The following is a 144179-nucleotide window of genomic DNA, read 5'->3' on the forward strand; positions in this document are numbered from 1 at the left end:
GAACAGCAAGTTCCCTTGCCGGTCTAGGAATGGTAGAACGATGGGTTCGATGACGGTTTGGATGTACCGTGCACTATTCAGTGTCCCCTCGACGATCACCAGTGGTGTACGGCCAGTGTAGGAGATCGCTCCCCACACCATGATGCCGGGTGTTGGCCCTGTGTGCCTCGGTCGTATGCAGTCCTGATTGTGGCGCTCACCTGCACGGCGCCAAACACGCATACGACCATCATTGGCACCAAGGCAGAAGCGACTCTCATCGCTGAAGACGACACGTCTCCATTCGTCCCTCCATTCACGCCTGTCGCGACACCACTGGAAGCGGGCTGCACGATGTTGGGGCGTGAGCGGAAGACGGCCTAACGGTGTGCGGGACAGTAGCCCAGCTTCATGGATACGGTTGCGAATGGTCCTCGCCGATACCCCAGGAGCAACAGTGTCCCTAATTTGCTGGGAAGTGGCGGTGCGGTCCCCTACGGCACTGCGTAGGGTCCTACGGTCTTGGCGTGCATCCGTGCGTCGCTGCGGTCCGGTCCCAGGTCGACGGGCACGTGCACCTTCCGCCGACCACTGGCGACAACATCGATGTACTGTGGAGACCTCACGCCCCACGTGTTGAGCAATTCGGCGGTACGTCCACCCGGCCTCCCGCATGCCCACTATACGCCCTCGCTCAAAGTCCGTCAACTGCACATACGGTTCACGTCCACGCTGTCGCGGCATGCTACCAGTGTTAAAGACTGCGATGGAGCTCCGTATGCCACGGCAAACTGGCTGACACTGACGGCGGCGGTGCGCAAATGCTGCGCAGCTAGCGCCATTCGTCGGCCAACACCGCGGTTCCTGGTGTGTCCGCTGTGCCGTGCGTGTGATCATTGCTTGTACAGCCCTCTCGCAGTGTCCGGAGCAAGTATGGTGGGTTTGACACACCGGTGTCAATGTGTTCTTTTTACCATTTCCAGGAGTGTATTTGATATGTCGGTTCTCAAAGGAATTTTTTAAAACTGTGTAACATGTATTCATTGTGGTGAAGTTGGTGTGGAACTCTCCATAATAAAGCACGTAGGACTTGCTAGTGAAGTACAACTGAAACGTGATAAGTGTTCATACATGACCACCTTTTGGAACAGTGTTGCAGTAACTGCAACTGAAGAAATTGGTAGCAAAATCTACGAACACAACAACGAGCGATGCTTGCTTTAGACAAGGAACGCCTTCGGGCTGCAGACAGGGCTGTAAAGAGTCTAGAAATACAAGCAAGAGTAAACAGGAGGAGGAACAAGAGGAAGCAGGAGGAGGAGTTTGCAGAGGATGAAGATAATCCATCCTATGGACCTGGAATACACTAAAAAGTTAATCCAATCTTTGTCGCTCGATTCCCAAAACTTTTATTTTCTCATACTAATTACATGTTTTCTAAGGATCTTCCAAACATATTTGTTTCAAACTTTCAGTAAATGTTACACAGTACCTTCTGCATAATTTAACACAACCTTTTTCCAAAAAACTGTATATTTTTGAATATATAAATAAAAAATTGCAAAAGAATGTTGTGAATTTTCATTACAATTGAAAAAAAATCATCTTTAATAACTGAACTAAAATTTTGTAAAATACCTGTGTTAAGTTGTAGCCCATATTCCAATAAATAATCTGTAAAAAGTTCAATTTCCTGCCTCAAATACTTTGTGAGGAAAGATGTAATTTATAAGCGTTATTTTAACATTGCAAGTATAGGGCGTTCCGGAGCCCCTTAACATGATTTAGTCCTGTGAGCTAGGCAGGATCTTTTAAAACAGTTGGACACTGCATGATATTCCTCGATACGAAGTGCCCTGAAGTAAAAATAGATATGCTCCAGATCATGGGGGAAACCTCTAATAACTGATGTACCAAGTTCGTTCCTTTTTGACTCATTTTAGTGTAGCTTTTCGTCACTGCTCACCTCATTTTTGTGTGTTGCTTTTTGAGAATCAGTTCATAAATCTCATGTAAAAGACCTTCATTATCGATGTCTGTTGGAATTCTATACATGATGACTAGAGGCCGGTGCTTTTTCGGACACTTGTTTGGCGTTCTGTAACTTCTTCCACTCCTTTTCGTTTTCTGATTCAACAATTGCGCAACTGTTAGTTGTCTTGATCGGTTCACATTTGACTTTGTCCTTTCTGGTGTCTATAGCATCTTTTAATTTCTTTTTTACTCCTTTGGTGACTTTATTCTCCACAGATGTAATGACTGTATTGTTTGTTTGTTCTCTGAGCACCTGTTGGATCCTGACAGCAGTTGTTGACATCTGCTTATGCGGTGGGGCTATCGTCGTAAATGTGAGCACCACATTGCTCAACTCATTCTTTAAATCGTGATTTTCTTTTTGTAATTGCTCAAAAAGTTTTTTTAGCACCCGAGCATCAGTTTTGAAAAATACATCCCTCAGGCGAGCATTCTCTGTTTCCTTCTCCCCAAGCCACCTTATGGGGTCGGCTTGAAACAAAGACTACTTACATAGCTTGCGTTTCAGCTCACTGATTAATTTCTTGGGAAGTATATTCATTGGAATTATTTCTTGTAAGTAGTCTGTGATGTCATGTAGATATTATTCAGGGTTACTGTAGCCACCCTAGAACATGAGCTATCTTCGGCCCTTGCCTCACCCTTTGGCCCTTGCTGTGAAGCTCTTTGCTCTGTGTCACTTTCGCGCTGCACGTTATAGGGCATTTGGTAGGATGAGTCCTGTTTCTCACACTACCTCCAACTTCTGGCGAAAACGCGAATTATTTACACTGCCAGGAACAAAACAGAAGATAAAAATCAAGAAGTAATTCGGCACAACATATCAGTTATTAGATGCGAGAGAGTAGCTCCCAGGTCGACGATGGCTCACTTAACACTGCCTGCTTCCAAACAACGCATGAATGAAAGTGGCGGTAGCAATAAAGTCATTCACCAGGTAATATGCTACTTACAGGGTGTTTCAAAAATGACCGGTATATTTGAAACGGCAATAAAAACTAAACGAGCAGCGATAGAAATACGCCGTTTGTTGCAATATGCTTGGGACAACAGTACATTTTCAGGCGGACAAGCTTTCGATATTACAGTAGTTACAATTTTCAACAACAGATGGCGCTGCAAGTGATGTGAAAGATATAGAAGACAACGCATTCTGTGGGTGCGCCATTCTGTACGTCGTCTTTCTGCTGTAAGCGTGTGCTGTTCACAACGTGCAAGTGTGCTGTAGACAACATGGTTTATTCCTTAGAACAGAGGATTTTTCTGGTGTTGGAATTCCACCGCCTAGAACACAGTATTGTTGCAACAAGACGAAGTTTTCAACGGAGGTTTAATGTAACCAAAGGACCGAAAAGCGATACAAATAAAGGATCTGTTTGAAAAATTTCAACGGACTGGAAACATGACGGATGAACGTGCTGGAAAGGTAGGGCGACCGCGTACGGCAACCACAGAGGGCAACGCGCAGCTAGTGCAGCAGGTGATCCAACAGCGGCCTCGGGTTTCCATTCGCCATGTTGCAGCTGCGGTCCAAATGACGCCAACGTCCACGTATCGTCTCATGCGCCAGAGTTTACACCTCTATCCATACAAAATTCAAATGCGGCAACCCCTCAGCGCCGCTACCGTTGCTGCACGAGAGACATTCGCTAACGATATAGTGCACAGGATTGATGACGGCGATATGCATGTGGGCAGCATTTGGTTTACTAAATGGTTCAAATGGCTCTGAGCACTATGGGACTTAACATCTATGGTCATCAATCCCCTAGAACTTAGAACTACTTAAACCTAACTAACCTAAGGACAGCACACAACACCCAGCCATCACGAGGCAGAGAAAATCCCTGACCCCGCCGGGAATCGAACCTTGGAACCCGGGCATTTGGTTTACTGACGAAGCTTATTTTTACCTGGACGGCTTCGTCAATAAACAGAACCGGCGCATATGGGGAACCGAAAAGCCCCATGTTGCAGTCCCATCGTCCCTGCATCCTCAAAAAGTACTGGTCTGGGCCGCCATTTCTTCCAAAGGAATTATCGGCCCATTTTTCAGATCCGAAACGATTACTGCATCACGCTATCTGGACATTCTTCGTGAATTTGTGGCGGTACAAACTGCCTTAGACGACACTGCGAACACATCGTGGTTTATGCAAGATGGTGCCCGGCCACATCGCACGGCCGACGTCTTTAATTTCCTGAATGAATATTTCGATGATCGTGTGATTCCTTTGGGCTATCCGAAACATACAGGAGGCGGCGTGGATTGGCCTCCCTATTCGCCAGACATGAACCCCTGTGACTTCTTTCTGTGGGGACACTTGAAAGACCAGGTGTACCGCCAGAATCCAGAAACAATTGAACAGCTGAAGCAGTACATCTCATCTACATGTGAAGCCATTCCGCCAGACACGTTGTCAAAGGTTTCGCGTAATTTCATTCAGAGGCTACACCATATTATTGCTACGCATGGTGGATATGTGGAAAATATCGTACTATAGAGTTTCCCAGACCGCAGCGCCATCTGTTGTTGAAAATTGTAACTACTGTAATTTCGAAAGTTTGTCTGCCTGAAAATGTACTGTTGTACCAAGCATATTGCAACAAACAGTGTATTTCTATCGCTGCTCGTTTAGTTTTTATTGCCGTTTCAAATTAGCGGTCATTTTTGAAACACCCTGTACTTACTGCCTGAATTATTTGAGACTGGTTCATTTGCAGCTCAAAAAGTGGGAGCACGTGGAAGTATTAACTCACCACTACGTAAACCGGAATAATGATTCAATTTCCGAACACGAGTAGACGTCAGACATTCTATACAAAATGTATTACGGCTAATAAGTTTATAAACCGCACTCCCCCACCCCACCCCACGGACCATGGATCCTGCGTGGTGAGGGGGCCTGCAAGCTTCAACGACACAGATTGCAGTACCGGAGTTGCAAACCACATCGGAGATGTATCGTGGGACAGGCCAGAGTAACTTACGGTTCCTAAAGAGCGCTGCAGTTCAGTAGTCGCAGATTCAACGGTCAGAATGATTGACTAATCTGAAGTTGAAACATTGGTCACCGTGCCCTTGGAATTCTGGTACTGCTAACACATAAACGCAAGGGGAAGCCACAGCCGTTATTTTTCCCAGCAGAATACAGCTCCTATGTACTGTTAAATTATGATGGTGACCGTCTTAATATTCTGGTAGCAGAACAGCCCCGTTTTCTGATCTGTGGGTGGGAACTACTCAGGAGCATGTCGTCGTGAAGAAAACCCAAAACAGGCATTCTATCGACTGAAACGTGGGATGTTGGACCCATCGATCGAGTAGGTAGTTTGGAAAATTTTAAAAGTGAAATAGTATAGTTGAAACATAGCGCGGTGTCAGGAATGACTGTACTCTGGTCAGGTGAGAGCAGACTAAAGGAATCGTTGTGGTGGGGGGGGGGGGGGGGGGGGGAAGGGGAGGGAAGGAGGGACATTGTAATTGAAAGGTTCTGCCCGTTATTGGCAGATAAATACAATATTGCAGTGCTGAACCAACATTCCAGCGTTCTTTTTAACAAGACAGACATTACAATGTCGTAAATCAGGTGATGCTGAAGGAATTAGTTTAGGATATATGAGATACTAAATATAATAGATGAGATTTATTATTGATGCAGCAATATAACTGATGATGGACGAAGTGAACTGTGTATGAAATGCAGATTGGCTCTAGCTCGAAATCCATTTTTGGAAGCTAACAATTTGTTAGCATGTAGTATAAATAAATTGTTAAAATTCGTTTCCGAAGGAATTTTTCTGCAGTGTAGACTTCTACAGAACTTAAAAGGTAAACAATAATCTGTTCAGACGAGAAGAGAATAGAAGCTTTTGAAATGTGGTGCGAAGATTGCTGAAGGTTAAATGGGCAGATCGAAAAAGTTATGAGAAGGTACTGAATCGAAATGGGGAAAAAAGAATTTCAGTGAGCAACCGGACTAAAAGAAGCAACCGTTTGGTAAGACATATCACGAGTCGTCAAGGAATCGTCAGTTTGGTGATGGAGCTGCTGTATGTATGTGTGGGAGGACAAGGAGACAAATACAAATTTTAGAGAGATGTTGGTTGGTTGGTTGGTTTGGGGAAGGAGACCAGACAGCGTGGTCATCGGTCTCATCGGATTAGGGAAGCATGGGGAAGGAAGTCGGCCGTGCCCTTTCAGAGGAACCATCCCGGCATTTGCCTGGAGTGATTTAGGGAAATCACGGAAAACCTAAATCATGATGGCCGGACGCGGGATTGAACCGTCGTCCTCCCAAATGCGAGTCCAGTGTTTAGAGAGGTGTCAAGGGACGAAGGATGAATAAATTAGGCATCGTCAAATGGATGTAAGTTATATTGGTTATTCGGAGACGGAGAGAACTGCTCGGAATACGTGGCGTGAAGAACTGCTTCAAACCAGTCTTCCGACTGAAGACCACAACAGCATCAACTTAAATAAGAGCAGTGTCGTTACGCATTTATGTTGTACGTTCTTACGATATTTATTACAAATAATTTCTTACAAAACATCTTTTTTGACTGCATGTTTTTAATGTATTTGATATACAAGCGACACTACAACGGAATTCATTGAAATATTTGCAATGAAAAATTCATCTCTTACGCGATACATTCTTATCTTTGCTACTTCCATCTCTCAGTGCCCTCCACTAACTGGTTCTCGAGTATAATCTTGTGACCGGACCCTCACAATTGCACTTATTTCAATTTCTACGTTTATCAATTGACAAATTGCGTACATCCGCATCAAGCTTCAGACAAATCAATCACTAAAATATTGATACTTTGCGACCGACTAATAAATTGTATGTTTTGTTTGTTTCACTTGTTAATATTTTTTAAATATGCCAAATGCGGCCAAAACTTTTCAGCTGAGCTACGCGAGTGAAACGGACTGTAATTTTTTCCTCCGCAACACACTTCAGCAAATACACTGAAGCGCCAAGGAAACTGGTATAGGCATGCGTAATAAAATACAGAGATATGTAAACAGGCAGAATACAATGCTGCGGTCGGCAACGTTTATATATGACAAGTGTCTGGAACAGTTGTTAAATCGGTTACTGCTGCTACAATAGGAGGTTATGAAGATTAAAGTTAGTCTGAACCTGGCGTCATAGTCGGCGCACGAGCGATGGGACACAGCATCACCGAGGTAGCGATTCGGGATTTTCCCGTACGACCATTTCACGAGTGTACCGTGAAGATCAGGAATCCGCTAAAATATCAAATCTGCAACATCGCTGCCGCCCGAAAACGATCCTGCAAGGACGGGACCAACGAGAACTGAAGAAAATCGCTTAACGTGACAGAAGTACAACCCTTCGGTGAAGTGCTGCAGAATTCAACACTGGGCCATGAAAAAGTTTCAGCGTGCGAACCATTCAACGAAACATCATTGATATGGGATTTCGGAGCCGAAGACTCATTCGTGTACCCTTGATGACTGACGACACAAAACTTTACGCGTCGCCTGGGCCCGTCACGCCGACTGCTGATTACTGGATACATGTTGACTGGTCGGACGAGTCTCGTTTCAAATTGTGTCGAGCAGGTTGACGTATACGTTTATGGAGACAACCTCATGAATCCATGGACACTGCATGTCAGCAGGGAACTGTTCAAGCTAGTGGAGACACTGTAATGGTATGGGGCGCGTGCAGTTGGAGCGATATGGGACCCTTGATACGTCTACATACGACTCTGACAGATAACACGTTCGTAAGCATCCTGTCAGATCACCTGGATCCATTCATGTGCATTGTACATTCTAATGTACTTGGACAGTTCCAGCAGGACAGTGCGACACTCCACATGTCCAGAATTGCTACAGAGTGGCTTCAGCAACACTCTTCTGGGTTTAAACACTTCCGCTGACCACCAAACTTTCCAGACATCAACATTATTGAGCATATCTGGGATGCCTTGCAATCTGCTGTTCAGAAGATGTCTCCAGATCCTTGTACTTTTACGGATTTATGGACAGACCTGTAAGATTCAAATGGTTCAAATGGCTCTGAGCACTATGGGACTCAACTGCTAAGGTCATTAGTCCCCTAGAACTTAGAACTAGTTAAACCTAACTAACCTAAGGACATCACAAACATCCATGCCCGAGGCAGGATTCGAACCTGCGACCGTAGCGGTCTTGCGGTTCCAGACTGCAGCGCCTTTAACCGCACGGCCACTTCGGCCTGTAAGATTCATGGTAACATTTGCACCCAGGACTTCTTCAGACATTAGTCGAGTCCATGACACGTCGTGCTGCAACACTTCTGCGTGCTCGCAGGGGCCTACATGATATTAGGCAGGTGTACCATTTTCTTTAGCTCTTCAGTGTATAAAACTTTACCCTTTCATTCAGTGTAGTATTTGCACCGTCATTATTAACAAATAACGATACTAATGCAACTGTTTCTCTAATTTGAACTGTGTGTGCTCTAACTGGATAGTTGTTAGAAAAATGACTGCCGATTACTGATTCGGAAGTGACTGGCTGATGTAGGGACCCCAACGTATATTTCAAACACTATGACAAATGCACTGGTTCGAATTTTACACTGCCTACCTTCGATGTCTTTTGGACATCGTGATTATATGCGTCAGTACAACAGTCGCTCTTCGCAGCTACAGGAAGAGAGAGGGCTGTGAGTTGAAGGAGCTAATGTAGTTTATTGTGCAAGAAACTCATGTTTATTTTTATCTCTCAAAATTTTAAACATGGCTGCAACAGCAACTGTTGAAATTCTTCACGATAAAGGATGACAGCCGAAAACAGTTGCAGGATAAAAATTTATTAAAATTTCTTGACCAAGGTTTCGGTACATATAAATATACCTTCATCAGAAGTAAAAAATCTGCAATTACATCATGTAATGGAGATTAATAAAACAAGTGAGCCAAAGGCGTCGTCAATAATTTTACTTCTGATGAAGGTATATTTATATGTACCGAAACCTTGGTCAAGAAATTTTAATAAATTTTTATCCTGCAACTGTTTTTAGCTGTCATCCTTTATCGTGAATTTTTATCTCTGTAATTTGTGCTTATACTTTAACTCTGGACGGAAGTAGTACTGCTTCTGATGTCACAAGTAGACTTTAAATATTGACTTTAAATATTGCTGAAAGTTTAGTCTTCCGAAACTGAACTTTGAAAATGCAAAAACGAAAGTTACCAATGCACTTCTTTCAAACTTTCGTTCTGTTTAAAGCAACATACATTTAAAGGCGAAAATGTTTTAGGTTTCTTAAAATTACTTTCGAAACAAATTGTTAATCACAATGCTTGATAGGCAAATTAGGATCGAAATTTGTCTGTAGGTCAAGTGAAGTTGACGTGAAAAAGAATATTTAACTATCTTGTTCAAACTGTGTACTGTTTAATTCTCGTACTATTAGGACGGTAAGCCGTCCGGCTTGTCTCTTCTCATAAAATACTTATAAATATGCAGATTCGTTGCACAGTTGGTAAACAGGAAAATAGGTGAGTGCTGTAATGAGGAGTGTTGGTATCGGGATGTGTGCAGTGGCCAGGTAACGGGGGAGTGCGTCACTGAGTCACTGGGCTGGGATGAGAATAGGGCGACACCCCACCCCCACCCCTCCCCCACGCACACACACGCAAGACTGCGTCTAGAGAATTATATGGCCAGACTGAAGTGCAGTGTCCGCTGGCTTCTGCAAAAGCTGTAGGCTCCAGCACGACGCTCCGGCTTGGCGTTCAACATTGTCAAACGCCAGGACGCGCAATATTCTGCGATGGTCGAACGGAAACGGTGCTCGGTGAGTAGTAGACGGCAGAACTACCTCAAAGAGGACTCGTCCCTGTGATAACCATCCGCCGATATTCAGAAAACTTCTGGAAAACAGTCCACACAAGTTCCGACTTTGGAGTACTGCATCTTTCTCGTGGCCTGTTCCGAGGCTAAGAGCTGTCTTTAACAGAAGACCGCGATTGGTCAGTTGCTCTCTGACAGATAAATACAGACACGTCCGTGTGACGTCAGCAATGTAGTGTTCACTGTCGGTCGACACAAACACATGCTCTGTTTTAAGGTTTCGTGGAACTTCTTTGACCAAATTTGACTATTACACGATCGTAAAATTTTTTGTAGTAGATGTTCGTGAATAGATGCCGAACAGCTAACAACAGCATATGCTAATGGCGACTGCTCGTCATGAAAAGAAAGAGAAATGGAAACGATAAGTTGATGAAACCGTGGGTTGCGAGAGGAGAAGCTCGAAGTGTTCACCAAAGTTAGCTACGTGAACTACAGTGCGAGGACATAGAGCTACGAAAATTATTTGAGAATGGGTGAACAAACGTGTCAGTTTGCTCTCGTGAAAGTGGCCTCCCATATTTGCATACACAAAACCAATTCAAGAAATGCCATTTCTTAATTTCATTCACCATTATCGATGTTTTTGGAAAGTCTACAACTGTGTCATTCAAGATTTAAATAATGAAACACTGCACAAGTTATGTATTTTTTCATGCTTAATATGACAATTTCCAGAAATTAATTCTTATTATTAAAAGTAAGATTTCACATAGGTATTTTACTTGGTGTTAGTATGTGTGCTGTTCTGCGCCTCTTGCCCAGCAATTGTTTTTTGTGGTTGTCTCTAATGGGAGAGATTACTTTTGTCTAATTTTCCGAAGCATTGCATGCACTATGTGATCAAAAGTATCCGGACACCCCCAAAAACATGCGTTTTTCATATTAGGTGCACCGTGCTGCCACCTAGTGCCAGGTACTTCGTATCAGGGACCTCAGCAGTCATTAGACATCGTAACAGAGCAAAATGCGGAGCTCCGCGGAACTACATCTACATCTATACTCCGCGAGCCACCTTACGGTGTGTGGCGGAGGGTACTTATTGTACCACTATCTGATCCCCCCTTCCCTGTTCCATTCACGAATTGTGCGTGGGAAGAACGACTGCTTGTAAGTCTCCGTATTTGTCCTAATTTCTCGGATCTTTTCGTTGTGATCATTACGCGAGATATATGTGGGCGCTAGTAATATGTTGCCCATCTCTTCCCGGAATGTGCTCTCTCGTAATTTCGATAATAAACCTCTCCGTATTGCGTAACGCCTTTCTTGAAGTGTCCGCCACTGGAGCTTGTTCAGCATCTCCGTAACGCTCTCGCGCTGACTAAATGTCCCCATGACGAATCGCGCTGCTTTTCGCTGGATCATGTCTATCTCTTCTATTAATCCAACCTGGTAAGGGTCCCATACTGATGAGCAATACTCAAGAATCGGACGAACAAGCGTTTTGTAAGCTACTTCTTTCGTCGATGAGTCACATTTTCTTAGAATTCTTCCTATGAATCTCAACCTGGCGCCTGCTTTTCCCACTATTTGTTTTATGTGATCATTCCACTTCAGATCGCTCCGGATAGTAACTCCTAAGTATTTTACGGTCGTTACCGCTTCCAATGATTTACCAACTATGGCATAATTGTACTGGAATGGATTTCTGCCCCTATGTATGCGCATTATATTACATTTATCTACGTTTAGGGAAAGCTGCCAGCTGTCGCACCATGCATTAATCCTCTGCAGGTCCTCCTGGAGTACGTACGAGTCTTCTGATGTTGCTACTTTCTTGTAGACAACCGTGTCATCTGCAAATAGCCTCACGGAGCTACCGATGTTGTCAACTAAGTCATTTATGTATATTGTAAACAATAAAGGTCCTATCACGCTTCCCTGCGGTACTCCCGAAATTACCTCTACATCTGCAGATTTTGAACCGTTAAGAATGACATGTTGTGTTCTTTCTTCTAGGAAATCCTGAATCCAATCACAAACCTGGTCCGATATTCCGTAAGCTCGTATTTTTTTCACTAAACGTAAGTGCGGAACCGTATCAAATGCCTTCCTGAAGTCCAGGAATACGGCATCAATCTGCTCGCCAGTGTCTACGGCACTGTGAATTTCTTGGGCAAATAGGGCGAGCTGAGTTTCACATGATCTCTGTTTGCGGAATCCATGTTGGTTATGATGAAGGAGATTTGTATTATCTAAGAACGTCATAATACGAGAACACAAAACATGTTCCATTATTCTACAACAGATTGACGTAAGCGAAATAGGCCTATAATTATTCGCATCTGATTTATGACCCTTCTTGAAAATGGGAACGACCTGCGCTTTCTTCCAGTCGCTAGGTACTTTACGTTCTTCCAGCGATCTACGATAAATTGCTGATAGAAAGGGGGCAAGTTCTTTAGCGTAATCACTGTAGAATCTTAAGGGTATCTCGTCTGGTCCGGATGCTTTTCCGCTACTAAGTGATAGCAGTTGTTTTTCAATTCCGATATCGTTTATTTCAATATTTTCCATTTTGGCGTCCGTGCGACGGCTGAAGTCAGGGACCGTGTTACGATTTTCCGCAGTGAAACAGTTTCGGAACACTGAATTCAGTATTTCTGCCTTTCTTCGGTCGTCCTCTGTTTCGGTGCCATCGTGGTCAACGAGTGACTGAATAGGGGATTTAGATCCGCTTACCGATTTTACATATGACCAAAACTTTTTAGGCTTCTTGTTTAGATTGTTTGCCAATGTTTTATGTTCGAATTCGTTGAATGCTTCTCTCATTGCTCTCTTTACGCTCTTTTTCGCTTCGTTCAGCTTTTCCTTATCAGCTATGATTCGACTACTCTTAAACCTATGATGAAGCTTTCTTTGTTTGCGTAGTACCTTTCGTACATGATTGTTATACCACGGTGGATCTTTCCCCTCGCTTTGGACCTTAGTCGGTACGAACGTATCTAAGGCGTACTGGACGATGTTTCTGAATTTTTTCCATTTTTGTTCCACATCCTCTTCCTCAGAAATGAACGTTTGATGGTGGTCACTCAGATATTCTGCGATTTGTGCCCTATCACTCTTGTTAAGCAAATATATTTTCCTTCCTTTCTTGGCATTTCTTATTACACTTGTAGTCATTGATGCAACCACTGACTTATGATCACTGATACCCTCTTCTACATTCACGGAGTCGAAAAGTTCCGGTCTATTTGTTGCTATGAGGTCTAAAACGTTAGCTTCACGAGTTGGTTCTCTAACTATCTGCTCGAAGTAATTCTCGGACAAGGCAGTCAGGATAATGTCACAAGAGTCTCTGTCCCTGGCTCCAGTTCTGATTGTGTGACTATCCCATTCTATACCTGGTAGATTGAAGTCTCCCCCTATTACAATAGTATGATCACGAAACTTCTTCACGACGTTCTGCAGGTTCTCTCTGAGGCGCTCAACTACTACGGTTGCTGATGCAGGTGGTCTATAGAAGCATCCGACTATCATATCTGACCCACCTTTGATACTTAACTTAACCCAGATTATTTCACATTCGCATTCGCTAATAACTTCACTGGATATTATTGAATTCTTTACTGCTATAAATACTCCTCCACCATTGGCGTTTATCCTATCCTTGCGGTATATATTCCATTCTGTGTCTAGGATTTCGTTACTGTTCACTTCCGGTTTTAACCAACTTTCCGTTCCTAATACTATATGCGCACTATTTCCTTCAATAAGAGATACTAATTCAGGAACCTTGCCCTGGATACTCCTGCAGTTTACCAATATTACGTTAACTTTTCCTGTTTTTGGTCTCTGAGGACGGACGTTCTTTATCAACGATGATAATGTCCTCTCTGGTAAGCCGTCAGGTATTTTATCGTTTCGCCCAAGGGGGGGTCCCTCTAACCTAAAAAACCCCCGTGTGCACGCCACACGTACTCTGCTACCCTAGTAGCTGCTTCCGGTGTGTAGTGCACGCCTGACCTGTCTAGGGGGGCCCTACAGTTCTCCACCCAATAACGGAGGTCGATGAATTTGCAACCATTATAGTCGCAGAGTCGTCTGAGCCTCTGGTTTAGACCCTCCACACGGCTCCAAACCAGAGGACCGCGATCGACTCTGGGCACTATGCTGCAGATATTAAGCTCAGCTTGCACTCCGCGTGCGATGCTGGTTGTCTTCACCAAATCAGCCAGCCGCCGGAAGGAACCAAGGATGGCCTCAGAACCCAAGCGGCAGGCGTCATTCGTTCCGACATGTGCTACTATCTGCAGCCGGTCACACCCAGTGCGTTCAATAGCTGCCGGAAGGGCCTCCTCCACATTACGGACGAGACCCCCCGGCAAGCACACCGAGTGCACACTGGCATTCTTCCCCGACCTACCCGCTATTTTCCTGAGGGGCTCCATAACCCGCCTAACGTTGGAGCTCCCTATAACTAATAGGCCCGCCCTCTGTGACTGTCGGGACCTTGCCGGAGAATCGGCCACTGGCCCAACAGGCGAGGCATCCTGTGGTGGCTCGGAAACGATGTCATCACCACTAGGAAGTACCCCGTACCTGTTGGAAAGGGGTAAGGCAGCTGCCACGCGGCCAGATCCCACCTTCGCCTTTCGGCCAGGCACGCGCGAGCCCACCACTGTCCGCCATTCACCCTGGAGTGATGGCTGACCGGTAAGATGCTCACTGCCGGAAGACGCAGCGACATCAGGGGTTCCATGTGATTCCAAGGCCACCGAAGTAGGCATAGGTCTCACCACAGTTGCCCCAACGCCACTACGAGCCGACGCCTGCGCCTCGAGCTCGATGAGCCTAACAGACAAAGCCTCCACCTGCCCCCGAAGAGTGGCCAATTCTCCTTGCGTCCGCTCACAACAACCACAGTCCCTACACATGACTATGTTTACCCTACTCTATACGGTGACAAATTCCCAAGATAATCTTCTGATGAGCTACTCTGATAATCAAGAAACACTCACTGAAATACGAGACGCGAAAACTACGCTAGGTTTTCCCAGAAAAACTATTTAAAAGCTAAGCGCAGCAAATAAGTACAAAAACGCCTTATACAAACAGTACTCGCTGCTGCTGGTGCTCTCGCTCTGGCTGTCACAAGACAACTGCTGATTCAAGTGACTAGTGGCTAACGGCCGCGAAACAAACAAAAGACGGTTTTAGGGCGCTTTCTGTTCTAAACGATCAAGAAAACACTAAGAAATCTAACACGAAAACTACGTAAAGTTTTATCAAGAACTGTTAGTTACTATGCAGAGCAGATAAACACAAATAGAATCCCTTCCTTAGTGGAAGGTCGTAAACAAAATGCAAAATAAACGCTTTATACAAACAGTACTCGCTGCTGCTGGTGCTCTCGCTCTGGCTAACGGAATTCGAACGTGGTCAGGTGATTGGGTGTCACTTGTGTTATACGTCTGTACGCGAGATTTCCACCCTCCTAAACATCCCTAGTTCCACTGTTTCCGATGTGATAGTGAAGTGGAAACGTGAAGGGACACGTACGGCACAAAACCGAACAGGCCGATCTGGCCTGTTGAGTGACAGACACCGCCGATAGTTGAAGAGGACCATAATGTGTAATAGGCAGACATCTATTCATACCATCACACAGGAGTTCCAAACTGCATCAGGATCCACTGCAAGTACTATGATGGATTTCATGGTCGAGCGGCTGCTCATAAGCCACACATCACTCCGGTAAATGCCAAACGACGCAGGGTGTCGGTATGGCGAATGCCCGGTAAACGTCACCTGCCAGCATGTGTAGGGCCAACAGTAAAATTCGGAGGCGATGGTGTTATGGTGTCCTGTTTTTCATGGAGGGGCTTGCACCCCCTGTTGTTTTGCGTTGCACTGTCACAGCACAGTCCTACATTGGTGTTTAAAGCACCTTCTTGCTTCCCACTGTTGAAGAGCAATTCGAGGATGGCGATTGCATCTTTCATCACGATCGAGCACCTGTTCATAATGCATGGCCTGTGGCGGAGTGGTTACACGACAGTAACATCCCTGTAATGGACTGGCCTGCACAGAGTCCTGACCTGACTCCTGTAGAATACCTTCGGGGCCGGCCGCGGTGGTCTCGCGGTTCTAGGCGCTCAGTCCGGAGCCGCGTGACTGCTACGGTCGCAGGTTCGAATCCTGCCTCGGGCATGGATGTGTGTGATGTCCTTAGGTTAGTTAGGTTTAATTAGTTCTAAGTTCTGGGGGACTGATGACCTCAGATGTTAAGTGCCATAGTGCTCAGAGCCAATACCTTTGGGATGTTTTGAAGCGCTAACGTCGTGCCAGGCCTCACCGATCGACATCGATACCTCTCCTCAGCGCAACACTCCGTGGGCTGCCATTCCCCAAGAAACCTTCCAGCACCTGATTGAACGTATGTCTGCGAGAGTGGAAGCTGTCATCAAGGCTAAGGGTGGGAACACAGCGTATTGAATTCCAGCTTTACCGACGGAGGGCGACGCGAGCTCGTAAGCCATTTTCAGAAAGGTGTCAGGATACTTTTGATCACTCAGTGTATATGTACTACGCACATATTTATCCTTGATCATGAGAATAAATTCTGGCAAAGAATTGTGCAAAAATGTACAATTGGTACAGTGTTTCGTTGTTTGTATCATGAATGCTGTTTCAGTTACAGATCGTCTCTTGGCTAAATTAAGGTTCTTAACAAGAGGCTAAAGTTATTCCAGTTTGCAGTATAGTACTCGAATCCCTGTCTACCATTTCACTTATCATTCCAGAAACATGTGAAGCAATATATATATCACCAAACGAAGAATTTATGAAGGTTGAATTAGGTTATTTAGAGTACCAATATATTTATTTATTTCATCTATGTAGACTTTGGACACTCTTGCCTTTTCACCTCTCCATCTCTTTCCACATTCTCTCTCTTTATACGAAAGCTTCACATCATCCACAGTGCAGCAACTTCGAATGCAACTTAATGCTGCAGCTATCTCTTTGTGAGATTCCAATCGCATATTACGGTTTTAGCAGTCAGCGTGTACACGATCTATCAGTGACCAAGTTCTATCAACTGGAAGTTGATAGTTGATGGCAGGAGAGACAACATCGCTGTTACAGGTAGTGTGCAAAAACCAGTTGTAGATGTCTACTGATGAAACATGTAGACGGATGGTGTTAACCTCATCAGCGTGAGCCAAGGCTTGAAGGTGGCACAATGAAGCGCCGAAACTGGTAGCCATATAATAAATGACAACGTAATCACGGCTGTAAGTGTTCCATTTTATTACGTAAGTGAACGGCCGAATTCCCTCCGACCTTCAATAACATGGTTAGACATACGAAAACTTTATCAAAAATCCCTTCTGAAGGCTTTACTACTACACAGTCAATGACTTGACCAAAGTACTTTGATAAATATTGTTCAGTGGCCATAAATACTACACTGATGACGCCATAAATACATCAGATAAGACCTGTAATTATCATTGGCCACAGATATAAGGCGGTAAGCACAAAGAGGGTACAAGCGGACGTTGATTGCAGCTCAAGATCTTACATCTGAAGGTGATGACATTTTGTAATAAACCAACTACTTCATTTAACTTACTTTTTAGTTGACGCTGATGACCACTACCTCCCACTATTAATTCATGTCTTTGGTTAATCAAATTGATATTACCCACCTTGAGGTTCACTGCTAGCGCCGAGACTTTAATACGGTTTTAATTCCATTGCGCACATTTTGACCATCACTGAATCTTAAGGATGTGTCTGAGTTAAGGGGGGTGTTCAAGCTTTGGAAATTTTTCTAGTCCATGGCGGTGTGGTACAGAAACCCGTAGTAACAATGTGGAAGAACAAGCAGTCTTGGTTACAAAACTGGATGATATGACCCAGATATTGAAAATTTGAAATCGCAAAAAATAATAAAACAACTTACTGGAAAAACACGGTGCTGAGGACATAGGATGCCGCTCATACAAATGACCAAGGAGGAAATCGCCGTAGTTAGAATTTGAGAAAAAACAGTGTGCTGTGTCCTATAAGATAAGGGTAAAATACATCGAAATATGGCTGGTAAGATTTTCAGAAGCCAGTAAACAGTCTAATGCACTAAAATCCCAAAACACACTAAAAATGTTAGTAAAATATAGAAAAACAAATGATTGAATAGAAGGATTTAAATCCAGGTCTGAAACAACTTGAAAGCCTCAGCGGGTAGTTACCCTTGTCAAATCCTGTATTACCTTCTGAGCTTAGTGACTGTAATATGACACTCCTTAGCGCGTCTGAGGCCTAATTTTGACTGACGAGGATGAAAACTACGCAACGATTTTTAGCCATAATACTACCTGCCTCACAGAAAAATTATTTCTCTTGGTTATGTCGTGCAGGTTTTATTCGTTTGCGCCACTGTAACACGTGCTTCAATACTTCGTGATTTTCAAAAATTTTGTTTAACCTAGTTTGTCATAACTAATGTATATAAACATCTTATCTGCAATTTTTAAGCAGGACCTTTTATATGGTTGTGCTGTTTGTCATGTTCCTTTTCGTGATTAGGCCTATATCTGGAAATCTACTACCTATCGCAGCTCATCACTTACATGCGGCAGCTACTGTGAGCTGCGTACACTAGTCATATAGATCTTTCATGTTTCTGCGTATGGTATTGTGTGCACAATCGGTAGCTTGATTAGCTTGAGCAACAGGGCCTCCAATGTATTTATTGCGTGAGACTTTTATGTAGGCCTGATGGCTCTAAACACTATGGGACGTAACATTTGAGATCATCAGTCCCCTAGACTTAGAACTACTTAAACCTAACTAACCTAAGGACATCACACACATCCATGCCCGAGGAAGGATTCGAGCCTGCGAGCGTAGCAGCAGCGCGGTTCTGGACGGAAGCGCCTAGAACCGCTCGGCCAAAGCGGCCGGCTATTTAGGACTGATCCTGTTTTAGTGGATGTGGACGGCGCTGCATATCTGACAAGGTAATCTGCTGGCTATTTACACAGATATACATACTTCTTGCGTAACTATGCGGGTTATTTGATTTTGAATACTTCTTCACTGTTCTCGTGTTGGTGTGTTTCATAGCACGCTACACGAGGCACTTTTAAAATATTTGACAAACGCAACTACCTGCTGCGATTTTATGTTGTTTTAGGCGCCGCCTTCCATATATTTAACAACTTCTATATAAGTAGGTTGTTTTTTATATATTTATTCAATTTTGTTTAAGTTTGTTTTGGGATTTTAGAGCGTTAGACTGTTTACTGACTTCTGAACATTTTGTAGGCCGTATTCCGATGTATTTTACTCCTGTCTTACAGTACACAACACTAATTCCAGGCACAGCAATTTCCTGCTGGGACTTTTGTATGCGCTTCATCCTATGTGCTCAACATCGTATTTTGCCATTGTTTTATTTTAACTTGCTATTTGAGATTTGCTAAATCGGGGCCATGTGATTTATATAAAAGGTCGTATTTTTTCTCGTGGGCTAATCTGAGGATGCTTTGAATAAGAGAAACACTTAACTGGAAGATAAGTTAAATAAAATATCCAGTTATGCAACCAAGACTGTTCTTTCATAGGTTTAATTCAGTTAACTTTACTTCTCGCAAACACTCGGGGTTTTCCACACTGCATTGTTGCTTCTACTAAACAATATAAACGTGTAGCCTTATCACAGTTGGTTCCCTGAGAAAGGGAGACCAACAATCTTACGTGGCTTCTTCACGTCTCTGACGAAATTCTTAAACACCGACCAACAGGACACTTTGCAGACTCATTTTTACAATAGTAGCCATTAGTCATGAAACTTCACTGTGTCGTAAGTCCAGATCTACATCTACATGGTTACCCTGAAAATCACATTTAAGTACCTGGCGGAAAATTCATCGAACCATCTCCACAATTCTCTATTATTCAAATCTCGTATAGCGCTCGGAAAGAACTAACACCTATATCTTTCCGTACGACCTCTGTTTTTCCTTGTTTTATCATGGTGATTGTTTCTCCGTATGTAGGTCGGTGTCAACAAAATATTTTCGCATTTGGAGGAGAAAGATGGTGATTGGAATTTTGTGAGAAGATCCTGCGGCAACGAAAAACGCCTGTTTTAATGATGTCCAACGAAAATCCTGCACCATTTCAGTGACACTCTCTCCCCTATTACGCGATTATGCAAAACGTGCTGCCCTTCTTTGAACTTTTTCGATGTATTCCGTCAATCCTATCTAGTAAGGATCCCACACCGCGCAGCAGTATCGTAAAACAGAACGGACAAAGGTAGTGTAGGCAGTGTTCTTAGTAGATCCGTTACATTTTTTAAGTGTCTTGTCAATGAAGCACAGTCTTTGGTTATCCTTCCCCACAACATTTTCTATGTGGTCTTCCAATTTAAGTTGTTCGTTGCTGTAATTACTAGGTATTTAGTAAATTTACGGCCTTTAGATTTGACTGATTTATCGAGTAACCGAAGCTTCACTGATTCCTTTTAGCACTCATGCGGATGACCTCGCACTTTTCGTTATTTAGCGTCAATCACCAATTTTCACATCATATAGATTTCTTATCTAAATCTTTTTGCAATTTTTTTTATCTTCTCATGATTTTACTAGTCTATAAACGAGAGCGTCATCTGCAAACAACCGAAGACGGGTGCTCAGATTGTCTCCTAAATCGTTTATATAGATAAGAACAGCAAAGGGCCTACAAAGTTACCTTGGGGAACGCCAGAAATCACTTCTGTTTTACTCGTTGACTTTCCGTCAATTATTACGAACTGTGACCACTCTGACAGGAAATCACGAATCCAATCACATAACTGAGACGATATTCCATCAGCACGCAATTTTACTGCAAACCGCTTGTGTGGTTCCACTTCATGCCAGTAAAGAGCTAGTTGTGTTTCACAAGGACGATGTTTTCTAAATCTATGATGACTGTGTATCAATAGACCGTTTCCTTCAAGGTAATTCATAATGTTCGAACACAATGTATGATCCAAAATCCTGCTGCATATCGACGTTAATTATATGGGCCTATAATTTAGTGGATTACTGCTACTGCCTCTCTTGAATATTGGTGTGACCTGTGCAACTTCCCAGTCTTTGGGTATGGATCTCAAGTCGAGCGAACGTTGTATATGACTGTTAAGTATGGAGCTATTGCATCAGCATTCTCGGAAAGGAACCTAATTGGTAAACAGCCTAGACCACAATACTTGCTTTTATTAAGTGATTTAAGTTGCTTCACTACTCCGAGGATATTTACTTCTACGTTACTCATATTGGCAGCTTTTCTAGATTTGAACTCTGGAATATTTACTTCGTCCTCTTTTGTGAAGGCATTTCGGAAGACAGAGGTTAGTAACTCTGATTTGGCAGCACTGTCTTCGATAGTATCTCCATTGCTACACGCAGAGAAGGCATTGATTGTGTCTTGCCGCTAGCATACTTCACATACGACCAGAAACCCTTTGGATTTTCTGCCAGATTTCCAAACACCGTTTCGTTGTGGAAACTGTTATAAGCGTCTCGCATTTAAGCCCGCTCCAAAGTTCGAGTTTTTGTGAAAGATCGCCAATCGTGGGGATTTTACGTCTGTTTAAATTTGGCATGGTTGTTTCGTTGTTTCTGCAAGAGTGTTCTGACCCGTTATGTGTACCAAAGTGGATCAGCTCCGTCATCTATTAATGTATTTGGTATAAATCTCTCAATTGCTGCCGATACCATTGCTTTGAATTTAAGCCACATCTGGTCTACACTTATATTGTTAATTTGGAAGGAGTAGACATTGCCTCTCAGGAAGGCCTCAAGTGAATTTTTATCTGCCTATTTGAATAGGTATATTTTGGAGTATTTAGGAGTTACAATATTCATTCTCGCTACAACCCTGTATTCACTAGTACAAATATCCGTTTTGATGCTCGTTATTAACTGTGTGTTTTCACAACCGTTTTCTATTCGCTTGGGCTCATGAACTTACTGCTCGAAATAATTTTCAGAGAATTCGTGTACCACAATTTCGCATGATGTTGTATGCGTACCTCCGGAATTATACACGTATTTTCGCCAACATATCGAGGGTAAATTAAAGTCACCACCAATTGTTATCGTATGAGTCGGGTACGTGATTGAAATTAAACTCAAGCTTTCTTTGAACCGTTCAGCAATTGTTTAATCTGAATTGGGTGGTCGGTAAAAGGATCCAGTTATTATTTTATTCCGGTTGCCAACACTGACCTCTACCCGTACTAACTCACATGAACTATTTAATTCAATTTCGCGACAAGTTAAACTACTTGTGACAGCAACAAACTCGCCACCGCCAACCGTGTTTCGCCTATCCTTTCGGAACATCGTTCAGTTCTTCGCAAATGAGCATCAGTGCTTTCTATTAGCGCTTGGAGCTCTGATACTTTCCCAACACAGCTACGACAATTTACAACTGTTATACCGATGGTTCCTGTATCTACGTTAATCCTGTGTTTGGCCTGCACCCTTTGCTACAAAAGCCCTTTTTGTGTTTTCGCGAGACCATCTAACCTAAGAAACCGCCCAGTCCAAGTCACACAGCCCCTGCTACCCGTGTAGCGGCCTCCTGTGTGCAGTGGACACCTTACTATTCAGCGGAACCCGAAACCCAACCACCCTTTGGCGCAAGTCGGGGAATTTGCAGCCTACACGGTCGCAGAGCCGTCTGAGGCTGTGATTCAGACCCTCCACTCGGCTCTGTACCAGAGGTCCGCAATCAATTGTGTCGACTATGCTGCAAATGGTCAGCTCTGCTTTCATCTCGCAAGCAACACTGGCAGCCTTTACCGATTCTGTCAGCTGCTCGAAACCAGAGAGAATCTCTTCTGACCCAAAGTGACACACACCATCGGTACCGACGTGAGCCACCACCTGCAGTTGGATGCACCCTGTGCTCTTCATGGCATCCGGGAGAAAACGTTCCACGTCTGGAATGACTCCACCCGGTATCCACACGGAGTGCACATTGGGTTTCTTCCCTTTTTGGCAGCCATATCCATAAGGGAACCCGTAACGCGCCTAACGTTGGAGCTCCCAACTATCAATAATGCCATCTTCTGTGATTGTCCGTATCTTGCAGGCTGAGTGGTTTCCTCTGTAATAGTACAGCTGACGGCATCTGGCTGAGCGACATTGTCAGTCACAGACATCACCTGGAACCTGTTTATCACACCAACCTGGGAGACCTTGCGTGCGGCCGCCTGGGAAGTCTTTCGCCGCCTGCTACGCCCCAGGGCGACCTCCCACTCGACCACAGGTGAGGGGTCAGCCTCAGTGCGAGCAGTAACTGGGTTGGCCAAAGGTGAGGACCGATCGGAGGACTCGGACGTGCTGGACGTCCGTTGATTCCCCACGGCCGGCCCACAACAGTGGTGCCCATCCACTGCAACCTGATGCTGTGTAACCGGATCCATCGCAGCCTGGAGCTGAGAGCGAAGTGTCACCAACTCGGCTCGCATCCGCACACAACAATCACAATCCCTGTCCACACTAAAGACGGTGGGAAACTAAACTATTCAGATAAACGGACTATCGGCAGGTGCTGCAGAACTCTACTGCAGACACTGACGAAAACGCAGGAACTGTGTCTAATAAATTAGATTAACACGCAGAGATTCAAACATCTAATACTCTAGCACTCAGGTGAAACTAAATAATTCACTCCTGATTAGGAACTTGTAATATGTCATAAAACCGGTTTACTTTCCGACGCAAACGAATACGAGGGAACTGTGGCTATTAGGTATTAAATTAACATGCGGAAACTAAACTATGTAAGCACATAGATGATATTATAAGATTCTCTCCTGGTTAGGAACTCGTAAAAGTCTCAAAATCGGTTACTGTCGCATTGCTGCGTCTGTCTCGGCCTGGTGCTGCTGCCTGCTTCTTGCATCTACCATTTCAGAATTTCAGAGAGTGAAAATGACCACTTAAGAAATGTTACTACGCACAAATAACTGCAACATTCATTTTTACGTCTTGTGGACACTGATTACTCTTCTGCACAGCTACGAGCCTCGCTACCTTCTTCTTTCCTCAACTGTTGCGCATCGCCGAGCGTGCCAAGGCCAAACGTCTAATCAAAATCCTTGACTCTCGTGGAAACATATTTAAATCCGAATAGCTCATTATCCAAACGCCTGGAGTAGTGCAGTAATTTACAATTATAAAAAAATGTTTTCCATCTCATTCTCTTTTGAAAATACTGTCTGTTGTTGTTGTGGTCTTCAGTCCTGAGACTGGTTTGATGCAGCTCTCCATGCTACTCTATCCTGTGCAAGCTTCTTCATCTCCCAGTACCTACTGCAACTTGAATCTGCTTACACGCATAAATTTATTTATTTCAGACATACACATGTCGATATTAATCGATCTACAGTTGCATCGAGAAATCTTTTAAGTGGATTTGGATGTGACAAGGACTGAAAAATAGAAAAAAAAAAATCATCTCCATCTGAAAGACAAATTTCTCCCGTTTCCAAAAATTTGTGCATTATCAACTTTCAAATTATTTATTTGTTCTTATACGCTCTTTGAACAAGAGTCTGCACACCAGCTACGTCTCCTTTCAGTTCACTGTCGCACAGCCACAATCATACAAACAATAAAGTCAATATACAGGGACTTTGCAGATGCAAAATTATGTATCAGATGTCTACATGGCCACATACAGAACAATAACAAGAGTTTCAACAGTTGTGTGTGGCAACAAGTACCAAAAACAGTGTTTGTTGGAATGACGGTACTTAAAATTGGTGTGATGGATGCTGTTATCTATTTCAAAGATAGTGCAATAAGCAGGACAAAAATTACGGACAAATTGGTCATCTAACCAGGAAATGATATGATAGTTCCTGCGACTGCCACAGATCGTCAGCCAGTAGTTGAAGCTGAACGTTTGATTAGACGTTTGAGGCGCTCTGCATCGCGGCGTAGCTTGCTCGCCAGGTTTCGAGAGGGTGCGTTTCTGGATGAGGTATCGAGTATATTGCTTCCCCCTACTTATACCTCCCGAGGAGATCACGAATGTAAAATTAGAGAGATTAGAGCGCGCACGCAGGCTTTCAGACAGTCGTTCTTCCCGCGAACCATACGCGACTGGAACAGGAAAGGGAGGTAATGACAGTGGCACGTAAAGTGCCCTCCGCCACACACCGTTGGGTGGCTTGCGGAGTATCAATGTAGATGTAGATGTAGATGAAAGGCTGCGGAGGCCTCCACTGAAGGGTTCAGAGTAAGGAAAGGACTCCTGAAAAAGTTAGAGGAGAAAGAAACAGCCAGCCAGCAAGAATATGCTGTTGGAATGTTCTGAAAGAGGCATTTGGTGAGTCAAAAGCACTGTGAACAGTCTTTTCTCGAAACTACATTTTCCGATATTTAGGTACATTTATCTTCACTGTGGTTTGAGCTGCGTTCCCCAAATTTCTCCCAAGTGAAGAATGGTAGAGTCTCATTGTATTACGCCTAATACATTGCATAAAAGTTCCATTTTTGGCATTCTACATATAATTTTAGTGGTAAATTCTGAGGAAAATAATTATGTGGTACAATAAAGATTTTTCTGTTTCCTAACGTGCACTACAAACTACAAAACGAGAGCCATAATATGTTCTTATGAATGTTGACAACAGCCTGCCACAGTATGAATGCTCTTAGGCTGATGATGCACCAGAAAATAGTACCAGAAATTAAACGAGTGTTATGAAACCATCTATTAGACAAAATGTTGTAATTCTTAAACTATAAGTGACAATTTAATAAATTTCCTTGTACAGCTTCAGTTAATGTCTTTCAGTATTGGTACAAAACGGCAACTTCCTCCGCATCGCAGGTCACGGGTAACGCGCACCGAAGAAGAAGCATAAAAACACAGGCCGTTCACGTCCACGTCCCCTTAAAATGTTTATTGCTTAATAATTTACTCACACTTTCTTATAGTACCAGTTACTGATTTGTACAATAGGGTCAAAACTTGTATACTGTTCATTGCTGGAGTGTATGAGAGTAACCATCGTCTGTCAACTGTTGCTAATAATTCTCTCGTTATCAGAAACCTTAATTCTAGACCTAAATATCCGCCGACTTGCTAACTTCATTTCCTTGCTTCTGTTAGGTCATCGAACTTCCGAATCATTTTATACGGCCCGTCATGAGTTCATCTGCAGTGCTAGCCTCTTCATCTCAGAATAGCACTTGCACACATTCAGTATTGTTTGTTAGTTATCTATCAGTCTCTGTCTTTCCCTACAGTTTTTTTCTCTCTACGGCTCCCTGCAGTACCTTGGATGTTATTCTATGATGTTTTAACGGTTATCCAACAATTATGTGCGCCGGCCGGGGTGGCCAAGCGGTTAAAGGCGCTACAGTCTGGAACCGCGCGGCCGCTACGGTCGCAGGTTCGAATCCTGCCTCGGGCATGGATGTGTGTGATGTCCTTAGGTTAGTTAGGTTTAAGTAGTTCTAAGCTCTAGGGGACTTATGACCTTAGAAGTTAAGTCCCATAGTGCTCAGAGCCAACAATTATGTGCAGTCTTTTAGTCAGTTTTCTTGCTTTCCGGGCCGATTTTACAGAGTGCCTTCTCATTTTTAATCTTATTAGTCCACTAAATTTTCAGATTCCTTATGTTAAACTAAGTCTCAAACCTTTCACTTCATTTTTTCGTTTTCCTACAGATTACAATTCACTTCTGTACATTGCTGCGATCCATACGCACATTTTAAGAAATTCCATTTTTATATTGAGGCCTACGTCCTCCCAGTTTCGTCCATGGTGGGCTACTTTGCTTCCACAATAGCAGATTTCCTTCAACTTCTGTGCCACCTCACAAGCAGTTTTGGTGCTAAGTTTATCGTCAGCACCTCTTCTGCTGCTGTTAGTATATTTGTCTTTCTTTACTCCTAGAGAATTTTCTGTGCTCAATAGAATCCGTATGCTATTCAATAGCTCCTGCATTCTTCTTACTTTCATAGTGGTGAGCAATGTTTTCCTTGAATCATTAGTCGCCATTCTTCCTGAATTTTAATCCCACTCCTAAGTTATTTATTTCCTTCATTGCTTCCTCGGCCTACAGGATGAAATGTAGAGGAAAAACACTGCTTCCCTCATTATGCAATTTTTTAACTAACCGACTCCCATTTCTTCTTACATTTTTGTTCTGTCCCCTTGTTTCTGGTAGATGTAACACCTTACTCATCTTTCCATATAACATAAACCTAATTTTATGTGATTTTCAAACATCTGCACTATGCACTACTTTACATTATCTAATGTTGTTCCTAGATCACCAAAACCTATGAATATTTCTGATTTCTCTGTTTCTTTATTAATTATTGCTTCAGTTAGAAAGCATAAAGTCAGAAAAATGCCTTTACCTTTAATAAAGCTAAACGTATCGTAATTCCATAGAAATCTGTTTTACATCCTTCTGTCTATTATTTTTGTCAGTGATCTTTTTATAGATGGTATTACATATGACACCTCAAGACTCAAGGAGTAAAATTATACACACACCTATTCAGTTTAATGTTGCTTTGATAAAAGAAAAACCCATTGAGAAATATTGTACACGTAGTTAATATAGTCTGCAAAATTCATGATCAACAAAGAAGCTTTGTATCAAAAGTTTCAGTTATATTAAGTAAGCAATTCATAATATATAAACAAAATTACTACAGAAAAATGTTTCAAAGTTTTGTTGCCTTTTTTGATATCACCACATTTATGAGAATTATATTGAAATTACTTACCTTAATTTTATTTCATTTCATGCAAAATCTGTTAAAGCACTTCCTGTCAGTAGTAAATCAAAGGAAGACTTTGCACTGCTCACACTGTACAAAAGTGAGACCTCTGTAGCATTCCGCCTTGCATTTTGACCTGTTCTTCTGAACATAATTCACCATTTCAGGGAAACGAAGCATCCTTGCTTGCCTTATCTCCATTGGTGCTAGTGGAACGGGACGTTTTGATCTTTTTTTATCTTCTGAACAATCTTCATCTCGAGTCCAGTTCTTGCTCCACAGGTTCAATCAGTGAACTTGAGGTTTGGTGTAAACATATTAAATTTTTTACAATAGCAAGGTTGAATTCACAGTATGGCATTACATGTTATATTATGCAATATTATCCTGAATCTTCCTGGCAGATTAAAACTGTGTGCCGGACCGAGACTCGAACTGGGATTCTTTGTCATTCGCGGGCAAGTGCTCTACCAGCTTAGCTACCCAAGCACGACTCACGCCCAGTCATCACAACTTCAATCCTCCCAGTACCTCGTCTCCTACTTTCCAAACTTCACAAAAGCTCTTCTGGCGGGAGTGAAGCTGTGAGGGCGGGTTTGGAGTTGTGCTTGGGTAGCTCAGCTGGCAGAATACTTTCCCGCGAAAGGCAAAGGTCCCAAGTTCGAGTCTCGGTCCGGCACACAGTTTTAATCCGCCAGTAAGTTTCATATCAGCTCAGCTCACACTCCGCTGCAAAGTAAATTCCATTCTGGAAACATCCAATAGGCTGTGGCTTAGCCATGTCTCCGCAATATCCTTTCTTCGAGGAGTGCTAGTTCTCCAAGGTTCGCAGAAGAGCTTCTGTGAAGTTTTGAAGGTAGGAGACGAAGTACTGACGTGATTCAATCTGCGAGAACGGGTCGTGAGTCACGCTTGGATAGCTCAGCTGGTAGAGCACTTGCCCGAGTAAGGCAAAGGTCCCGAGTTCGAGCCTCGGCCGGCACACAGTTTTAATCTGACAGTATGTTTCTTATCAGTGCACACTCCGCTGCAGAGTGAAAATTTCACTCTGGAATATTAAGCGAAACCTCTGTGAACATAAATTGATGATTTGTCTTGGAATAAATCACAAGGTTTCAACACTGTTGTGGCTCAAACTTCTAACTTCTCAGGAGGGTGAACTTTTTCAGAGTGGATTTCTTTCCATTTCCCTTTATACACAAAGAACTCAAGAGATATTCCATTGTGTTTGTCCATTAAAAAGTTCTTCAACTGTCTGGTCTATATTTTCCCTTTACATACGTCTTCGTTTTGGCTTGTCCTTGAAATGGAATATCTTTCTGACAGCTTTCAATATTTGTTTTGCTGACAGAATTGTTGTCAACTAATTTTAGAGGGTTCTTCAATAGATAAAATTAGTTTCTTGAAACATTGTCCGCAATTAGTAGGTACTCAGTTTTCCTCTCCCAGTACATAAAAGTGCTGCAACAATACTCACTCTCCAAAACCTGTGCATTTCTTCTAAAAGAGAATTAAGCGGCTTTCCTATTTTACTGATGCGCCTAAATTTTGTGAACTGAAACATATGCTCAAAAAATGAGCCAAGAAAGTATTCTGAAAAATTTTCAAGTGTGTTCTTGAGCTTATCTGTGGTTGCTGGTGTTGGCTGCAATGTTGGATTGGATGTTACTGGAAGTGGAAACCACATGAAAACTAAAAGAAGCAAGTAAGATTTATAAGTAAACTGTCTAGTTGGGGGCCGTTATTACTTTCATAACACACTTATTCTTACTCATTTGTATCGCTCCGAAACTGGTATCTTTCTCCTCGTTACCGAATTTTAGAAAAGGTACGCTTCTTCTTCTGTTGCATTTTGTTCACTTTGATTTCTGTGGATCGAAGCGCCATCCTCATCCTCAGGCTCATCCTCAGACTCATCAAACTATACGTCAGACTCATCTGGATTAAATCTGTTGACGAACTCGGTGACCTCTTCATCAGTCAAGCCTGGGAATCAAGTGGGAAACATATGTAACCTCACTTCCACTGACCTGAACACAATCAGTATTGAGTCCCAAAGTATCGTATACGATACCCAAAAGTTTTATCTTATAAATACTATATAATTTTAATTTATAACTTGCTATTGACTGAAGAATGTCTGTGCATCTTCACCAAATTTTTAAAGCATGTGGAGGCACATGTAATTACAAAAATATGTGTCTTTACCCTGATTTCGTCGAGACGTGCTGTAGGTTACAGAATCCGAATTTTCAAATCAGTGCTACCAACTAGTGACGCTTGGCAGAATGAAAAACAAGTGAGCTGCAGAAAGCACGATGCCTACTGTATATGGCACCACAGGCTAGAAAACATTCAGCTGTGTACGCGCCCGAGAGAAAAATAAAATGTTGAGGAATCATATGATACCTGAGGCTGAAGAATATAGAGTGTGTCTGTATGACTTCAATGTGCAACATTGGAAATGTAAATTCCACTAAGGTAGCAAATTCGCAGCATTTCCATTGTGACGATAATAAACATATATAGGAAAATTTAAACTTAGACATGCTTTTGTTTTGCAAAGGTTTACATCCATAAAGGAAATTAGAAGATATTTATTGTCAACGTATGTACGATTGTTGCATGTAAAAGTAATGAAACAACATAATATACGTATTATTCGACGCTCAGGTCATACCAGTTCAATATCGTACTTCATTTAGTACTGTAAGTGTAGTGGTTGTAATTTGTACCTATCTTTTACTTTAAACTGAGTTAAATTAACTCATGAAAAATGTTGTAAGGAAAGCAAACCACGAATGCAAGACCTGTAAGCACATAAGGGAACCAAAAGCCAGAAAGAGGATACCTAAATTGGTCTACAGATTCGAGAGCTTTCAGAGAGACAAACAATTTGATGAAATGTTACGTGGCGACGAGAAAGGTTCCTGGGAAAGTTTTAAAAAGGTTTGTTTCAATTCGTTAGTCTACATGGAACATGTAACTGAACTATTGTTATGTTGTGATTTGACTTTGACATTCTCTGTAATACAGTACACTCATGCCTACCTCTACTTCTTGCTGGAAAATTGTGGAGCAATTCGTGGTGCATAGGGTGGGCAATTTCATTAGACTGCTGCAGTCACAGCAGGGAAAAGGTACACGTGGATGTTGCTTCCTGCTATCCTGTTAGATTACTACTGAACTCTCGCTAGGGACGCTCCAGACGTAATTTAAAAGCGATAAACCAAGCACGTTTATAGTTTGATCAAAAATTCTCCAAAATATCAGGTGAGAATATCGAAGATAGTAAAACCATTGATGGTACTGTATATTATGTACTATGTCATTACTTACTGTTATTTGCTTTATTCAGCGTAAGGAAACGAAATGTTTATGAATGTTCGACAATTTCTGTAAGGAACTATCAAAAAACAGCCGAAAATTCTTAATTACCTTGTAGTTTAATTCACAAATTATATCACTGCTGATGTTTCATGTTACTGGAGTGATTTTTGACCTCATAGATTCACAGTTATTGACAATATTTCCATATATTAAACACGTACAGCATATGCTGCTACTTAAATAAAAAATATGTGTATCGATGATATAAAACAGAACCTCCATTTCTGAAGCTGGAGCAAAGTAATTGTTTTATTGCCTGATTTTCATCATATTGTGTCTAGATACATGTACAAGTCCCCAATATCAGTAATTTACAAATTTTCACAGTGTTTACTGCTGAAAGTGATGCCCAAATAGTGCGCCAAAATGTTTGAATTCACGTTCCCTCATAATGTCTGTTGTTATGAGTAAATCCAAGCAACAATTTTTTCCTAATTTATTCATAATTTGTATTTACCAGGAACTATCAAACCAAAATATGTGTACAATTTGGATTACTTTGGTCTTCTTTTATTTATATTTTGCTAGCCATTAAAATATTAGTTGTGACAATCTGAATGTATTCCACTTGCCTGCTACATGTAGAGGGTGTACGTGAACATCGCCTTTTGGTTAGGGAGCAATCATATCATTATATCTAAACTTAGAGAATTACCGACACTGACGTTGTAATTCCCATTACTGTTGATCTCTAGAAGAGAATCTTTAAATAATGAATTGAAAAAGGGCAAGTTTGCTATACGGTACATTGAAAATGTTTTCAACGAAAATCAGGTCTAAGGTTCTAAAGTCCAAGTAACTAACCTGTCGAGAGAAGATATACTGGTGTGCAAGACTTGAGGTCGAAAGTAAGGATCACATGTTTTGTCACTGCCAAGTAACACAAAAAATGTTCAAATGTGTGTGAAATCTTATGGGACTTAACTGCTAAGGTCATCAGTCCCTAAGCTTATACCCTACTTAACCCAAATTATCCTAAGTACAAACACACACTCGCCCGAGGGAGGACTCGAACCTCCGCCGGGACCAGCAGCGCAGTCCTTGACTGCAGCGCCTTAGACCGCTCCGCTAATTCCGCGTGGCAGTAACACAGTTCGATGAAACTTAGACCATACCAAAAAGCAACTGTTACAGTATAGTACAGAAGGTAGTTGAAAGCAATACGCGACGATACGAACAGAAATGACACTTATTTGAAGATAAAACGTACTCTAAAGGCTACACGTTTCATGATGGTACCCTGGACATTACGAAAGACGGCCAATGTTTTTATTAGGATCCGTGATCACAACGGACGGCGTTACATCACCTCCGACAAGCTCCCATGAAGGCCACAAAATTAATGAGGAATTCTTGTGGTAGGACTTAACATTTCTCCAGCAGCGCGGTTGACAGTTGCTGGATGGTCTTTGCTACTTATGGACGCACTGCAATGCGTCTCCCAACGCACCCCCCGCTCCCCCCCCCCCCACCTACTGGATGGAATTTAAGTCAGGGAAACGGGCAAAACGGGCAGACCCCGTTCATTCGTTGAATATCCGCTCGCTCCAAGAGCTCCTTCATTTGCACAGTCCGTTGCTGTAGCGCATTGTTACCCATAAAAATCAGAATATTATATGTATTCGCAATTGCGAATATGGACAACTATCAGCTGTTAAATGAAACGAAGATAAAGAAAATTTTTACTCAGCGATGAGTCGAACACGAATTATCTGTTTATAGTGGGCGTTCGTCTTAGAATTTGACTACTTGAGCACAACTCACGGCCTGACCTAAACTTGCACATGTCGTCAGCCAGGCATGCATGTGCAAAGGGTCATTGCATCGTAATTCTGAATAACAAAGGCACTGTGAATCGCATAAAAATCAAGTCGGGACCGAATGCGCGCCTGAAAAGACACCTATGGGGAAGGAGTACAGTATCACAATAACCTTGACCGTTGATTGAGGTCAGTACGTCCGTGCAATATCGTACCTCCCCACACCATAACACCAGGACCACCAAAACGACAGTATTCGACATTGCTGAACGTACCCTCATATGGCGAAAGATGGGGACGCGAAATGCGGCCAGGAATATTGTCGGACATGATCGTTTTTACACATCATGCACTATGATGCAGCCGGCCGGTGTGGCCGAGCGGTTCTTGGCGCTTCAGTCTGGAACCGCGCGAGCGTTATGGTCGCAGGTTCGAATCCTGCCTCGGACATGGATGTGTGTGATGTCCTTAGGTCAGTTAGGTTTAAGTAGTTCTAAGTTCTAGGGGACTGATGACCTCAGATATTAAGTCCCATAGTGCTCAGAGCCATTTTCTTTTTGTTATGGTGTGGAGGAGCGTTGTGTACTGACCACCAAATCTTTCATCACAGTATCTTCATCGGTCAACGTGTCACTGTGTCACTGTCAAATAACGTAGTTCGAGGAAACTCAGACCATCCAGAAAAAGAACTGCTTCAGTATAGTACAGAAGGTAACTGAAGAAGTACGCGATGAGACGAACTGAAAAGGCATTTTTACTCGAAGACAAAAAAATGCTCTGAAGACACAGTGATTGTGCGCCATTTCAGGGGTGCATTCCTCCCTGGTGTCCTTTTTATGGATGACAACGTCCGTGTGAAGGAGCTGTTGGAAAGAGAGTACATTCGGCGAATGGACTAGTCCGTCCAGTCCCCCGATTTAAATCCAATCCAGTACGTATGGGGTGGGTTGGGGAGACGTATTGCCGCAATTCTACATGGAACGATCACCATCCAACAGTTATCAGCCGTGATGGTGGAGGAACTGAATGTCGTAACAGGTGGACTCCTTACCAACCTTGTGGTCAGCATGGGAGAACGTTGCAAAGCATACTTTGCAGTCCGTGTTGAATACTAACCATGTTAAGTGCCACGTCCCGCCTTTTTTAATGTCCAGAGCAACATATTAAATCGTGGTAACTTCAGCGCAATTACTCTCCTTGTATATGAATGTCATTTCTCTTCGCCTCGTTGAAAGTTTCTTTCAGTTACCTCCTGTACTACACTGTTGCAGTTCTTTCTATGTATGGCCAAAACGTCATCGAAAAGTTTTACTTGTCAGTGACACATCATGCGAAAGTTACTTTCGCCCTTAAGTTTCGCACACCAGTCTGTTATTATTTCCGAAGTCACTGTACTGGAAGACGATACTAGCGTTTTGGCTGTTCCAGGTTCTTAGCGTAAAAGAGTTTATTTGTATTATCTTTCTGGTTGGTAAAATTGTGTTTTTATGTAAATTTTCATAATACTGAAGCTCCAAAATTGATATTATATCACCAAAAAGAACACTGTCCGAACAGACCTTGAAGCCCAACGGTTTCGAACTGCCGCTGTTTGATCCTCAGCCATTCGCCACTGGATGTGGATACGGAGGGGCATGTGGTCAGCACACCGCTCTCCCGCCCATTGTCAGTTTCCGTTACCTGTGCCGCTACTTCTCAGCCAAGTATATCCCCAATTGACCACAAAAGGCCTGAGTACACTCCGCTTGGTAACAGCGCTCGGCAGATCGGATGGCCACCCATCCAGGTGCTAGCCCAGCCCGACAGCGCTTAACTTCGGTTGTATGACGGGAATCGTGTTATTACTGCTGCAGGGCCGTAGGCAATTCTCTAACCTCTGGCAATTGGAAATTGTTTCTCAAGTTAAGTAACGTCTCACACTTTTATTCCTCGAGTGAACAAAATTTATATGAAATATAAGAAGACCAGATCTTGTGTCATTTTGCTACTGAAATTTGTAGGTTGGTTGGTTGGTTGGTTTGGGGAAGGAGACCAGACAGCGTGGTCACCGGTCTCATCGGATTAGGGAAGGATGGGGAAGGAAGTCGGCCGTGCCCTTTCAGAGGAACCATCCCGGCATTTGCCTGGAGTGATTTAGGGAAATCACGGAAAACCCAAATCAGGATGGCCGGACGCGGGATTGAACCGTCGTCCTCCCGAATGCGAGTCCAGTGTCTAACCACTGCGCCACCTCGCTCGGTTGAAATTTGTATTACTGTACCTTAGTTACTGTGCGATTCTGCGTTTGAGAGGCACAGCTCAGACAAATGTATTTTTCTCTGCATCCTTAATACATGGACAAAAGCTAAGGCAGTTCACCCAGTGTTTTTTTTTAAAAAAAACCTGGGTGAATATATAAGAAAATACACTACCCGGTCCACTATTGCAGATTCTTTTTCTTTTTAATGTACTTAGTATTCTACGATTGTAACTGTGACATACGAGCGTCTGAGTTACAAACGCTAGAACGTTTGGAATTGTCCGAGAACAGTTTTATTTAGTTGTTTGTGTGATCGTTTATTTAACAAGATAGGGAGAATCTAATTTGGTATTTATGTAGTCGTTTATTTGAAATCGCAATTGCTAATTACTGTTTAAATTCCAATAGCATTTGAAAGTCAATCAGTGCAAAAATGATTACGTAATTTTCACTGCTCTAGGCAGCTATTTCAACGTTTAAATGTCCAACTTGAGAGCTGGACAAATCCGGTAAAATGTTATTGTTGTTACAATTTACGCTCACTAAGTCACATCCTAACCTTAATCGAAAACGTATCGTTCCCTAAAGGAAAAGCGCTTCTCAACGAAATTAGTTAAGAGTGATGGTTTTGAACAGAAATTATATGTAGCTCCTTGTTTAAATACATGTACTGAGATAAGTGACCGTTGCTTTCGCAAGCAGTACCTGTGTTTATCATTTAATGTTTGCGTAGCTAACGTAAACTGGCACTGTAAAATATTTTTATGAGAGACAAATACCTTGCAGTCGATCGTTTGTTATACATGTTAACAGGCTATCACATGACTCATCGTATTTCTAGTGCATGCTCTTCATGTAAATTAATGTTAATTGCGTATTACTATCATCTACAGTGTTTTATCATATCATTTTAACTAAATCTTTCTTAAGTGCTTAATTTGCTTGCGTTTAAGTCGACGCTGCTACACTGTCTGAAATCAGTAGTCATTGTCAGGCATTTATATGATCCGATTTCATTCGCTCTGTTATGCGTCATATTCCAACCAACTGTCCCTGATTCAGATATTGCTGTAATCGTGACGATATTCCGTTCGCTAACGTACTTCAGCTCCAACTTCAACAGATTATTGGCCAGTGTTAAATTTCAGAAGTGTTAGAACATAGATTGACGCCTTCTCCGTCGTTAGGTCTCCCCACTTCAACTATTTGGATTTTGATCATAATTCGTTTCCGTCGAAGAAATTCGTCAGGTGAGGTAGTTAGAACAGTAGTCTCACATTCGGGTCGACGTCAGTTCAGATCAACTTCTGGCCTCCCATACTCATGTTTTCCATGGTCTCTCTCAATTGCTTAATGCAAATACTGGGATGGGTCCTTTGTAAGGGACGCGGACGATTTCCTTCAAGCCCACTCCTCAGGCTGACTATATGTTCCATTCCTAATGAAATCAACTGCGACGATGAGATTCAGTGTACGACACAACTAAGTCCGCTAATTCAATAAATGGTGTCTTGTTGCTGTGTGTCAGCTTTTCGTGTTGTACGGATTTCAGTAGTAGCCTGTAGTTCCATTGTGGTGAAATGGCACCAAGTGTGGATACGCGTCGCGATATTTGTGCAGTAAACTGAGGGCCTCATAAATGTAAAGGAATCTTCCACCTTGGCTAGAGCTACCTTTATTCGCTTATCACATGTCAGAGTACTGGTCAAAGTAACAGACATATTCTAGTATTCTTGGTTGATAAATTTTGACGCTTTGGTCCTAAATATAAGCATTGTATTGTGTAAGTTCTTAAGGCGAAATGTTATTAGATAAGTTGGTTGGATGGTCGATTTGGGAGGGGACCAAACAGCGAGGACGTCCGTCCTGTCTGACGAGGGAAGGATGGGGAAGGAGGTCGGCCGTGCCCTTTTAAAGGGACCATCCCGACATTTGTTAGAAGCGATATAGGGATGCCCCGACGCTGGTTTGAACCAATTAGATGAGCATCAAAAGCATTCTAAAGTGGCCCAACAATCGTTTCTGAAACTATGCATTTGGATTTAGACAACAGCACACTATGTTGTTCTCACAAAAAGATTTTTTTGCTACGAAATGGTACAAAAGTGATTTGGTAGTACAGATGGGTGACTGCGTCTACATGTACATATTCTACTCCGTAAGCTACCGTCCGGTGCATTGCGGAGGTACCCTGACCCTACTCGTTATTTCCTTTCCTGCTCCATTCGCAAACAGAGTGAGGGGAAAACGACCGTCTGCGTGCCTCCGTATGCTCCGTACGAACCCTAATATCTCCTACCTTATCTTAGTGATCCTTATGCGAAATATACGTTGGCAGGGGTAGAATCGTTCTGCAGTCAGCTTAAAATGGCTGTTCTCCACACTTTCTCAGTAGAGATCCCCGAAAACAATGTTGCCTTTCGTCGAGGGTTTCGAATGTCTGTTCCTGAAGCAACTCCGTAATACTTGCGTGTGGTTCGAAAGTACTGGTAACAAATGTAGAAGCCCGCCTCTGGATTGCTTCGATCTCTTTCTTTAACTCGACCTGGCGCGGATCCCAAACACTCGAGCTGTACTGAAGAATAGGTCGCACTAGTTTTCTACACCTAGTAAATAGATAAATCACACTTTCATAGAATTCTTCCAGTACACTGAAGTCGACCACTGGCCTTCCCTAGTACAATCCTTACATGCTCGTTTTGCAACATTACCCCTAGATATTTAACCGACTTGACTGTCTCAAGGAACACAGTATGTTGTTGTTGTTGTGGTCTTCAGTCCAGAGACTGGTTTGATGCAGCTCTCCATACTGCTCTATCCTGTGCAAGCTTCTTCATCTCCCAGTTCCACTTGCAACCTACATCCTTCTGAATCTGTTTAGTGTATTCATCTCTTGGTCTCCCTCTACGATTTTTATCCTCCGCACTGCCCTCCAGTACTAAATTGGTGATCCCTTGATGCCTCAGAACATGTCCTACCAACCGATATCTTCTAGTCAAGTTGTGCCACAAACTCCTCCCCAGTTCTATTCAATACCTCCTCATTACTTATGTGATCTACCCATCTTCAGTATTCTTCTGTAGCGCCACATTTCGAAAGCTTCTAATCTCTTCTTGTCCAAATTATTTATCGTCCATGTTTCACTTAAATACATGGCTACATCCATACAAATACTTTCAGAAACGACTTCCTGACACTTAAATCTATACTTCATGTTAACAAATTTCTCTTCTTCAGAAACGTTTTCCTTGCCATTTCCAATTTTATATCCTCTCTACTTCGACCATCATCAGTTATTTTGATCCCCGAAGAGCAAAATTCATTTACTGCTTTGAGCGTCTCATTTCCTAATCTAATACCCTCAGCATCACCTGATTTCATTCGACTACATTCCATTATACTCGTTTTGCTTTTGTTGATGTTCCTTTTATATCCTCCTTTCAAGACACTGTCCATTCCGTTCAGCTGCTCTTCCAGGTCATTTGCTGTCTCTGTCAGAATTACAATGCCATCGGCGAGCCTCAAATTTTTAATTTCTTCCCCATGCATTTTAATTCCTAATCCGAATTTTCCTTTTGTTTTCTTTACTGCTTGCTCAATATACAGACTGAATAACATTGGGGATAGGTTACAACTCTGTCGCACTCCCTTCCCAACCACAGCTTCCTTTTCATGCCCCTCGGCTCTTATAACTGCTATTTGGTTTCGGTACAAATTGTAAATGGCCTTTCGCTCCCTTTATTTTACCCCTGCAACCTTCAGATTTTGAAAGAGAGTATTCCAGTCAACACTGTCAAAAGCTTTGTCTGTCTACAAATGCTAGAAACGTAGGTTTGCCTTTCCTTAATCTATTTTCTAAGATATGTTGTAGGGTCAGTATTATCTCACGTGTTCCAACATTTCTACAGAATCCAAATTGATCTTCCCCGAGGTCGGCTTCTACCAGTTTCCCCATTCGCTTGTAAAGAATTCGTGTTAGTATTTTGCAGCTGTGGCTTATTAAACTGATAGTTCGGTAATTTTCACATCTGTCAACACCTGCTTTCAAAAAATGGTTCAAATGGCTATGAGCACTATGGGACATAACATCTGAGGTCATCAGTCCCCTAGCACTTAGAACTATTTAAACCTAATTAACCTAAGGACATCACACACATCCATGCCCGAGGCAGGATTCGAACCTGCGACCGTAGCGGTCTCGCGGTTCCAGACTGAAGCGCCCAGAATCACGCGCCACACCGGCCGGCACCTGCTTTCTCTGGGATTGGAATTATTATATTGTTCTTGAATACAATGCCATATTCGAACAATACGTGTTTTCAATGATGGAATTGGGAGAATGACACGAGAAATATAGAACAGGTATTTCACTCTACTCCGGATTCCAATCGAAACGTTTGAGATTAGTTGAAGAAGTCTTTTTAGGGGCTTTCCTTCGGGTAACTTACAATACAAGCCGGGTGATACGTGACTCAATATCTAGAAAGAGCGTCAACGTGCAACAGTGTGGGTTTGGCACCTTGCTAACGTCAATACAGATGATGAGTAAAGACGCATGTTCATAGGAAGTACTTTGCAACAAGTCTGAGCATCTGCTAGTTATACCGTTCCTTTCGCCATAATTTTGTTTTCTAAAACTTTTATCCGTTCTGGAACATTGCGACTTTCCTGTTAAAGGTGTCATGAATTACTGCAACCAATCGCTGTTTTTTCTTAAATTTTCATTTATTCAAGACCGGTTTCCAATTGCCTGGCGATTCATCATCAGATGGTACAGTTTAGTGGGGAATATTGTGGGGATCGTACATCTGTGGCCAATGCAGAGACGAAAAAGTGAGCACTGTACGTGGAAATAATATTACGATTGTAAGTTTAATTTGATAGTATTACTCACTGTTTTTATTGTTGTGGCAGGCACTGCTCTGGGAAAGATAATGTGCGCTTATCAGCATCGTTAAATATCAAGTAAAACAGGCACTTTCCCATCGATGGCGACTCCCACATGCTTTACAAAATATAAACAAACCAAAGAGTGTGGCTGTTGTTGTCTCCAAAGCGTTTTGTGGAGGCAGAGATTTTCTTTGCTCATTTTTCGTTTTGTTCAAAAATGGTTCAAATGGCTCTGAGCACTGGGACTCAACTGCTGAGGTCATTAGCCCCCTAGAACTTAGAACTAGTTAAATCTAACTAACCTAAGGACATCACAAACATCCATGCCCGAGGCAGGATTCGAACCTGCGACCGTAGTGGTCTTGCGGTTCCAGACTGCAGCGCCTTTAACGGCACGGCCACTTCGGCCGGCTTTTTCGTTTTGTGTGGCATTCGTAAAACATATATATTTATTACATTATTTTCTTTATAAAAATTATTGTTATGTTTTTACATTGCAAAATTTTTCATGTTCTATTTAAAAAATCTACAACAAAGTGTTTAGGACAATATTTCTAGTAGTGAAGTTATATTTGTCATTTTCTCATTGCTCAGTAAACAGGATAGTATACATATGGGTTGGGGAGGGAGGGAAGGGGGGATGCAGGGAGGGAGGGATGGGAGGGGGGAAGGGAGAGAGAGGGAGAGAGAGAGGGAGAGAGAGAGAGGAAGAGAGAGAGAGAGAGAGAGAGAGAGAGAGGGAGGGAGATTGTGTGTGTGTGTGTGTGTGTGTGTGTGTGTGTGTGTGTGTGTGTGTAAAAAGATTTAGAGAGGATGGTGTTTAGGGGTGATATGAGTGAGTGGAGAATGGGTATGGGGGTGGATGAGTACAGTATTTATTAGTTTTTCAAATTTAAGGACTCTTTAAAATTTTGGAACAATGGGTTGTTTGCTAAATCAATTTGTTCATTTAAGATGGTGTGGGGTGTTTTCTTCTTATGTATTAAAATTTCTAATTGTTCCAAGAGGTCCATTTTTATTCCTTTGTCTACAGTGTGTAGAATGTGGAGGTTGGCTTTTATATCTGTGATTGAATGACTATTTTGGGCTAGATGGGCTGCCAAAGTGGATTTCTTTAAATTTTTTAAACGAAGTGCATCAGTCTGCTCTTTGTATTGGATTTCAAAATTTATTCCTGTCTGTCCTATGTAGTAGAAAGAACATCTGTCACAAGTTAACTTGTGTATATCTGATTTATGATATAGTGGACTGGTTGTTTTAATGTTGTGAATTATTTTGTTTTGCATCTTGTTGTTTGTGTGGAAACTGATTTTGACTTTGTGGTTTAAATAGTTTTGCAAGTTGATATGATACATTATCAAGGAAAGGCATACCGACATATTTATCTTCTTTGGTGCTCAGGAGAGGTTTGTTGATCGTTTTTGCTTAGTTTTCATTTTGCATCTAGTTTGTCAAGTATGATTTGATCATGAGCATTATTGTGGACTATTGTTTTTAAATGTTTAGTTACTTGGTTTTTACAGCAGGTTCAGCATGAATTTTGTTTTTACGGTTGAGTGCAGATCTGAAAAATGCTAGTTTATGCTGATTTGGATGGCATAATGTATTATTTATAACAACATCTGTTGTGGTGAGTTCCCTGTAATTTTTAAATTTGTGCTTGGTGTTGCGACATGTTATGTTTAAGTCAAGAAAATTAATTCCCTCTTGTGTTTGGTGTTCTATAGTAAACTGTGTTTAGGGATGTATGTTATTTAGTTTAGTGGCTAAGTTTTCTATTTCAGTTGTTGTTCCATTGTATAGTATCAATGCGTCATCAGCATACCCTTGTAATAAATGTCTTTTTTTCCATTGGATTATGTTTAAAGAATTTGTTTTCTAGGATTTACCCAGTGCACATTTGTGTCAAATGTAGCCGGTTTCTCAGACGATAAAGGGTTGTTCTCTTTGTGGACTTTGAATTTAGGTCGTAATAAATAATACTGTGTGGAGAAGGCCTCCTATGCATATGGGACTCAATGCTCATGGACAGAATGCCCCCATGACGAGTATTTTGGCGCCGTCCCACGTCATTGGCAAACAATCACCAGTTCACTATAAAATATACATTGCCTGACAAAAAAAGGATGAAGTACCCACAAAAGATAGGAGGAAACGAAATGAAATTTCAAAGGTTGAGAGGATATTTGATATTATTTCAGTGATTACAGAGTCAAGTAAAATTTCCAAAGATCTTGGCAGTATGAGCCCATTTATGTAAGGCGTCGCACACCCTCTGGTGTTGATACATACGCTGATTCGGTTGGGAAGAATGTCTACCCCTGACGCAGAGGGAAGAGACTGGAATATTTCCAATACTGGAATATATCCAGTTTGAACATGTCTAACATACATTTCCAGCAAAATTAAATACGTTGGGTGCAAATGCTACTCTGCGATGAAAAAGTTGGTACAGCATCAAGTCAAGCACAAGACTGACACACGCAAACAAAGAAAAAATAAGGATAGAGCTGCTGTAACAGTACTAGGGTTATGTTCTTTCGGGGTGAGAAATTTTTAGTTCGGTGTATTTATGGAAGTTGAAGGGCCAATTGCAGATTGAAGTGAAACGAAACGTGTGTTCTGGAACTGAAATATCAATACGATGAATGATAGTTTATTTCGCAAGTACTTGATCGGTGCTTAAGTTCGTGGCGTTATTCATTAGGTCGGTACCAATGCACTCTGAAGCACAGTTTTTTTCATTATTCAGTTGTTTCTCGCCACTCAGGAATTTGACTCTTGCGAACAGGAAATCGCATGTCGTTAACATTTTGCTCTGCGAGTTTAATCGATGATCTAGTGCTCCAGAAACCACGAAAAAAATTTGTGGTGTGTACCAGACGGAAGCATTCCGAGAGGACGACATGAAGATGGTTTCCTCGTAACCGAAAAGGAAAATTGGTCTTGTGATGGACCACTTTCTTGAACCTACTTTTTCGTGTAAAGCGACTGTATCAGTTTGTTCAACAATAATTCTCGCCAAACAACAAGAGGATTAGCTCAAATTATGAAATGAGGTCACACAAAATTTGTGGATCATCTGAATCCACTGAATAAGGATCCAAAATTTGGTACATGGGTACAACATGCTTTAAACGATAACAATATACAGGAAGTGGGCAAAAATATAGAAACACCGCTAGAAATGCATGCCTGAACATAAACGCAGAGGCTAACCAAGCTTATATTCTCAACTGTTATATGTGACCACGACCAGTATCTGCGTAATGTCCTCCATGTGTTGCTAGTAGCAGACGTGGTCAGAACAGTGCATTATGTTGGTGCTCAGAGGATTCGAACGTGTGTAAACTGATAGTACTCGTCTGACGGGTGCTTCTGTAACCACGGTACCGAAGTCTTTCGTATTTAAAGAGCCACAGTGTTGAAGATTTATAACGCATACAACAATAGCGGAAAAACTTTGCCCGCTAAGTCACAACGCGGACGAAAGTGTGTGTCCAGTGATGGTGACGGACGCTCATTGAAGAGCATTATGAGGAAGCATAGAAGGGCGGCAGCTGCGAAAGTCACCTCAAAATTGAATGTCGAACTCGCGAAGCCTGTCAGTACCAAAACAACAGGAAGGGAGCTGCAGAAGCAGGGAACTGCAGAGTGAGCTTGTAAGACTTGTATATGTTTATTGTCTGTTGTAAAACCACAATTTATGAAAATGTTTATATTTTATTAATAGGATTAAGTAGGAATAATTAATATTTGTCATGTTGGAAATAATTGCGGTAGCAGGGAATGTCTGTACCAAAGTATTGTTGGCAAGAGAGACCGAACATTGATATAATTTTAAAAAGGGCGGGAGAGGCCGCGTATGGATACATTTTAAGAAAAGAGAGGGAAAGACCGTGCATTGATACATTTTGTAATGGTAGCAGGGATTGTCTGCACCAGAAAGCATTGTTGGCAGGAGAGACCGCACTTTAGCGTTCGTAGGAAGTCAGTAGTAAGCGAGAAGTTAAAAGAGTCGGTAGCAGGTCTGAAGCGAGAGGTTAAGAAGAGCGGTTTGCTTGCCAGCCACCAGCTATGATTTACAAGAGATTATAAACGGATGTACAGAGACATTTTGCCGGGCGCAGTGGCTGTGCGGATCTGGGCGCTGCAGTCTGGAGCCGAGCAACCGCTACGGTCGCAGGTTCGAATCCTGCCTCGGGCATGGATGTGTGTGATGTCCTTAGGTTAGTTAGGTTTAATTAGTTCTAAGTTGTAGGCGGGTGATGACCTCAGAAGTTAAGTCGCATAGTGCTCAGAGCCATTTGAACCATTTGAGGTATCGAATATATTGCTTCCCCCTACTCATACCTCCCGAGGATATCACGAATGTAAAATTAGATAGATTCGAACGCGCACGGACGCTTTTCGGCAGTCGTTCTTCCCGCGAACCATACGCGACTGGAACCGGAAAGGTAGGTAATGACAGTGGCACGTAAAGTGCCCTCCGCCACACACCGTTGGGTGGCTTGCGGAGTATAAATGTGGATGTAGATGTAGATGTAGATATTATTGGCCCTTTTTAGTCTACTTTGGAGAGAAGGGTACGTGATAGCTATCCATTTTCTTCGTCGTTACCGAGATTTCCTATGTTTTGCAGGAAGAAAGATATAAGACGCCCTTGAAAAAAATGTTCAAATGTGTGTGAAATCTTACGGAACTTAACTGGTAAGGTCATCAGTCCTTAAGCTTACACACTACTTAACCTAAATTATCATAAGGACAAACACATACACCCATGCCCGAGGGAGGACTCGAACTTCCGCCGGGATCAGCTTCACAGTCTATGACTGCAGCGCTCGAGACCGCTCGGCTAGTCAAGCGCGGCGACGCCCTTGAAATCTATACAGGACCTGTATTTGTCCATCCCCAGACTGGAAGTTCTTTTGAATGCAAACGGTTATTCTACGTCGTAGTTTTATGTTTTACTGATTTTGGTGTTTGTTAACCCCCTGTACATCACTGAACAACCAGGTGGTTGCTACCGTTCGGACTTTCGTGGGTACAGAACATTTGTTGGAACATTGTTACAGGTAACAAATAATGATGCCTTTATGTGAACTTAAGGAAGAGGAAAGAAGCTGGTCACTCCATGGAATAAAGCAACACCACTATATAGCCGGAATCGCCACAGATGCAGTTGTTGAACTTGCTTGGGATCGACTTCGTCACCCTGCATATTGACCGGACTAGGTTCTTTCTGATTATCATCCTTACCCAAGTCGCCGAAGTGGCGTCAACTCGAAAGACTTGCACCAGGCGAAGGGTCTACCCGACGGGAGGCCCTAGCCACACGGCATTTCCATATCATCCTTACCATTCTCTCTCTAACAACACTCAGGGACAAGGTTTTCGTGACGAAGCTTCTCTTAGCAGCTGGCTAACAGATTTCTTCAAGTCGGAACTACAGCAGTTCTACAGAGGGGCACAGACGGTCATTGATAAAAATGTTTATTACATTTCTGAGAGACAGCGTAGTGTATCAATTACGTTATTGAATATTGTACAGCATGTTGTTTGCTTTATACCAATCAAATCAAATCACGGATTGTAAAATGGGCACGAACTTACACACCCATCCAGTTCAAAAAGATTTCGGGAGTACAGGCGCTGCGGAAGTGAAGATGATTTAGCGGGCCAGTGAAGGTGGAGGGGGTGGAAGCGTGACGTGTGGAGGGCCACGCTGCCCCGGGAGGCGGAGGCTGCGGAAGCAACAGGCCACGCGGCCTCTGCGCCGCCCCTGCGCGTGCGCGCCGCCCGCCCGTTGGACGCCGCGGGTGTCGGCCGCCCCCTAGTCCGCCACGCGGGTTGCGGGTTGCCTGCCCGCCAGGCTGCATACATCCGGCCGGCACCTCCCGCGGCCAGTTCAGACGCCTCCGCGACACACCTCGCCGCTGCTTGTCGCTGCCGCTTCTGCTGCTGCTGCTGCTGCTGCTACTGCCGCACGTGAGTAGCGCTTCAGCTGCTGCGGGCCTGGCTCTAGCCTCTAGTGCTTACACTCCTTTCCACAATTTGATAAACATATCTTACATGTTGTTGAAATCATCTCAGCTGATCCGCCAAATGGTGGTGTCGTCTTGTCGCCAACTTTCGATGAGTTTCCTTCCCATAACCATCAGAGGAACCCACAATATTCGGCTGGAGTCGATGGCTAAGAAGCTCATTGAAATGCTGCTACAAGACGACGCCACCATTCGGCTGATCACCCCAGAAAATCTTATCATTTGAATTCCGCGAGAAAGCCGCACAATCACATATACCGTAAACGTTCTCTTTCATTGTCTTCTCACTACGGCATCGTGGGATCCGTGATGCGAAGAGGTTTACACGATCTGTATCGTTAGGCAACATACAAATACTGCGGTGGTCAGGAGAATATTTCGCCTTGCGAGTTTCGTCTTGCTACGGGAGAGAACGCACTACGCCAGAAAGCAGTTGGATAGAAACAACCGCGACTTTTTGGCTGTCCATCTGCGGCTGACGGAGCGGTTTCCAGCTTTAGATTGGGGCTGGGTTGTCTGTAAGTCTACACTGTTGCCATGTGCTGATAATACGAGTGGCACTTCTGATCCTTTTCCATCAGCTTTGTTTGTGGAAGTGACAGGATACAGGGGAATGTTAAACCTCTTTTTTCCAGTATATAACCTAATATTATTGAGTTATTTTAGTCTTAATTGTAGATTTGATGATGACAGTACCTCAAAGACGTTACAAACAACGAAATATCTTAGTTTTTGAGTGGATATATTAAGTGATCTAGATGCCTTTGTTCAAGAAATATCTACTATGATCGCAGACTGAAGCAGGGAATTTGGTTCCTCAGTAATAATGTCATATTATCTGATCGTGCGTAACGCTATCAATATGTACGTAATTTTATATTAACTGTAAGAATCGATGCATGTTGGTCTTATCCTTACATTCTTCCTGTCTTTGTACGTCTTAGCCTTTTCCGAGTAAATATACTATAATTTTGAAGAACACTGCGAAGTGTGAACTTGAACCCCATCGACAAAATTTCGGAGAATTTTGAGAGATATTTCCAGAGCATGTGGCCACACGAAACACATTGTATTCGCAGGTTCGTTACAGAGTAGTTTCATTTCGTTTGATTGGCCCATTTTATCTTTGAACCCCCCTTGCACTGGAAGCATCTACCCAGAACTGCAAAAGTCGACAGCATGGGCTGTATGCCTTGTACGGAACCTCACTTGTCCCATCTCCTCACGGTGCCTGCCGCTGCTGACATTGGTCCAACCTCAAGCTTGCTTTCAGTGCTGCTCGATTTTGTTTCGAGTGTCTTTTTTCTGCCATTGTTACTTGTACGTTAATAGTGACAAACAGAGGTGTGGATACACTTACTAATAAAGAGTTTCCCGAAATCCATCTCGTGTATGGATTCACTTAACACAGTGGAAGAGCGCACAACCACTCCATGCTCAGTTGAGCCCGCAGTGCCTATAAGCACACCTTACGGCTGTTGCATTACTGTGCGCTTGTGTTGAACGCATTGATGATTGAATATTACAAGCAGCTGCATTGTTGTGGGGATATTTCCACAGAAACAAAAGACTGGGGTCACAAACTCAGTAGATTATAATTTCACTATTACCCTGCAATGAGTCAGCCGGAGACAACAGATCACTCACATAAAAACACTCAGAAAATATCGCTGATCAACCTTCAGAAATCTGACCTTGCCTCTCGGGCTCACCATACATTTTCGGTTGCCCTATAGAGCTGGCCCTTCAATTTTTATTCACAACGTTTCGATTCATGGGGTAGCCGTCCGGTACAGGGGTAGAGTGCGTTGGTCTTAGGTGTCCTCGTTGCCAGGGTGGCAGTGGTCCAGGCAACGAAGATACATCAGACCACTGCCAGCTGCACCTGAAACGTATGGCTAGTTTAGTGACGAAATGTACGGCAGAAAGGAAATCGTCAACACACAGTAGCTGATTATCCGAAAATATACAATGTATTAGCCACTCTGTGAAAATGTATACTGTGTACGTCAAACAAAATACGTCATTTTCTAGGTTTTTAAGGCGAATAGTCAGTCATGTCTGTAATTTCGTTGCTTTAAAAATGTAGAACTACTTTCATATGTATCTGTAGCGGTTCATGAAATACTGCATGGAGCGATTAAATGCTTATGAGTAGCTTAATACACAAGCTGCGCCATGGTCGCGAATTAAACAGTGATCCGAATAAAATACAAATTTCCCTTCCTTCATGTCTATGGCCACAATTTTTTTGTCTTCACACAACCGGTTTCGATCTCTAATCAGCATCTTCAGATCTGTTTAATAGAAACATGTCCTAACAAAAACCCAAACATATAGCAACATAGCATAGTATGACACATCATATTACATGCCGTAACATCGGACAGGAAATTATACCGGCATCATGAATTTACCTTGAAATAAAATTTTTTGCTGTCATTTTTCATACACTGATCATACAGAACATTATGAGCACCTACCTAATAGCCGGTATGTCCAACTTTGGCACGGATAGTAGCGGTGTTACTTTGTGGCATGGAAACAATCAGCCCCTGGCTGGTAGATGGAGGGAGTTGGCACCACATCTGGCGAGACGGGCGGCCAGAAAATCAATTGGAACTCGCCACTTTGTTCCTCGAACCACTCCATTACGCTCCTGTCTTTGTGACGTAGGGCATTATCTTGATCAAAAATACTACTGCCATCGGGTACCATGATCATCATGAAGTATACGATACTCAATGGCCGTCATGGTGTCTTGTACGAGGTCCACTGGACGCATGGATGCCCCCATTAATCTAACCCAGAGCATAATGGAGGCCCCGCAAGATTGTCTATGTCCTGAAATACAGGTATCAAGGAGCTGTTCCCCTAGACGAAGAGGGATCAGTGCCCTTCCCATGATGAATATGGAACCGCGATTCATCAGACCTTGCAACGCTGTGCCACTGCGCCAACGTCCAGTGCCGATAGTAACGTCCCAATTTCAGTCGTTATTGCCTTGTAATCTTCCCAGCATTTAAGTCGTAAACTAGTTCCGCCACAGTTCGCCGCGTCCTGTTATACCAGTCTGCCCAGCCTACGATGTCCGACATCTGTAAGGAGTGGTGACCGCCCAACCCCACGACATCTGGACGTGGTTTTACCTTGGGTTCGCCACATGTTCAAGACGCTTACCACAGCACTTCTTCAACATCCAACAAGTCGTGCAGTTTCCGAAATGCCTAGACTCCAGGCCATCATGGTCTGCCCTTGGTCATACTCAGGTAGATCGCACGCCTTTCCCAGTCTGCATCCTGACCGGACGCTCGCTAATGTTAGATGCACCGTGCATGTATCTGTCTATCAGTCATTCCTTGCCAAATTACGCTGCTATCGTCTGGACAGGTTTATATCGATAGTAGGTCGGTGGTCATAATCTTCTGGCTGATCAGAGTATGTTTCTCGCTCTAACAGCAAGAAATTTTATTCCTTTCTCAGAATCTCAATTCCCATACAAACAGTATTGGATTTTATTTATTTACATTACGATTTGAAGCATGCAGCTCTGCAGCTCGAAACATGTGACTGATTAGATAGCATCTACTTGGAATCGTTCATTTCTCCGTCGTTTTCGAATCAGCCGGTCCAGTATCGAGGAACGATTAATGTCTTTGATACAGTTTGCTGAAGAAGTAGCTGAAGAGTATTCTTTCTCATTCCCCACAATGGCACAGGGCGAGGAGGAGGCGTTGTGCATGCAACAGAACCTCTCATGTTGGAGGGGTGCCACCGAAAGCACGTCTGGTTGCCTGATTTAAGGCCTTAGCTGTTCCTCTGAAATACTTCACTGATGATAAACACTGAATACTGAGATGGATGCTTCAACAGAGACACACCCCACACTCTTCGCGTCCCCCCTCCCCCCACCAAACTCGCTCCTCTTTCGTGCCATCCTCATCTATCACACACAATACTCTCTCTTTAATTATCTTTCTCTTGATGTTTCACCTGACTGGCAGTTACTATCTTACTCAAGTGCAGACACTTATTGAGATGTTCTGGCTATCCACTGCTGCCATTTGTAGTTTTTCAAAACAACGGAATTGCTAAAATTATCTGAATTGGATTTTAGCTGCTGTGTCCTATCATTTTGATGTAATATGAGGCGATGTGTGGTTTCCGCCGATACTTGCCAGTGCTACCAGAGAAATAAGAGCGTCTAAGAGATGATACTCCATACAATAATAATGGAATTTGGGAAGATTTACTCTAGTCTAGGGGAAATTACAGACATATATACAATTTTTCATGGTCCACACACTAGTTTTTAGAGGCATTACGATTAGTTTTCCTTGATTCACCTTTGAGGTATTATTTTAAGTCCTGGTAGAAGCAAATTCGGCGTTGTGTGTATATTGACCCAGAATTATCATTAACAGCTTTCCATAGTGAACAATTTGATTTGATAATTTAGAAATACACCACGTAATTAGTCTACCTTTATTAGTACTACTAAGAACAAACAGCAGGGATGCTGTGAATCGTAGTGTGGAAGAAAATCTATTTTCGATTTCATGAACTGATGTCTGCATGTGGGACATTTGGTCGAGAGTCGCCTGGTGAGTACAAATCTGTTTACTGAACGCTACTTCGGAGACTTAATGATGAGGACAACACACACACACACACACACATACAAATTTCGCATTGATTTGAGCCCGGCAGTTACTGGTGAGTACCCATATACAGAATGGATCTATAGGTCTACTGCTTTTCTTTTCCTTTCTAGTCCGACGGTGGATTCACGGTGAATGTCCGGGGGTGGAATTCCAGCTAGACCTTTTGGAGAGCACTTGATCTCAGGCAGCCTGTGATGATTCTGTAAGTCTCGTTTAGGGCAACGTCGATCTTTTTGGCATGATCGTAGCTGTATCAGACAGGCCAGGCAATTATGCAGCAGAGTAACAGAGGGCTAAGGCTGATGTTCTCAGGACACGAGACTGTGTCCAAGTTGTAACAGTTCGTTACCGCGGGATGTGTAGTGCAGACATACTGAAGATAGTCAACAGAGTTAGGGGTGTAGTTATTTAATACAGTGAAGAGACAAAGGAACTGGTATACCTGCCTAATATTGTGTAGGGCACAAGCACGCAGAAGTGCAACAAAACGACGTGGCACGGACTCGAATAATGTCTGAAGTAGTGCTGGAGGGAACTGACACCATGAAACCTGCAGGGCTGCCATTAATCCATAAGAGTGCGAGGGGTTGGAGATCTCTTCTGAACAGCACGTTGCATGGCATCCCAGATACGCTCAATAATGTTTATGCCTGGGGAGTTTGGTGGCCAGTGGAAGTGTTTAAACTCAGGAGAGTGTTCCAGGAGCCACTCTGTAGCAGTTTTCAATTTTGGATGCGTGGGGTGTCACATAGTCCTGCTGGAATAACCCAAGTCCGTTGGAATGGATGCAGGTGATCAGACAGGATGCTTCTGTACATTTCACCTGTCAAAGTCGTATCTAGACTTATCAGGGGTACCATATCATTATAACTGCGCACACCCCACACCATTACAGAGCCTCCACCAGGATGACCCGCCCCCTGCTGACATGCAGGTCCATGGATTCATGAGGGTGTCTCCATACCAGTACACGTCTATCCGCTCAATACAATTTGAAACGAGACTCGTCCGACCAGGCAATATCTTTCCAGGCATCAACAATCCAGTGTAGGTTTTGGTGGGCCCAGACACGGCGTAAAGCTTTCTGTCGTGCAGTCAGCAAGGATATACGAGTGGGCCTTTGGGTCCGGAATTCCAAATCAGTGATGTTGAATGGTTCCCACTTTGATGGTTTGCTGATGGCCCAGCACTGAAATCTGCAGCAATTTGCGGAAGGGTTGTACTTCTGCCTCGTTTAAAGATTCTCTTTAGTCGTCGGTGGTCCCGTTCTTGCAGGATCTTTTTCCAGCCGCAGCGATGTCGGAGATTTTATCTTTTACTGCATTCCTGTTATAGTAACTCGTGAAATGGTCGTAAAGGAAAATCCTCACTGCATCGCTACCTCGGAGATGCTGTGTCCCATCACTCATGCGCCGACTATAATACCACGTTCAAACTCACTTAGATCTTGATAACCTGCCATTGTAGCAGCAGTAACCGATCTAACAACTGCGCCAGACACTTATAGTCTTATATAGGCGTTGCCGACCGCAGCATCGCATTCTGCCTATTTACATATCACTGGAATACGCACACCAAAACCCGCTTCTTTGCCGCTTCAGTGTGTTTGACAGAGAGAGTATGTGTTGTGTTGATAGCGCGGAAGTGTCAGGTCTCACTGAACCACATATTGATGCTCTCCTATTTCGCCGTTCATCTCCAGGAACACATGGATTACCTTATAGCTGATACCTCTGCATTGCCTCCGCTTCCCACAGAGGTTCTCAAATATTAACATCACACGTGATCAACACAGCATGTATTCCTACAGAAGTGAGAGGTGTTCTTCCTGGTTTTCAACCCTGACAACGAGTTATATCACCGTCTTTTGGAAGTCACATTATCAACTTACAGGCGAGTGCAGTTTATTAATTAAGGTTTCTGGCAGAGCTGCAAACAATATTTTTGTTAGTGATTACTTTCTAGCATTTTCATTGATTCTGAAAGCACTATCTATATTAGAAGGTACAAAGTTATTAACATAACATGAAATAAAACATTTTCAAATATTCTGTGTACACAGATCACAGCAGTGCAATAAATGTTTTATGGCAGACCTGCATTTGAATGCAGTGGAATGTGAATCACACTATGTAACATGGCTTTCTACAATGAGGCGGAATCAAGCAAATGGCTTGTTAAATTATATACTCCTGAATATAAAAAGCAGTACGCAGTACTTTTCGTATTAGAAAGTGCGTCCAATGAAAATAGATTGTTTCTAGACACCGGTAAATTATCTGTAAAAGTCACGTGGCTCGTGAAACAATTTGTTGTAATAAAGTGCACGGAACTGACCCTTCGGCGGTAAAAATCTACTGCCATATTTGATGCTAAAGAAGGATGGTAGGGCGTATAAATTTCTGCAGAAACAGTGTGCATTCGGTTACTGTGCGCATTTCCACAGTCTATGGAAACATGAAATCTACGTTTACGGTCTCGGAATGTATGCAAGAAAACTAGTGATAAGCGTACAGTTTAATCATATTTTTTTCAGCAATTGCTATTGTGGAACTAGTAGTGCGGGAGTAGTAGCGCACTCTCTGCCCAGGGGGATTGGCAAGGGTTCAAGACCCAATTTGGATGTCATTTTAACTTGTGAAAAAACGTTAAAAATTGTGTCACCTGCTGAGAACTGTTATCATAGAAATACACTTCTGGCCATTAAAATTGCTACATCAAGAGGAAATGCAGATGATAAACGAGTATTCATTGGACAAATATATTATACTAGAACTGACATGTGATTGCATTTTCACGCAATTTGGGTGCATAGATCCTGAGAAATCATTACCCAGAACAACCACCTCTGGCCGTAATAACGGCCTTGATACGCCTGGGCATTGAGTCAAACAGAGCTTGGATGGCCCCTGAAATGTAGGGTTTCGCAGGGATCGAATGAACGGTAGAGCCACGGATCGTAACACATCTGAAATGTAACGGCCACTGTTCTAAGTGCCGTCAATGCGAACAACAGGTGACCGAGACGTGTAATCAATGGCACCCCATACCATCACGCCGAGTGATACGGCAGTATGTCGATGACGAATACACGCTTCCAATGCGCGTTCACCGTGATGTCGCCAAACACGGATGCGACCGTCATGATGCTGTAAACAGAACCTGGATTGATCCGAAAAAATGACGTTTGGCCATTCGTGCACCTAGGTTCGACGTTGAGTACACCATCGCAGGCGCTCCTGTCTGTGATGCAGCGTCAAGCGTAACTGCAGCCATGGTCACAGAGCTGATAGTCCATGCTGCTGCAAACGTCGTCGAACTGTTCGTGCAGATGGTTGTTGTCTTTCAAACGTCCCCATCTGTTGATTCAGGGATCGAGACGTGGCTGCACGACCCGTTACAGCCATGCGGATAAGATGTCTGTACTCTTGACTACTAGTGATAGGAGGCCGTTGGTATCCAGCACGGCGTTCCGTATTACCATCCTGAACCTACCGATCCCATATTCTGCTAACAGTCACTGGATCTCCACCAAATCGAACAGCAATGTCGCGATACGATAAACAGCAATGGCGATAGGCTACAATCCGACCTTTATCAAAGTCGGAAACGTGATGGTACGCATTTCTCCTCCTTACATGAGGCATCACAACAACGTTTCACCAGGCAACGCCGGTCATGTGCTGCTTGTGTATGAGAAATCGGTTGGGAACTTTCCTCATGTCAGCACGTTTTAGGTGTCGCCACCGGCGCCAACCTTGTGTGAATGCTCTGAAAAGCTAATCATTTGCATATCACAACATCTTCTTCCTGTTGGTTAAATTTCGCGTCTGTGGCACGTCATCTTCGTGGTGTAGCAATTGTAATGGCCAGTAGTGTACTTTCAGTGAGTCTTTGGAATATTCATAAATCTCTCTGTTAATTTTATAAAGTGTCCTTTAATCCACTCATGGTTCTGCGATTTGCCTCGGCAGTAAAATAAAGCTAACGCAACTATTTCATGCGTTCATTTTCAGAAACAGCTCGTGTGTGGATAAGCGGCAAGAAGAACCCAAGAATTGCCGCTGTAAAGTGCTGCAGTCTACGAGGGCGTGATGAAAAGAAACGCCTCCAAATTTTTCACACGAAAACTCTTAAGGCTTATAAAATAGAACAAACGTCATTAACATTCTGCATATTTATTCTTCATGTCTATTTATTTCTTTCTCAACATTGTCACCCTGGCGATGCACACATGTCTCCCAGCGAAAGAGCAGTTTGTTGATACCGTCACTGCAGAATGTGTGACTTTATTGACGGAGCCACCGTCTCGCCACTACCTGGACCGCTTCATCCCTATCAAAGTGATGCCCTCGAAAACCTTCTTTAACTTTTGGAAACAGACAAAAATCGGAGCGGGCCAAGTCGGGACTGTATGGAGGATGATCGATGACAGTGAACGGAGGGCGTCGGATTGCTGCAGATGTGGCAGCATTCGTGTGTGGTCTGGCGGTGTCACGATCAAGGAGACGGTGCTCCGTGTGTGGACGAGCTGCTCGAATACGAAACTCCGTTACAGGAAACTGTTTCATGCACACTGACATAGTTATGTTACACACCACCATATGTTATACATTACAATTCGGAGCCCTCTAACGGCAGAGGACTGCAGCTATGTAGACGTGAAGAATTAAGATGTAGAATGTTAATAACGTTTGTTTTTACATTAAAAACTCATAGGCATTACTTTATAGCACGCTCCCGTATGATTACGTTGATGCGTTCGTGCCGAGCTACCAGATAGAATGGTTCGCGCTGAATATCTCTGGAATATAAGAGGGGTAGAACTTTAATAGTAGAAACTATTTATTGACAGCTCGTAGAAAATAGACAAATGTTTCAAAGAGTTCCTGAACTCCAGAGTAGTCACCAGCATTGTGTATAACCCGTTGCCAGTGATGTGGAAGTCGCAGGATACTCTTAGCAGTGCCAGTTGTGTTGACAGTTCAAGCGGCGCGGTCTATTGCCCAACGAATTTGTATCAGTTCTGAAGCGAATGCCGTGAAGTGTTTTATTCAGTTTAGAAATCGAGTTGAACTTACGAGGCCTTAACTCAGCCTATGACCAGATTAGAGACAGAAGTGATGACACTTTCTGCGGGACCTGACCATCATTTTGCGGGACAACGCTCGTACAGTGCAAGCTGTTACTAATTTGTTTGACTGATGGGGCTGCTAGGTGCTGTACCACCTACTGCACTCCCCTGACTTAAGTCCTCATGCGTTCAACTCTATTTATAAACTGAAGGAAACACTTCACGGCATTCGATTGAGAACTGCTACAAATTCGTCGGGCAATAGACCGCGCCGCTCGAACTGTCAACACAACTGGCGCTGCTAAGAGTATCCTACGACTTCCACATCACTGGCAACTGGTTATACACAATGCTGGTGACTACTTTGAAGGTAAGTAAAACTTTGAAACACGTATATATTTTGTATGAGCTGTTAATAAGTAATTGCCACTATTAAAATTCCAACCCTCGTAAATATTTCACGAAAGGCAACCTTGGTGATAGTTGATCGGGTATATATAGTTATAAGTGAAGAAGTTTATGAAATACGATGAAAAATGATGTTGACTCCAGAATTCAGTGAAAAGGTCGAATGTTTCAGAATAAGCTCATCATTCACTACCACAACAGGTCATGGACGCGACGTCACTCATCACTTTCTTTCGAATATTTATATGACAAAGAGAGATCCGTATAGTGGTTTGTAACCTCCCTTTCTCAGTATTTTACTTCGATTTTTGCTGCATTCAGACGAGGGTATGGTAGGGTTAACAGAAAGGAAACGCTTCGTTGCTAAAATAATTTGACTGTGTAGCCCAAGACAGAAACGTGTCTCGTTACTATATGAATAATAAAGTTTCTGAATTGTACGTGAAAAAATGTTAGTCTCAAACGTCAACAGTAAAGATCAGTTTGCGTTGTTTCTCGACTTTTTGCACATAACACACTTCCTAGACCCAACCATGGTCCTATTAACTGTTGAATGTATTCCAATTCCACTTTCACCTTCGCCATTACTATAGTGCTTTCAGCTTATATCTGTCCATGGCGGCCTTCTTTTAACTGCTCAGAAAGTATTATGTTCCACCAACGGAACCTGCTAACTATCTACAATACTGTTTCGTCCCCTGATTTCATACAGAGGGTGTAACAGATACAAATGCAGATATTTCTACTGACGATTGAGAATAATGTACTGAATAATATTTCATTCCTGTTTACATCATTTGCATACTAGTAACTACCGCTATCAGCAGTAATATGTTTTTAGCTTGGTTAGTAGCTCCAAGTACATATGACAAGAGCAAGCCATTAATGCTGATATTCCCCAGGGTTGCCAGCAGAGCGGTTCTAGGCGCTTCAGTCCGGAACCGGGTAGCTGCTACAGTCGCAGGTTGGAATCCTGCCTCGGGCATGGATGTGTGTGATTTCCTTAGTTTCGTTAGGTTTAAGTAGTTCTAAGTCTAGGGGACTGACGACCTCATATGTTAAGTCCCATAGTGCTTAGAGCCATTTAAAATTTTTAAATCGCCAGGGCAGCAAGTCAGACCTTGACGTGCAGACACTCGGATGCACAACTATTAGCCTATACTGACAGGCATAGTCTACTTAGTGCTGCAGTCACAGACATACAGGAAACATTAGGTAGTAATTTATATGACTTATTTGTGGGAAGATTGTTCGACACACACAAAAACAATAAACAGATTGATGTATGTACATATTAATACCACATATAAAATATCTGAACTTATATGCATTACATCCTGTACAATAACGGCACCTGCTATGAGTAAACTCTACCATTGCTTGTTATGTATTACTCTTATAGTCGACGTAATACTTCGAAACTCATAATTCATCTCTTGATTAACTATTCCAATGAAATTAGTGTGACGCATCTACACACAACTATTTCACATGAATCTCAAATGAATGCCTACTTGCTTGCTGGCATATGACCAGCAGCTCTTGAAAAGCGTTGAGTGTAAAGGTATTACGACAAACCCCTGCTAGATGTAGGTCAAAGTCAGCTCCAAAAGCTTCATCGATGAGTAATTGGTTCGATTTACTATGTCATACTACCACTGGTAGAAGTGCTGCTTACAGATTTGAAAGTAGATTATCCTGTTCAAATGGCTCTAAGCACTAAGGGACTTAGCATCTGGGGTCATCAGTCCCCTAGACTTATAACTACTTAAACCTGACTAACCTAAGGACATCACACACATCCATGCCACAGGCAGGATTGGGACCTGCGACCGTAGCAGCAGAGCGGTCCCGGACTGAAGCACCTAGAACAGCTCGGCCACAGGGGCCGACTAATGTGGCGACAGTATCTCAGGACTATCAGTTTTCATGAATTTATGCTGACTGATGGTGACTCTATTTTCACAAATGTCAGAGGTGAGCGTATGAAATTCACTCATTTTCAAAAGTACTGACACCAAGAAAGAATTCGGTAAGTGTCTGAGCAGCAATCATTGCTCATGATTGTGCTTTTCTTTCTACTTCCTCATTAAATTGAGAGCAATGTCGTAGTTTTGCGATTGTCTGTGATGGTGCAAGGCACTTCTCTCACTATGGCCATAAAAGAATGATGCAGCAGCAGGATTGTGCATCGAATCTGTTATTCACTAATCTTTTGCATCAACTGCAGCTAGCTTATGCATGATAATCTCCGAAGGTGGTCAACTGAGTTGTGCATAATCACACATAACATCAGTCAGTTCACGTTGATGTACGATCTTAACAATTTTTAAGCCACATGTATCAACATTATTGCAACCGAAATCTAGAGCATTTTTTAAGAAAGAAAGAAAAGGCTACTACCGTCTTCTCCTATTTGTTTAGCTAGGCCTCAGATATTTTAGTCATATAGTATTTTTAGCGAGATCTGCGAATTCTTCCAAGTATGATACTGTTTTTACAATAAGGCACGAGGAATGATAAAGGTCAGTGAGAACTACTCCACTGCGATGATATTGATCATGTCTGAACGTCCGTAACCTTAACTTCTAGAATCAGATACACCATCCTTGAGTTCATGTTTCAATAGTTTTCAAACATTTTCAAGACTACTTGAAAACAGTTTTGCCCATCACAATTATACCATAATTGCTCAGATCCCTACGTAATTAAGAGTGATAAAATACTTTAATGATTAGTAATATCTTACGAATTTCGTTTAATACTCACAGACATAAGATGTAATACAGGAACTTTTGTTATGAACTATGTGGGTGTTTACCTTTCTAATACAATCTACGACAGTCACAGCACTGATTATCCATCTAATGTGTTAAAATGGTCATTAATTGGTCTTTCACGGCAGTAATGGATTTTTGCTGTGTCAGAAAGGTCCCTAGAATTTGAAGATTGAAAGAATATTTCTGTCCTTTAAAGACTAGGAAGAATTTACCGCTCCTGTTAATGTATGTAGTCTTGTGCAGCAGACGTTTCTGGCATATGTTTCGAATGACAACGCCGCTGTCTAATTCATATGGTGTATACGGTGTAGCAAGATGCATTTTAACCAATGCCACTGTCAAGTGACGCAGCATTTTCACGACTGTACATCTGCATTACTATTAAGCAAGCACAGAATGATATGTTAGCAGGCATACATAGTGTGTCACGTTGGAGAACAATATTCAAAAGTCGACCAGACAAAATATACTCCGCAAGCAAGATGATTCCTGAGTATTCCTTCAGTGACTCTCATTACCTTCCAGTCAACTGAATTAATGTGTGCATCCCATCTTAATCTTCTCGAAGTCGAGATCCAAATTTGTTCCATGTCAATGGGGGAGTACAGCGACTGCCCGCCGTTTGTGAAGTAAAAACATATCTGGTCTTTTTCATATTTAGTTTATTAGCATTGCAAGCTTCACTGAAATTTTTTAAGGATGTAACGTCCTTCTTTACAAATGCACCCTCTACTGACATTACATGAGATCTAACAACATTATCAAACTGTTAGATTTCCTTACAGTACACCTGACATTTGCATTGATTTGCCTGACTCTAAGAACCGGTAACTGTAGATGACAATGAAATATTTCTAATTTCATCTTCCACTTCACACCTCTTGCTGTCAGCCCGTATTAACAAACATAGTATCCTGTTGGTCAGACCCGTGATGTACACAAAAATCTCATTGTCAGGCGCAATCCACTATTTAGTTCATGGCTGGAATATGTGGGGTGTAAAGGATATAAGTGCAAATATCTCTGTTAGTAACCCAGGACACTGTACTGAACAACATCACATTACTATTTAAACCATTTGAAGACTAATAATAGTACCTATTACCAGTCGTATATTTTTATGCTGGTTAGTACCTCCAAGTGTGTATGGCAAGAGCTAGTTATTAATGTTTATTTTCCCCTGACATTAATGCAGGTCAGGTGTTGCAAAGCAGACATACGGACGCAAGATGGCTAGGCTGTACTGAGAGCTATAGTCCACTTAGTGATGCAGTTATGACTATGCAGAAAACATCAGGACATTAAGTTTATCACGCGTTTGTAGGAAGATCCTTTGTTGCAGAGAACAATCAGTTAAGACACTAATGTGTGTATGTAGGTAACACATACTCTTTACACCCTGTATCTGACTACACAGAACATTCATGCAGCCTGCATTTCCTACATTTATGTATATCAATAGCCATGAATAGCTACTGTATCAAATCAGCTGTTTCTTATTATGTGGCATGGGGTTCATACGCAAGATAGTGCAGACCTTATTACGTAACACTTTTTGTACGATGACATTTCAAGACGAAATGTATTAACTGTGAACTGCTCTACTGGAGGCCAGTATTGTCATGAGATAACGCCTCTATTGAAGATTGATACACAGAAGAATCGTATTGAGTACCTCATCTCTCGGAACCCGTCAGTTACATAAGCAACATCAGATTTCAGTGTCCTGTAACGTCATCATACTTTTGTTTCTTTTAAATACCAGCTGAAGTATGAATCATCTGCGAAGTGGTTGTTGGTGTTTTAGATCGATAAGCTCGTAGCAGTTCACAATTTATGAGTTCTGCGAATAACAATTCTGTGACATAACTACGTGTCCTTCACTGATGACTTCTTAATATTGAGTAATCTAGCATATCTACAAGATTCATTAAACATGTATTTTTGGTCTTAGCTTCATAAACAAGAAAGAAAGTAAAACTTCTATACTGTATAATCGGATGAAACGAACTTGTGAGAAAATAAAACACCTGCAGCCGTACTTATGATTTTATTTATTTTGTTGCAACCAGTTTCGGCGCTTCAATGCGCCACCTTCAGGCTATAGTTGAGGCGGAAGTGGTTGATACGATCCCTAAATATATCGCATCAGTGGCCCGCATAACTGGATACGCAGATCATCTGAAAACTTAGGTGTCAGATGTGATATATTTAGTGGTCGTATCAATTCCTTCCGCATCAACTACAGCCTGAAGATGGTGCACTGAAGCGCCGAAACTGGTTGCAACAAAATAAATAAAATCATAAGGACGGCTGTAGGGGTTTTGTTTTCTCACAATAGTAAACGGCCGTAGTCCCAAAGACCTCCTGCCAAAAGGTTGACCATACAGAAACGAACTTATTCTGATGGAAGTGGATAATCTATATTAATTGTTTTAGTTACATTAAATACTTGGGACCTATGTGAGGCACGCTCACGAGATCTGTAGGAAGATGTAGCAAGCTAACATTTCCCCTTTTGATAGTTTTGAATCGTACACATCTCAAAAAAACTGTTCAAATGGCTCTGAGCACTATGAGAAAGCATCTGAGGTCATCAGTCCCCTAGAACTTAGAACTAATGAAACCTAACTAACCTAAGGATATCACACACATCCATGTCCGAGGCAGGATTCGAACCTGCAACTGTAGCAGTCTCGTGGTTCCGGAATGGTGCGCCTAGAACCGCTCGGCCACCTCGGTCGGCCGTACACATCTCAAAAACGGCCTAGAATAACCGTAAACACCATGAAAAGCGGTACATTTGATTCGATGCTGTGAATGCTTTAAACGTATTCCATAATTAGCGTTCCCTGTATGTTTCATAAGAATCTTATCAATTTTTGCATCCGTGGACTTGGCGCTTTTGAAGACGGAGAGGTTTCATATTACTTATCTGGTATTGGCAAAGAGAAGAGATATTTCTGTGTTTCGTCATGTGAATTGCTTCCGATAGATGTACTGGAGTGGTAAAGGAATTGATTTTAATAAAATTTTTGTAATTAGTGTTATTGATTCGTCGCATTGCTTGAAAGGGAACATCCACGATGTAGAGTCAAATTCAAATCCCTGTTCAGCCATCAAGATCTAGATGTTACTGTTATTCCCCCACTCACTCCAGGAGAATGCGAGGATCAGTCCTGGAACAGAATACGGCCTGTTAAGTCTTCTGGGCTGTACAATCGCGTTAGTGATCTGACTGTAATGAATCTGAACTCTCGTTATTTGATTACCGAACAATAAGGAAATTAGAGAAAGCTTTTGACAATGTTGATTGGAATACTCTCTTTCAAATTCTGAAGGTGGCAGGGGTAAAATACAGGGAGCGAAAGGCTATTTACAATTTGTACAGAAACCAGATGGCAGTTATAAGAGTCGAGGGGTATGAAAGGGAAGCAGTTGTTGGGAAGGGAGTGAGACGGGTTATGTTATTCAATCTGTATATTGAGCAAGCAATAAAGGAAAGAAAAGAAAAGTTCGGAGTAGGTATTAAAATCCATGGAGAAGAAATAAAAACATTGAAGTTCGCTGATGACATTGTAATTCTGTCAGAGACAGGAAGGGACTTAGAAGAGCAATTGAACGGAATGGACAGAGTCTTGAAAGGAGGGTATAAGATGAACATCAACAAAAGCAAAACGAGGGTAATGGAATGTAGTCGAATTAAGTCGGGTGATGCTGAGGGAATTAGATCAGGAAATGAAACACTTAAAGTAGTAAAGGAGTTTTGCTATTTGGGGAGCAAAATAACTGATGATGGTCGAAGTAGAGAGGATATAAAATGTAGACTGGCAATGGCAAGGAAAGCGTTTCTGAAGAAGAAAAAATTGTTAACATCGAGTATAAATTTAAATGTCAGGAAGTCGTTTCTGAAACTATTTGTATGGAGTGTAGCCATGTATGGAAGTGAAATATGGACGATAAATAGTTTAGACAAGAAGAGGATAGAAGCTTTCGAAATGTGGTGCTACAGGAGAATGCTGAAGATTAAATGGGTAGATCGCATAACTAATGAGGAGATATTGAATAGAATTGGGGAGAAGAGGAGCTTGTGGCACAACTTGACTAGAAGAAGGGATCGGTTGGTAGGACATATTCTGAGACATCGAGGGATCACCAATTTAGTATTGGAGGGCAGCGTGGAGGGTAAAAATCGTAGAGGGAGACCAAGAGATGAATACACTAAGCAGATTCAGGCGGATGTAGGGTGCAGTAGGTACTGGGAGATGAAGAAGCTTGCACATGATAGAGTAGCATGGAGACCCGCATGAAACCAGTCTCAGGACAGAAGTCCATAACAACAACAGTTTTGAATCGCACACGTCTCCAAAACGGCCTATATTAACTGCAAACACCATGAACAGCGATACATTTGATTCGATGCTGCGAATGCTTTAAACATATTCCGTAATTAGCATTTCCTGTATGTTTTATAAAAGAGTCTCATTAATCTTTGCTACCATCGACTTGTCACTTTTGAAGATGGAGTGTTTTCATATTACTTATCTGGTATTGGAAAAGAGAAGAGAAATTTCTATGTGTCGTCATGTGAATTGCTTCAGACAGATGCGTTGTAGTGGTAAAGGAACTGATTTTAATAAAATTTCTGTAATTATTGTTATTGATTCGTCTCATTGCTTGAAAGGGAACATCAACGATGTAGAGTCAAATTCAAACCCTGTTCAGCCATCAAGATCTAGATGTTACTGTTATTCCCTCACTCACTCCAGGAGAATGCGAGGATGAGTCCTGGAACAGCATACTGTCTGTTAAGTCTTCTGAGCTGTACAATCGCATTAGTGATCTGACTGTAATTAATCTGAAGTCTCGTTATTTGATTAGCTAAATAAGGAAATAGAAAGATTAGAATCAAATACCACATCTGTGTAACCATGTATCCCGGAGGATGAAGCAACAATGCATATACTGTACGTTATTACTTGCAGTCGGCAGCGGAGGGCCAACCTGTTTGTGCCGGCCTGGAAACAGGCCGAGGTAAGTGGCGTGGTTATCAGTAATGGCCCGATGCAGGTGGAACTCCCCACCTGGACAACTGGAGGAGGCAGAAACTGCTCCGGGGCTGCAAATAGGCGTCGTTACCCGAGCTGCGAGCCTCCGGTCCCCCTGCGACGAACACGTACGGCTGGTTTACGGCCGGCGGGCCGCATTCGGACGGACGTAGGGTTAAGCACTAACCGACCCACACGCAACCCTCGTCTGACTGTTTCGGTCTGTATACGTCTACCTTTGCCGGCTCTCAGTAACATTTGTGACAATACAAAGTTATTGAAACACTGTTATTAATTCATTGAGAGGCTTCGCGGCAGTTCAGACAACTTTTCGCTGCCGAAGGTATTAGCAATTAAGGTAATAGCTTGAGCTGCAGTTAACGACGTCATGCTTATAGCCCACGTCTCCATGTAGGACAGCTACAAGTTGCAGACACTTTTGTAAGCATGCACTTTGCGACTCTGTATTACTGAAAAGGATTTATCACTGAAGAGCATTAAATATTTTCTGATATGGGTGCTGCTTCTACATAAACCTTCCGATGGGTGCGCCTTTGAAACTTGCACGAGTGGGTGCGTGTAGCACTGACTGCTGCCTCGAGAAAATCGGCTTTTCCGCTTATGTAGCAGCCCTGTTTTTGATATAAGGTAGGTAAAATTATTAGAAACAAATCGCGATATCGAACTGAATTATGTATTTGGTTCTTGAGCGTAATTCAAACACCTTCACTACTACTTCATCTACATCTACATCTACATCCATACTCCGCAAGCCAGCTGACGGTGTGTGGCGGAGGGTACCCTGAGTACCTCTATCGGTTCCCCCTTCTATTCCAGTCTCGTATTGTTCGTGGAAAGAAGGATTGTCGGTATGCTTCTGTGTGGGCTCTAATCTCTCTGATTTTATCCTCATGGTCTCTTCGCGAGATATAAGTAGGAGGGAGCAATGTACTGCTTGACTCTTCGGTGAAGGTGTGTTCTCGAAGCCAGCCGTGGTGGCCATGCGGTTCTAGGCACTGCAGTCCGGAACCGCGGGACTGCTACGGTCGCAGGTTCGAATCCTGCCTCGGGCATGGATGTGTGTGATGTCCTTAGGTTAGTTAGGTTTAAATATTTCTTAGTTCTAGGGGACTGATGACCTAAGATGTTAAGTCCCATAGTGCTCAGAGCCATTTTTTATATGTTCTCGAAACTTTATCAAAAGCCCGTACCGAGCTACTGAGCGTCTCTCCAGCAGAGTCTCCCACTGGAGTTTATCTATCATCTCCGTAACGCTTTCGCGATTACTAAATGATCCTGTAATGAAGCGCGCTGCTCTCCGTTGGATCTTCTCTATCTCTTCTATCGACCCTATCTGGTACGGATCCCACAGTGTTGAGCAGTATTCAAGCAGTGGGCGAACAAGCATACTGTCCGCAGCTCATGGTCGTGCGGTAGCGTTCTCGCTTCCCGCGCCCGGGTTCCCGGGTTCGATTTCCGGCGGGGTCAGGGATTTTCTCTGCCTCGTGATGACTGGGTGTTGCGTGATGTCCTTAGGTTAGTTAGGTTTAAGCAGTTCTAAGTTCTAGGGGACTGATGACCACAGCAGTTAAGTCCCATAGTGCTCAGAGCCATTTGAACAAGCGTACTGTAACCTACTTCCTTTGTTTTCGGATTGCATTTCCTTAGGATTCTTCCAATGAATCTCAGTCTGGCATCTGCTTTACCGACGATCAACTTTATATGATCATTCCATTTTAAATCACTCCTAATGCGTACTCCCAGATAATTTATGGAATTAACTGCTTCCAGTTGCTGACCTGCTATTTTGTAGCTAAATGATAAGGGAAGTATCTTTCTATGTATTCGCAGGACATTACACTTGTATCACATACACATCACAGTGTCAGCATGGTGTGCTGCCATGCGCTCAATGGAGGGTTAAATCTATCAAATGCTCGTTGACAGATACAATTCAATAATTTCTCCATTATTATAGGTTCGCCAACAAACACAAGCAGGGTGTTCTGTGTATGACATAACGTGATAGACAGTCAATGTTCATTATAAGTGACAAACAGGTGGTAGCCAAAATTATGGAAACGGAAAATACACAACACATTTCTACGGTGTAGGAAAACCCTTAGCATTGAAAACAGCCCCCAGTCGTCTCGGAACGCATAAATACAGGTCTGCATGCTTTTAAAGGTTATCTTTTACCAGTCTTCCAGCAAAGTAATCGAAAGTTCAGGAAACAGTGGTGAACTCTTATAGCAGTCACACATTGTTTTCCGCAAAGTAAACTACAAATGCTACGTAATATTGACACCCGTGACTGTGGTGGACATGGGAGAATCGACAAATCATCCTCAAGCTCACAGTACCGGCCGTGTACAGTGCGACCTGTGTCAAGAGGGACCCTGTCATCCTGCGCAATTTCACGCCCTTCTTGCCAAAACAGATCACTGAGGATCAATAGTATTGAGATCCGGTGATTGTGGTGACCAGGGAAGATGGAAAAATTAAACTTTGGTCTCCCAAAACCAGTTCTCGGCTATGTGAACATTGTGAAAAGGAGCCTTGTCGTCCTGAAACACAGCATCACCAGCGGGGACCAAACATTGTACTCTGGGATGGACATGATCAGTCAAAATGGCCAGATAATTCTTTTTTCAGAGTAAACATGGGGGTCCACGGAACACCACAATATTACTGCCCAAATCGTCACCACTCCCGGTATGTTTCACTTATGGGACACAAACTCGGTCAGAAGTCTGAAAGACTGTGAAACAAGACTCATCCAAACAACTGACTTCCTTTCATTGCTCCACAGGCCTGGTTCAATGCCTTCAGCACCACCTTTTCCTGTTGGGGAATTCGCATGTAAGGTTTTGGAGTTCCAGCTCCCCCTGAAGTTACATGCTTATACAGAAGATCTTTTGTGTTGCTTTGCTGCTGACAGGGTCCACGAGTGCGACTTTCAATATGTCGCATGCAGCTGTCGTGTCTTGTTTTTCGTCAAAATCCTCTTTAATGACCGTACGTGATCATCACACAACACGTACCTTCGTCTGTGTTATGACTTAGTGCTTGATATTTTTCAGTTTTCCTTGTGTATAGTATAAATCTTCGATACCACACCTCTTGAAACACCAAGCACTTGACTGCCTCGGCTACGAAAGCATCCACCACACGTGCATCAAAAATGTGTCCAAGTTGGAATTCACTTAGCTCCGACATAATTACTCATGGGTACTCAGAACACTGTTCTGGCCACGACTGACATTTACAACGTATTGAGCACATTGTACAGATGCGGTTCATGGTGAAATACAACAGCTGCAGATTGGCAATGATCCTTGTTTATGTTCAACCATACATTTCTCGCGGTTTCTCCATATTTTTGTCTAACTCCGTAAATGCAGTCATTTCGAACGAAGTTTGAAAACTGGCACCACATTTTGGGAGAATAAAAATTTGAAACTGGGGAAATAAATACCAGGCATTAGTTGAAGATTGTTTGGAAGGAAAAGGAAAAATGCTCTCTTTCCGAGCAGTTTTGGACTGCGAATCGAGATGATGGGATTTATACGTAATTCTACTAAGGAACGTGATAAAAATGTTATTTCTATCGCTACTTAATTTTTAGCAATCCCTTCAAGATCTAAGTTTGTCGAGAAACAACATTACTGTCACAGAAGTTGCTACCAATATTCCCTGATAAGCTAATCAGGGTGTTTTCTAAAGCCGTTAACAAAACTACAGTGAAAGACCATATATACAAGAAGTAGAAGTAAACTATCACTTATAACTAGTCGTACAACATACAGAAAGAAATTTCTCATAATTCACTCAATATTGCAGGATAAGTTACCGCTGACGTGTCTAAGCGACAGGCATGGGAAATACGAACTGTATCATTATTCTTGAAATCCGAAACACGTAGTATAAATAACAACTAGATGAATCCAAAGTGCATAGAGAATAATGGAAAAAAAGGAGAGGCAGAATGCCCTTCGTGAAGTTGCATCTCGCATGCTTATAATCTAGAGATGCAACAAAAAAATTCAAATAACGGGAATAGAAAGTACAACTAAAATTCTTATAGAAATAATAGAAGTGACGATGTTCACCTTTAACGGCATAAAATACTATAAAATCTACAGAAATTAAGTTTTACACCATCAGCATAATGCTGAGGACGTTTAATGATCACTTAAGATGAGAAATCTCGTTGTAGGTAGTTGAGTATTGTGGACCAACGTTAATGTACCAGTATATCAAATATTACCGTGAAAAACGATATATTAGTGCCAACTAGTTTGTACCTGCAGCGTAAAGGACTGCTATCTGGTACTGAGTCTCCTGTTTGGTGAGCAGTGTATTCGAGACGCAATGACCACAAATTATTCCAAAACTGCTACACATTTATTTGACCCCAAAGAATACAATAACTTGAAGGGTTCAACAACGAAGAACTTTTTAAAATCGTTAGAATTCAAACAGGTAGCCTTCTTCAACTTTCAGGTGAAGGATAATTTCACAGTATCTGCCTAGAAAATGAACGTTTATAGTCTTGACTTAAACCTTCTCTTCTAACTGCAATGACAATCTGGATGCTCGCTCTGCGACTGCCCTAACTTCCCAATTAAAGAGGGCAGATACACATTGCCTTAATTACTATAATTTACAGCGAAACGACAGAAACATATTGCAAAACGTTCACCGTTATTGTGGTCCCACACGAAGGAAGTATGATACGTAATTTTTTCTCTCGGTCTCCCTCTGTTCTCAGCGGTTTACCCTTTACGGTCTCTTGAAAGTGTCTAAACGGAGTTTTTGCAGCGAATCTAATTCACGCGAATCTTTCAATTAGATACGAGCTTTCACCCACTTTCCCGGCAGGCCATTATATGGTCCGAACACTGGGAACACCATATTCACTCATTCTCCGCATTCCACTGCTCCCCAGTTTCACCGCCATCGTGTAAAAATTAGATCGAAATGCGTATTTGTGCCTTATTCAGGCATCTACTTCTTCTTCTACTTTTACTGATAGTTAAATCCCATCTAGTATGGGATCCTACTGTACTGAGAGTCTGGCAATTTAATGTAATTTAACTTTGCGGCAGGATGCTCTTCCTGACCCAGGAGTCGGCAATTACATAAGGGAGGAAAGTCGTGCGTGTCACGTGTCTGCTAACTGTGTAAATTTGGTTCTGTGTATTGTCGCATTTTAACTGATTGTGTATCGTATTATCTACGGCGGAAATTTGGGATAGACCAGCATTTGCCTAAACGAGCGTGGGAAACCTCCTAAAAACCACACTCTGGCTGATCGGTGCATCAGTCAGAGTCTTTACTCCACTGGCTCGCCATTCTGTCTGGCAAGATCGCGCGCTGCGCCTTACGCTATGCGTGCTGGTGTATGTTAACCAAGCCTAGTTGTCAGTATTCCTGTTCCTTGGACAAATGGCGGCGTATTCTACATAACACTTCATCAGTATTAACAAGACTACGTATCGCTCTAGACAACTGGACTAGCCGCTAGTTGTAGGTCAGTACCTTGAAAAGAATGTTAGCGTGGCAGTTTCTCCTCAAGGGACGTCTGTACTATTATAGGGCTATCAGGTAGCTTATAATGCCCTCGCACCATTTAACCATTTACCTGTCTCTACATTGTGAAATTACAACACATCATCGGATCGTCTTTTAAATTTATGACAGTTTGAAACTGTGTCCAATGAATGGCTGCTAAATTAAGATTTATGGCTTCATTCGACTGAACTAATTTCACGGAAAAGTGTATTCGCATTCTGTCTCTAGGTTCAGCGTTCCTCTTCTGTTATTTTCCGCAGCTTTCCAGCTTCCACGCTGGGTGCTGTGGTGGCTTTGCAGAGGTAACAACGCAGGATGATATCTCCGTGAGGTGAGACGGAGATGTATTACGGAGCCTAGGGATGGAGGACTAACACTCAAGCCCACCCCCCTTCCCGTTACATTTTCTTTTTAGTTCTCAGAGAAACTCTCTGTCCATGTTACCCTGCTTCTTTATTTTCTCTATTTTGCTCTCTCTCGTCCTCTTCTCCTCTCCTCTGTCGCCCTGCGAGTGCAGTTTAAACTCACGTGAATGAGCATGTTTCCATGAGCTTGCAGAGGGGGCAAAGGGGGCGGGGTGACGTTATCATTGCTTGGGAAACTGAGCCGAAACTGCGCTAGTCACTCTTAAAATGTCCCCAAACTCCTCTTCCTCTTGCCTCTAGTGACTGTTAACATGAAGTGAGTCATACCCTACTTATGCTGCCTGATTTTTCATAAGTTAGCGTAGATTCTACCCTTTAACACGAAGCATCTAACAATGCTGAGGTTATGATTATTAAGTATTAATCGTATTTATGTTTGCTACATACTCTGTCAAATAATATCATTTCCGTTGTATTCACTAAATACCATTGGCGACAACATACATAGGTGTCAGGAAGAGAATCCCCTTAGCACCGAAAGGACTTGCTGTCACTAAGGGAACTTACTTTACAGCAGCACTACGGACAAAGTCATGCCGCGCGGGATTAGCCGAGCGGCTTAAGGCGCTGCAGTTATGGACTGTGCGGCTGGTCCCGGCGGAGGTTCGAGTCCTCCCTCGGGCATGGGTGTGTGTGTTTGTCCTTAGGATAATTTAGGTTAAGTAGTGTGTAAACTTAGGGACTGATGACCTTAGTAGTTAAGTCACATAAGATTTCACACACATTTGAACATTTGAACATTTGCCAAAGTCATAGGGACGAATACGGTTAGGCCAACTATGACAGAATGTGTGGAAACACGGATTAGCAACAATTCTCAATAATTACGAGTCTCTTAAGTGGGAAGAGGAGACGAGACTATGTAGATTTCATTATTGTAATGATTTCATATCATAATGATAAGTTACTTATTATTCTTCGTTAACAAAATACATATATGTTAAACAGTTAACTAAAAAAGAGAAAAAACTGAATGTAAAACTTAAATGACAATTTAAAACACAAAACAAATGTAAACTAAAATAAATTACTAGACTAATAACGAAAATTTAGATATTTTAATTAGTGATGGTGAAAATACTCTGACAGCACACTGTATAAAGCTTATTTTCCAAAAATATTTCAGAAAGCAGCTTTATTGCACATGGATGCATGTGCTTGAAGGCTTCGTTGATTTATGTTCCGACAAAAGTTTCCATTTTTCAAAATTAGTAATAGTGGTGCGGTATTCTGCAAAATTTCAAGTTCTTAAAATATCGATTATACAGTTTTCAAGAACATTAATTACGTATCAACTTTTATATGAGAAACAATTTTTATACATCATTTTTTCGCCTTTGGGGCTGTGTTTTACCCCTCATAGGTGAAATTGGACAGAAATTAAAAATTACGTATTACATTATTTTTCCCCCTCTATACGCCCGCAAAGTTTCATCAAGATAGTTTACTGACACATGGGAATGTTTCTGTTGAGTAAATCAAAACACAACTTGAAAGAAATGTACCAGAAAATGGACAGCTGCCCACGGAGGGTTGGTCTAAAAGTGTGTCAAGACAAAATGGAGATAATGCAAGGAAAAGAACACGAAAGCAGGAAAAATTTCTTGAGACAGACGGATTGAGGTTCAACAGACTTCACAATATCGGATAGTGGGGACCATGGTTTGTTAGCTACAACAGCGTAGAAATGGACATCAAGGAAAGAACAGCAGTGGAATGAAATGATTGTATACCCTCAGAGGGACGCTCGGGCCAAAATCAGCATCAACGAATGCTAAGATGAGAATATACACTGACAAGCCAAAACATTATCACCATCGTCCACCGCGATGTTGGATGTCGCCTGCTGGTGTTGCGGACACGTGACGCGGTACATAAGAGGAGCATACCGACAGGGGATCACCCTAGCGAAGATATGGACTTCAGATGGGGAAATCCATTGAAACAAGCGACTTTGACAAAGGGAAGATTATTATTAAGCAGAGCCTGACAATGGCGAAGCTGGTCGAATGTTCACGTGCTACTGTCGTGAGATCTACGGAAAGACGGACGGTGACACTAGCACTAAGCCCTAAATGTTTGGACGTTCACGACTCTTTACAGAACTTGCGGATCGGAGGCATTGTCAAGAACAACAGATGGTGTTCTGTGGAATCTCTCCCGAAAGAGCACAATCCTGGTGCGAGCACAAGTGTTTCGGAGCAGTGCGTTCACCGTACGTTGTTGAACATGGAGCACCCCTACATTTTCACATGTTGGTTCCACGATACAGTCAGTTACGATTGCAGTGGGCTCGGGACCATCGGGATTCGACTGTCGATCAATCTAAACGTATAGGCTCTCCGGGTGAATCACATTTTTGCTACACTAGGTTGATGATCGTCTCCACAAACGCTATCGCCGAGGTGAACGGCGACTGTAAACGTGAAGCGTGTCACGGACAGAGGCTGGTTCGAGCGGTATTATGCTACGGAAGATATTCTCCTGCGCTTGCTTGGGACCTGTGGTTGTAATCTAAGACAAGCTGACAGCACTAGACCACCTGCATCCCTTGATGGGAGCAGTACAACTGCCTTTGTCTCGGATCCAGAACCGCACTGCAGTAGTTTGAGGAACATTATAGTGAACTTAGGATGATGTCTCTGCTACCAAATTCACCTGTTGTAAATCCTATGAAACCCATCCGGGTCGTGACCGGGTGCCATTACCGCGTGCACAAATCAGCCGCCCGTTATTTACACGAATTAGGTGACCAGCACGTAGACACACCTCGACATACGTATAAACAAACTGCGAGGTCCCTGATATACAGAGTCAGTGACGTATTTCGTTCCAAAGATGACAAATAAGCTATTACGTAGTTAGTGATAACATTTTGGTTCATTGGCGTAGATCACAGTGATAAGGCCAGCAGTCACGTAAGGCTAAGATACCTGACTAGATGCGAAGAGAAAAACTATTAAGATTCGAAAGAGGAGTAAGGAGGAGTTTATTTAAGATCTTTCGTCTACTCACATACATAATTGGACAGGAAATTGTGGGGAGATCTAGGGTGCCTGTAGACTGAAAGTGGAGCAGCGCTCGTACTGGGGTATGTTACCATTACCGGAAGAATGCTACGGCTGTCACTCGGTATGACTAATAGTCAATTTCCCAGTAGCAACGGGGGTATATACGTATATTCTGTCTATATGCGCTTCTTCCGTTAGTTGTCTTAGTAAGGTCTCCATTCCATAGAGTCTGAAAGCATTTTGTGAACAATAATCATCCCTGGGCATGTCTCCGCACGGCGTTGTCAGTGACTGATAAGGAGCGCAGTGTCGGGTGGGCGTAGTCTCAATGTATTGGGGTAGACATAGCGATGAATCACCTGCTCGCTCTTTAGTTTGCAGACCCTTGAAGCAGGGAAGTTCATAAACACAATCCGGGGGCCTACAACCCTTCAGCTTGTACCCTACATATTCCCCGCCCAGTTTCACCCTGTTACACTGCCTAACACCATTTATCCCGTAACTAGGCTCTACTGCATTTAGACGTGATACACACGATATCTCTTTCTTAACCCACTTGAGCTAAAGGTGAACATTAATTTTGCACCATTAAAACAGTATTGTTAATCATCTTCCACTTTTTGATCACCTGCACTGTCGAAACTATTAGCTCTACAGAAATAAAATGAGTAGTGTACGCTACGGTCGCAGGTTCGAATCCTGCCTCGAGCATGGATGTGTGTGATGTCCTTAGGTTAGTTAGGTTTAAGTAGTTCTAAGTTCTAGGGGACTGATGACCTCGGAAGTTAAGTCCCATAGTGCTCAGAGCCATTTGAACCTTTTATTTTTATTTATTATTTATTTATTTTTTATTTATTTTTTGAGAAGTGTAGGTTACTTTTGTGCTGGGAAAAGTTTTTCCTAGGAGGGGTGATTTTCGAGTTCGAAGAAACATAAATAGTTAACTTTAAAATTTCTCCCTTTCCCCATCTCCAAACACACTGAACCCCCCTCCCCCCCTCATGCAGGATTTTTAGTATGTTGACCGGGACATTACCTCCGAGCACTGTGCAAAAATTTTCTCCCCCTAATCGCCCTCCTGTGGTCTTCATTAACTGGACTAGAGGCTACAGGTGACTAAGAGAGCGCGTGCTGCCGGCTAGAAAGTGAAATCTACCAGACAGGCAGCAGTGGAGAGAGCGCCCGCGCTAGGCCAGCCGGCGGAAGGAGATGAAAAATGCGGCGCGCAGCACACACGCGCCGCGCGGCAGATTGACTTTAAATAGAGATTTATGTGGCTGAAGTGATGGAGGGTTGTATTTACGGGCCCGCGATAAGTTGCGGCGGTTTGCAAGCGCGCGATCTATCAGCCCCCGGGGGCGGCGTCGGCGGCGGCGTCGGCGGCGCCGGCGGCGGCGGCGGGGCTTCCGTCGGAGGCGGCGACGTTGAGCGATCGCGGCGGCGGCCGGCGGCCGTCAGCCGGGCGGCGGTAATTTCTCGCGGACCGACACACGGCCCGCTATGAGGCGCGCTGCAGCCGGTAATTGGACACTGCGCGCCGCCACGCCCCGCAGCCGATATTGCCCGGGCCTGCAGACTGATCGCTTCCCGCGGGAGCAAAGGACGCCGCACAGCGACGGCCAGTGAATCACACGCGGACCCACGCCGCTGCCCGGCTCCGTGTCTCGCTGTTAAACGGCTACTCACTAACACTCCTCTGACCGCTCTCACTTGTACAGTCCCGCTGTCTACGCGGTGTTCTCGTTCGGTCTGTAGCGGAGCTGTAAAACTACCGTAGGCTACCGTACTGTCTGACATCGGGTTCCCCTAAGTGGCACGTAGCACCGCATAACAGCCACGCTATGAGGGAAACAAACCAACAACCAAACAGGCGAAGACATCAGGTAAACACGACGAAGATTCCAGTCGATTAATAGGGACCTTTCCTTGCAGAAGTCGCCGCGACATATCCGGCCACGGATTCCTACGCCGGGTTTCTATTGGCTCCGGCTCACTATATAGGTTCGGCCGGTCGAAGGCAGACCACTCTTCGTCCGCTGCTAATGGCAACCGCTATAGCAGAGTCGCCAAGAAGATATCACTAGAGCCGCTGCACTGCACCGCCGATCGAAGTACCAGCCGACTGAGAGGAACCACATCTCCGACTAGATCGACGGACGTTTACATCTATTGTACAGCCAGCTACTGTATTGTAGAAGTTACGTTCAATAAACTGTTAGAGAATACAACAGCTACCGTAGACAGCAATAAGTAAGCTTAGACTACGCTAGTTTTCCCAGTAGCTTCGCTCGTTTAAGATGGTATCCGCATTACCTGAACGTTACACATGTTGCATACCTATCGGGCGTTACCTCATAACGCTCACTTCCTGTATGCAGGGTGACAATTATTGAACTATATGAAAAAATGTAAATTAGTTACGAACTACGGTGTGCACACAATTTATTCAACATGATGTGTTCGAGATGCCTGTCATCATTAGCGCAGACGAATAGCGAAACTTTGCATGACCCACTGGAGCATCGGAAAATCGATGTTGTCAATGACCTCCTGAACGTCTGTTTTCTGTTCAGTAACGGTTTTGTGGATATTGCTGTACACCTTGTCTTTAATAGAGCCCCACAAAAATGAGTCTCATGTGTTCAGATCCAGAGAATATGGTGGCCAATCGAGACCCATGCCAATAGTCCCCAAAGTGTTCCTTCACGATACCAAACATTATCATGCTTTGATGAGGTCGAGCTCCGTCTTACATGAACGACACCTTGTTGAAATCAGGGTCACTTTGGATAAACGGCATGAAATCACCTTCCAAAACCTTCACGTGCCGTTAGGTAGAAACCGTGCCATCAAGAAATATCGCACTGATTATCCCGTGACCAGACATTGCACACCTCACAGTCACCCGTTGATGGGGAACAGACTTCTCGATCGCGGATTCTCAATCCCCGAAATGCGCCAAGTTTGCTTATTGACGAACCCATCGAAATGAAAGTGGGATTCGTGGCTAAACCAAACCATACAGCCCATACTAATTCCCATCATGTCCTGCAGCCAACCATGCCCTCTGAATGTCCTAACGCAAACCTTTTAGAAGTTACGACGATTTTATTTATTGCAGTTCACTTATTGTCACCCTGTATATGCGATCGGTGTCTTACTAGAGTCCCTTAAAACAAGCAGCACTGAAACCATCTAAGAACCGGGTGAGGACACATACAGGGCAGGTAAACTGCGGAACATTTCCGTTCTACATAGTTATCTTCCTGTCAGTTACTTAATAATAAATAGTAAATGTAGCAAAACTGAAATTGTTAATGTTTGATTCAGATTTCATTCGACAATTGATGATTCTTAACTTGAAACAGAGGGATGCTGTAGTAAAAATAAATAAAACAATACAGATATATTATAAAGCGCTAGAAAACGCAATTTAGTTACTAGGAATATAAAATGAAAGAAAATGTTCAAATGTGTGTGAAATCTTATGGGACTTAACTGCTAAGGCCATCAGTGCCTAAGCTTACACACCACTTAACCTAAATTATCCTAAGGACAAACACACACACCCATGCCCTAGGGAGGACTCGAACCTCCGCCAGGACCAGCCGCACAGTCCAGGACTGCAGCCCCTAAGACCGCTGGGCTAATCCCGTCGCGGCGAAGAAGGTTCTATCGAGTACAAAATAACAAGAGTATTTATGTATATTTTTTATGCTTTTGCATGTGAACTGTACAATGGACAATGGACTAACACTGAATGATGTGTGGTTCTAATTATGCGCAAAACGAACAAGAAAACAAAGCGAAGTCGTCGGCTTCCATTTTCTCTATTACACATTTGTTTATGGTCCTGTCTCTACCAATTCTACGAATAGTGATGGTAATTTATCATTTACTACGTCATTTATGCAGAGTACCAAAAACTACGGAACCGTCCTTTTGTAGAGTTCAACTCTAGTTTGTAGTGATATTATTGCACTTGTTCTTAATAGCGCTTTGAAATCAGTTGTGACAAACACTATCAAGCGTTTAAGCGTGTCCTCCTGAAATATCGTCTGTAGCGCAGTGCAGTGTCACCTGTAATCCAGAGTACCCCTGAGCGTCGAAAGCAGAAGATGTCGCAAAAAGTGAGCAAAAAGATTCATAAACAGCTTTAAGAAAAAGCAAGAAACTGGAGAAAAAGGCTTCATGGTCAGTAAACAATGGAGTTCTAGAAAAGTAATTTCTTTATGTGGCTTGGATAAGACATTCGAAAAAAAAAATCGAGTATTGTGATTAAATCCAGCTTTTGAGAAAATTGCCTATATTTTCAAAAAGTGAGATAAATTTTCAAGGGGAAGGGAAACATTTCGGAAAATTTTGAAAGAGACAAGATTTTATTTTAAGAAATGTGACCGAACACGACCCTTCAACATTGTTACAAAGCGTGCGAAATACTTGAAAGCAATAAGAAATAATAAAAATGAGCCAATGAATTATGAAAAAAAGTGCTGGCGACATGAAGTTCCGGGTGTATCGACTAATTGCACTGGAGACTAAGCAGCTACTATTGTCTTCGTTGGAGGATCTTTGGTTTCATAGAGGGAGCAGAGTTAATTTATGAATCGAAATCGAAATCGCAATATTATAACGATGATATGAATGGGCATATTTATCACAAATGGTTAACAGAGAAACCTATTCTTTAGAATAATGCGAAGTCTGTTTCTAAAGCGTATGGTATATGCCGTCCTGAGGCTCCCACGATACCACTCTGATTTGAACACTATAGAGCTAATCCGCTATATGGTAGAGCGAAATAAAAATTTGCAGAGAAAACGTTCTTCCATTAATTTAACCGTCCTAAAGAAATATAACGAGTCTTTATCGTAGATTACCAAACATCATTGGTTAAAAGCTTGCAAACAAGTAAACGGAGCTGAAAATGAGTATTGGCGTAAAAAGGACTTAAAGGAAGAAGCTACAGAGAACATAATATTCAATGGTGCTCTGGGAAGTGAAGATGAGTATGCAGCACATCGCGACTACAGTGATATGGAAACTGACAAGGCAGATGCAAGTGGAACGATTTCCAGTGGAACAAATACAGCAGCTGAAGAACTTGGCGTCGTCCTTATGTGATAGAGGATGCACTTCATAAAGCTAATCACTAATGTTGGTTCAGTTCTTATTGCGTAACTTTAGTTGCACCGACCTTCCTTCCCTCCGCAATCCTGATTACGCGGTGACTCTTGATAAGCGTACGAAGGCTTTCACTAACAAGTGCAGTAATAGTGTGGTCGACTAACAGGTATGCTACATTGTCGCGACTGTAGGGACAAGGATAGAAACGGGGAATTAACTACGCGAACCTATCACTCTTTCCCTATCAGTCATCAAGTTGCACACACCTAGTTATCCAGACAGTGGAGACATCGATCATCTTCACCTGTTCACAGCGTTTCATCGCCAGAATTGATGATATAAATTACAGAAAAGGGAGTAGTGCGAAATCTTAAAATCATTAATAACCAGTAATTGAAATTAATTTTGAATATATTAGAAACCAAGCTCAGTATCTGCTTTTGCCCGCCTATACATTCAATCCAATTTTATTAGTCCATCTCCTCTTTCCTCCTCTCTCCGTCCATTTCCTCTCCCCTTCTCTGTCCATCTTCTCTTCCTCCACCCGTTTACTTCCACACCCATTCACCTCTTCCTGCCCCTGTCTCTGTACATCTCCTCCTGTTTCCATTCTCTGTCCATGTCCTTCTCCCACTTTCCTCTCCCAGTCTCCTGCTCCTCCTTATCCGTGTCCATTTCCAACATCACCCTGTTGGTACACCTTCTCCCCCTCGTTTCTGTCTCCACTTTATCACGCACCTCACGATTTGGGTTTTCTGGTTATTAACCCCAGTGTATTTCCTCCCTGATACTAAGTAAAATACGGATCGAGTTTGTCTGAAATCGATGCAGGGAAGAGCTTTTTAGCCGCAGTTTTGCCCATGTGTACACATATATATATTTGAGCCGAGCGGAGGGTCTAAATCAGAGGCTGAGACGGTTCTGCGACCGTGTGGGCTGCAGATTCCTCAACTTGCGCCATAGAGTGGTGGGGTTTCGGGTTCCGCTGGATAGGTCAGGAGTCCACTACACGCAACAAGCGGCTACACGGGTAGCAGGGGTTGTGTGGCGTGGGCTGGGCGGTTTTTTAGGTTACATGGCCTTGGGCAAGTACAGAAAGGGCAACAGTCTCAACGGGTGCGGGGCAAAGTCAGGACACGCGGGGACCAAGAAGTAATCGGTATTGTAATTGTAAACTGTCGAAGCTGCGTTGGTAAAGTACCGGAACTTCAAGCGCTGATAGAAAGCAACGAAGCTGAAATCGTTATAGGTACAGAAAGCTGTCTGAAGCCAGAGATAAATTCTGCCGAAATTTTTACAAAGGTACAGGTGTTTAGAAAGGATAGATTGCATGCAACCGGTGGTGGAGTGTTCGTCGCTGTTAGTAGTAGTTTATCCTGTAGTGAAGTAGAAGTGGATAGTTCCTGTGAATTATTATGGGTGGAGGTTACACTGAACAACCGAGGTAAGTTAATAATTGGCTCCTTTACCGACCTCCCGACTCAGCAGCATTAGTGGCAGAACAACTGAGAGAAAATTTGGAATATATTTCACATAAATTTTCTCAGCATGTTATAGTCTTAGGTGGAGATTTCAATTTACCAAATATAGACTGGGACACTCAGATGTTTAGAACGGGTGGTAGGGACAGAGCATCGAGTGACATTATACTGAGTGCACTATCCGAAAATTACCTCGAGCAATTAAACAGAGAAACGACTCGTGGAGGTAACATCTTGGACCTACTGATAACAAACAGACCCGAACTTTTCGACTCTGAATGTACAGAACAGGGAATCAGTGATCATAAGGCCGTTGCAGCATCCCTGAATATGGAAGTTAATAGAAATATAAAAAAAGGGAGGAAGGTTTATCTGTTTAGCAAGAGTAATAGAAGGCAGATTTCAGACTACCTAACAGGTCAAAACGAAAATTTCTGTTCCGACTTTAACAATGTTGATTGTTCATGGAAAAAGTTCAAGGCAATCGTAAAATGCGTTTTAGACAGGTACGTACCGAGTAAAACTGTGAGGGACGGGAAAACCTACCGTGGTACAACTACAAAGTTAGGAAACTAGTGCGAAAGCAAAGAGAGCTTCACCCCAAGCTTAAACGCAGCCAAAACCTCTCAGACAAACAGAAGCTAAACGATGTCAAAGTTATCGTAAGAAGGGCTATGCGTGAAGCGTTCAGTGAATTCTAAAGTAAAATTCTATGTACCGACTGGACAGAAAATCCTAGGAAATTCTGGTCTTACGTTAAATCAGTAAGTGGCTCGAAACAGCATATCCACACACTCCGGGATGATGACGGCATTGAAACAGAGGATGACACGCGTAAAGCTGAAATGCTAAACACCTTTTTCCAGAGCTGTTTCACAGAGGAAGACCGCAGTGCAGTTCCTTCTCTAAATCCTCGCACAAACGAAAAAATGGCTGACATCGAAATAAATGTCCAAGGAATAGAAAAGCAACTGGAATCACTCAACAGACGAAAGTCCACTGGACCTGACGGGATACCAATTCGATTCTATACAGAGTACGTGAAAGAACTTGCCCCCCCTCTAACAGCCGCGTACCGCAAGTCTCTATAGGAACGAAAGGTTCCAAATGATTGGAAAAGAGCACAGGTAGTCCCAGTCTTCAAGAAGGGTCATCGAGCAGATGCGCAAAACTATAGACCTATGTCTCTGACGTCAACCTGTTGTATAATTTTAGAACATGTTTTATGCTCGAGTATCATGTCGTTTTTGGAAACCCAGAATCTACTATGTAGGAATCAACGTGGATCCCGGAAACAGCGATCGTGTGAGACCCAACTCGCTTTATTTGTTCCTGAGACCCAGCAAATATTAGATACAGGGTCCCAGGTAGATGCTATTTTTCTTGACTTCCGGAAGGCGTTCGATACAGTTCCGCACTGTCGCATGATAAACAAAGTAAGAGCCTACGGAATATCAGACCAGCTGTGTGGCTGGATTGAAGAGTTTTTAGCAAACAGAACACAGCATGTTTTTATCAATGGAGAGAGGTCTACAGATGTTAAAGTAACCTCTGGCGTGCCACAGGGGAGTGTTATGGGACCATTGCTTTTCACAATATATATAAATGACCTAGTAGATAGTGTCGGAAGTTCCATGCGGCTTTTCGCGGATGATGCTGCAGTACACAGAGAAGTTGCAGCATTAGAATATCGTAGCGAAATGCAGGAAGATCTACAGCGGATAGGCTCTTGGTGCAGGGAGTGGCAACTGATCCTTAACATAGACAAATGTAATGTATTGCGAATACATAGAAAGAAGGATCCTTTATTGTATGATTATATGATAGCGGAACAAACACTGGTAGCAGTTACTTCTGTAAAATATCTGTGAGTATGCGTGCGTAACGATTTGAAGTGGAATGATCATATAAAATTAATTGTTGGTAAGGCGGGTACCAGGTTGAGATTCATTGGGAGAGTCCTTAGAAAATGTAGTCCATCAACAAAGGAGGTGGCTTAAAAAACACTCGTTCGACCTATACTTGTGTATCGCTCATCAGTGTGGGATCCGTACCAGATCGGGTTGACGGAGGGGATAGAGAAGATCCAAAGAAGAGCGGCGCGTTTCGTCGCAGTGTTATTTGGTAACCGTGATAGCGTTACGGAGATGTTTAACAAACTCAAGTGGCAGACTCTGCAAGAGAGGAGTTCTCCATCGCGGTGTAGCTTGCTCGCCAGGTTTCGAGAGGGTGCGTTTCTGGATGAGGTATCAAATATATTGCTTCCCCCTACTTATACCTCCCGAGGAGATCACGAATGTAAAATTAGAGAGATTAGAGCGCGCACGGAGGCTTTCAGACAGTCGTTCTTCCCGCGAACCATACGCGACTGGAACAGGAAAGGGAGGTAATGACACTGGCACGTGAAGTGCCCTCCGCCACACACCGGGGGCTTGCGGAGTATAAATGTAGATGTAGAAGTAGATATATTCACATATATTTAACATGTATTTCTATAGAACTTCCCCCTGTAGTTTAGTTTACACACAGCTCAATATTTATGACGTCATTTCTCTTGGTCTACTTGTCATAGAATGCTATAATTTGGCAACCATATCCAGTGGTATATGTGGACGCTGTCTGCGAGATGTGCTGCGAATACGGTTAGTAGTAAAGCAGCAATAAACTGTAACGTCATGCATGATGCGGCTGTTTCTCACTCATCTCAAATAGTTAAGGCATCATGTTTCCTGAACTGTGTGTCGCACAATGATATACTTTTTTCCGATGCATTCAATGATACATGAGAATACGGTCTGAAATATGTGTTGTGAATAGACTTATTAGCAAATAAGTAATAAAGTAAAAGGTCATGCCCCAGTTTCGCTGCATGAACGGTGAAAATTAGGTGAGCTGTAGACTGTGCTACTGCTAGTCACACGCACTGCATGCCGTTCACGCAACCGCCGACCGCCAAACCACCTTTCACATAGCGCCATGCCACTTCCGTTGCGGGACGACTTCCCTACAGCTTTTACTTGTTCGAAATATAAGTACCATAAGAATGAACCAGCTTTCGATAAACATTTTCTTTTTATGAATGTACGTATTTTATAATAATTTATCATTTTAACATATCGTTTTGCTTTTTTCATATATACATAATTTTCTTGCCATAGATCAAGGAGTTTAATTAACATAGAATGCACACTTCATAATTGCAGATATACTTTGTGGCGTTCGCTGTTTTATTCAGTGGTTTAGTATTTAACTAATTTGTAAATGAAAATGATAATCTTATTTCATTAAACTGAGTAATTACTAAATAATTTCTCTCACGGCTAAAGATTTGGTCAAGTTGCTAAAGAACTCCAAGTTATCGTTGTGTTAAAGTGTTGTCTGTAAGTTGTGTAAGTGTCACTAAATCACAGTTCATACAACAGATTCTATACAACTATTGATTATGATGGAAGCAGTTTTCTTCAGCAAAATGATAATTAAAACCACCGAATATCAGCCGCGCACCACACTGACGTATGTTACCAGAAACAATATTCTTCTCAACTCGTGCTTAATTAATTTCGGCTCCATACATCAGCTGGAAAAGTTTGTTATAAGGATCGTGCTATGAGCACTGTTTTTAAAGAACCAATCTGATTCGAATTCTTTTCATTAAAATGGGTTCGGGACCACCGGTGCACATTTATTTTCACACATTTGTATTACGTTCGGCATTTATGTCTGCAGAGTCGCGTAATTTGAATTTGCCGCTGAGATAATTGTTAAGATGGCGGCAAACAATTGATAGAGACTTTCAATTGTTAGAGCCAATACGATAAGTATTTGAAACGCTTATTAAACTTTACTTTCGTATTGTACAGTATTTAGACTTCATCAAGCAGACATCTGATTTTTTTTTCTAAGGTAAACACAGACAAAAACGCGATACAAGTCGCTATCATCAATGGCTGCGCTCCTTGCAGCAGAAAGAAATAATTAATACAGATAACGCTTACTGAGAGAGGAATTAAACTTACTAATAGTTATTCACTCATATTTATGATAATAATGAACTCTACTCTCAAGTAATAATTAACAAATAATTACAATTTCTTAACAGACCTCAGTTTGATGTGCGTCCGTAACCTACAAAAGCCATCCAACAAAAGGTAAAAAACGAAGGAAGACAATCGCAGATCATAAAAGGAATTTACAATTATCACTGTCTTTGTATGATACACATCGATATGTCCAATTACATCATTAAATATTATATAAATAATTAATATTTATCATCGTTTTCACTGTTTTTTCATATGTTGAATAGACAATGTTTATAACTGTTAGAGGCATAACTTCCTCTCTTCGCACTATAGCTAAAATTTATCTCGTGGATATTACAACTTTTACCTAGTGTAAAACTACTTCTAATCGATATAAGTGTTTCAAAGTCTGCTCTCATTTTCAAACACTGCCTAAATAAATTCTGGGTATTCGTGCGTCTTGTGCTAAACAACTTTTTCATCGTCACCGCTTTGGGAATCGGTTCCTACCCCCTCTCCCCCCCCCCCCCCCCCCCAACATCGTCACTTCCCAGACAGTAAGAGTTACGTGTAACACCTTTGATTGAAATCGATCCACTGGTTTAGGAGACGATATTGAGCATACATTATATACATGCATTCGTCCACTTTTATAATCTGTATGGATGAGAGAAATGTGAGGTAGACCTATCACAATCTTTTATCGTGTCCACTTAGAATATTCTAGAGTGACGCCGGCCGAAGTGGCCGTGCGGTTAAAGGCGCTGCAGTCTGGAACCGCAAGACTGCTACGGTCGCAGGTTCGAATCCTGCCTCGGGCATGGATGTTTGTGATGTCCTTAGGTTAGTTCGGTTTAACTAGTTCTAAGTTCCAGGGGACTAATGACCTCAGAAGTTGAGTCCCATAGTGCTCAGAGCCATTTTTCTAGAGTGACTCGAGAAGTTTCCGCCTTGCTCTATGACAAGTAACTGAATAGAAGCAATAAATTTAGGTCTGGTGCGTGATGTGGCGGCAGTTTTTATGGCATCTCAGAATTTACGTCGTTATATCTACTGACACAAATGAAAAAACTAAAAAAGATACGACCAGTCCCTAGAAACAGCGAAAATCGCTGAACCAGGATGAATTCAGAAAAAAAAAACTAAAAAAGATACGACCAGTCGCTAGAAACAGCGAAAATCGCTGAACCAGGATGAATTCAGAAAAGGCAAAATGTTAACCACGAGTTCCGAAATACGATTACAAGGAAATGTGCAGCACGCCAAAGCTTACCATATGGCTGTCGGTGGAATCGCGATGCAGTATGCTCTTAGAGCAAATGACGTCATTACAGAGTAGCTACCAACGTAGTTGATGCAAAAGTCGTTTTACAAAACATGCTAATCAAACGGGACTGCCTTCGTGCAAGGCTGCTACCAAGGCTGCTGTAGCAAGCTGCTACAATGTTTGTGTATAATAATGGTGATGACTTCCACACTACTGTCGGCAATATGAAGACGTCCAGGATCTGCAGCCAAAAGGGATCAGAGGCCAGTGTCTTCATACTTTTGTAAACTTCAGTATCACATCATAGCCAGCATCCTCGGATGCAAACCCGTAGCCGACATGACAGCCGGCATGGGTGGAATAGCTGCTGTTGCCTGAGGACGATGAAGCAGCACGGCCTCTTTACAATTTCGGGGTTCTGTTTTGGCACCAGTTCTCAGTGCGTGCGAGGAATTACTGCTTCTTCGCATCAGCGTAACACCAACTTAAATTCGAATGCGACGACCATGAAATTTACAGATTTTTGCCATCTTGCATACATTGTAAACTAATTAAATGGTGAATGTGAAAATTACTTCACCCCACAAATCGATAGTCCTACACGCAAGAAATCTATCGATCGTCTCCATGATTCATACAAAATTAATCATAATACACAAAATAATTGATCTAACTTAATGGTGTTTCAATTTATTGGCAGTTGGTTAGATGATTTCTGTCGATGAACTCCTAGTTCAGCAAGTATCTAACATGTGACTTAAATTAGGAAATTAATTCCCAGTGCCCATGACCTTTCTACAGCAGAGACTCACTACCTTCCGCACTTGCATCATAAACAGTGTGAGAGACAGACAGCATTCTTCTTTCAGTCATTTGGTTATTCTGAAGGTGTCACTGATTTGTAGAATTTTATGATACTTCTTACATAATTTTATGGACAGTATCTTTAGTGGCACTGTATCATACACTTTCTCAATATTAGTGAAGACGAAATGACTGCTTAGATTCCTTTCCAGTCTCCCTGTGATGATCTGTCTTAGGATAACGATGTTATCTGCAGATGGCTTGTCTCTTCAAAAGCCAGATGGTACTTCAGTCTCAGTTACAAACTTCTGAAATCTCGATTGTCAAATCTTTTAATAGTCATGGGGGACTGCATTGCAGTTGTAGGGGAAGGAGTAGAAGGAAAGGTTACGGGAGAATAAGGCCTTTGGACAAGGAATGGGAGAGGAGAAAGGCTAACTGAGTTCTGTAATAAATCTCAGCTAGTAACAGCGAATACTCTGTTCAACAATCACGAGAGGAGAAGGTATACTTGTAAAACACCAGGTGATACTGGAAGATTTCAGCTAGATTACATCATGGCCAGACAGAGATTCCGAAATCAGATACTAGATTGTAAGGCTTTCCCAGGAGCAGGTAATAGACTCAGATCACAGTGTAATAGTGATGGAGAGTAGACTGTAGTTTAAGAGATAAATCAGCAAGAATCAATAAGCAAAGAAGCGGTATACAGAAGTACTAAGGAATGATGAGATACGCTTGAAGTTATCTAAGGCTATAGATACAGCAATAAGGAAAAATTCAGTAGGAAATACAGTTGAAGATGAGTGGACATCTCTAAAAAGGGCAATCACAGAAGTTGGAAAGAAAAACATAGGTACAAAGGAGGTAACTGGGAAGAAATCCTGTTTACCGATGAAAGAAAGAAGTTCAAAAATGTTCAGGAAAATTCAGGAATACAGAAATACACGTCGCTCAGGACCGAAATAAATAGTAAATGCAGGGAAGCTAAGACGAAATGGCTGCTTGATAAATGTGAAGAAGTCAAAAAATAAATGATTTTTGGAAGGACTGACGTAGCATATAGGAAAGTCAAAATAACATTCATTGAAATTAAAAGCAATGGTGGTAACATTAAGAGTACAACGATAATTGCACTCTTAAATGCAGCGGAGAGAGTGGATATGTTGAAAGAGGACACACCATCTATGAGGGGAAGATTGGTCTGATGTGATAGAAGAAGAAAGAGAATTCGACTTAGAAGAGATAGAGGATCCAGTATTACAATCAGAATTGAAGAGAGTCTTGGAGGACTTGAGATTAAATAAAGCAGAAGGAATAGATAAAATTCCATCAGAGTTTCTAAACTGATTGGGGAAGTGGCAACAAAACGACTATTGACGCTGGTGTGTAGGATGTATGAGTCTGGCGACATACCATCTGACTTTCCAAAAAATATCGTCCACACAATTTCGAAGCTGACAAGGGCGAGAATTATCGCACAATCAGCTTAACAGCTCATGCAACCAAGTTGTTGTCAAGAATAATATACGGAAGAATGGAAAAGAAAGTTGAGGATGTATTACATGACGAGCAGTTTGGTTTTAAGAAATGTAAAGGCTCCAGAGAGGCAATTCTAACGTTGAGGTTGATAATGGAAGTAAGTCTAAAGAAACATTAAGACACGTTCATAGGATTTGTCGATCTGGAAAAAGCGTTAGACAATCTAAAATGGAGCAAGGTGTTTGAAATTATGAGAAAACTAGGGGTAAGCTATAAGGCAAGATGGGTAATATACAATATGTACAAGAGCCAAGGGGATATAATAAGAGTGGACAACCAAGGACGAAGTGCTCGGATTAAAAAGGGTGTAAGACAAGCGTGTAGTTTTTCGCCCCTACTGTTCGATCTGTACATCGAAGAAGCAATGATATACACAGAAGCAAGGTTCAGGAGTGAAATTTAAGTTCAACGTGAAAGGATATCAGTGATATGATTCACTGATGAAATTGCTATTCTGAGCGAAACTGAAGAAGAATTGCATAATCTGCTGAATGGAATGTATAGTCTGATAAGTACAGAATATGGATTGAGAGTATATCGAAGAAAGACGAAAGAAATGAGCAGTAGCAGCAATGGGAATATCGAGGAACTTAACATCAGGACTGATAGCCAAGAAGTAGATGTAGTTAAGGAATTCAGCTACCTAGGCAGCAAAATAACCAATGATGGACGGAGTAAGGACATTAACAGCAGACTAGCACTGGCAAAAGGGCATATCTGACCAAGAGAAGTCTACTAGTATCAAACATAGACCTTAATTTGAGGAATACATTTCTAAGAACTTACGTTCGGAGCACAGCATTGTATGGTAGTGACACATAGACTGTGAAAAAACCGGAACAGAAGAGAATCGAAGCATTTCAGATATGGTGCTAAAGACGAATGCTGAAACTTAGGTGGACTGATAAGGTAAGGAATCATGAGGTTCTGCGCAGAATCGCAGAGCAAAGGAATATATGGAAAACACTGACAAGGAGAAGGGAAAGGATGAGAGTACATTTGTTAAGACATCAGAGAATGACTTCCATGGTACTAGAGGGAACTGTAGAGGACAAAAACCGTAGAATAAGACAGAGGTTGGGATACATCCAGCAAATAATCAAGGACGTAGGTTGCAAGTGCTATTCTGAGATGAAGAGGTTGTCCAGGACAGCAATTCGTGGTGAGGAGCATCAAGACTGATGACTCAAAAGAAAAAAAAACATGGTAATTGAACTTGTGGCATTTACGTGACTATAATTGGTACACTTCCTTGCTTCGTTTTTTATGTACGGTTCTTCGATACACTATGTTCCCTTCTGCTGGTATTTCCTGCCAATACCATATAAATTTACATTTAATAAAAAACTTACATGGTTTCGCATACCGAATTTGCTACGAATTACAGAAGGGCTCCGGTAGTTAGGTGTGAAACACTAAGAGGCTCAGGGATCGATTTTTTTTGTAGCTTATTACAGAATCGTGTACTCGCCGTTCAATCCGGAGTATTAAGCACTCGTTTCATAGATTGAAAAAAGTTGCCAGTGCTGTTGTCAAAACTAATAGAACTCACGGGACCATAACTCCTTACTCTCGACATGACTCAACTGATACTAAAGAGGAGGTTATCGGCGTATGTAATTAGTTCTAAGCGGTCGCAACTCTGCTGTACTGCCCTACGGGTAGTATCTGCCACACGGGACTTGAAACCACAACAGCAGGATAACGTAGGATTTGCTGCGAGTTAATAATGTTATATTCTCCAACTAACGGACGTAACCAACTGGTCGGCAGTGACAATAAAATCACAGCACTCAGACAGTGAAGAGCGGTACAGTCACAGACAGCTGGAATAATGGAGTATAGTGTGGGATAAGCTTTGCTAATTCTCTACCATCACAAAGTATATGTATGTTGTGGCAGAGCGAAGTGAACATCGCCAACATTAATAAAATTCTTGTTGTTCCAACAGGATAATGCTCGCTCACACACTGCCTGTGAAACTCAACATGTTCTGCAAGACTTGCAGGAACTTCCTTGGGCAGCGCGATCTCCAGACTTGTCTCCACTCGAACACATACGGGATATGATGGAACGATGACTGACTCGTGCGAATTGTCAACCACCAACCCTTACAGTACTTCGTGAACAGGGCCAGGTGTAGCGTAACTTATACCAGGATAGTATTCACCATCTACTGGATGCGGGTGCCAGCGCCTGCATTGCCTTCCGTGGAGGCTAAACCACATATTAATATGGGTGCTTCAAGATGGGTGAATTCCTGATATACCTAACTGTTATATCGGAGCCAAGGTAGCCCCTGAGGGCCGGCAACCCATGTTACACCACAGAGGACGAGGTTGTCTATGCCCAAGGCGTACCAAAAGCAACATGGTAAACACCGGCTATTTACATACAAGATAATGGAAACAGACATTCCGAGCACTACTTCCTCCAGGGGGAGCTCGAGCCACGGCTACGCCAAAACCTGATTGGCTGGAGAAAGCTATTTAGGGGTTAGAACCATCCCAGAAGTTCAGTTCACGCCGGATGCCGACCTCGTGTACTGCGACCGTTGAAGATTACATGATGTTTTGATGATGATGTTTGGTTTGTAGGGCGCTCGAAGATTACATCTCTGTCTCAGAATTTGGACTGTTACTAGTGTGTGTGTGCGTGCATGTGTGTGTGTGTGTGTGTGTGTGTGTGTGTGTGTGTGTGTATGTCCTTTGTGGAAAATTAGAAGTTAACTTTTGTTTGCCTCCATTAGGAGACTTTTACTGGCATCGTTGTTGTTACCGTTCGTTTGTTGTTCAGTCATCAACCTTGTGAACTTACATCAATAAAATTTGTGTTTGTGAAAAACTGCGAATTGTCAGTCACAACATTAACATAACAACTTGTGCTATCGATCGAATGAAATCATTTCATGTATTCCACATCCACTGTTGAAACAATAAATCTTGAGCGAATAGGCACCTCTAAAAGGGTTAATCTGGCACAGTACGTGCTGCAACTATCTGTCGGCCGAACCGTACGACCACTGTTTTATCTATCACTAGCGAAAGGCGACTATACACCGAATCTAATACCAACCGACACTGTAGCAGCTTATTGCGTAAATGTAAAGGATGTAAATTTAATATAAATGCATCTGGAGTTTACGCTTTTGTAAAGTAGCTTTGTTTGATCTATAAAAGTGAATGTTCTAAAAATATATTTGAAAAGGTTGTAAAACGAGAAAGAGGAATTTTACATAGTAATGTGATTAAATATTTGTGCAAAGTAGTGTTTTGGAGTAATTCCGGTAAAACAGACAAGAACAGTTGCTGTACAATATTTTTGCTTAGCACGAGTGACGGGACATAAATTGCTGCGTATCTGATTTGTTAACATAGAATATTCAGTGCTGGGGACAAAATATGGGTCACAAACGAAAAAAAAATTGAAAGCATTGTTTAATCTGACGTAGGAAAGTACGTTCCGAGCAAAGTCTTAAGTGTTGGGAAGACCCACCATGGTTTAATATACTTGTCAGAATACTGTTACGTAAACGAAGACGCCTCCGAGATCAGACAAATCCTAGCCGACAAACAGAAACCGAACGAAGGCAAAATGAGGGTAGGGAGAGAAATGACTTCGAAATGAAAAATTTGTCAAACTACATGACTAAAAACGCTAAGAGGATTTGGCCTTACGTAAAATCTGCAAGCGGATCGAAATCATTTAATCAGTAAATAAGAAACCATAATGGCAACGAAACGGGAAACGACAGGGAGAAGACCGAAATACTCCATTCTATCACTCAACACTGTTTCACCGCGGAAGATCGTAATACGCTCCCTTTCTTCAATCATTGTGCGGACTTCGAAATGGCAGATATTGAGAAAAATAATTGCTAAAAAGAAAACCAACGACAATTGGTTTATATTGGAAAGGTGTCAGGGCAGATGAGATTCATGTAACATTGTACAGATATTATGCAAAAGAACTACAGTAGTTCCGCTTCTACCACCAGCTTTTAGTAGGTCGCTGGAGCAAAGAAGGGTATCTAGCGACTGGAGAAAAAAGAAATGTGTCATTCCAGTTTTCAAGAAGCGTCGCAGAAGAGACACAAATAATTTTGGACATACATTGAAGCGCCAAAGCAACTGGTGTAGGCATGTGTATTCAAGCACAAATACGTAAACAGGTAACGCCTATACAGGGTGTTACAAAAAGGTACGGCCAAACTTTCAGGAAACATTCCTCACACACAAATAAAGAAAAGATGTTATGTGGACATGTGTCCGGAAACGCTTAATTTCCATGTTAGAGCTCATTTTAGTTTCGTCCACCTACGCTCAATGGAGCACGTTATCATGATTTCATACGGGATACTCTACCTGTGCTGCTAGAACATGTGCCTTTACAAGTACGACACAACATGTGGTTCATGCACGATGGAGCTCCTGCACATTTCAGTCGAAGTGTTCGTACGCTTCTCAACAACAGATTCGGTGACCGATGGATTGGTAGAGGCGGACCAATTCCATGGCCTCCACGCTCTCCTGACCTCAACCCTCTTGACTTTCATTTATGGGGGGATTTGAAAGCTCTTGCCTACGCAACCCCGGTACCAAATGTAGAGGCTCTTCGTTCTCGTATTGTGGACGGCTGTGATACAATACGCCATTCTCCAGGGCTGCACCAGCGCAGCAGGGATTCCATGCGACGGAGGGTGGATGCATGTATCCTCGCTAACGGAGGACATTTTGAACGTTTCCTGTAACAAAGTGTTTGAAGTCACGCTGGTACGCTCTGTTGCTGTGTGTTTCCATTCCATGATTAATATGATCTGAAGAGAGGTAATAAAATGAGCTCTAACATGGAAAGTAAGCGTTTCTGGACACATGTCCACATAACATATTTTCTTTCTTTGTGTGTGAGGAATGTTTCCTGAAAGTTTGGCCGTACCTTTTTGTAACACCCTGTACAAGACAAGTGTCTGGTGCAGTTTTTACACCGGTTACTGCTGCTACAATGACAGGTTATCAAGATTTGAGTGAGTCTGAACTTGGTGGTACAGTCGGCGCACGAGCGATGGGACACGGCATTTCCGAGGTAGCGATGAATTGGAAATTTTCCCGTACGACCATTTCACGAGTGTACCAGGAATTTCAGTAATTCGGCAAAACATCAAATCTTCGACATCGATGCAGCCAGAAAAAGATCCTGCAAGAAAGGAGCAAACGACGACTGAAGAAAATCGTGCAACGTGACAGAAGTTCAACCATTTCGCAAATTGCTGCGGATTTCAGTGCTGGCCCATCAGCAAGTGTCAGCGTGCGAACCATTCAACGAAACGTCATCGATATGGGCTGTCGGAGCCGAAACCCAGTGGCGTACCCTTGATAACTGCACGACACAAACCTTTACGACTCGCCTGAGCACGCCAACATCGACATTGGGCTGTTGATGACTGGACACATGTTGCCTGGTCAGATGAGTCTCGTTTCAGATTGTATCGCGTGGATAGACGTGTACGGGTATGGAGACAACCTTATGAATCCATGGACCCTGCATGTCTGCAGGGAACTGTTCAAGCTGGTGGAGGTTCTGTAATGGTGTGGGCGTGTGCACTGTAGTGATTTGGAACCACCAATATGTACAGATACGACTCTGACAGGTGACATTTACGTAAGTATCCTGTCTGATGACCTGTCTTCATCTCCAAAAAGATGGACATGCAGAGTGCATCCATTCATGTCCATTGTGTATTCCGAAGGACCTGGGCAATTCCAGCAGGACAATGCGACACCCCACACGTCCAGAACTGCTACAGAGTGGCTACAGGAACACTGTTCTTGGTTTACACACTTCCGCTGGCCACCAAATTCCACAGACAAGTACATTAGTGGGCACGTTTGGGATGCCTTGCAATGTGCTGTTCAGATCAGATCTCCGCACCCTCGTGCTCTTACGGGGTTTATGGACACCCCTGCATGGGTTTCAATTTCCTCCAGCACTACTTTAGACATTAGTCGAGTCCATGGCACGTCGTTTTGCGGCACTTCTGCGTGTTTACTGGAGCCCTACACGATATTAGGCAGGTGTATCAGGTTCTTTGGCTCTTAAGTGTGTAAAGCATGTTGGGGGGCTGCAGGCAACAGTGGAATCGCTGTCGTAATGCGGGATGAGAGAGATTTATGTGGCATCCGGAAGGGCATGACCATTGGTTTTCGGGCCAAGGGTGGAAGCATTTCAGAAACGGGTAAGTTTGTATGTTGTTCGCGTGCTCTCTTGTTAAAGAATACCGTGCATGTAAAAACCTGCCGGCGCCGATTCAGATATAGTGCGCCACGGTCCATAGATGACATGGGTGAACAACGACTGGGGAGATGTGTACGGACGAGTAGACGTGCAACTGTTGAGCAACTGACCGGTCGGATGAACCAAGGGGCTGCCAACATTGTCTCCAAAGCGACCTTCCGGCGAACGTTTCTGCGTATGGGCAGCAGGCGTATGGTTCATGTACCCATGCTGACTGCTACTCATCGGCGACGGAGCCTGTAATTCTAAACGTTACTACCGCAACTCGACGTCCACTGGGTGGCGACATGCGTTCTTCTCAGACGAATCAAGTATTATGCTCCATTGGACAGGTGGCCAGTGGCGTGTGCGGAGTGAAACGTCTGAAAGCAAAGACTCTGCGAAAGTCACCGAAACTTTATGATCTGTGGAATGTGTTCGTGGCATCCCCTGGTGACCTTATCATTCTGGAAGGCACAACATGTCAACACAAGTATGCATATATCCTTGGGGACGACATCCATCCCTACATGCAGTTTGTCGGTCCGATAGCGTCTATCAGCAGCACATTGCAACGTGTCACACAGTTCGCAGTGTATGTATATGGTTCGAATAACAGCAGGATGAATTTACCGTACGCCTCTGACCACCAAACTGCCTGTACTTAAACTCAGTCAAAAATCTGTGGAGCCACCTCTATCAGGTTGTTGGGGTCGAGTATCCTCAACCGAAAAACCTAACGCAGCTGGCTACGGTACTGGAGTCGGCATGTCTCCACATCCCTGTCGGTACCTTTCAGAACTTGACTGACTCTCTTCCTGCATGTCTCGCGGTGGTTCGTGCTGCGAAAGTTGATTATTCACTCATCTGACAAGTGATCACATTAATTTGACTGCATAGTGCATTTAAAAATCGTACTAGCTATATTTGTTGGATTGGTGGTGGTGGTGAGTCCCATACTCCTTTACAGAACGTAGGGGAGCGACGCGGGAGACCCGCGGCGCCTTACTAGGCAAGGTCCTAGTGGAGGTGGTTTGCCATTGCCTTCCTCCGAGCGTAATGGGGATGAACGATGATGATGATGAATATGACACAACACCCAGTCATCTCGAGGCAGGAAAAATCCCTGACCCCGCCGGGAATCGAACCCGGGACCCCGTGCTCGGGAAGCGAGAACGCTACCGCGAGACCACGAGCTGCGGACTTTGTTGGACTAGTGAACCAAAATTCAAATAGGATGATCTTTTAATCACTTATCTACTGTATGAAAAATCAAGAAGTAGATATAATCACAACTGGAAGAATTTAATACGACTTTTGTAGTACACAGTAGGAGGCGCTGGTGGTGAAAACAGTGTTTCGTTTGCCTTCCGCACAGGGGACCTTTAGACAGCCACAGCAAGAGCGGAAAGTTCCACGGGACTGCTAGAAGGTCCAGTTCATAGCAATCTAGAAAAAGGGGAGAAAATCGGATACACATAAATACCGGCCAACTTCACTGACATCGATTTGATGTACAATCATAGAACATATTTTGTTTCAGCCATAATGACCTTTCTAGACTCTGAGTAGCTCATCTGCAAAAACCAACACGGTTTTAGGAATCAGTGGTCATGCGAGACACAGCTGGCCCTCTTTGAGCATGATATACAACAGGCTCTAGATACCGGCTCCCAGGTTGATTCCATATTCCTCGACTTTCAAAAGGCGTTCGACTCAGTTCCGCACTGTCGCTTGCTACAAAAAGAGCACGCTTACGGATTATGTGATGACATATGCGGCAGGATAGAAAGTTTTCTAACAGACACAGAGCAGTATGTCGTTCTGAATGGGGAGACTTCAACAGAAACAAGCGTAACATCAGGTGCGCCCCATGACAGCGTAATAGGCCCGTTGCTTTTTACGATTTATTTAAACGATCTGGTTGATGGTATTGACAGCGGCATTAGATTGTTTGCCGATGACGCTGTAGTCTACAGGAAAGTAGTATCACACGAAAGTTGTGAACAAATTAATGAGCATTTGCAGAAAATAAATGCGTGGAGTAATGACGGGCAGTTATCTCTCAATATTAGTAACTGTAACCTACTGCGTATAACAAAGCGAAAATCCCCATTAATGTACGAGTACAAAGTAAAATCCCAGTCTTTGGATGCGGTAACATCCGTCAAGTATCTGGGTATGACTGCTCGAAATGATCTCAAATGGAATGATCAGATTACACAAGTAACGGGCACGGTGAGCTCTAGATTGCTGTTTATTAGTAGAATCCTGAAGCGATACAGTCCTTCAACAAAGGAAATTGCTTAGAATACGTTAGTTCGTCCAGTCTTAGAGTACTGTTCGTTTGTATGGGCCCTTACCAGTTGGGTCTGATTCAAGAGATTGAGAAGGTCCAAACAAGAGCGGAAAGATTCGCTACTGGTACATTTAGCCATCGCGAGAGCGTTACAAATCTCATAGAAAGTTTGAAGCGGGACACACTTGCTGATAGACGACGTGCTAAACGGAAGGGGCTGCTCACTAAATTCCAAAATCCGATCTTCGCCGGGGATGTAGAGCATATATTATTACCACCAAGTTTCAAATAGCGCAATGATCACCATTCAAAGATAAGGGAAATTAGAGCTCGTACTAAGGCGTTCAGACAGTCTTTTTTCCCACGCGCGATCCGCTAGTAGAACAGATTGGGTTGGGGGGGGGGGGGGGGGGAATATGACTTTGGCGCGAATTGTGCCCTCAGCATGGTGGCTAGCGGAGTATATATGTAGTTGCAGAACGTGTTGCAGTCGGTGAGGAAGTGTCAGCCTGCTGGAGCTGCAAGATGTGCCAGTTCTGGTGATATCTGCAGCCCTGAGCGCCAGCCTTGAATGGCTATATGCGACAGAACTTTAAGTTATCGTGAGAGAGACTGTAATCCTGCTTGATTCGTGTGATATATAACTGAATTTCCGTGTGAGACTATTGTATCTGCCTCATCCGTTCCAGTTTAGCGAGTGTTTGTGCGTCACTGGTATTCAAAAACGGGGTGGCAAGTGGAACATTAAACATTTCACTTCCAAGGCGAGCTCGACTATGTAGGTCTGGCTGATGTGTAATAGAGACAAAACTTGCGGAACTGGAAATGAGATCTGGATCTGAAATGTGATAGGCGCTGGAGAAAGGAAAGAATTTATTTGAACTATTAGTATTTTGTGCGTGTCACATAAAAAAGATTTGAATACATGAATTCTTTCTTGAAAAATGAAGTTAGTTAAGCGATGTAAGCAGCTACACCGTCTGTAACTCACAGAATCAAGTAATCTTTTTCAACAACAGAAAGCTGGAAGCGTGGGCAAGTGGAATACAGTCCAGGGCTAACACGTTTACGACTATTTTCAGGTTCCTTGCCTCACTACTTCAGAGGCTCTTTTGCGTGGTGCGTAGTAAGTATTGGGTCAAAAGGGAATATACTGTAAACTGTGGTCTACCACGAATTTCTCTCGTATTACTTTCACAGGTCGAGCAAGGGACATCCCAGTTTATCTTATCATCATGATCCCTAGAGATGCATGATGCCGACGGCGGAAATGTCACTCTGCCTTTTTCGAACAATAGATTATCGTTCAAGTTTTCCGAACACGTGTGTCACACTTTTGCATGTGTATAGTTGTGTTCCAAGTAGCTTGACCCTGAATTTGTTTTCGACTGTCGCACCTACAGTACAGTGGCTCCAAATGCTGGTGTATCAGTCTAGAGATGGTGGTGCTGGAGTCTTATACGGTAATTTCCCTTAGTGGTGCGCCTTATTTTGCCGTAAGTCAGTCAAGAAAATTACATATTCCACTCGCCTTTCTCACTACATGTTTTATGTATTCATCCTGTTTCGTACCACTTCTCAGAAATATGCATAAATATTTGTATGATGTGACGTGGTTCAGACATGCACCAATCATTTTGTAGAGTTTACTGGGAACCTCCATATTTAAGTAGCAAACTAAGTGATGTGATCAAATTTACAAAAATATCATTGTTTATGAGTGAACCAAATAGTCACGAGAGAGGTGGAAAATAAACAGTCTGTAACGAAGCCTGCAGTAAGGACACATGTATATTATGACAGTGTAGTCCTGGACCCTGACACGAATGGCCACCACGCTCAGAATTTAGTAGTGTTATCTTCTTCCTTAAATTCAGTGTATACTGCAAAGTCAAGGTGGCAACCAGTGCTGGTGAAAGGAGGTTAGAGATATATCATCTCCCCCTTCACGAGCACCAACGTTAATCATAACTGAAGTATCATATACATTGTTACTAAATTCAGTTGACAACGACATGTGCATTGTGTCTCTGCCCAATAAGGTAAGAAGATTACTTGGTATTCCTTTTGGATGTAACAAGTAGACGTGCATGTTCTGCATTTTCTAAATACACTATCTGATCAAAATTATTCGGGCACCTATTAGTGAACGTCTGTTTGAAGTGTAACCACCCTTTGCCTTTATGATGGCTTCGCCTCTAATCGGGACTTTCCAACTCGACTAAATACATAGGAATTACCACTAAGAACAATTTATATTGGAAACAACACATAAAAAATGTTGTGGGGAAGGCTAATCAAAGACTGCGTATTATTGGAAGAACAGTTAGAAAATGTAACATGTACTAAAGTGTCTAGAATTAACGGACTACATCGAGAAAATTCAGTGAAGAGCAGCACACTTTGTATTGTCGAGAAATAGGGGAGTGAGTGTCACTGACATGATACAGGATTTGGGGTGAACACCATTAAAATAAAGGCGTTTTTCATTGCGGCGGTATCTTTTCACTAAATTTTCAGCAACTTTCTCCTCCAAAATTTTGTTGACGCCGACCAACATAAGGAGGAACCATCATCATAAAAAAATAAGGGAAATCAGAGCTCGCACGGATGGATATAGATGTGCGTTTTTCCCGAGCTCTGTTCGAGAATGGAATAATAGTGATTTATTGTGTAGATGATTAGATGAGCCCTCTGCCAGTCACTTGAGTGCGATTTGTAGAGTACCCATGTAGATTTAGATGTAGGTATCTGAATGTCTGTGGAGGAATGGCAGACCATTCTCCCCCATGGTGCGAAACCAGGGGGGGTACTGATGTTGGACACTGGGGTCTTCAGCGAAGTCGACGTGCTAACTCATCCCAAACCTGTTCCACTTTGTTCAAGCCGGGACTCTGGGCGGGACAGTCCGCTACAGGAGCGCTATTGTCCACAAACCATTGCCTTACCAATGCTACTCTATTGCTGGGTGCATTCTTATCCTGACACAAAAGTCATCGTATCCGAAATGTTCCTCTACTCTTACGCAGTACACGGTGCAGTAAAGTGCGTTCGTGTTTGGGTTGTCGTTGTTGTAAGCTTCAGCGTGAATTACGGTCTGGTGCAGCTCTCCACGCAGATATATCCTGTGGAAGTCTCTCGATCTCTGCATAACAACCGCAGCCTGCATCCATTTGAGGCTACATGCTGTAGCCTAGCCGTGGTCTATTTTGGATATATATTCATATCCTTCCACTTCAAGCGTTTTCTTAAATGGAATAAGGGGGCCGAATCCTAACCACGAAATACACACCTGTACCGTAACACCGCCTCCTGCGTACTGTACTGTTGGCAGCACTCTTTGGTGGCAGGTAACGGTGTCCATGCAAGCACCCAATTCCAAACCCTTCACTCGAATTTACACAAGCTGTAGCGTGGTGCGTTACTCCTAATAACTAGTTTCCAGTTATCCACTGACTGTCCAATGGCGTCCGCTTTTACATCGCTTAGCATTGACACATAACTGTGTTGCTTACGAGGAGATGTTCGAGCGTGGTACTCCGTTTCCTGTGCCTCTCCACGCACAGTAGTTGTGGTAGCTGGGCTGCTGGTAGCACTTTGTAACTCACAGTGACAGCTTTGGCTAACTTCATGGTATATTTTACAACGAACGTCCGCAGTGTTCGACGGTCCTTGTACATCAGTATACGAGAACTGTCTCAACCTCATTTAGCTGTAGTTGTTTCTTTGCGTATCCATTTCAGAATCACACCAATAACAGTCGATTTTGGCAGTATTAGCGGGTTTGAAATGACCCTGGTGGACTTGTTACTCAGATCACATCCAGTGAATAACACGCGTTCTAAGTCACTGAGCTACTCTGACCAGTCCTGCTATCACTGATTCTCTTCTCCGTTTACCCTTAACTCACGAGGTGTGTTCTCTCAAACCGCGCGAAACTTTTCGATCTACCACTACAAGTTCAGTTCTAGCGGGATGCTTCTAAATCTCCAATATCCTCCTTGAATCACCAATGCTGTAATGTTTTGCTGTTGGTTTTATTGCCTTCTTTGTTTATTGTTGACGCGTGTTACTGACACTTGGCGCGGTCTCCTAGACCGCACCTCGCACATTACGCACCTGGTTTCTTCAGTATAGTAGAGAACGCGTTGGCAGTAACATGCTAGCTTTAAGCATCCTAAGTTTGGCGAGTTGTTATTCGGTGGCTAGAGGGAGATGTCAGTAGATCAATAAACAGACGAAAAAGGCGATGATTTTACAATAGCCAGTGATCACACTTCTGCTAGGGAACAAGACGTTCTCTCAGACGAAGAACTTAAGAACAACTGTGATGGGGATCTTTCTGTTTATTCAGTGAGGTAGTTGAAGTGTTAATTAAAACCAAATGTGTCCTCAGTGATGACAAAGAAAAATGTAGATCACAGCACTGAATGCCAGTTTTGCACTTTCTTTTTATACCCATCGAGTATAACTTTTTTGTGCAAGTTTAAACCATGGAATTTAGTTTTATGTGGCCATTTACTAGCTACAGATATGGTACTACAACTTTTCAGAAGGTAAAATCTAGTTGTCTAACAGATCGTTTATACGAACTATTTAAAAAACCACACGAAAGTTTTTGATTTTGTGTGATATAAGTAAAATACAGCATGCATTATGTAATGCAATTAAATTAGAAAAGAGAATTTACTCAACACTTAAATAATTGTATAAATAATTATTGCATAACTTAAATTAAAAATTTCAAACGATTTGCGCCTTAAATCTCGGGCTAAACTCAGGGGTACCAGAGACCCCATCTGGCAGTACATGTTACAAAAAAGTCACCTTGTCAGTTAAGGGGTTTACAATGGCCGGTACCCTCTCGTGATCTCAAGTGGTCTGTTCCACTTTACATAGGGCTGTCCGGACGCTTCTTGTCGGGTGTGTAGCTTCATCTTTATTTCCTATGGACATTGTGATGACTGTACAGCCAGCATCGGGTCCTGTGTAAATAATATGGAATGTGACCAAAATTGCATATTTAAAAGCTGTGAAATTAGAACAAAAACTGAAACTTCTTCAAATGTGATGCTACAGGACACTGTTTGAAATTCTGTGACCAAACAAAATACGAAATTGTGAGCTGCTAGAAAGAACAGGGCAATACCGAAGTACACAGAAAACTCTGGGCACTAGAAGGGACAGGAGAGGAAAAATGAAGTTCTTGTGTCAGGCACAGATTAGGATACGAAAACAGATTTTCAGTGCTTCAGGCTAAAATAAAGGATTCATAAAGATGAACAGCGCCATCAAAACAGTCCAAAAACTAATAATGTAAAACTGATCCCTTCACGTAAGCAATTTGATACTGGCAAACAGAAACAGTGACACCCGTACAGTGTAAACACAGGAAAAAATCTTCGTATTCTGAGTACATCATTTGCTACTGTTCAATAAAGTGTTTAGCTTCCTGTAGTGCACATCTACAGCAGGTTTCCACGTGAATTTTTCCAAATGCCGGGCCCGAAAATTAACTTTAGTAGCTAATCAGAGAACCGATAAGGGAAAGTAACATGTTACATCACTAAATTAAAAAAAAATCCGAACATCTCTGCATAGAAAACGTAGAAGAGACGAAAAGTAATCGTTAAGCTGTTACAGAGTAATTGAATACGGCTGCAAATACCAATGTATAGAAAGATAGGAAAATATTTTGCTTAGCAAGTGGAGAAAGAAAAGTATTTCTGATATCGTGAAATATTTGTCTACACGCATGAAAATGTTGAACATAAATGACCACAGTTTAACAGCATTGTACAACACGCGTTCGAGAGGGGCGAAACATGAGAATGGCGCGCAGTAGATGGACAGGCACGACATAAAGTTGCCCAAAGGGCAAAGAGAGCTTCACTGCAAATTTAAAAGGAGCCAAAGCCTCACAGACAACCTCACATAAAATCCTACAAATTTTTGGACTTATGGTAGTAAAGGTATCGAAGTCATAATGCTCTATGACCATAATGGCATAGAAACTGAGATTGAACAGAGAAGCCCGAATTATTAAACTGTTGTTTCATAAAATGTTTCTCTGAAGAGTACTGCGATTCCTCCTTAAAACAGTCCGCAAACGTCTTAATGATCGAAATATATGACATCGGGTGAGAGAAATCGACTAAAATTGCTCAGCGCAGGAAAGGCCTTGCCGTGATGGGTTACCAACACTGTTCTACATGGAGCATACTAAAAAAATTTTTTATTCTTCCAGTAACAGTGTACCATAGGTCACTGGAGGAGCACGTGAATATATTTGAAGAATGTCATGCTTATCGCCAAGAACTTGTGATAAAGTCGCTTTATTTAATAAACAGTTTGAGCCCACATCATTTGGTTCAGAAAACATTTGCAACATCACATTAGGTCATTATGAATCAAAACTTCACTGTCTGGCACAGCTTATGATCGACGACGTATTTTATAGCACATTATTATGTGACAACAGTGTAAAATTCATGGATTTCATAAAGTGACGCCATTGATTTTATAACGACTAATATTACGTCACAAATGCTTTTATGAACCTTATGATGGTCTGTGGAACGAAACTCGTTGTTTAATATAGGAAATTTATCAGCGACCCTTAGCGGTAGTCATGATGTCCTTCAAGTGTTTCTAGTGCTGGGGGAAACGGCAGGTCATTCCCATTTTTCAAGATTGGTCGTAGAAGAGACGCACGCAATGATAGGACTATATCGATGACGTCGATCTGTTGTAGAATTTGAGAATATATGTTATGCTCGCTTGTTATGCCACTTCTGGATACTGAAAATCTCGGCTGAAGGTACTGCATCTACGTCTACGTGATTACTCTGCTATTCACAATAAAGTGCCTTGCAGAGGTTTCAATGAACCACTTTCAAGCTGTCTCTCTACCATTCCACTCTCGAACGGCAAGCGCCAAAAACGGGCACTTACATTTTTCTATGCGAGCCCTGATTTCTCTTATTTTATCGTGATGATCATTGCTCCCTATGTAGGAAAACAGATGTGTTTTCGCAGTTGGAGGAGAGAATTCGTGATTGAAACTTAATGTGGAGACCCCGCCGCAACGAAAATCGCCTTTGTTTTAATTATCTGGTACTCCAATTCACGTATCATGTCTGTGCCACTATTTCCCCTATTTCGCGATAAAACAAAACGAGTTGTCCTTCTTTGAACTTTTTCGATGTCATCCGTCAGTCCCACCTGATGCGGATCCGACACCGCAAAGCAATACTCCAGAACAGGTCGAACAAGCGTGGTCTAAGCAGTCTCTTTAGTAGCCCTGTTGCACTTCCTAAGTGTTCCGCCAATGTGTCCATGTCTTTCGTTTGCTCTACCCACAACATTATCTATGTGACCGTTCCAATTTAGGTTATTTGTAATTGTAATCCCTAAATATCTAGTTGTATTTACAGCCTTCAGATTTGTGTGACTTATCGCGTAATCGAAATTTAGAGGATTTCTTCGAGTACTCATGTGAATAACGTCAGACTTATCCTTATTCAAGGTCAATTGCCACTTTTTGCACCATATAGAAATCTTATCTAAATCATTTTGCAATTCGTTTTGGTCATCTGATGACTTTACAAGACGGTAAATGACAGCATCATCTGCAAACCCGGATTGTGGAAAATACAATCGTGTGAAACGCTGCTCGTTATGTTCGTCCACGAGACCGAGAAAGCAATACATGCCGGCGCCCAGGTTCAACAAAATACTATTATGGTACTGGACATTAGATCAGCTGTGTAATTGGACTGACAGGTTTCTAACAAACAGAACACAGCAAGTCATTAATGACGGAGGAAAAACCGCGAACTTAAAAGTAAGTTCGGGCGTACTCCTGGGGAGTGTTGTAAAAACATCATATTACGATGTCTATAAATAATCTAGTGGATACTGCCGGTATTCCACGAGGCTTTTCGCAGATGATGCTGTTGTATACAGAAACGAAGCAACACTACAGAACTGTACCGAAAAACATTATAATATGCTGGAGATAGGTGCTTGGTGCAGCCGGTGGCATTTGACTCACAACATAAGAAAGTGTAAGGCATTGCTTGGAAATCGGCAGATCGTGTGGTTACACCACTGCAGAATAATAACTGAGAGTAGTCACATCTGTTAGTTTTCTTAACTGTTGCAAAGTGTTACAGCGAAAGTTTGCTTACGAAAAATTCCATCAGAGTAAAGCCAAGTTAGTAGTATCTGTTACATGACTATACAGAGTTAGTTCAAAGAATAACAGCTTTTGAAAGAAAGAAGAAAGTAAGAAAGAGGTTTTCTTCAGTAAGAAAGAGGTTTTCTTCAAGTGAAATTTTCAGTCTAAAAAGTGTGTGCTTTAGTATTTAAGTATTTTAGTACTTCAGTTTGTTGACTATGAAAATTGCTTTTCTAAAGGCCCCCATGGTCAAACTATTTTTTCTTACTTGAAATTACCTACTGGGCCTTTTCTCTTTTAAAAACGAAATGTATGATGGTATAGTCCAACATTGTTTACGTGCAGTAATATTTATTTGAATGTTCAAATGTGTGTGAAATCTTATGGGACTTAACTACTAAGGTCATCAGTCCGTAAGCTTACACACTACTTAACCTAAATTATCCTGAGGACAAACATGCCCGAGGGGGGACTCAAATCTCCGCCGGGACCTGCCGCACAGTCCACGACTACAGTGCCCTGGACCGCTCGGCTAATGCCGCGTGGCAATATTTATTTGAGGAAGGAACTTAAACAGTAGCAAAAAAGTAGGCAAAATTCATACTTCCGCTTTTCCAATACCGGTTCATTGACTGGATAGGCTGTGACTGTTAGTTCATACCTCAAACAAATAAATGAACTAAGAACTGAGTTGCCCTAGCTTCAATACAGGATGTTACAAAAAGGTACGGCCAAACTTTCAGGAAACATTCCTCACACACAAAGAAAGAAAATATGTTATGTGGACATGTGTCCGGAAACGCTTACTTTCCATGTTAAAGCTCATTTTATTACCTCTCTTCAGATCATATTAATCATGGAATGGAAACACACAGCAACAGAGCGTACCAGCGTGACTTCAAACACTTTGTTACAGGAAATGTTCAAAATATCCTCCGTTAGCGAGGATACATGCATCCACCCTCCGTCGCATGGAATCCCTGATGTGCCGATGCAGCCCTGGAGAAAAAATAGCGTATTGTATCACAGCCGTCCACAATACGAGCATGAAGAGTCTCTACATTTGGTACCGGGGTTGCGTAGACAAGAGCTTTCAAATGCCCCCATAAATGAAAGTCAAGAGGGTTAATGTCAGGAGAGCGTGGAGTCCATGGAATTGGTCCACCTCTACCAATCCATCGGTCACCGAATCTGTTGTTGAGAAGCGTACGAACACTTCGACTGAAATGTGCAGGAGCTCCATCGTGCATGAACCACATGTTGTGTCGTACTTGTAAAGGCACATGTTGTAGCAGCACAGGTAGAGTATCCCGTATGAAATCATGAAAACGTGCTCCATTGAGCGTAGGTGGAAGAACATGGGGCCCAATCAAGACATCACCAACAATGCCTGCCCAAACGTTCACAGAAAATCTGTGTTGATGACGTGACTGCACAATTGCATGCGGATTCTCGTCAGACCACACATGTTGATTGTGAAAATTTACAATTTGATCATCTTGGAATGAAGCCTAATCCTTAAAGAGAACATTTGCACTGAAATGAGGATTGACACATTGTTGGATGAACCATTCGCAGAAGTGTACCCGTGGAGGCCAATCAGCTGCTGATAGTACCTGCACACGCTGTACATGGTACGGAAACAACTGGTTCTCCCGTAGCACTCTCCATACAGTGACGTGGTCAACGTTACCTTGTACAGCAGCAACTTCTCTGACGCTGACATTAGGGTTATCGTCAACTGCATGAAGAATTGCCTCGTCCATTGCAGGTGTCCTCGTCGTTCTAGGTCTTCCCCAGTCGCGAGTCATAGGCTGGAATGTTCCGTGCTCCCTAAGACGTCAATCAATTGCTTCGAACGTTTTCCTGTCGGGACACCTTCGTTCTGGAAATCTGTCTCGATACAATCGTACCGCGCCACGGCTATTACCCCGTGCTAATCCATACATCAAATGGGCATCTGCCAACTCCGCATTTGTAAACATTGCACTGACTGCAAAACCACGTTCGTGATGAACACTAACCTGTTGATGCTACGTACTGATGTGCTTGATGCAAGTACTGTAGAGCAATGAGTCGCATGTCAACACAAGCACTGAAGTCAACATTACCTTCCTTCAATTGGGCCAACTGGCGGTGAATCGAGGAAGTACAGTACATACTGTCGAAACTAAAATGAGCTCTAACATGGAAATTAAGCGTTTCTGTGTCCACATAACATCTTTTCTTTATTTGTGTGTGAGGAACGTTTCCTGAAAGTTTGGCAGTACCTTTTTGTAACACCCTGTATAATACTATTCATACTGCGTTTCTTTCTAACCGTTGGGTAAGATCTTAGGAAAAGAATTTAATAGTCTGATTTACTTATCCATTAGACGCAACACACGGTCAAACCCTGTGAAAAAGGTAACTCTATTCATTAGCTTCTCCTATTAACAGGATTATCCTCCCACACTGAAGTTTATTTGGGAACTAAACTAAATTTAGTAGGAAGGTTATACTTGGCAACATAGAGACAGGGTTTTCTGTTATTTGGGTAAAGGCATACTAAATTACAATAGACGTGGTAAGGTTATAAGGTAAGTTACAGAACCCTCGTTGGCCGATATCTGAACGTTGATCGTCAGTCTAGGATCTGTACCAGACGAAACTGATAGCGGAAACAACGAATCTCCAAAGAAGAGCAATCTGTATCGAGACAGGATCCTCTAGTAAGCGTTCTCAGTTAATCCAATAGCAGACTTACAAGATAGCCTTTTTGCATCACGGTTTAGTTTACTGTTAAAATTCGGAGATCATATGTTACTAGAAGAGTTGATCACTATGTTGCTTCCTCCTATTTATAGCTCGCAAAAATATCACGAAAGTAAAATTAGAGAATTGAGCTCACACGGGGGCTAACATGAATCGTTCATCCCGCAATCTATTCGCGATTGAGACAGGAAACCGGGAAAGTAAAGTTTTGTTTATTTGTCGACGACATGGCTTTTCTAGTGCGTAATCATAATCGGTTTAGGCCACAATTGTATTCTTAAGAAGCTAAAAGCATTTGATGAATTCACGTATGTGTGAGTTTGACAACACATGAACTTTTGTTCATCAAATGACGCTTTTAGCATCTGACAAGGATCAGTGTGGCCTATACCAATTATGATTACGTAGTAAAAAAGCCATTGTGTCGACAAATAAACTAAACTTTGTAATATTCGAATCAACGTCTTCTTACACCAATCTTTCTTCCAGAAGCTGCGAAGTGATTGTGGTACATGGCAAAGGTTTATATTGTGGCATTCATGTCTTTACGACGTGCTTACGGTAACTACGGAAACGTGATTGTGGCGACATTTCTATCGGATGTATGCAAACAAGACCAGCATGGTTATATTATCGTCTTGGCTGTCGAAGGGTAAACACCGGCAGACATCCATCGGAGACTGGCGAAAGTGTGCGGGGCTGCATGTCTGCCGAAAACTGCCTTTGTGGAATGGTGCGCCAAGTTCCGTGTGGCAGCGGTGCGATAGAAGGCGGCGGTCGATTTGTGACGCCCGCAATTTCAAGTGGGAGACATTCAAGCACACGCCCTATAGTCCTTATGTCTCCCCACGCGATTATAATGTCTTCGGGCCCCTAAAAAGACCTGTAAGGGTCAACGACTGCTATCTGTCAAGGATACACAGAGTACGCGAAAGAACTTGCCCCCCTTCTAACAGCCGTGTACCGCAAATCTCCAGAGGAACGGAGGGTTCCAAATGATTGGAAAAGAGCACAGATAGTCCCAGTCTTCAAGAAGGGTCGTCGAGCAGATGCGCAAAACTATAGACCTATATCTCTGACGTCGATCTGTTGTAGAATTTTAGAACATGTTTTTTGCTCGAGTATCATGTCGTTTTTGGAAACCCAGAATCTACTATGTGGCAATCAACATGGATTCCGGAAACAGCGATCGTGTGAGACCTAACTCGCTTTATTTGTTCATGAGACCCAGAAAATATTAGATACAGGCTCCCAGGTAGATGTTATTTTTCTTGACTTCCGGAAGGCGTTCGATACAGTTCCGCACTGTCGCCTGATAAACAAAGTAAGAGCCTACGGAATATCAGACCAGCTGTGTGGCTGGATTGAAGAGTTTTTAGCAAACAGAACACAGCATGTTGTTATCAATGGAGAGACGTCTACAGACGTTAAAGTAACCTCTGGCGTGCCACAGGGGAGTGTTATGGGACCATTGCTTTTCACAATATATATAAATGACCTAGTAGATAGTGTCGGAAGTTCCATGCGGCTTTTCGCGGATGATGCTGTAGTATACAGAGAAGTTGCAGCATTAGAAAATTCCAGCGAAATGCAGGAAGATCTGCAGCGGATAGGCACTTGGTGCAAGGAGTGGCAACTGACCCTTAACATAGACAAATGTAATGTATTGCGAATACATAGAAAGAAGGATCCTTTATTGTATGATTATATGATAGCGGAACAAACACTGGTAGCAGTTACCTCTGTAAAATATCTGGGAGTATGCGTACGGAACGATTTGAAGTGGAATGATCACATAAAATTAATAGTTGGTAAGGCGGGTGCCAGGTTGAGACTCATTGGGAGAGTCCTTAGAAAATGTAGTCCATCAACAAAGGAGGTGGCTTACAAAACACTCGTTCGACCTATACTTGAGTATTGCTCATCAGTGTGGGATCCGTACCAGATCGGTCTGACGGAGGAGATAGAGAAGATCCAAAGAAGAGCGGCGCGTTTCGTCACAGGGTTATTTGGTAACTGTGATAGCGTTACGGAGATGTTTAATAAACTCAAGTGGCAGACTCTGCAAGAGAGGCGCTCTGCACCGCGGTGTAGCTTGCTCGCCAGGTTTCGAGAGGGTGCGTTTCTGGATGAGGTATCGAATATATTGCTTCCCCCTACTTATACCTCCCAAGAAGATCACGAATGTAAAATTAGAGAGATTAGAGCGCGCACGGAGGCTTTCAGACAGTCGTTCTTCCCGCGAACCATACGCGACTGGAACAGGAAAGGGAGGTAATGACAGTGGCACGTAAAGTGCCCTCCGCCACACACTGTTGGGTGGCTTGCGGAGTATAAATGTAGATGTAGATGTAGATGTGCAGCAGGAAGTTATGGGTATCTTCAGCCTGTTGCGTGGATGGGATGATTGGCTCAATTCACAAGGCTATTCTGCCTGATTGAAATACCGATTCTGGGCTGTACGCTCTTCTAATGGAAACTTTTTGGTCACCCCTTCCAGTTAGTACTTGACTAGCTGTGGGATCAGTACCTTATTGGTATCATGTGTGTCAGGTATAGTGGTACTCTACCTTCAACAATCTATATTTCCTTTGGTTATCAGAACTAAACAGTTATCAGTTTACAAATTTAGCGCACCTGTTGGGAGAAAATGGCTCTGAGCACTATGGGACTCAACTGCTGAGGTCATTAGTCCCCTAGAACTTAGAACTAGTTAAACCTAACTAACCTAAGGACATCACAAACATCCATGCCCGAGGCAGGATTCGAACCTGCGGCCGTAGCGGTCTTGCGGCTCCAGACTGCAGCGCCTTTAACCGCACGGCCACTTCGGCCGGCCCTGTTGGGAGAGATGCAGAAGAAATTCCTCAATAAATAGTGCTTTTGACAGACTTCTTATTAGTTGCAGGAGTGTGAGCATTTCTCAGAAAGTCAATTTCCTTGTCTAAAGTAAGGCAGAACCGTTGGACCGTGTGAAGAGCTGTCATTTTATATAAACAGAAATGGAAAGCATATTGCTGCAAGTCTGAAATACGTCAAACGGTTTTGAACTGTGGTACGTTTGCTGCTAACGGCTACTTTCCATGAAATTGAGACTTTCCTAGCGTTGAACATCTCGGTAACCATTGCGAACACCAGATGCGCAAAATTATAGACCTATATCTCTGACATCGATCTGTTGTACATTTTTAGAACGTGTTTTCTGCTCGCGTATCATGTCATTTCTGGAAACCCAGAATCTACTCTGTAGCAATAAACATGGATTCCGGGAACAGCGATCGTGTGAGACTCAACTCGGTTTATTTGTTCATGAGACCCAGCAAATATTTGATACAGGCTCCCAGGTAGATGCCATTTTCTTTGACTTCCGGAAGGCGTTCGATACAGTTCCGTACCGTCGCCTGATAAACAAAGTAAGAGCCTACGGAATATCAGACCAGCTGTGTGGCTGTATTGAAGAGTTTTTAGCAGACAGGACACAGCATGTTGTTCTCAATGGAGAGACGTCTACAGACATTAAAGTAACCTCTGGCGTGCCACAGGGGAGTGTTATGGGACCATTGCTTTTCACAATATATATAAATGACCTAGTAGATAGTGTCGGAAGTTCCATGCGGCTTTTCGTGGATGATGCTGTAATATACAGAGAAGTTGCAGCATTAGAAAATTCCAGCGAAATGCAGGAAGATCTGCAGCGGATAGGCACTTGGTGCAGGGAGTGGCAACTGACCTTTAACATACACACATGTAATGTATTGCGAATACATAGAAAGAAGGATCCTTTATTGTATGATTATATGATAGCGGAACAAACACTGGTAGCAGTTACCTCTGTAAAATATCTGGGAGTATGCGTACGGAACGATTTGAAGTGGAATGATCACATAAAATTAATAGTTGGTAAGGCGGGTGCCAGGTTGAGACTCATTGGGAGAGTCCTTAGAAAATGTAGTCCATCAACAAAGGAGGTGGCTTACAAAACACTCGTTCGACCTATACTTGAGTATTGCTCATCAGTGTGGGATCCGTGCCAGGTTGGGTTGACAGAGGAGATAGAGATGATCCAAAGAAGAGCGGCGCGTTTCGCCACAGAGTTGTTTGGTAGGCGTGATAGCGTTACGTAGATGTTTAGCAAACTCATGTGGCAGATTCTGCAAGAGAGGCGCTCTGCATCGCGGTGTAGCTTGCTGTCCAGGGTTTCGAGAGGGTGCGTTTCTGGATGAGGTATCGAATATACTGTTTCCTTCTACTTATACCTCCACAGGAGATGACGAATGTAGAACTAGAGAGATTCGAGCGCGCACGGAGGCTTTCCGGCAGTCGTTCTTCCCGGGAACCATACGCGACTGGAACAGGAAAGGGAGGTAATGACAGTGGCACGTTAAGTGACCTCCGCTACACATCGTTGGGTGGCTTGCGGAGTATAAATGTAGATGTAGATGTAGATCTTGTTTCTCACCGAAATTTAATGTGCGTAGATGCTCAAAACTAAATGAAAAGCGCGAACGGGAAGGAGCAAAGGGCGGAGTAACTGTATAATCCAGATCCAATGCCCTGTCTCCAGTACCTCCGTTATGAGTATAAGACTTTACTAGATAGTGGACACTCAGCGTATGGGAAACACAAGAAGCCACATGATAAAAATTATGGTCAGTTTCAGTACTCTCCGGGAAAGTACGCCGTTCGATGCTGACCCTGTGTAAGAGAAGGTAATGACCATCACTTCGAGACGAGGATTACATTTTGATGAAGAAATCACACTCCTTTGGGTCCTTGGCCAAATCAATTTTCTCCATGAACTTTGACTATAGTCAGAGCAGCAAAACATGCCTTCCATTTTGGAGATTAAATTGTAAGGATTACGGCCACCTGTTAGTCTGGATCTGTAGGTGTTCATTTGCCTCCTGTGTGATGTAGCTGCTGCTCCTTTTTGGAACCATGCTAAAAATCATTGCAGTGAAAGCAAGTGCTCCAAATGACGTTGTGACAATCATTGGAACGCGGCTAGAAGACCTCCCTTCTGTGATATCAGGCTGACGTAGTTCTCAAAGCAGTTTCTCACATTAATTTTCCTGACGCCGCTTTATTAGCGCTGTTGTCACAGAAACTTCGTTTCCGCTGCTGAGAACTTTGACTCCAAACAAATTATGCCTCTGTGAGGTAGTCTACGACCTCGAGCGCTTTTCTTTGTCCCCTTTTAAGATTTCCTCTTGTTATCAGAAAGGATTTGTTTCTTAAGCTCTTTCGAGACACAGACTTTGCCTGCTTCACTAAGCAAGAACGCTTAAGAAACAAAGTGTTTAATGAGCATAAGGTCGCTTTTATACATATTTCTCGCATCTGAAATGTAGTCTCTCCATTGCGTAACCAGAAAATAGAAGAAATTGTTTGTAATGAAATTTATCAATTATACCACTAGTTGTATGTGATTAACTGTGGGTTTTAACTGATCAACGTATCGTTAAACAGATCCACATATCAGCAACAATGAAAAGAAAGATATTTGTAAAAACAGGAAGAGATGTTTAAGAGAAGGACTTACACTGCTTACGAAAAAAGGATATGCAACCAGGTTTCGAGCTAAGGGAAACATATGCACGAGATCAGCAAGAGGAAGAAGTTTCCTCTGATAAAAGAAATCCACTGAATATTTTGTCTAGGTTTAATTTGTAGACAAACGAATACCACGTATTATCTACATCGCCATGAAGAATTAAGACATATTCGGAAACTGAAAGCGTTAGATGGAGGGAATTCAAAGGTAACTATACATGCTATGTAGCTGAGAGCATTTGTAATACGAAGGAAACCGAAAGACGAGACGTCCTTAAAAAAATAATAAAATAGTAAGAAGGAGTTGCCGTCCCATAGGTGGTACATGCTGGTTTGGTATGAGGATGGATATACAGAGTGGTCAGAAACAGTTGTAAAGATATTGCAGGGCAGCGTGAGCTGAGAAATAATTATCAGGAAAAAAATCTATGCATTGCGTCGTTTTCTAGTTGATTACCATTAAAGTTAGCAAATCTGACCGTTGAGCGCGGAAATTCAAGTGGCCCGCCAGAGTCGTTGTCGCCAAACGTGTTCACTTTCATTTTTTTCTTTTTTGTCTGTTTCCTAAAACCGATCAGGATAGTCTTACAAGAATTGGACATAGGACGGTAGTAAGAATCGAATTCGAACCATAGGCTGAGTATTCTTATGTGCTGCCATCTACGCTATGAGAACATCAGTCACTAATTGTATATGGATGGCCACTTGGATTCGCGAGCGCAACGGTCTGATTAACTAACTTCCATGATAATTAGCTCGTAAATTGTACAACACCGTTACAAGCTTTTCACACTGTTACTGAGCACACTGTATATCACATACATTACTGAAAAATTTTCCTACAACAAGTATAATTTATTCCTGTGTTGATCGACGTTGCGCAGATGGGCTTCAAAGATATTTTACAATGAAACGATACGTTTCTGGATATGTGTTCCTTAACAGGACTATCTATTAATTCCCCTGTAACTACTAGAAGGCTGTAATAGAAACTGTGAAACATCCTGCATAAAACCTAGAGGTGACACTACCCAGGTTAACAAAACAGTGACGTGAATGAGATTTTCACTCTGCAGCGGAGTGTGCGCTGATATGAAACTTCCTGGCAGATTAAAACTGTGTACCCGACCGAGACTCGAACTCGGGACCTTTGCCTTTCGCGAGCAAGTGCTCTACCATCTGAGCTACCGAAGCACGACTCACGGCCGGTCCTCACAGCCCTACTTCTGCCACTACCTCGTCTCCTACCTTCTAAACTTTACAGAAGCTCTCCTGCGAACCTTGCAGAACTAGCATTCCTGAAAGAAAGGATACCGCGGAGACGTGGCTTAGCCACAGCCTGTGGGATGTTTCCAGAATGAGATTTTCACTCTGCAGCGGAGTGTGCGCTGATATGAAACTTCCTGGCAGATTAAAACTGTGTGCCCGACCGAGACTCGAACTCGGGAACTTTGCCTTTCGCGGGCAAGTGCTCTACCGTCTGAGCTACCGAAGCACGACTCACGGCCGGTCCTCACAGCACATGGTAGAGCTTCTGTAAAGTTTGGAAGGTGGGAGACGAGATACTGGCAGAAGTGGGCTGTGAGGACCGGCCGTGAGTCGTGTTCCGGTAGCTCAGATGGTAGAGCACTTGCCCGCGAAAGGCAAAGGTCCCGAGTTCGAGTCTCTGTCGGGCACACAGTTTTAATCTGCCAGGAAGTTTCAAAACAGTGACGTGTTTCAGAGGAAACAGGATAACCCTCACCGATGTGTGAATTTTGGAATTCCTAAGACCACTGCCTGATTTAATACCTAGACACTTCTTCAGTGTTGTATAAATAAAAAGTGGAACAGCTTTTTGCCAGTAATGTGTAGTCGTTGAATGGAATTGTCTGATCCATTTCATGTGTTTCTGACACTTAGCTGTGTAGTTCTCGAGGCTTCTAGATTCAAGTATGTGACAGAAGCGAACGTCAGGAAAAGAACTAAGGGCGTGATTTTTTTTATCGATCATCACATCTATGTTCTGTTATCCTACTTCTTTTTCTGATATCCTGACCCTGTGTTTTGATTCCGTATGTCTGGTCTGAGTGTCTGAGACGAGTGAGCTTTCTCGTGGACGAATGGAGTCTCGTAGACTGTTAGGTCAGTCTTGCCAATATAGGGTGGTTAGGTAGGAAGACAGAGGTTTACCAACAGGTAGGGACAAGTGCTTTTGTATGAGAGTAGACTCAAGGATTGGTATCATGTAGCAGTGGACCTTGACTTTTCACTCTCCTTCTCTCTGGCTTCTTGAGCAAGCGAGGAATGGTCAGTCGAAACGTGAAACAGTCATGTTCGGGCTTGGTAAGTTCAGGTTGTGTCTCCTGTATGCATTCCCAGATGTGGATACGGGTATTGTAATGCACTCCGTCTTCAGGCCAGAACTGGCCCATCGGGACCATCCGACCGCCGTGTCATCCTCAGATGAGGATGCGGATAAGAGGGGCGTGTGGTCAGCACACCGCTCCCTTGGTCGTTATGATGGTTTTCGTTGACCGGAGCTGCTACTATTCAGTCGAGTAGCTCTTCAATTGGGTCACAACGATGAATGCACGCCGAAGAATGGCAACAGCGCATGGCGGCCCGGATGGTCACGCATCCAAGTGCCGGCCACGCCCGACAGCGCTAAACTTCGGTGATCTCACAGGAATCGGTGTATACACCGCGGGGAAGGCCGTTGCTGGGTATTGGAATAGTCTTCGGATAATTCAGCTTTGTTTTATAGCAAAGATTCAAGCTTCGAATGTTAGGAGAATGTATACGTTTTCCGTGTCGAGTATATAGTTTTGCAAGTGTTCAAGTTTAGATTTTAAAGAGGAATAGTACTTTGTCATACATCTTTTGGCTACCGCGTGGGACAGTAATACTAAGTAACCACGTTTAATTATGTATACGACAATTTGTTTCTTCCTCAACGTTTTATACAAATTAAAATGGTCTGTCTCCCTTAATGCTGCTTTGGGTTTCTAAGCTTCTCCATTTTTAGCGGAGTTTGTGACTAGGCATTTGTTTCAGCCACTTTTACTAGAGCAACTGTGACAGGATCGATATCATTCGCTTTTTTAGTCTTTCACAATTGTTCACAACTTCAGAGCCTGCATAGAATGCGGCTGATTCTTCATTAAGGTACGGATTTTGAGGCTAAATTGTCGGGTTTCGTACTGCTCGTGAACATCATGGTTCCAGCAAGCATTCACTATATTACGTTGGGGTATCTACTCGTAGTCAGCATTTAATTGTTCTAAATTTTCTTCAAAAAATAAATACGTGTTCGTGTAGTCACATTTTGTCTATTTCTCTGATTTCTGATTGGGTGTCTCTTTACGATTTTCTTAAGTGTTTTTTTTTTTTTTTTTTTGTGAACCCGCATGCTCTTCTGATCACGATAGACGCTATAGCTTGCAACATTAGATTACACTCTCTCCGTTAGGTAGCTATATTTTAGCTGTTTTTCTGATTTCCTATTTTATGTTTGCTTGTGATTTTCTACATGTACATCAACAGACACACTCGGCAAGCCACCGCATGGTGCGTGGCGGAGGGTACCCTGTGCCATTTCTAGTCATTTCTAGTCATTTCCTTTCCTGTTCCACTCGCAAATAGAGCGAGGAAAACTGTCTATATACCTCCGTACGATCCCAAATACCTCTAATCTCATCTTCAAGGCCCTTACGCGAAATATATGTTGGTGGCAGCAGAGTCTTTATGCAGTCAGACTCAGGTGCCGGTTTTCTTAATAGCGATCCTCGAAAAGATAATCGCCTTTTCCAGTGAGTCCCATTTGAACCCTGAAGTATTTCCATAATACTTGCGTGTTGCTCGAACCTACCGATAAAGAATGTAGCAGCCCGCCTCTGAATTGCTTCGATGTCTTCCTTCAGTTCGACCTGGGGGGGATCCCAAACCAACAAACAGTACTCAACAATGGGTCGCATAGTGTGCTATATATGCTCTCTTTTACAGATGAACCACAATTCCCTAAAATTCTCCATATAAACCGAAGTCGAGCATTCGCCTTCGCTACTACAGACCATTTCGTGCTCATTTGCAACGTCTCGTCTATATCTTAAATCGTGGCTGTGCCAAATAGCCTACTACTAGTACTGTATTCGAACATTGTGGAGCCGCTTTTCCTAGGCATTTGCGTTAACTTACGTTTTTCTACATTTAGAGGTAGCTGCCATTCATTATACCAACTACAAATTTAGTCTAAGCCATCTTGTATCCTCCTGTAGTCACCCAATGTCAACACCTACCTATACACCACAGCATTATCAGCAAACAGGGGCAGATTGCTGCTCACCCTCTCAGTCGGATCATTTATCTATATAGCACAGCGGTGCTGTCACACTTTGCAAGGGCACTTCTGACGATACTCTTGACTCTGATGAACACTTGCCATCGAGGACAACATACGGGGTTCTTATTCTGTTACTTAAGAAGTCTTTGACCCCCTAACATATCTGCGAATCTTTTCCGTATCCTTGTACCTTCGTTAACTTTCGGCAGCGTGGCACCGTATCAAATGCTTTACGGAAATCGAGAAATATGGAATCCGCCTGTTGCCCTTCATTCATGGTTCGCAGGAGCTCTTGCAAGAAAAGAGCAAGCTGAGTTTCGCAAGAGCGAGCTTTCTAAAACCGTGCTGATATGTGGACAGAAGTTTTCCCCTCTTAATTTTTTGTATTCTAACTGAGGATATGTTCAATGATTCTGCAGCAAACATAAGATAAATTTATTGATATAATTGTACGGGTCGATTCTTTTACGCTTCTTATATACAGAAATCACCTGCGCTTTTATGCAGCCGCTTGGTACTTTGCGCTGTACGAGGGGTTCACGATAAATGCAATTTAAGTAAGGGGCCAATGCTGTAGAGTACTCTTTGTTAAACCGACGTGGGATTCCATCAGGACCTGGCGACTTAATTGCTTTTAACTGTTTCAGTTGCCTCTCTGCACCAGCGTTGCTTATTACCGTGTCCTCCATACAAGGGTCCGTCTTATGGTCTAAACACAGTATGTTTGTACGGCTTTCCTGCGGGAACGATTACTTAAATACGAAATTTTAAATTTTGGCTTTATTTTTGCTGTCTTCTACTGCCACGCCATACTGATCATGGATAGAAGCCTTACACCTTCTTAGCGATTTTACGTAGGACCAAAATTTTCTCGTGTTCTCGGCGAGATCTATTGCTAAGGTATGACGATGTTAGTTGTTGTGAGCTACGCCCATCGATAATTTTACAGGCGCACGAATTTCTAAATACTTCTTCCTTTCATCATTTGCGGGTTGAGTCACCGAGAGTGCAACAAAAGCTGTTGCACTCTCGGTTCAAAAGAGAACGTGCAATTGACGACAGGCAAAAGTAAATAGAAATTCGTGCGCTTGTAAAAATATCGGTGCTTCCCCGGCATTTTTCGAATTGCGTAGGTAAACCACGGTGGGTCTTTCCTGTCCTTAATGCACTTACTCGGTACATTCTTATCCAGAGTACGGTTTACAATCCATTTTAACTTTCTCCAAAATTGATCCATGTCCATCGTACTGGCACTCAATGATTGGGTTTAAGGTGACTGTGTCTCTCTGACCACGTGTTCATGCTGTACGTTTCTTTAATCGGCTACTCTCTTCCTGTGGTGTAGAAAAAGTACCTACATGTGCAGCAGGATTTTATAATTATTTTATTTGTCTAATTTAACGATGTTTCGCCGTTGTTATACCTGTTCATTGTGATGAGTTTCTTCTCTGCTCATTCTGTAGCAGTTTCAGTAGATATAGTAGTGTTTTTGATTCTGTCTTGCTAAGTATATTTTCAGGGGAGCGACTGAGTGATTCTATATTTATTGATTTCCTCTATGATTCCATGCTTTTCATTGTTCTTTGACGTAGCCCAGAGAAGTGAATAGTTACAGACTCCTGTTCTATGTCACACACAAGCTGAGTAGCTGGAGTTGCTCCAGATATGCTTTTATTCCTAACTTCTATTAGTCCATCTCGTCCTCCTTCTTCTTTGTCCGTCTCCTCTCATTCCTTCCTCGTTCCATTTCTCTTCCCGCTCTCTCTGTTCATCCCCTCCTCCCCTTTATCTGCCTATCTCTTCTTCCTCCAGTCTCTGTCAATCTCCTCCTACTCTTTCTTTCTCTATCAATTTCTTCCACTTCCCTCTCTCTGTCCATTTCCCTCTCCCCCTCTCTCTATCCATTTCTTCCTCTCCGCACCTGTGTCAATCTTCTCCGTCCCCCTCTCTTTCTGTCCATGTCCTCTCCCCCTTTTGTCTCCACGTTATCACTCTCACCCCAGTAGGAAGCTGTTAGTTCTTATACCCACAATATTTCTCTCCAAATCGTAGTATGTGTACCAAATTCATTGGAAATCATTTCAGCGGTTTAGGATGAGATTTTTATCAAAGCCTCGGCCTGCGCACACACATGTGAAATAAATTTCACGATATTTAACACGGTTCACACGTAATCGAATAAATATTTCTCTAGTACCCCCAGCGAATTTTGCTCTCCTTTTTCATTTTCGGACAGCTCAATGTTTATAATGTCGTATGTACTCAACTTTGGGCTGTACCGTGATATAATTTTGTAGGGACAGCCAGTAGTATAAGTGTGTACAGACTAGGAAATGTGGTGTGAACAGAGTCAGTAGTAAAGAAATAATAAATTAATACGTCATACTTCATGCAGCAATTTTACTGCATGAACAGCAAGAAAGTAGTAACAGACAAAAAATCGTTCTATCATTATTTTGTGGGGACTGTCAGCGACAAAAGTTTCATTAAAGTTCGAAGTTGTGTGTAAGGTTTGTTGTACTTCATTATGTGCTCTCGTTCCGAAATACTGGATGACTACAGAATGGGTATTCGTGTGTCGTGGGCTACAAAGCTTTCGCAGCCCGGGCCTCACTCCTTTGATAGGTAGGTGTTTATTGTACTCCACAGCGATTCTTTCCAGGCAGTCAGTGATATGTGTAACACTTCTTTTTGGAATCGATCGAGTTGTTTAGAAGGACTTGTGGAACAAACATACTCGTACATGCAGACGTACATCCGTGGATACAAGAAGGACAATTTAATGTAGACTGAAGCTTTATGATACACTTTGCACATCTGAAAGTTATTATTTGGTAGCCTCTCATGGACTTATAAAATAGGAATTTCCCAAACTACGTGTGTCATAGAATTGTTTCGCCAGCTGTCCACTTTGAATTATGTCAGTATTGTCCAGTTTCTGAAAGGGCCGACGTACAGATATGACTCGGACTCAGCAGGCTGCCAGGTAAATGCTTGCCCCATCAGTTAGTATCCAGCGTGAGACGACAGTTAGAGAGTGCTGAACAATCATTGCTAAACTGATTGTACAACTCTGCCCTTATCAAGTAGTTTAGAAGTTTACGCCGTTGTTTTTCATAGGGGGAACACCTTAGCATCACGTGATCGATGTCTGCGATCTCATTTGTATGTTCTTCATAGTACGGAGATGGCTGAACCCATGTGGTTAGGAAGGATAACGGCCGTGACGAAACCTGATGCTCGTTATAGTAGCTATGTGTCACAGGCAAACATGCCAAAACCATGTTTTCGCCGGAATGTTCGGCTGTATTGAATTCCTTTCCTCTGTTGTCAGATCTGCCACATCTGTCTGCATCTCTAAGAGTCTTGTTTATTGGAGCCGGCAACGAGATCCATATGAGGTAGACAAGAGTAGTAATGGTGGCTGTCAGTTGCGCTACGTCTCGCTAGGTGGTCTTCCAACTCGTTAAATAAGATACCAGAGTGACCCTTGATCCATAATAACTGGATCCCTTTGTAATAGCATTCACAGTGGTACATTAATTTAAATGCATCAAGCACACAAGGCGTTTGATTGTAGAATCTCACCCCTGTTTCTCCCGTGCATATGAGTGATCTGGAATAGCGGATACAGATATCTGGTAATACGACAAGACGTGCTTTAAGGACTCAAGAGTAGTCAGATCACAATACGAGTTCATCACGAGCCATTTGCACGCTAAATTCCGACAAAATTTTCAAACGTGTTGTAACCGAATCTACTTGAGTAACAGATCTGGTGACCAGATCATTCAAGTTCAGTAACTCGTGAATCATCACGCCAATATCTGGTTACGTTAGATAAAAGTTTACAGTATAATTCACTATCCCATCTATAACTTTTGAAGGAAAAGTTTAGTGGCGATCTGTAGTTCATAAAGTATTTATTTTGGAATTAAACGTTCGACAGATAACTTGATTTTAACTTTATTCATTTACCTTTCGTACTTTACCACTAGTTTTGTCATCTCAGCTCCAAAATCAAGCAAAAATCATTCCTACCATCTTGCTGGAATGCTACGTGGCCAAGTGCTGACGCTGGATCCCATCCTGAGAGATTGGCTCATAATTAACACGCACGAAAAAGTTTTCCAAACACAGAAGAAAATGCAGAAAAACAAACTTTTAACATGGACAACAGTGGTCACACGAACCGTATAAAATGGAGAAAAAGATCGCTCCTTATTACATTTCGATTCATGGGTTTGAGGTTTAAGTTGCGTGAACGTACCAGCCCCTCACTAATGTATCCACTGTTGCAGCTGCTCTGAAGATTCACCACCCGCATTAGAGAACTTTGCAATGAACAAATCAACCCACGAACCCCTTTGGGCCAAGAGTAAGACTGCCTGTACGTTCCCGTACATGTCAATAGTCGCCCCTAGCTTCTGCGATAAAACTACTGGAACCAGGTAATTTCTGTATGACATAAGAGAACGTCACTTTCTAGGACAAACATTTCAAGACATCCGCAACCTCACTGTATGAATTTTCAGAGGATGCTTCACCAATTGCAGCTCTCTCCAGGAACTCGCGCGATCGACAGTGTGTGAATAATGACCTCTAGCAAGAGTCAGGCTACCCCGAATCGCAAATCTCTTGCAGATGCTCGAGATAGGCAGTGGGTCATTGTAAAACACAACGCAAAGGAAACCGTGAAAACAAACCTCATATACTGTGCACCCAACCACGTGGGACCTGAAACACCACTGCAGAAACTCATTGCAGTAAACTAGGATGGACCAAGTGCTCACTGAAAGAACATGAAACTCATAGCTTACAATATTTACAAGGAAAATATCAAAGCGGACGGAATATGTGTACCAAAATACAGCGGATTCACAAATAATCATTTTCCATCACAGGTTATAAGCTCTATTTCACATTTTATGAAGGTAAAAAATTAACAGTTGCCTTCATTAATTTATTTCTTTCGCTATTTATACGAATCAGCCTTGCACGACATCCACTACTAACCTAAGTAGCTTGTCACATAATTTAAAAATTCTTAGCTTAAATCTTTACATGTGAGCAGCAAACATAGACGTTATAATGCTTTAGCAGGTGTTAACCGATTAAGCATAACATATTTACAGTTAGACAGCAATCACCAACTTTGGTCTCCAAGACTGTGCTGCCACCCTACTGAAAGAACGAATCACGTCAGCCCATCCTTCCACGTTGCTGTGGCGTTGCAGTGGAAAAGCAGTCAGTCTTGCTCATCGATAACACAAAAGAACCTTTTCAAATGTCTCAAATGGCTCTGAGCACTATGGGACTTAACTTCTGAGGTCATCAGTCCCCTAGAACTCAGAACTACTTAAACGTAACTAACCTAAGGACATCACACACATCCATGCCCGAGGCAGGATTCGAACCTGCAACCGTAGCGGTCGCGCAGACAAAAGCACCTTCCTGATGCCAACAGCTGGAGAAGCGACTTCTCTAGGTGATTCACAAAACCTGCACGTGTTTCAAATGGTTAACTGCCCCAGAAAGTTATTTAAGAAATGGACGTACCTTTAAGGACCGAGCTGAATTACTATGCACAAACAGATTAACTAACACAAAGAATCTGTTGCCCTAGCTGTGGATCTTAATGTGGAGAACTGTATAAGAGTAAAATGAAATTACTTGAAAGTATTAACAGAAACAAGTATAAATGAACAAATTAATTTATTTGGTTAAGAACATAAACATGAAACACAGCTAACAGCCTCAGTTAATATTAGAAAGCTACATTACATGTTTCACACCAAGTGAACTGGCTGGTTCCCATAGCTACTTAAAAGTATTGAGAATGTGCACTTTGGTCTCAACTGCCGTTCTGAAAATAACCCACGCACCTTTAAGTAAACGGACACAGTGATTGTTGTCCTAGGCACAGCACTGAGAAACGCATGCATGTACCAAAGCACTGTTACATCTGAGACAGATAATTGCAACGAACTGACTAAATCCTGATCAAAGGGTGTCCTAAGGTGCTCAGCAGGAGACTTGCGGGACACTGCCATCGCCACTGTCTCTCTGGGGTAAAGGGCGGGGGAAGTGGCTCCGCCGATGTGAACTCTGGACCTCGGACGAACTCCTAGATCCATTCTCATCTCCATTTCCAGACGAAATTTTTCATATGCACTCACCATTGTCCCCAAACGAACTGTCCCATCTTCTAGTTGAGTCGTACTGCCAGTTCTTTCCTTCCTGCCAAACAAGACATGACCGGCAGTCACTGTATAAGAAAGAACACTCATCCATCAACGGTGTGATTGCTTCTTCCACAAAAATCTTTCCAAGAAAATGCATCACGTTCAAATTCGAATCGCTTTCTAATCATCCCTCCTTCAGTTAGCCCTGCATCGGAGGTCATCAGAAAGTATATATATATATATATATATATATATATAGTGTTCGAAGCTAGGCTTTGATCTTACGACATGCTGTGTATGCTTTGGAAAGAGCTAGATTGTCTGCTGAAGGCACTCTTCAAAACACGACAGAATACCGGTATCCGCTCATAAAAGTCCCCCTCCCCCCTTTTCAGCAAATGGTTCAAATGGCTCTGAGCACTATGCGACTTAACTTCTGAGGTCATCAGTCGCCTAGAACTTAGAACTAATTAAACCTAACTAACCTAAGGACTTCACACACATCCATGCCCGAGGCAGGATTCGAACCTGCGACCGTAGCGGTCGCTCGGCTCCAGACTGTAGCGCCTAGAACCGCACGGCCACTCCAGCCGGCCCTCTTTCATCACTTCTTGTCCACTTTGTTGGTGGGTCATAAACAAACCACTGCAGTGATCTCTCAGGGCTACCCCAACTGTGCAACTGTCATGGAAACAGTACCTTACACTACTCGCCCTGTGCAAATGCTGGCTGCTCAGGCCCACTTTTTTGTTACATCGGACACTGCCTTGTCTGACCCAGATCCAGCATGCACCTTGTCCTCACGCGCTCTCACACTGCAAAGTAAAAGACCTGCACCATATTAAATGTAGTTGAGATGTGACGTTATTCAGAGGTCCGTACATATTGCCCAGTAGTCCAGTTCACTTTTATTAGCCATTATTGTAATATTCTGTACCCTCATTACCCTATTAGTAGTGTATAATTCTCATATTAAATGAAAAGAGACACGTCAAATGACTTCCCAATTTTCAATGTTGAGACACCAGTCTATATTTTATGATCACTTATCATACTTTGCAGGAATTTTAACAGTGTCTTACATTACGGTAACCAGTCCTCGAAGTTAAGCTTTCGTGCAGATCTTCACATCCTTGAATCACAGCTAATATATTCGTGACTACATGTGCCCCCTAGCGTAATCGCATTTATTTACGTGAGAGTGAGGTTAATGGTCACATTGGGTATGCTGTATACACCGTGTAACATCATACATCATGTACACTTCTGAGCCAGAACATTATTATTGTGGTGTCACCGCCAGACACCACACTTGCTAGGTGCTAGCCTTTAAATCGGCCGCGGTGCGTTAGTATACGTCGGACCCGCGTGTCGCCACTATCAGCGATTGCAGACCGAGCGCCGCGACACGGCAGGTCTGGTCTAGAGAGACTCCCTAGCACTCGCCCCAATTGTACAGCCGACTTTGCTAGCGATGGTTCACTGACTACATACGCTCTCATTTGGAGAGACGATAGTTTAGCATAGCCTTCAGCTACGTCATTTGTTGCGACCTAGCAAGGCGCCATATTCACAGATAATATTGTGAATCATGTACCGTCAAGAACGACGTTCATCATTAATGGATTAAAGTTAAGTATCAAACTAGCAACGTCAGCTTTCTGAATTCTAATTCCTGGTCATGTTCCAGTATAGTCCTTCCCTCCTTACGCCAGCCTGCCTGAGCTAAACGCGTGCATTTCGGCCTCCTCTAGTAACACGGTGTTGGCTCTTCAGCCAACGCAACAATTAACACCTGTTTAATAGCGTGTTGGTCAACCTTTGCCACGCAGCACAGCAGGCATTATTTGTGACTTGGATTGTATAGTGTCCACGGTAGGCTTACAGGGGTATGTGGCGCAAGATCTCTACGCTTAGGTCAAGCAGTTCCCGTAAATGTGTTCCATCCTGTTCGGATGAAGTGCATTTTGTAACTGAGGCGTCAAAGTGAGTTTTCTATCATTACAACAAAAGTTACCCTGCTGGAAGGTGCCATTGTTGTTGGAAAGCAGCAAGTACGGACCGATGCAGATGATACGAACTAATATTGACCTATCCCACAGCAACAATAGTGCCAGCCCGGGTTAATACCCGCATACCACGATATTGCAACCACTTCCCAGTGTCTGTGGCTTGGTGCTCATATGGAGCAGCCGTTCAAATGGATGGCAGTTATATGTGCACGACAGTCGGTGTAATAAGAAACGTGATTCATCGGAAATTTCCATTGATCCACAGTGCAATTTAGATGATCCCGTATGTCCTTCAGTCGTAAATGATGGTGTCATTTGTGAGGTAACGGGCGAGTCGTCGCGCCCTGAAGATACTCCAAGTTCGGAGGAAGCAGTGGCTGCACGTGCCGCTTGGTGGGCCGACCACGTGGTGCCAGACGCTGGACGAAGCAAGAGTGGTCCAGCCGCGTGGCTGGGAATTCCATGGTGACGCTGTGTTGATAAAGGAGACACGCCGGGAGGGCCAAAGATGGCGGACTTTGTGAAACCTTAATGGCAGACATTTCGCGCTTCGTATAGAAATTAATAGTAGCCAGATAAATCATGATACCTCAAAAAGAAACATATACATTACTATTCTTTGCACGACGATTCTGATGGTGTAATCAGATTTTCAATATCTTTATTAGTTTAAAGTTTAGTGTCTGATGGTAAATTATACAAGTAACACCCAGTAACGAATTTCCAAAATATAAACGCTTCATCCGATTTTGTCGATCGCCGTGTCTTTAGAAAGCTATTAGCGTAAACCTAAATTGGTATGAATTACAGACATGTAACTTCAATAGTACATGAGTTATTGGAAGTACAAGTGACCGATTACTGTCGATCGCGACAGGGCATAAGTACTCCACAGTTACACGAAAAAACGGTAGAAGCATGCTTATAAATATATTTATTCATCTATGTCTTTGTCTATATCCGACATATACCATTCATGAAGAAATTGGTTAAATATTTACTGTGTTTTAGAAAGCACTCAGACATTAGGCTACTGGCCTACCTTTTATTTATTTATTTATTTATTTATGCATTTATTTTACCTGGCAAGATTAGGGCCTTCAGGCCCTCTCTTACACCTAACCAGGCATACTCAGATTCAACAAATTTCAGTTTCTACAGAACATTAAGAACATATAACATGTTATACAGTATTAATGTTAAAGAAAAAAATAGAGATTATAAAAGTAGTACAATGATAATTATAACAATCAAAAAATAATTATAAAAATCAAGAATAATAATAACAATAACAATAATAATAATAATAATAATAATAGTAATCACTATGTATATGAAAGTAAACATATTTTTCTTTTATGAATGCCAGTCCTATTGCTAGTTGGGAATTTACTCGTTATATTCTTGCAGCTTGTGAGTTATTCTCATCAAGCAGAGACATAAGACGATAGAATGGGGTGAAAGAGATAGAGAAGACGTGGATAGGTTAGAGGAAGAGAAATAGAATGGTAAAATTCGAAGCTATGATGGAGAGGAGAAAGAAAAAGATGAGAGGGGCACAACAGTGGTGGCTATACCGTCCCTAATATGTAAGTCTTGAGTTCCCTCTTGAATGTTGAGTGGTTCTGGATAAGACGCAGATCACAGGGGAGCGCGTTCCATAGTCGTATGGCTCATATGGAGAATGACACGGAGAAATATTTCGTGTTATGTAAAGGTACAGCCAAGACGCTAGACGTATCCGATCTGGTATTGCGGTTGTGGAATGATGATAGGTGTTTAATGTGAGAAGATAAGTATTGGGGGCACCAGTGGCTAACAAATCGATGAAGTAAGCACATCGTGTGGAGATTGTGTGCCTTATGTGGGCGTATCCAACCTAGCTGGCAGTATGAAGGACTGATATGATCATACAACCGTATATTGCATATGTATCTAACGCAAGCATTCATCACTAGCTCGAGGCATTTCGAATTTTCACTATTTGTGCCGTGTTGAACTACATCACAGTAGTAAAGATTAGGCAAGACTAGTGTTTGGAATAATTTTTGTTTAACATGGGTTGGAAATATTTTTCTAAATTTTTGAATTGCATGTAAGGAGGAGAGCGATTTCCGGCAAGCTGTGACTGTTTGTTCTTCCCAGTTTAGGTGTTCATCCAAGATTATCCCAAGGTATTTTACTGTTTTTTGGTATGTTAGTTGGGTACCATTGAGGAGTATTTGAGGGACTGTTTCGTGAAAGTACCGACTGATTAACTTAGGATGAGATATAAGTATGACCTGGGATTTCTTGGGGTTTAGTTTCAGACCTATGTTCTGTGCCCATCGAGAAACAGAGCAAAGATCTGCGTTCATGTTCGCTACTGCGTCAGCAATGTTCTTGGGGCTTGCACTTATGTACAGTTGGATGTCGTCGGCATATAGATGGTAGCTGCAGGAGTGAATCACTGAAGAAATATCATTAATGTACAGTGAGAAGAGTAATGGACCAAGGACGGAGCCTTGGGGAACTACAGAGCGCACGTTTTTCCATGATTACTTTTCCGACCCACAAATGACTTGTTGACTTCTGTTTTTGAGGCAGCTGTCGAACCAGTGTATTGCGCTGTTTGAGAAATTCAGTTGCTTCATTTTAATTAGTAATATATCAAAGTCAACTGTATCAAAAGCCTTGCTAAAGTCAAGCAGTGTTAGGATGGTAGCTTCACGTCTGTCCATAGCATGTTTAATGTCATCAGTTACTTTGATTAATGCAGTTGCTGTACTATGGTGGTTTCGAAAGCCTGACTGATATTTGTTTCTATTCCTATGATATACGTTTATTTAATTTGTTTATGTATCTAATAACGTGTGTTAGAGCGTGTTTATGGTCCAGCCATAGGAATAGTTATTTAATTTCAGGTTATTTAAATGTAAATCCGGTATTTCGAATGCATTTCATTATGTTTGTGTGGGTGCGTTGGCTTGAAGACATGACCCGACCGCTCTGGTCAATCACAGCGTTCATGAATGGGGAGATTCGGGAAGTGCTGGACAGTACGGCACAGGACAGAGAAGTTCGGAACAGGACGGCGACGAACGCAGAGTCGCGGCAGAGACTTCGAGAGTGTTCAGCGGTTTGCGCGCGGTCGCGGCAGATAGAACTACTTTGGAGTGCCGACTTGTGCACTTGTCAGATTTCCGTGGCTCCTACACTGAAGATGTAGTGTGCGTTAAGAAGTGCTGTTGTTCATGACTAATTACATCCAGTAGGAATCTATTGTTTCCCTGTTATTCAACTTGTCTTTTATTTAATTTCTAGACCATCGACACCAATAAGTCTTTTGCAGATATATACCGCATTCTCAAAAGTACTTCTACTGTCGTACTCATCATTTAAAGTTGTTAAGATAGTACCTGTAGATTTTATTTAATTGCAATCTTTCATTTATAAATTTATATGTTACTTTCATAATTCGCGATTGCCGAGTGATAGAAACCTTCGACCACTGGATTCATGTGTGTATTATTATCATATACTGCAGATTCTGCAGTATTTGGCCTGTAATGCGGCAACTACGTTTCCCAGGCCCTAGACAACGAAACCAGACAAAACTTTTAATATTTCATCTCTGAGACAGAGGGTGCGTAGTTGCTTGAAAACCCGAACACTGAAACACGTTGAACCTCCACCAACTTTATACGCTCTCCTCAGATCTGCACCAGGTCAGGTCACCACCTACTCTGTCTTAACGAACTTGCAAGCCTCTGACCTCCATGTTCTGTGACGAGCGCCTGTCCAACACGTTGTCACCCACGTGAAGGTTCACAGTAGTTACACCACTTTCCAGGGATCATCACGACAGTATCAGGTAAATAAAAGATCAGAAACTTCCTGGCAGATCAAAACTGTGTGCCTGACCGAGACTCGAACTCGGGACCTTTGCCTTTCGCGGGCAAGTGCTCCACCAACTCAGCTACCCAAGCACGACTCACGCCCCGTCCTCACAGCTTTACTTCTGCCAGTACCTCGTCTCCTACCTTCCAAACTTTACAGAAGCTTTCCTGCGAACCATTCTGGAAACATCCCCCAGGCTGTGGCTAAGCCATGTCTCCGCAATATCCTTTCTTGCAGGACTGCTAGTTCTGCAAGGTTCGCAGGAGAGCTTCTGTAAAGTTTGGAAGGTAGGAGACGAGGTAGTGGCAGAAGTAAAGCTGTGAGGACGGGGGTGAGTCGTGCTTGGGTAGCTCAGTTGGTGGAGCACTTGCCCGCGAAATGCAAAGGTCCCGAGTTCGAGTCTCGGTCCGGCACACACTTTTAATCTGCAAGGAAGTTTCATATCAGCGCACACACCGCTGCAGAGTGAAAATCTCATTCTGGAAATGAAAGATCAGCTTCACCATTTCAGGGATTCTCGTTCCAAGCGCCAAGCCATAACAACCTACAAAATAGTTTATGACAGACGATTTCTCCATTTGCAGGACATATCGTCGCCAGGATGATTCACCACTAAGTCTCTGCTCGACTTGCATAGTTTCATTACGTGTCACGTGCCCAGAGCGTCACCAGGCGCTGTTCAGTCTCTCGGTGGGTAGCTAGTACAACGTTTTGGCCGTGCTGGCTGTGATCATCACGTCCAACGTGACAGACTTCCGTAAACTAACGGTGATCTGTCTTGCTCACATTCTCACGATTAAAAAATTATTTGAATAATTAATTAATTGTGTGATGTGGTTGGCTCTTTAAAATGGTTGAGTTTTGAATTTAAATTACTTTTTTTGACATTGGTTGGTTAATAAAGATTAATCCTGAGCAAACATATTGTTCACGAACTAATCTTGAAATACGTTACATTTAAGTAACGAAATGAAATAATCTTTTGGTATTTTTGACTCGGCTAAATATTTCTTCTCGAGCCTGAGATCTTTGATTATTATTTGCAATTGCCCACACAGGCGCGAGAGAATTATTTGCTACCACTTTTAACAATTACTTGTAGTCCGAGTCATGGCTCTGCATCTCGGCCAAGAACTGAGAAATGAAAATCTTAAAACTACATCTGCTGGTGCTGCGTCAGTCGGCTGTGTAGAAAATGTTTATTTTAATTTTAGTTGGCAAATTCTTCGCTTCCTCGAATTTTATGAACTACGATTGCTACGTAATGGCGTCTAGGGCTGCAGAGGCTGCTGAAATTGTTGCGGTGAAAATTACTCAAAATCTTGGTATTTAAAGGAAGCGGTCATGAGATAGGGCTCATCTCTTACAAATAAAAGTGACGACAAGATTAAACTAATATATTATCAGATTAATAGTACAATTGAGCTTAAATTCAATAGCAGAGAACCAATATGTCCGACTTCTCACTCGGCAGACATGAGGGACAGTGAACAGATAAAAGGAGACAAATGAATACAGTCCTTCTTTACCTAAACCGCCCATTGTTAATTAATGCTTACTTTTTACTCTTTGTAATCGACTGTCTCTTCAGTATTTTATATAATAATAATAATAATAATACACATGAGAAAAATTACCTACCGTCAGAGCGGTCAGTATTCACACACAACATAATATTTTGTGTCGAGATAATATCTGTCGTCCACTTTATTTGTTTGTAAGTATCACGTTCGAGTTTTTTGCAGTAATTCAGTGGGGACGGCACGTCCCCCGAAATGTTCATCGCATAAAATGTTAGTATTTTTTGACATTAACATTTCCCTCTTAGCGTCCACAGTGTTCGCACACGCAGTTTTTTACATTTTACATAAGTCACATTTTAGGTTACAGTTACAATACTTCTTCACATAGATCGATCACATGTTCCTTCCACCGATGTTATCATCGTTGCCAGAAATTGTACTAAGTGATTGTTGTTGCACAACAAAGAATATAAATGGAATTTTTACAAAAGGACATAGTATACAATTGAATACAAACGGAGTTATGCACAAAATGGACATGGTATACAATTGAACTGACATTTATCATATGACACCTGAACCATTTTGTAAATTGGATCATTATCCCGAGGTCGTACTGTCGTTTTGGCTGCTTACTTTTGGCTGTTGCAGCTTGTGTAGTGCTCGGAGTCACACAGTTACGAGTTAGTCTGAAATTTATACAATCCCAGGGGTATTAGCTGTTCGCTCCCCATTCGGCGAGGCTTGAGGAAAACCCTGGTGAAAACCTAGGCAGAGCAATAGACCAACCCGCTTCGAGTATTTTCAATTAATAATTTATACAACGTCATTTAAGAAATGGAATGTGTATGATAATGAGTAACTATTTGTTACAATATGCAAGCAAATTGACTGATATGATGACAATTGATACATCGTGGCAATATTTTTGTATATATGACAGTATAACAGTTTATGTTGTTATCGAGCAAGGTTGTGGTGTTCTATGCCGCGACGTTCAGCTTCCGGCGGCGTTGGCAGCTGTGGTCTGCGCTCTGCTTCCGCCGTGGCTATGGAGAGGTCAACACCCGATCGGCGTAGGCGCGGCTCCCGTCGGCGTTGAACACCAGTCAGCTGATCCGCCGAGCTGCTGGCGATGCGATTCTGTCAGCGGCCGGGTGATTTGGAGCTCGTTGACCAGATTCTGTTCAGCAACGAATCTCCGGCACTGTACATGAAACACACACACGCACAACTTAATATTCCCTTCCCGCTGCAGTTGTTAGGGCTAGTGGGATAGGAAAGTTTATTAGTTCAACAGTAGATGCGAAGTTTTCACCGGCTGCGGAGTGCCAAGTGAGCATTGTCTTGCAGAGAAACATGACATGGCTCTTTTTCCTTGGCATGAAGTTTATACATGACACCGTTTTCGTTACACTTCAATTTTAGTTCTATTAAAATCCTTATGACTTATCTTAGAAGAAATATTAAGAAAAGGCAAACCTACGTTTCTAGCATTTGTAGACTTAGAGAAAGCTTTTGACAATGTTAACTGGAATACTCTCTTTCAAATTCTGGAGGTGGCAGGAGTAAAATACAGGGAGCGAAAGGCTATTTACAATTTGTACAGAAACCAGATGGCAGTTATAAGAGTCGAGGGGCATGAAAGGGAAGCAGTGGTTGGGAAAGGAGTAAGACAGGGTTGTAGCCTGTCCCCGATGTTACTCAATCTGTATATTGAGCAAGCAGTAAAGGAAACAAAAGAAAAATTCGGAGTAGGTATTAAAATTCATGGAGAAGAAGTAAAAACTTTGAGGTTCGCCGATGACATTGTAATTCTGTCAGAGACAGCAAAGGACTTGGAAGAGCAGTTGAACGGAATGAACAGTGTCTTGAAAGGAGGATATAAGATGAACATCAACAAAAGCAAAACAAGGATAATGGAATGTAGTCAAATTAATTCGGGTGATGCTGAGGGAATTAGATTAGGAAATGAGACACTTAAAGTAGTAAAGGAGTTTTGCTATTTAGGGAGTAAAATAACTGATGATGGTCGAAGTGGAGAGGATATAAAATGTAGACTGGCAATGGCAAGGAAATCGTTTCTGAAGAAGAGAAATTTGTTAACATCGAGTATAGATTTAAGTGTCAGGAAGTCGTTTCTGAAAGTATTTGTATGGAGTGTAGCCATGTATGGAAGTGAAACATGGACGATAAATAGTTTGGACAAGAAGAGAATAGAAGCTTTCGAAATGTGGTGCTACAGAAGAATGCTGAGGATTAGATGGGTAGATCACGTAACTAATGAGGAGGTAATGAATAGGATTGGGGAGAAGAGAAGTTTGTGGCACAACTTGACTAGAAGAAGGGATCGGTTGGTAGGACATGTTTTGAGGCATCAAGGGATCACAAATTTAGCATTGAAGGGCAGCGTGGAGGGTAAAAATCGTAGAGGGAGACCAAGAGATGAATACACTAAGCAGATTCAGAAGGATGTAGGTTGCAGTAGGTACTGGGAGATGAAGAAGCTTGCACAGGATAGAGTAGCATGGAGAGCTGCATCAAACCAGTCTCAGGACTGAAGACCACAACAACAACAACAACAAAATCATTTTCATTTTTCCGCTGCACTCGCAGGCACTTTTGATCACCCAAATACGAGTACACTTCTTAGCCCAAAATATTCGCTGCTGCTCCGTTCGCTGTATTTACAACAGTCCGCACATAGCATTCAAAACTCACATTGTTGTACTTAATGAAAATACAGTCCGTCCCAAAAACATTGGTTGTGGGTTCATTTAACATCACAAATTTACATTTGTAAGAACGCTCTCAGTTTCTTGTGCATAATATTATCGCTTTGCGTGTTCGCCGCCATTGAACATTCAGTACCTGCACCTCACTGTCCTTGGTCACAGTTTCACTTTCACAGTTCGTCACTGTTCAAAGTAACTGTCTCGGTTAGTTCACAAGTACTAATACATTTAACTCAGTCCAAACTGGATTTTGGCTCATGCTGGGTTCCACCAGTCTCTTTCACCCAAATACATAGCTCCAACTTTCATCTACAGATAAGTACTCTCCATCAGATTTTTGACAGTACAATTGCATTTGCGTCTGATCTGAGGTAAGTCCCATGTCATGTCTCCTTATTGATTGCCTCCTTGCCCTCCTGAGCCAGACTCGACTTTACAGAAACTTTGCTTTGAGTATTATCTATTCATTTTGCAATCTAGGCCGAACGTGCAAGTTCCTAGACTTTCGGTAGATTATGAATTGCAGTTGATCGATAAACTCGTGAAAATCTCTGCCTTAGCAGGTAGCATTGCGTCTTAGCAGGACCTAGCATTTTTCGCGTTTACTGGTTGTAATTCATTCTTTGTCCACAACACATGAGGTACCTTTGGTGTCATACACACCTTACACTCATAATCGATAGTAAATTGGATTAATTATGTCTCACCCTTGGAATATACATAGATACATATAAAATAACCTATACAATATTTGTTTTCACAAGCTTCATTACTGTTACAATATAAAAAACATTTTCTACACACTAATTAAATTCTTTTAGCTTCACATTTTGCTGCAAGTTTTGAATAAGATATTAAAACATCCTTAAATGAGATTTGAAAAATATTCTTAAACCTACATTTACTATTCTTTTCAAAAATGTCAATTATTTTCATGTTACTGCTACTTTTAACACCAACAGAAATGCGTAGCACAAACTCTTTGTGCGTCACTCTTCTTACATACTACAATGAAACTATATTTACATATATGAAAAAAACATCCAAAAACTTAATCTACTATTTACAGATGTGATCACCGCTCTATTGAGCGAATCTCTTCAGATCATTGTATGGGTATAGTCCTCTTACCTCTTCAGATTTGACGTCGCCCAACAAATAACTACACCAGTGTGGTATGTCCATGATTTTGTAAGGTCCGGTGTATAGCGGTTGCCACTTCTTATTCTTTTTAACTAACATAGAAGACTTGGGTCGGGTCTTGTTATACGGAGATAATGATGGTTCAATTATACCCCAATCGAGCATCTTCCTGATTTCCTTCCTACCTGCCTCCTTTTTGGACCACGGGACGGTGTAGTTGTCATGGCAAAATGTATCTTGGGGCACTACCTCGATGTTATAGGTGCAGCCTTTTCTGTGTGAAACATTCTCATAACTTACGAGTAGCTGAGTTAATTCATTCGGTTGTGTCGCGGTCAAATATTCTGATTCCATGACCTTCATATTTATCAGATTCCTTTTCTCTTCCCTGTCTTCAGTAATAGACTCATTATAATACATCAGAGTACAAGTTCATAACTTATAGGCCTCCAAATCTAAACTGAAAGCTACGACAGTATTTCCTGTGCATTTCTCGTGTTCGTAACAATGGCAGTGTCACACATTTACCCTCGTTCATAATGCTTACTTAACCGCACATGAGGTCGATTTTTGCGTCCCTCTGGAGTAAAAATTTTATCCTATGCAAGCGACTTCTAATCCTTTAATCACTAGGAACGAGCTCCGTATTGCTTCATTTCCTATCATAAATTCGACCTGGTGCTCTATGATTTGGGATTGTGCATCAGTTGCACCTGTCACTCGACAATTATTCACTGGCAATACAGGTATGTTATTGTTTTGACTTAAGTACTTGTAAATGTTTACACTCATGACATTCGTTGACGCACCTGTGTCTACAGTTATTTGGATTGGCGCCTCGTATATTTCAGTTTGTAATATAGCTCGCAAAACATCTTTATGTGTTTGGTTTCATTTTGGTGGTACGTTTACCATTTACTCCTCTGTTTTCATCCCATCATTATAACTCAGCATAAAAATCTTATTACTGTCGTTATTGAATGTGCCCTCACTACACCATCTCGCAGCCAACAATGGAGAGCGAATTGCAGCTGTCTTTAGTTTAACGGGTCAGTGACATTGGGTTGACAGTTATGTGTCACCTCCACTATCCTCACACTATGATTCTGGTTGTTATTATTGTGGTTAGGTTGGCTGTCCTGCCTCCCCGATGGTGCATTTTGATACTTCGCATTGTTCTGGTTCTGCGGCGGTCGCTTATAACCTCCAGCCATGTTTTGCGGTGGATCTGAATTTGAGTTCCACTGTGGAGCTGTATTTTGATGCCAATGTGTTGGTGGTTCGTTATATCCTCGCCACTGGTATCGGTTACTCCGCCACTGAAGATTGCCGTTACCATTATACCGACTGTTCATGCGCCCGTCGTGACGTCTTTTTCGCTTTTGATGATTATAGCCATTCCTATTATTTGGTCCACGATTCGGTTGCCTATATTCCTGCCTGTTCCCATTACCGTTTGGTACTGAGTTATTATTGTTACTATTACTGCTGTTGTAAACAGCTTTCTGTTGGTTACAGCCCGCATGATTCAACTCATTTTCGGTTTTCATATCTTCAATTAACAAATCAACGGAGTCAACTCCCTCCATGAACTGCTCAATGTCATACTCGGGTACGTTGATGAAATACTTTTTAATCTCACTGGGTAATTTCATGTTTATCAGCCTGACCACATCCCGATCAGACATGGGTTCGTCACAATACCTACTTTTATGTATATATTTTTCGAAGTACTTGAGCAAGGGCCGGCCTCTGTGGCCGATCGGTTCTAGGTGCTTCAGTCCGGAACCGCGCTGCTGCTACGGTCGCAGGTTCGAATCCTTCCTCGGACATGGATGCGTGTGATGTCCTTAGGTTAGTTAGGTTTAAGTAGTTCTAAGTCTAGGGGACTGATGACCTCAGATGTTACGTCTCATAGTGCTTAGAGCCATTTAAACCATTTGAACTTGCGCAAGGTTCCTACCTTCGGGTTGTACATTTCAGGGCTGTACTGCTCCTTACGCAGTCTTTCTTGTAAGCTGTCTGACCAAAATGTCTGCAAAAATGGTCACTCAAATTGCTGAACACGCTGAAAAATTCTGTGTTTGGTTACATTATCTTCCTTCCGGTACAGTAGATTGCTACTGTCCGTTTCTTTCCTTAAATCATGGTGTCAACTACACGGTACTGCATATTGCTCGTGTCCGTAATTAACAGCTGGTTACGTCTGCGCATTGGCGCCTTGCGCACTGTTGGTGTTGTCATGACAATCGGCATGCGGAGTCTGACTAACTGTCGGTCCTCCACTGTTTACATGATTTTCTAACTCAGATAGCCTCCGTGCGACATCTCGTTGCCAAATTGGTAACAATGCTGGCACACGTGACTTTATCTGCGCTATAGTCCGTGAGACGAGTGATTGGTACTGACAGTTCCGGCGGGCAGACGGCGCTGTTGCCGAGCGTGGCTCACAGCACGCGGCGCCCTGTCTGCTACACGCATTCTCTAGCAGCACAAATAAAAGCGAGACAAAATACAAGTCGTATTGGTACGTGTGAATTTATTTAAAGTTGATGCTTGAAATATATTAACTCGAAAACTGATAAGAGCTATTTAGTACAAGTATCTAAGATGCTGAAACATAATAAAGTTATTTGTTAAACTTCACAACTGAAATGAAAACTATTTTCGCAAGTTGTTGAACATTAGCAGTTTTGGTTTCCATTGTTAAGTATTAGCATTATTAATTTGTTCTACTACAAGCTACAGAATAATTGGTCAGTGTATTAAGAGTTATAATCTGAAGAAAGTACTCACAATATGATGATCTGGTTGTAGACCGATAGCAAACTCCCTCCTTACATTCCTGAATACTTTGTAGTTACTGTAATGGAAAAACACCACTCACATCACTGTCAGAATCTGATTTGACATTGTCTTCCTCAGCACTACTCGAACTATCACTGCTCTCTCCCAGATGTATAATTAAATTTTCGATGCATTCTTCCACAACCCCTTCGGTTTTGGCCGCCTCTCTGATGGCACTTGCAGTGCTGTTTACAATTTTAGCCCACGTCTCGCTTGTCACTTTATTGATAGCTGCTGGAAGGAGAGTTTCCACTTCAGAGATCGTGAATTTTTTATTGTTTGCAGCATTGTAAATTTTTATCTGCGCTCACACTCCTTCAATTGCATTGAAGTGACAGTGGTATGGAGGAAGCAGAACGATTTCATGCCCGTGCCTTTTAGCAATCTCGTCAATTACATATGTTGGAAATTGGGGTTTCTTTTGTGCCACAATTTCGAGCAGTTCCGCCTTCCTTAAATCTTCTCTGAAATCTACTTTTCGCCGTTTCAACCACTGAATGATATCGTCTTTTTTTGTTGCCAAGGTTGGTGCCTTATCGTGAACAACGGAATGATAAGGCGCATTGTCCATAACAATCACTGATGGACTTGTCAGATTCGTCATAAGCGATGTCTCGAACCATTCTTGAAATACTACACTCTTCATTTCTTCATGGTAATCGCCCGTATTTTTTGACCGAAACATTTTCAAGCAGTTTGGCACAAAACCTTTCGATGTTCCTGCATGTAAGACAATAATACGCCCTCATTTGCCAACAGGCACTGCCATTGTCCCCTCGGGCGTTCCATCATTCCAGCCTCTACGTAAAGAATGGCTGGCATTGACCCAAGTTTCATCTAACCACACTATACTTTCGAATTCCACACCCATGATCCTGCGCAGAAATCTGCACCGCCATGCAACTACATCTGTCCTTTCCATTAATATTTTGCGTCCGTTAAACAGTGAATAGCTGAAGCCTATGTCTTTCAACACTGTACGTAATGAAAATTTGCTTCCTTTAAAAAGATCGTCTTTCTGAAGCGACACCTGTAATTTAGATAGAGTGGGATGTTCCCTTCTCTTATAATAGCTGTATATATGACGACGAACAGCTTCTTTCTGAAAATCGTCCAAAGCTGTCACCTGCTTATTTCTCGGTCGCTTCTTTCCTGGTGTGTGCAGCTTTGTTGTGCCACTCTCGTCACAATCTACACTATACTGTTCTTTCCCTATCTTTACAACAGTGTTCTTACTTATTTTCAATGCTGCTGCAGTTCTCTTCACAACCTGAAAAACAGGAATTAAGGGCCCACCTTTGTCCTTTTCTTTCTCAAAGTAATCCCTCACAGAGCACACGAATTCACGGGCCTGGGTGTGTAGCACACTTTTCTTCCTCCGTTTCACTTCTTGTGTTGGGCTGGTACTACCCGCCGCACTAGACATTGTTTACAACGAAACATAAACAAAGAAACACTAAAAACAACTAAAACGAAATAAACTGCGAATTCAACTTCAGACAAACGACGAACGACCGCACCGCCTGCACGCGAGAGACTGGTAAGTTTCATAAGCGCGCGCGACCGGGTTTCAGAGCGGCAACGTGGCCCTTGGTACCCGCTCAAAGTCAGGCCGTCATTGGCTGCCTGCCTGCCTGCGGTCGCTAGGCAACAGAAAGACGCTACCGAGCTGTCAATACCAAAGACTCGTCTCCCAGACTATAGTTCAGCTTGTATCGCGACATCGCTGGCGTCAGTGTTTACGCTCATAGCCGCTGTCGCTTGTTCCACATCTGACTTCACATCGCTCTCTATCCCTGCTGAGGTTTCGCGATTTTTAAGCTCCAACCACTTGTGAAGTTCTTTTTCCACCTTGTGAGCTTGGACCCCTAAACACTCATCAATATTTTTTCGCACCTCCAGCTCCACATTATCTACACGGTTTGTTAAGGTTTGAACATCATCTTCAAACCTAGTCTGAGTTATCTGCAATTTCTGCATCTCACTAGCCAAACTTTGTATAAGGTCGGGTATCGCCTTACACGCGACGAGTTCGTTTTGTATACTGCTTAGCTTTGCTTCCCTACGCTGTTCTTGCTCACTGAGCATTTGAGATAATCTTTGGTCTCTTTCTCTATCCCTTTGTTCTAAAAGTCTTTCTCTTTCCCGTTCTTTCTGTTCTCTTCGTAGCTCACACTCATGGAGCATTTCAGGTGATTTCTCGTCTCTTTCTCTTTCTTTCTGTTCTAACCTTCGCTCTCTTCCTGTATCTCTTTTCTCAAGCCTTCGTAAAATTTCGGCAAAAGGCTCTGCAATAGGCTAGCACACAAGTGCCCCACATAATCTAACACTTGTGGCATGGGATTCGTTTACATTTGGAATATGGTAATCACTTTCCATGTGTACTAAATTTCGCTCGTCAGATACGGGTGCTTTAGCTTGCCCTATCTTACCCATAGTGAATTCACTTCCACACAATTACAAATTCTAACACTAACATAAACGAATAGATATACCCTCAAAAATAAACAAATAAACTCACTTCACTTTTCACTACTTACTATTCTGCACCAAAAGGCATCTCATGTGCGCATGGCTTGAATATTTCACACAAAACCATCTACACTCCTGGAAATTGAAATAAGAACACCGTGAATTCATTGTCCCAGGAAGGGGAAACTTTATTGGCACATTCGTGGGGTCAGATACATCACATGATCACACTGACACAACCACAGGCACATTGACACAGGCAACATAGCATGCACAATGTCGGCACTAGTACAGTGTATATCCACCTTTCGCAGCAATGAAGGCTGCTATTCTCCCATGGAGACGATCGTAGAGATGCTGGATGTAGTCCTGTGGAACGGCTTGCCATGCCATTTCCACCTGGCGCCTCAGTTGGACCAGCGTTCGTGCTGGACGTGCAGACCGCGTGAGACGACGCTTCATCCAGTCCCAAACATGCTCAATGGGGGACAGATCCGGAGATCTTGCTGGCCAGGGTAGTTGACTTACACCTTCTAGAGCACGTTGGGTGGCACGGGATACATGCGGACGTGCATTGTCCTGTTGGAACAGCAAGTTCCCTTGCCGGTCTAGGAATGGTAGAACGATGGGTTCGATGACGGTTTGGATGTACCGTGCACTATTCAGTGTCCCCTCGACGATCACCAGTGGTGTACGGCCAGTGTAGGAGATCGCTCCCCACACCATGATGCCGGGTGTTGGCCCTGTGTGCCTCGGTCGTATGCAGTCCTGATTGTGGCGCTCACCTGCACGGCGCCAAACACGCATACGACCATCATTGGCACCAAGGCAGAAGCGACTCTCATCGCTGAAGACGACACGTCTCCATTCGTCCCTCCATTCACGCCTGTCGCGACACCACTGGACGCGGGCTGCACGATGTTGGGGCGTGAGCGGAAGACGGCCTAACGGTGTGCGGAACCGTAGCCCAGCTTCATGGAGACGGTTGCGAATGGTCCTCGCCGATACCCCAGGAGCAACAGTGTCCCTAATTTGCTGGGAAGTGGCGGTGCGGTCCCCTACGGCACTGCGTAGGATCCTACGGTCTTGGCGTGCATCCGTGCGTCGCTGCGGTCCGGTCCCAGGTCGACGGGCACGTGCACCTTCCGCCGACCACTGGCGACAACATCGATGTACTGTGGAGACCTCACGCCCCACGTGTTGAACAATTCGGCGGTACGTCCACCCGGCCTCCCGCATGCCCACTATACGCCCTCGCTCAAAGTCCGTCAACTGCACATACGGTTCACGTCCACGCTGTCGCGGCATGCTACCAGTGTTAAAGACTGCGATGGAGCTCCGTATGCCACGGCAAACTGGCTGACACTGACGGCGGCGGTGCACAAATGCTGCGCAGTTAGCGCCATTCGACGGCCAATACCGCGGTTCCTGGTGTGTCCGCTGTGCCGTGCGTGTGATCATTGCTTGTACAGCCCTCTCGCAGTGTCCGGAGCAAGTATGGTGGGTCTGACACACCGGTGTCAATGTGTTCTTTTTTCCATTTCCAGGAGTGTAGAATACTTGGACAATTGTCCCTATCTTTTTCTTTCTTTTTCAAGCAATTTCGGTTTCCTTTATAGTCTTTGTCTTCTCCGGATATCCTCAGGGTACAATTTGGTGTATATGTAAGAAAATTTACACAAACATTAATATATTACAATGATTATGTACATACATAATTACATTAGTCACAACAATACACAATTCAAGTCAGTACATAATTCGAGCTCCGAGTTGGGGCGCACGGTCTCACGTAACAATTAAAAAAATATATAAAAAATAATTAATTGTGTGACGTGGTGGGCTCTTCAATGGCTGTGAGCACTATGCGACTTAACTTCTGAGATCATCAGTCGCCTAGAACTTAGAACTAATTAAACCTAACTAACCTAAGGACATCACTCACATCTATGCCCGAGGCGGGATTCGAACCTGCGACCGTAGCGGTCGCTCGGCTGCAGACTGTAGTGCCTAGAACCGCACGGCCACTCCGGCCGGCTGGGCTGTTTAAAATGGTTGAGATTTGAATTTAAATTACTTTCTTTAACATTGGTTAGTTAATAAAGAGTAATCCTGAGCAAACTTATTGTTCACTAACTGATCTTGAAATATGTGACATTTAATTTACGAACTGAAATAATCTTTTGATATTTTTGCCTCGGCTACATATTTCTTCTCGAACATGAGATCTTTGATTATTATTTGCAACTGCCCACACACCCTCGAGAGAATTATTTCTTATCACTTTTAACAATTAGTTGTAGTCCGAGTCGTGGCTCTGGATCTCGGCCAAGAACTGAATATGAAAATCTTAAAGTAGCAGCGAACCAATATGTCCGACTTATCACACGGCAGACAAGAGGGAGAGTGAACAGATAAAAGAAGACAAATGAATACAGTCCTTCTTTACTTAAATTGTATACTGTTAATTAATGCATGCATTTTATCTTTGCAATCGACAGTCTCTTCAGTATTTTATGTAACAATAATAATAATAATAGACATGAAAAAAACTATCTACCTCGTGAGCGGTCAGTATTCACACACAACATAATATTTTGTGTCGAGATAAAATCTCTCGCCCACTTTGTTTTTAAATATCACGTTCGAGTTTTTTGCAATATTTCCGCTTGGGATGGCACAACATACAGATATTTCTTCTTTCTCTTTCGTGTCGATGACATCAATGAACCGGGTATTCATAATTGAACTGATGGTTTCTGAGAGCCGCAGCGCGGACCGTATACATCGCAGGACGTTAAAACATCGTAGATGTTTTCTTTGTTCGTTACGCTCACGGAGTGTCACTAAAAAAGTAATAGTTACACTTACTCTTAATAGGTGAAAATATGACGCAGTAAGTAGACGGATTGTGTGGATGCAGGAAAATGGGAGAAACGATAAGACACATGCTAACAGTTGTTGCGGTTTGTTTATTAGGATCCGGTCACAAGCTACAACATGTATTCAGTATGGTTTCCCGCCTCAGCAACAGGCTGCATCTGTAAAACGGCACGGCCAACAATTTCTCACACAATATCCTGTTATAATAGCGATATGTCGTCGTATACTGTCCTTTGTATGAGGAAGAATCCGGATACGTGCCTGATACGCACGATCTTTCAGATATCCCCACAGCTAGAAGTCACACTGATTTACTTCGGGGTACCTGAAAGACTACCCATCTTGTAATTGTCTAGAGATGATACGGTCGTTACCAAAGGTTTGTCGAAACAACTGTTTCTCCTGGCAATTGACATATGGTGTCGCCCCATCTTACATGATAATAGTGGTGCAGGAACGATTGCGTTCTTGCAAAACTAACATGACGTGGTGAACAAGGAGGTCTTTACAACATACAGATGTCACTGGAACCTGAGAGGCCCTCGAGGAGTCATCTCCTCGAAGGAAAACGGACCGAGAATGAAGGCAATGTGAATCCACACCACACAGTCTCAGAAGTTGACAGCAGTGCATGTTCATGCAGAACCTGTGGCGTAGTAGAACCCCATACGCGTCTGTTGTGTGCTATTTTGAACTGTCACGTTCGCTACGATGATAGGGTGGTATATGCGGATATGTAGCGGCAGAGTAACTTCTGAAATTGTAAATGTACTCTGATCACTCAAAGTGTTTCGTCTTGGAGCCTTTCACCCACTTCAAAGTTGGCTACAAAATTCTCACTCCTATCACTTTATTTCAACCTTTTGTTATACAGAGATGGGATACCGCCCAATGTCTATTCCTGCTTAATTGCTGAGGTCCTCGTACTACTGAATGCAGAGCTAATAAACGGAGATATCGGAAGTATAGACTGTATACCTCCGATCCAGCTCCTGATAATTCAGTAATTAGCAGATATAGTAGTAGAAATACCGATGGTAGCAGTTTTAGTAATAATAGTAGAAGTAGTAGTAATAGCAACTTTTGCTATGTATTGAGCCGTAGAACCGTTCCATTTTATTTTGAATGTAGACCAAACATACGGCTTTTTTTATGGGGTGCTACATTAAGACCGCTGCACTTTAAATAAAATATGATTTTCTGTAACAGTGCTTTGTAATACTAATAGATTTACACTGTAGATATTATGTTTTATGTATGGAAAGACACATGATAAATGGCCGCCACGGTTTTAATGACACATGAATGTTCTACTGGCGAAGTTTCCAGTAATCATTCTGTACGAATTTCGTGCTATTTTGGTGGTACAGCGCACAATTTCGGCCTCGTAACGCTTGCGTAGTTGCGGAACCATTGGCGTTAAGATGAGATTTCAGAAAACCCCACAGAAGAAAGTCAATAGGAGTTAAACAACAGTACAATGTCAGCCAATTCTACTCTTCAAAGCAGAAGATGAGACGAATCTTTTCTGTGCATGATTTACTGGCAGAAGTTGATGAGTCAAGTGCATTTTGTAAGCATGGAGAGATAAAGCTGGAATGAGAATAATGTGAGGAGTGGATGTTGGAATGTCCAGTTCAGCACGACGATGAATCTATATCCTAGATTCTTCGCCACGCTCTCTCAATTTGCCGTGATGTTTGTTTATGAACGACCACTACGGGCTCGTGTCTTGTGTTGTACATCAACAACTGTACCAGTACCTTCGAATTTTTCTATTATTCTTTTTACAGCTGATGAAGTTGGAATATTGCTTCTACCAACTGTGTGATTGGATTGAGGAGTTCCTAGATAACAGAACGCAGCATGTCATTCTCAATGGGGAGAAATCTTCCGAAGTAA

Source organism: Schistocerca americana, chromosome 4, assembly GCF_021461395.2.
Source record: "Schistocerca americana isolate TAMUIC-IGC-003095 chromosome 4, iqSchAmer2.1, whole genome shotgun sequence".
In the NCBI taxonomy this organism is placed as follows: Eukaryota; Metazoa; Arthropoda; class Insecta; order Orthoptera; family Acrididae; genus Schistocerca; species Schistocerca americana.